The sequence below is a fragment of the Pogona vitticeps genome, chromosome 2, assembly GCF_051106095.1.
Source record: "Pogona vitticeps strain Pit_001003342236 chromosome 2, PviZW2.1, whole genome shotgun sequence".
NCBI classification, from domain to species: domain Eukaryota; kingdom Metazoa; phylum Chordata; class Lepidosauria; order Squamata; family Agamidae; genus Pogona; species Pogona vitticeps.
In genome coordinates this window covers 86,707,888-86,823,551 of record NC_135784.1, presented here as the reverse complement: position 1 = coordinate 86,823,551, position 115,664 = coordinate 86,707,888, and the positions used below count along the sequence as shown (strand labels likewise).

The 115,664-nt window shown below is 43.1% G+C and overlaps 2 protein-coding genes and 1 long non-coding RNA gene across 4 annotated transcripts; 1 reads left to right on the top strand and 2 right to left on the bottom strand.

Annotated features, from left to right (window-relative positions):
• Nucleotides 1-40,379: 40,379 nt before the first annotated feature.
• On the top strand, nucleotides 40,380-68,002 carry LOC110077649 (glutamate dehydrogenase, mitochondrial). The gene is made up of 12 exons (XM_020790958.3): nucleotides 40,380-40,953; nucleotides 43,955-44,035; nucleotides 46,915-46,970; nucleotides 51,129-51,192; nucleotides 53,611-53,705; nucleotides 54,246-54,425; nucleotides 60,690-60,827; nucleotides 60,998-61,135; nucleotides 62,415-62,495; nucleotides 65,220-65,435; nucleotides 66,957-67,019; nucleotides 67,300-68,002. Exons 1-12 carry the CDS (start codon nucleotides 40,515-40,517, stop codon nucleotides 67,414-67,416), a joined length of 1,668 nt encoding a protein of 555 aa, XP_020646617.3. The 5' UTR covers nucleotides 40,380-40,514; the 3' UTR covers nucleotides 67,417-68,002.
• Nucleotides 42,480-44,753, bottom strand: LOC140704438 (uncharacterized). The gene is made up of 3 exons (XR_012083638.2): nucleotides 44,603-44,753; nucleotides 43,085-43,180; nucleotides 42,480-42,712 (listed from the first exon to the last, which is right to left on the bottom strand). It is a non-coding gene; the product is annotated as an uncharacterized LOC140704438 (long non-coding RNA).
• A 6,355-nt stretch (nucleotides 68,003-74,357) lies between the features above and the next one.
• On the bottom strand, nucleotides 74,358-104,784 carry SNCB (synuclein beta). 2 transcript variants are annotated; one of them, XM_072989959.2, is made up of 6 exons: nucleotides 104,590-104,784; nucleotides 103,380-103,514; nucleotides 78,380-78,418; nucleotides 77,709-77,827; nucleotides 75,438-75,527; nucleotides 74,358-75,143 (listed from the first exon to the last, which is right to left on the bottom strand). In XM_072989959.2, exons 2-6 carry the CDS (start codon nucleotides 103,498-103,500, stop codon nucleotides 75,111-75,113), a joined length of 402 nt encoding a protein of 133 aa, XP_072846060.1. In that variant the 5' UTR covers nucleotides 103,501-103,514; nucleotides 104,590-104,784; the 3' UTR covers nucleotides 74,358-75,110. The 2 variants fall into 2 exon arrangements, with proteins under 2 accessions (XP_072846060.1, XP_078241710.1); XM_078385584.1 differs by lacking the exon at nucleotides 104,590-104,784 and adding an exon at nucleotides 104,040-104,548.
• Between the last annotated feature and the right edge of the window lie 10,880 nt (nucleotides 104,785-115,664).

Sequence of the window (115,664 nt, the reverse complement as noted above, 5' to 3'; positions counted from 1 at the left end):
GGAATAGCAAGATACTCAGTGCCTTATCTCAGCATCCAGCTAGGATGAGGAAGCTCTGCATGCTTAGTCCTCACAATCATCTCAGGGAGGCAACAGCAAGGGCAAACAGTTTGGAGTGCATTCCTTAGCAGCCTCCAAGTGGATCACAGAAGATGCAGCATCCAGGGTGTGTCCCAGAGAGGAATCTCCCATAGGTGGTTTTTCAGTTCTGAGCCAGCGAAGGTTACTCAATCAGGTGTGCTTTCAGCAAAAGTGACCTTAGCAGAGCAATTTCAGCTAGTAAGAGAACCCTTTATTTCAGTTGAATTTCCTCTGTTCCAAACAAGAGGGGGGGGAGTCCTTCCCACTCCTTTTCTATCTCTTTGTCCAACTATGTGACCCCTCTGCTCTAGAGGTCAACAAAGATCATTGTGAACTCAGTCCTCCTTTAACACGGTAAGCATGCCAGCACAGAGACATAAATGACCTAACCTTATCTTGCTCCTTGTACAATATACAAATCAGTCTAGGATTCTGAGCTTGAACCGTAAATTCTCCCTGTACTTTTTTTCTCCCACCACTTGGTGGGGTGTGTTCTTTTTTCTACACCTTTACACTTGCATTTGATAGAAAGAACCACCGGGTATGCAATCTACCTCCACTGCTCGTTTGCTCCCCTCCCTCATTTGCACTTGACTCTTAAGAGGCCTCGGGTATGGATTCTAGTTTAAAAACAAACAAACCTACAAGAGATCCCGGCAGCATAAAGCAACTTAAAAGAAACACAAATCACCTTACTGACTGTGCACCAGCTTGCAAGCCAATCTGACCACATCCCTGCCTCTGTTGGAGTGGATACAGGTAACACTTAGTTCATTGTGGGAATGTCATAAGACATATAGAATCATGGGGCTGGAAGAGGCCATTGAGTCCAACCTGCTGCTCAGTGCAAGAATCCAGAGCAAAGTAGATCTGACAGATGGCTGTCTAATTTTCTCTTGAATGCCTCCAGTGTTGGAGTACTCCCCATCTCCCAAAGCAATTGGCTCCACTGTTGTATCGCTCTATCAGTCAGGAAGTTTCTTTTGATATTCAACAAAAATTTAGTTTCCTATGATTTGAGCCCACTATTGCCTGTTTTGTACTCTGGGATGACTGGAAACAGATTCAGCCCCTCCTCTGTATGGTAATATTTCAGGTATTTGAAAAGTGCTATCATATCACTCCCCAGTCTTTTCCCCCTCAATGTTAAACATACCTAGACTTTACTCATAGTGCTTCATTTCCGGTCTCCTGATCATCTTTGTTGCCTTCCTCTGAACTTGTTCAAGCAAGTTAGCATTCTTCTTAAATTGCAGTGTCCAGAACTGGAGATAGTACTTTAGATGAAGCCTAACCAGTGTCAAATAGTGGTGAACTGGTACTTCATGGGATTTGGAGGCTATACTTCTGTTAACACAATCTAAAATGGCATTTACCTTTTTTTTGCAGCCACATTATACTATGTATTGATTAATATTCAGCTTGTGATCGACAATCATGTCAAGATCCTTCTCACTCATAGTATTACTGAGCCAAGTATACCCCATTTTTTACCTGTGTGTTTATTCCTCCCACCCCATATAGAACTTTGCACTCCTCCCTATTAAATTTCTTTCTCTTGTTTTCAGCCCTGTGCTTGCCTTATTAAGATCTACTGTATTTAAATTTTGTCTTCCAGTGTACCCTCATCCAAATCATTAATAAAGAGAAGGGCCCTGAATTATTTGGATCTCTAGAACTAATCAGTCTTCCCCTGGACCAGCTGGTCCACTGACCTGTCATCGCACACCGCTGGGGGTCCTCCTGCTCCGGTGGCTTGCCAATCTGAGCAGTAGCTCAGCCAGCCCATCTCGCCTCCCCCCCCCACACACACAGCCAACCATTCCGACAAGGAGACCGGATGGGGATTCTCCCCGTGCAGCTGGTGAGTGGTCAGCTGCCATGACAGCCAGGCAGGACTGACTGAGCTCCTGCTTGGACTGGCACACCACCGGAGCAGGAGGACTCCTGGTGGCATACAATGACAGGTCAGTGGACCAGTCAGTCCAGGGGAGGGCTGAGTGGATGTGCAGCAGGTGTGCTGCTGCATGGAGATATTCAGTTCTAGGAATCTGAATAATTTGGTACCCTTCTCTAATAAAAATGCTGAAGAACACCAGGCCCAGGAATGAGCCTTCCAGTACTCTGCTTGTTATCTCCTCACAGTTTGAGAAGGAGTCACTGGTAAGCATTCTTAGACTATGATTCTGTAAGCAATTAACAGTTGTTCTACCCTGCCCACACCTAGTTATCTTACTACTCAGAATATCATGGGGCCCTTTGTCAAATGCTTTACAGAAGCAAAGATATATTACATCTGCAGCATTCCCATAATCTGTCAGGGAGAGTACTTGATCGAAAAATGAGATGAGTTTAATCAGGTAGGACTTGTTCTTAACAAACCCAGGTTGGGTTCTAGTTATTACTGCATTGTTTTCAAGGCAGTTGCAGAGTGACTGTTTTTATAACCTGCTCTAGAATTTTCCCTGGGATTGATGTCAAGCTGACTGGTCTGTACTTCCCAGGTTCCTCTTTTTTGCCCTTTTTGAAGAGAGGGACATTTAAAGATATGTACAAAAATACATGTGGAGTGCAAATAAATGCACAGCACTGCTGGATACCATCACAACATCAGTCCTTCAAGAAACTCTTAATGTACTAGGAAAAAAGGTCCCAATAGGATCACTACAATTTATTTACTAAAGGCAGAGGAAGATTTCTGAGCAGAACTAATCAGACCATCTAGCAGGAAGAGCCCAACAAGTTGCACTGGGGACAGCAGGAGGTAGGGAATAACTTTCTTAAAAGGTTTTATCATTCTCCATCCAAAATCTTTGACTTCAGCTATGGGTATGCTGAATCAGTGTGGAGAGTAGTAAAACTGGTTGATTAAATTAAGGATTGCATCAAAGGTTTATAGTTGAGAAGAAGTATTCCCCCATTAGGCTATAACTGTATTAGAGACTGAAAAAAGTACTACATCAGTTTAACTCTCAAGGAAGCTGCAGTTTGATGACACTACTTCAGCTGACAATCGTAATAGACAAACACAGTTTCCAGGTTCTTCCAGGAAAAAAGGGAATAAGTACAGCATAACAGTGACATAAATACCCCCAGCTTCCATCTCATTTTTCTTGCAGCAGTGTGTGATAGCAGTCGGCTTCTAAATTAGCTAGCTGTATTTTTATTTTTATCACATAAATTTACTGTTGTTTTATATCCTGCAGGGAGTATCCTTTCTCATAGACACTGTAAGCGACACTGAAACTAAACTAAAAAAGAGACAACAGATTAAATCATTTGGTATTTCTATTAGTGTTGGAAGAAAGAGATTATTGAGTATCTGTTCTATATTGGTTGTGATCAGAGTAGAATCTCCACATGACTCCCTTATTGGATATCAGGAAGCCATTTGTATGGAGCAAGGGTTTCTGTGCAGTAGGATTTTCTGTTCTTTTGAAGGTTCTGTGGGCTAATTCTACTCATGCGTCAGGCAATGTGTCTGTATTTCATCAGGCTTCTGGATGGTAGCAAATTACTTGCTACCTTGGTCTACTGATATTCTGATAATTATGTATAAAATTGTGGTACATTAGGTTCACTTTAAATAGCTTTTACAACACTCTGTTGATATTTTACCCTTCTGTAAGGAGCTGTGAGGATCCTCTATTGTATATTTAAATTTTGTTCAACCTACTTCTACTTCACCTTTCTCTTTAAAAAGAACCCAAGGCAACTTACAAAATTGAAATACAGTGGTGTCTCGCATTACGAGCGCTCCGTTGGACGAAGTAATCGCTTGACGTCGATGTTTTTGCAATCGCAAAACGATGTTGCCTATGGGGGAATTTCGCTTTGCGATGATCGCTCCCTGTTTCGGTAACCGATCATCGCAAAGCGATGGTTTTCGCACAGCTGATCGGCAGTTTCAAAATAGTCGCTGGGTAAAAAAATGGCCACCCGCTGTTTTCTGGCAAGGATTCCTCGCTGTACAGGCAGCGAAAATGGCAGCGCTATGGAGGATCTTCGCTGGACGTTGAGTTTGAAGCCCCTAGGAATGAATTAATTGGGTTTTAATGCATTTATATGGGCATTTTAAAATCACATGATGACATTTTATTATTACAGCGATTTTCGCAGAATGAATTAACGTCATCATGCAAGGCACCACTGTACAATATTTAAAGTTATTAAAACAACATCACAAAACATCATGGCCTCTGGTCCCATCACCTCCTGGCAAATAGAAGGGGAAGATATGGAGGCAGTGATAGATTTTACTTTCTTGTGCTCATGATCACTGCAGATGGTGACAGCAGCCACAAAATTAAAAGGCGCCTGCTTCTTGGGAGGAAAGCAATGACAAACCTAGACAGCATCTTAAAAAGCAGAGACATCATCTTGTCGACAAAGGTCCGAATAGTCAAAACTATGGTTTTTCCAGTAGCAATGTATGGAAGTGAGAGTTGGACCATAAAGAAGGCTGACAGCCTAAGAATTGATGCTTTTAAATTGTAGTGCTGGAGGAGACTCTTGAGAGTCCCCTGGACTGCAAAGAGAACAAACCTATTCATTTTGAAGGAAATCAACACTGAGTGCTCACTGGAAGGAAAGATCCTGAAGCTGAGGCTCCAATACTTTGGCCATCTCATGAGAAGAGAAGACTCCCTGGAAAAGACCCTGATGTTGGGAAAGTGTGAAGGCAAGAGGAGAAGGGGATGACAGAGGATGAGATGGTTGGGCAGTGTAATCAAAGCGACCAACATGAATTTGACGAAACTCCGAGAGGCAGTGGAAGACAGGAGGGCCTGGTGTGCTCTGGTTCATGGGGTCACGAAGAGTCACAAAGAGTCAAAGGGGGCTTACATCATTAAAAGACAAAATTAAAGCTAAAAACAAAAAATATATAAAAATATTAAGGAACAAACAAATACCACTCTGAGAAATGGCAAACACAAACAATACTAAAAATGCAGTCAAAGCATAATGTTTAACAATCCATCTAGAAGATTACACTTAGGCAGCCAGTCAGTATGGAAAAGCTTGCCTGAAGATAAAGGTTTTCTGCTGCTTGCAGAAAGGACAGAAAAGACAGGGCCATTCTGGCCTCCTGTGGGAGGGAGTTCCAAAGTCTGGGAGCAGCAACAGAGAAGGCTCTCTACTGTGTCCCCACCAAGTGCCGATGTGAAGATGGTGGAACTGAGAAAAATGCCTCTCCTGATGATCTTAACACCTGAGCAAGCTCATAATGGAAGATACAATCTTTGAGATAGCTATGTGGAAAGAAAACAAAAAGGCTAAGTACCATTAACCTAGTTCACATCTAGAGTAAGCACATTGAATCAATGAGATTTGTTGTTGTTTAGTCATTGTGTCCGACTCTTCGTAACCCCATGACCACAGCATGTCCGGCCCTGCTGTCTAGTACCATGTGCAGCCTTTAGGCCTCCCACCAGAAATGGTTCACATCTTCTAAATTTAGCATTAATATTTGTCATCTTTGCTCTCACTGAAAGGATAATTTCCTTTTCTTTGTTTTGTGCATCTATGCATTTCATCTTTTTATTTCTCTATCCACTGGACAAACAATACTCAAGACACAATTATAATGTCTACCTAGCATTACAAAAAGCTTTCACATAATGTGCTCTAATTTGTTGTTGTTTAGTTGTTAAGTCTTGTCCAACTCATTGTGACCCCATAGACCAGAGCATGCCAGTCCCTCCTGTCTTCCACTGCCTCCCGGAATTTGACCAAATTCATGTTGGTGGCTTCGATGACACTGTCCAACCATCTCGTCCTCTGTCGTCCCCTTCTCCTCTTGCCTTCATGCTTTCCTGACAACAGGGTCTTTTCCAGGGAGTCTTCTCTTCTCATGAGATAGCCAAAGTTTTGGAACCTCAGCTTCAGGATCTGTCCTTCCAATGAGCACTCAGGGTTGATTTCCTTCAAAATGGATAGGTTTGATCTCCTTGCAGTCCAGGGGACTCTCAAAAGAGTCTCCTCCAGCACCACAATTCTAAAGCATAGATTCTTTGGCGGTCAGCCTTCTTTATGGTCCAGCTCTCACTTCCATACATCCTTACTAGAAAAACCATAGCTTTGACTATGCGGAGCTTTGTCGGCAAGGTCAATGAGATTTACATAAGTAGTAAAAAAAAAGAAGACGACCCTTTGAATGAATGGGATATTTTTTTTTTACTACCAATGAGATTTACATAAGTAGGAAAAAAAGAATAACTTATTCATTCAAAGGGTCTTCTCTGTTTGGGACTAATTATTAGATTTATTTCCAGATTGTGGTTATTGTCAGCCTCATGATGACCCCAGAACTTGACAAGAATAGCAGGTTGTGAGGACTGGTGTGAAGAGACATGTTTACCATGTGTTTTTTTGGGGCGGGGGGGGAGAGAATATGAAGTAGTAAATAAGAGCAGGGGATCTAAAGCACAGCTTTCACAGCCTACGGTGAGCTTGGCGGAAAACTGACAAGTGCGTCCAAGGACGTGCTTGGCTTGAGTGAATCGTGAGCCCTGAGAAGTACCACCAACATCTCCTGGCTGAGTGTTCTGTTACACTGTCTTCCACAATCAGCCAATTTCTCCACCTACGCTCCTGTTTCTGTCTAGATTGTATGGTGGCTCTATATAAGAAGAAGAAGAAGGGGAGGGGGGGGAGAGATCAAATGCTTCTCTCTGCTCACTGACTCTGCCTCAACCAATTGGCATCCATGGTGCACCTGGTTGCTAAGCAACACAGAGGATGCAAAGAGAGAGAGAGAGAGAGAGAGAGAGAGAGAGAGAGAGAGAGATTCTTCCAGTAAACAGTGGGGTATGAACTGGGGAGGGGGCACCTAAAAATAGAGAAGAAATAAAAATAGTTGATTAAAACACCAGAATAGTGAGGCATCTGTACAGCAAGAGAGTCGGGAGAAGACAAAGAATCCTGGTTTGTGAAGGACTTGTGCATGTGGGAATATCAATTCCCAAATTCTCTGAGCCGTCCACTCTCACACAATAGCAGCTTTCCCAGGATTGGATTTCCAACCTCCTCTTTCTTTAAACACATCCTGGCTTTTTAGCACTGTACCACAGACAGATGTACCCAAACACATATATCATGTTTGTTTGTTTCCATACATGATTACAATTGTGTGTGAGCATATGTACATGTGCTGCAACACACACATAATGAAATACATGTATTAGGCTAACAAAGATAAAGTTTAGTCCGGTATCTAAAATGATCTTGGCTTGCTTCCCTCTGTTTTTATTTGAGAAATGGACTCATGTGCTTCATCCAAGATGGAGCCAGTGATAAGTGTGGATTTTTATACATTAAAAAAATGGAAAATGCAGCTTTTCTAGTTTTCTTGTTATCAACATTTCTAAGAGTTATTCCACTTGAAATCTAAAAATCATGTGCTAGACTTGCAATGGTTCCCAACCTTGGGTAACACAGGTGTTATTGGACTGCGACTCCCATAAACCTTGGCCAGCACAGCTGGTGAGCAAGGCTTCTGGGAACTGCAGTCCAATAACACCTGAGTTACTCAAGGTCGGGAATCACTGCGCTAAAGCCTCGTTTGAATGTCTGCAGACCTCTCTTCCCCTACTTCAACTCACAGCTGAGATTATTCAGATGTCACAACTTCAATATCAAGTCAGGCATTTTTCCATTTCCCTCCTGCCCATCCCCAGGACCATCTTTTTTTATATGCTTGAGAACAGTTCATATTCTTGCTCCTCCTTCTTTAGGCCTGGGATTTTTTTATAGTAACCAGAGGAGACCTAGAATAAATAACATCCTGAGCAGGGAATGCCTCCAGGAAGGCACATGTGAGATTTACTAGGGCACATGCATAGAAAGCAAATATGAAAATTGTTGTATGTATGGACAACAGATGAGAAATTTTACTTGCAGCTCCATCTTGCCCTGAAATCAAGCAGAATGATAGATGTGCTTCATGTTCCTTTACATAGGGATAAGGTATGAGGTTGTGTTTTTCTGAATACCACCTCCAAATTCAGTCTAGGTGTCACAGGTCTTATGATTGTGACTTCCTGCTGGCCTTCTCTAGTGGTTAGCAAGGATTCCCCCCCTTAAAGCCTAGCCTTTCATTACGCTTATACCTTTCCTCATGATGGGTGCCAGAGAAAATTATTTTCCAGTGGCACCTTGCCTGAAAATCATAGTTAATGTTCACTGGTGTGCTGGAATTCCTTCTGTGATAAAAAGAGGCTCTGTGCTGTGACACAGAACACCTCCTTAAAGACATCCCTGTTCCTTCTCTCCTTACAACAGGTTCTGTAAATAATGCTTATTTCCTTACCAATCTTATCTGTATTGCTGACCAGGCATTAAAAGAATAGCTAATCATTACTACCTCAGATTCTTGACAGTTGGGCCGCAGACCAGGCTAACAAGCAGGCCCCTCCATTCCAGTCCCCCAAGGACAATTTTACAGCCAATTTAGCTTTGACTAACAGAGTAAAAATAATTCATTTAAACTGCTCTTTGTCAGACTAATGCAGACCAATGTTTTCAATTTAAGCCTCAAATTATATCATCTGTCTTCCACACAACTATGTAAAATATGTACTTCATGAAAGCTGAAGACAGGTCACAATTAAATGTTAAGATCCAGTATCATCTTATATCGTGATATACTGTAATATTTATTCTTTTTGTGAAAAATGTAAACAAAATGTCAAGAACTCTGGTGAGCAATATGACAGGGCCAATGGTATGCATAGGGTATGAAGCAAGGGGATCTTTGCTGTGTGGGTGCTTGAAGCAGATTGTCCCACTTGCCCCTTCTGCACAAGCTGCAGCTTTGTGCAGGACAGCAAAGTACAATAGGACTCCCTAAGTCTAATAAAATAAAATAAAATAAATAAAGAAAAATTATCTATGAGATCAGTATCCACTGATTCACTTCTCCACAGGCTGAGAATATTAAAAATAATAAAAGAACATAATCCAGAAAAAAACTATTTTCTCATGTATTACCAGAACTGGCCACTAGAGATATTCATAACATGGTTTCTGGCTCCCTCTAGTGGCCAGTTATGGTAATGCATGTGAAAATGAAATTTCTGTGTGTCCCCCTTCTTTTTTTTACCATGCTCTCTATATAGTCTTTATTCATGGTTTTCAGTATTCATTGGGGGTGGTGGTGGAACCAATCCATAGCAGATATGGAGGTCCTACTGTATAGCAGTGTGATATACTACGTCTATGCTTACTCTCTGGCAATATCTATGAAAAGGGCCCAGAGTAAGCTACTCCTTATTGCTGGTCTGCTTTCACTGTATAGTCCTACAAAGGTTCCAGGATCCCAATAAAGTCTGTGTCATGCGGTGTGAGTGGTTCCCAAAGGGTACGTCTCCTGAAGTTATAAGCCTAATGGAATTGTAACCCTGCAAATTCTCCTTCAGTACTCCTTCTTTGTGAAAAAGAAGTTGGCCCTCTGTTGGAATAATGTAGTTAATTTAAAGGCATAGTCTCACCATATACTACAGACCTGGGCAAACTGCAGCCCGTGGGTCACATACGGCCCGTGAGCTGCTTCTGTCCGGCCCACCTGTCGCTGCTGAGTGAGCCAGAGCAATGGCTCGGGTCACCCAGCACGGCAGTAAGCAAAACTTGCGAGATCCAATGCTGGGATCTCGCGGGTTTTTACTGTTACTCTTGAGCCACAGGCTGCGGAGCTTGTGCAGGATAGAAGTCAGTCGGAGAGGAAGGCCACGGGGGAGCAGAGGACCGGTTAGTTAGCTCAGTGTTGAGGGGGGTTTCTCTTCCCCCCCTGCAGTGAACGAATTACAACGCTCACATAGTTAACTCCCTTAAAAGTTTCATTTTATTTTTAAGTTAAGTTGGTTTGGCCCCCGAACACAGTTCAGATTTTTCATGTGGCCCCCTATAGGAATTAATTGCCCGCCCCTGATATACTACCATACACCACCGTTTCCCAGGTTCTAGTGAATTCTCCTGTCTTCTCCTTTTGCTACTTTTTAGACCTTTGACAATTACCAACTCTGCCCCTACCCAGACGAGGACTCCCTCAGGACATTGGTGCAGCCACTGGTAATTTCCCAGGTTGACTACTGCAATGCTGTCTACATAGGGCTTCCCTTGAGATTGACCTGGAGACTACAGCAGGTCTAGAATGTGGCAGCCAGACTGGTGGTTGGTGTGAGCAAATTTGATCATATCTACTCAGTGCTGAACTCCCAGAGGAGCTACACCTGGCACCCTCCCTGTATTCATTTAGGAAGCAGTTTAAACCTACTATTCAGGGAGGTGCTTCATGCCATCCCCAGCTGAACGACTCGCCTCCAGTCTTGCCTCACTCTGAAAATTGGTTGTGTCATTGTTTAAGTTTTTAGACTATGCTTTTGCTATTGGTGTTGTATTTATTTCTGTCTAGTTTGTTTTAACTGTCTGTAGACTGCCCAGAATAGTGCTGTGGCACTAATGGGGAGGTGAAGAACACATTGTGTAACACAATGTAGAGAACAGTGATGCATATATAACCAACACCATGACTGCAGAACTCATATGCCTACTAAGAGACAACAGAACACATTTCAAAAGTGACAGTGTACATACATTCCCCTATACTAGCTGATATCTCGTTGAATGACTTATAGCTGCAGAAGGATGATGACATCGCCAGCAGCAGCAATTTTTGGTTTATTTATATTTATTTATTTATTGGACTTATATACCGCCCCATAGCGCTACAAGCACTCTCCGGGCGGTTTACAATTTTTAATTATACAGGCTACACATTGCCCCCCCAGCAAGCTGCGTACTCATTTTACCGACCTCGGAAGGATGGAAGGCTGAGTCAACCTTGAGCCGGCTACCTGGGATTTGAACCCCAGGTCGTGAGCACAGTTTTAGCTGCAGTACAGTGGTTTAACCACTGCGCCACGAGGCTCTTGGTTGTTCTCTTTTCTGTCTCCAATGTGAGCTCTTCCATCACATGGAAGGAGGAAGTCTTTAACTACAAAAAATTGCACTCTGCCAATGACGTTATTGTCCTTCCACAGGTGTAAGTTGTGCAAAAGGATTTCAACTACTGAACTTTATCTGTTCAGGGCTTTTTGTGTGCTTGTCTGAATGGTTTTTTTTTTTACTCTATTCCTTCCACTGCTTGCTAAGCAACCAGTATTAATTATTCTCTAGCAATCAGACCAGAAAGAGGCTCTCTTCCCTCATCTGAATGGTGACAAGGGATGATGTAGCTTTCATGCAGCCAATGAGGAAAAACAAGCCGAGCTGTATGACTCAGCAGAGATGAGTGCTCAGCTCTCTTTCATTAATCGGAGGCAGCCATTCAGTGATCAGTGGGAATGACCACTCCAGTTCAGAGTACCATTCCCACCAAAACCCTCATCCCCTTCCTGCTACCTCTTGTTGCTGCCCCCCATCCTCTACCACTCTACCTCCCATCCGCTATCACACCATATACTTAAAACAAACTCATCTCAGTAAAGATCATTGAGCAACAGGTGCCTTGATCCCACAATCACCATGACAACCATGCATTACACAAGAAGGGTGTGAAATTGCAAACTGCCATACACCCTCATGGAGTTGGGAATAGCACTGAATGACAGAGTGGGCTATGGAAATTATGCCTAGTCCTTGACCTCAGTCATCCTTGCAGAGGTGTATGTGTATTTGTACAGAAGAAAGAGGGAGGGAGAGAGCGAGAGAGAGAGAGAGAGAGAGAGAGAGAGAGAGAAGAACAAAGATGTTTGGGGGTAATGTGCTCAATAACTACCATCCATCACTTCACATAGCATCATCCACACAGACAAAAAGTGAAACCATTTCAGTAATTCTTTTTTGAGTGAGTTTTTAATAGGGATGAGCAAATTTGAACAGCCTTGATTTATCTGTAAAGACACATATCCCTCAAAAAAAAAGTTGCCCCATATGTCCTGATACCTGAAGATTTCTATGTTCCCATACAAGCCGGCTCAGGCGCTGAAGATTTTAAAAGGGATCCTTCTCCCTGAACAGAGCCACTTTAGTGGTGAAATGAGAAAGGACCTTCTTAGTGGATGATGCCAGATCTATGGTATTTATAGAGATGGGCATGAAGTACTTTGTGCCCCTTTGTCATACGTTGTCTGGATTACAGCACAGCTGCTGCGTGTTCCCTTCCCTCTCTCCTCTGCCAGTTCACCCACTGATCTGCTGGTATGTGCTCCCTCCTTCCCCATCACATGATCTTCCAGTCCAGGCACAAGCCTGAACTTCCCTTCTCCACCTCCTGTAGCAGCTGGCCGCTGAAAGGCAGCACTTCAGGAATCCCTGCCCTGCCTTCTCATCTGAGCGGTCAGCTGCTGGAGGAGGCGGAGAAGTTTGGGCTCCTGCTTGGACTGGAAGATCACGTGACAGGGAAGGAAGGAGCAGCGAGCGAGTGTCAGCAGGTCAGTGGGTGAGCCGGTGGAGGGGAGGGGGAAGGGAATTCGTAGCAGCTGTGGTGCTGCACAGATAACTTATGATGAAGGGGCACAAAGTATTTCGTGCCCACCTCTAATGGCATTCTATACTGAAGGAATGTAGGTTTGCTCCCTCCCTGTTGTTCTTGTGCCAGGAGGCAAATGTCTTATCATTATTCAGGCAGACTGAAAGACAGAATTCAGAGGAAGCTCACAACTGGAAGGTGAAAATTCTTAACTAATTTGAACAGCTGAGTGTCACAGCATAAGCTTCTCTGGCTTTGGACTATATAGATTAGATGGCTTTATTTAGTGATTGATCTTCAAGACATAAGTAGGGGATTCCTTTGAAGTCTGATTTCACAAATACAGAAAGACTACCTGCATCACCTCTCTGCAACACTGATTACTTTCAGTTCTAACTTCTTATTTTTATTGTTATTAAGTGCTCTCTAGAATCTCTGTTTGAATTTTACCAATGACAGAAAAGCAAGGCCTCAGCATGTCTGGACTATCCAAGACTGCAGGTGTAAGACTGAAAATTTCCCCATATGAAAAAGTGTCTGTGTGGGGGGGGGGGGAGCTACTCCTGCCAGCAAATACCTAAGCAATGCAAGTAGGGAGCCGGCTTGAACTGAATGCCTTCAATCCTGATTTTCCTTTTTTCTTTTTCTTAGTTTATAATTTCATGGTTGAAAGTTTTCTTTTTTGTAAATTCGTTTTTAGTTATTGTTGTACCCCTGTTGTGAGCCGCCTAGAGCGGTCTATTGACTAGATAGGCGGGATATAAATAAAATAAAATAAATAAATAAATAAATAATTATACATATGTCGCCTGTACTGTGTAATCCAGTTTGCTGCTCTTTGACCAGAAGGGTCAGTGGCATGGTATGGTAACTTCTGTCACTGCTTCACTTCACTTGTGGTTTGAGGCAAACAGTGGCCAAGAACCAGTCCTCGTGTTGAGCTTTTCTCTTGTGGCTCAACAGAGAGGATTTTGGCAGCTATCACTTTACCTGGACTTGTGGGCCAGTCATGCAGGTAGCAAAGTGCAGGAGAGGAAATGCCTCAGCTGGTGTTTCACTTCTACAGCTGCTATTGTATGACTTAGCTGGAGATGTTCCCACCAACTCTGGCTGAGCGAGCATGGCCTGCAGATTATAGCTATAAGTAATCACATGGCTGAAGGCTTCCCCATGGGAAAAAAGAACTGCGGCCCTAATCAAGCTGTGCTCTAGATATGTCTCTCTTTAAGAAAGACTCCTCCTTTGCACATAGCATGGTGGAAGTTGAGTTAGAGCTTATCTCCTTGACGCTGGTGTGCAGAGGTATTTCCCCCTCACACTTTTAAATATGGGCAGATATTCAGTCCTACACCTGCAGTCTCAGACAGCCCAGAGTTGTTCCCACACTGGTGTGCTGTAGTGTTTGTTGACGCCTTGCTTTTCTCTCACTGGTGACACCTGAACGGAGGTTCTACCAGGCACTTTACAGCAATAAAAATAAGAAATCCAGCAGTGCAGTTCACAGGCCAAACCAAGCAACAGTTGCTGACAAATAAGTTCAGCTCAGCAACAGTCCTATTGAACTCAGCTGGAGGATTATAAATGAAAAGTCCCTTGAAGATCTATTAATTGCCATTAGGATGGCAATTACTGCTCCTGCCTAGGGGAGGGAGAGGGCTTTAATTACCAACTTCTTTCAGCCCCCCCCTTTCATTTCACAGAAATAGCTTCTGCTAAAGCAATCCCCTGGTAAGAATCTTGGATTTTCTCTTCTGAGGTGTTATCCTCACAACTGCAAGAGAGAGAGAGAGAGAGAGAGAGAGAGAGAGAGAGAGAGAGAAATATTCAGCTGGAGGTATTTTTTCCCTGGATTGAGCCAGCACGGGGTCTTGTACCAACAGCTGGTCCATCCTCCTTCCCCAGCTAAAAGAAGTGAGATTGGCAGGATAACAATAGGAGAAAGGGATGAGTAAGATGTTATCGATCGCCTTGGAAACGCATGCTCCCAGTCCCTGTTGCCAGAGAAGGCTTGCTGCTCAGGCAGAATCGCATCCACCCCCACCCATCTCTCTTCTCCTCTCGCTCACACTAAAAAGAAGAGGCTTGGAAACATATGGCTTCCACACAGAGAGAGATTCTCCATTTGCAGACATATGCCAGGGATCACACGTAGACCAACAGCGACACAGACTTGGTACACATGCCTTGCTCTAATTTACCCACAAATATCAAACACATGAAGGAGGACCTCAACAAAAATCAGGATACTCTTTTAAATGAGAAAAGAGACAGAAGAATTAGGTTTCCTTTTGTCTTTTAAGTAAGGTAGATGTGTATCAGAGAGAGATTGAGATTTTGTGTGTGTTTGTGTGTGTGAGAGAGAGAGAGGGGAGGTGAAGGAAAGATTAGAATTTCTTGGGAAGACCACCTGTACAGGTAACATCTTTCCTTTGGAAAGGCTGTTAGTTTTCTTTAAAAAGCAAAAATAAAACAAAGTATGTTCTCAAAATGTGAGGCTCCAAAAAGAAAAATTGGCAGCCCTGTAAATAGCATTTCTGTTTCTGAGAACACAGAGGCCACTGGATTTCAACACAGAAAGCAGAACAGGCTCGACATAAGGCATAATTTCTCACCCTCCATCATTGATAGCCACTGCCTCATACTCATATAGCAAATTATGTTGTATTTTTTAATAGATATTTTTCATAGGTCTATGATTTTATTTTCCCTGCAAGCTACTTTCTGGCTGCTTTGCAGATGGGGGATGGGGTAGGGAAGTGCTGTCTCTCTGTCTAAAGTAAATGAAACCAGTGGTGACTCACACTAAGGCTTCGTCTGTAATGGTACCCTAGTTCAGGACTGGCCATCTCAGGGAGCCTCATCTTGTACTACCTTTGTTATATTTTTTAGTATCAGGTGAATATCTTTTGTTTTTATTTGTCCTGGCCCTTTACCTGTTGTTATGTTTATGTCTTATTACTTCCAGTTCTATGTAGATTTTTTAAAACTTTCCCCCATCTATTAATGTCTGTAGTTTTAATCCATTTTCATATTGATAACTGTTTAATTGTTGGCACACTATGAGTGCTTTTCAACTCTGAGTCTGAAAGGCAGAAAATGATTTATTAAACAAGCAAACAAACAAACATCAAGCCTGGCTAACTCATAACAATAAGAATTTTCACACATATCAAAGAAAACATAGAAATGTAAAAAGTGGGATACCGGATCACGGATCACATCTTCCAAAGTTCAGCCAGACACTTCAGAACAAATAAGCCAACATAAATACTAACAGAAGAACTATGCATGTTAAATATATAAATTAAGAGTGAGTGTGTGTGTGTGTGTGTGTGTGTGTGTGTGTGTGTGTGTGTGTGTGTGTGTGTGTGTGTGTGTGTGTGTGTGTGTGTGTGTGTGTGTGTAGACATGTAGGTAACATAGTACTGTAGTTTCGCCTAGGTCTGTCTGAGCACACTGGAGAAAATAAAAATAAACATAAAAAGTACAGTATAGTATCTGTTGAGATAATGGACAGGTCAGATAATGGACACTAACCACTCACCCACACTGCCCAGATTTTTCTAGTGTGGCTGAATTCCAGTTGGGCCAGATGTACTGATGGCTGGGGGAAATCCTGCCTGGTACCCCTCCCAACACCTTGAGTCGCCCTGACTACTCAGTGCTCCAGGGAGTTACCAAAAATTAACAAGGTCAAGTGTTTTAGCCTGAGTGCCAACCCTGCCATGTAGGAATAATAAAATACCCACAAAATGTATTCAGTAGCTCACTGGTTCTTAACCTTGGGTTACTCAGGAGTTTTGGACTGCAACTCCCAGAAGCCTTCACCACCAACTGTGCTGGCTGGGGTTTCTGGGAGTTGCAGTTCAAAAACATCCGAGTAACAAAGGTTAAGAACCACAGTAGCTGACCAAGGTAAGGTGTTTCTTTAGTACCACCAATTCTCTTCTTCCCAAAACAACCAAACCGCTGTAAAGTTGTATTATTTTATTGAAAATGTTCAAAAAGAAATCAAAAGCATAATATTCCAAATAGTTTCAAAGGATAGTTTCAAAAAATCCAAAAAGCAGTCAAAAAGTTGTGGCTCAAATAAGCATTCAAAAGATCTTGAGGCAAAGACAATTCTAGAGCAGTTCCCACAAAAACTACAAAAGCTAAGTATCATAAACTGATGCTCACACTCAAGGTGAACTTCAGCATGGTTCCAGAATATTCTGAGTACAAATTGGGTATGAAAGCAGCAGGTGAGCATAGCTTTCTCCTAAGAGAATCAAGTTCCAGAAAAACATCTACTTCTGCTTCATTGCTTCATTAAGTATGCAAAAGCCTTTGACTGTGTGGACCACAGCAAACTATGGCAAGTTCTTAAAGAAATGGGCGTGCCTGACCACGTTATCTATGTCCTGAGAAATCTATATGTGGGACAGGAAGCAACAGTTAGAACTGGATATGGAACAACTGATTGGTTCAAAATTGGGAAAGGAGTACGACAAGGCTGTATATTGTCCCCCGGCTTATTTAACTTATATGCAGAATACATCATGCGAAAGGCTGGACTGGAGGAATCCCAAACCGAAATTAAGATTGTTGGAAGAAATATCAACAACCTCTGATATGCAGATGATACCACGCTGATGGCAGAAGGTGAGGAGGAATTAAAGAACCTTGTAATGAGGGTGAAAGAGGAGAGTGCAAAAAATGGCCTGAAACTCAACATCAAAAAAAAAAAAAAAAAAAAAAAAAAAAAACTAAGATCATGGCCACTGGTCCCATCACCTCCTGGGAAATAGAAGGCGAAGATATGGAGGCAGTGACAGATTTTATCCTCCTGGGCTCCATGATCACTGCAGATGGAGACAGCAGCCATGAAATTAAGACGCCTTCTTCTTGGGAGGAAAGCGATGACAAACCTTGACAGCATCTTAAAAAGCAGAGACATCACCTTGCCAACAAAAGTCTGAATAGTCAAAGCTATGGTTTTTCCTGTCGTGATGTATGGAAGTGAGAGCTGAAGAATTGATGCCTTTGAACTGTGGTGCTGGAGGAGGCTCTTGAGAGTCCCCTGGACTGCAAGGAGGACAAACCTATCAATTCTAAAGAAAATCAACCCTGAGTGCTCACTGGAAGGACAGATCCTGAAGCTGAGGCTCCAGTACTTTGGCCATCTCATGAGAAGAGAAAACTCATTGGAAAAGACCTTGATGTTAGTAAAATGTGAAGGCAGGAGAAGAAGGGGATGACAGAGGATGAGATGGCTGGACAGTGTCTGTGAAGCAATCAACATGAAATTGACACAACTACGGGAGGCAGTAGAAGACAGGAGGGCCTGGCGTGCTCTGGTCCATGGGGTCACGAAGAGTCGGACACGACTAAACAACTAAACAACGACAAAGAGAATCGAGGCTAAATTAAGCAAACTTTTAAAAAAAATTTATACCCATCATTGCACTTTCCATTCCACCATCACACACCCCTCCATTTTCTAGTTTCTTGATAGCACCTGAACAATTTTATTTCAGTGTGAGCTTTCATGGATCAAAATCCACTTCCTCAGATGTATTAATTAGTTGTTACACATGATAACATGTGTAATGGGGTGATATGAGAGGGATGAAGTGGGAATTGATGAGAAACATAAAGACTTATTTTCAGTGAGGCACAATATAAAGTGAAAGATTTCTTCATTATTTTTGATTATTGTATTTGTAAATATAATCATTCATGGCCACTGATCTGTAGGAGGACTATGGCATTAGGATGGGCATCTAGGGCCCTTTGGTGGTGGCAGTATGATAGTACCTGTACTATGGGTCTGGAAGACATCAGTCCCCTTTAATGTGGAGAAAGGGATGAAAGGATTGTTCCACCATGTCTAATGGGTACATGCCTTCAAACAACAGAGGTAAACCAGAGACCTATTAGCAATATATGAGTCCTTCTGAATTTGCATATACTACACACATCAGCTCTGCTAATCATCCCACCCCCAATTTTTTAACAGAGTAACCCTACTCCCACATGACACCATGAAGACAGGGCTACCCTATGCAGTCAGCTTTGCAGGGCAAGAATACACCACCACGAAATACAACAATAACCCTCCCCACCGAAAACCCCAGGAACCCCACTATTTACCACAGCTCTGGAGCTGTGCTGCTGACAACACCCACATGCTGCTCACAAAGGTAGAGCCCACTAACTCAAAGCAAAAGAGGCATGCCCCCCAGAGCACACACTTCTGCTTAACCACACATTTACAACATAAAAAGCAACACGAGAGACCTCCCCCCCCCAATTCCATCAATACCCAGTGGCACAGCTAGCAATGACCCTTCCTAATCACTCCAGCTATCCCTACAAGCATAGAATTAAACCATTCCCAGATGCTTTTCTCTGCCACTGTGTTTAATGACAATACATGCAAGGAGGTCTGAAAATTTGTCCAGTGGCAGGGAGGTCAGCTGCTAAAGTCAGTCTCATGACAAAGATTTCAAACTGAACAAGGGTGTGCTTGGAGGGGGCAGAGGTTCTGCACCAAAGGATCATCAGAGCACCTCTCAAAGGAGACCAGGGCTTGCTGGTATTCATTTTTACACTGCAAATCCTGTGCAGTGTGTTTGATAATGGCTTCTGTACAAAAAGTAATCCTTGTAAGTCATTCTAAATTCTCTTTCCTGCTGCAGCTTTGTGTTTAGAAAGGATTCCCCCCCCCTCCATTTTTAAATGGACGAAGCACAAATTAAAGGCTTCTGACTTGAGAGCCCCTGATTCAAAATGAACTCGCAGCACTGAACTCTACCCACCGGGAGAAATCCCAGAATCAAAATAAGCCATCCTTTCTAAGAAAACATAGAAAGGCACAGGAAGCAAGAGGAAAATATGTGGATTTTACCAGAAAAAGGAGTGATGGAAGTGGATCTGATTGAGCCTTCACTCTAATCAGTGTGAGAAGCCACCAAGACAACCAGACCAAAGCTTCATCTGGACAACCCCCTGAGTCATAAAGCGGGATGGTGGTGGCAGTGCACGTGTCAAATTACACTTAGCAGAGGTGCTCAGGATATAGAAGATATGGTGGCTCTCCATTTTTTAACGCACAAGATGGGCTGTGGCTCAGCACTCTACTTTGTGCCCTAGGTGAAATGTGTTAGTTCCCAAAGCAACATTGACCAGAAATATAGAGAAACAGCACCGTCTTCACAAGTAATACAGCACTCACACAACTCCCTTTATTTGCTTTTTTTGTTTTATTTATAGGCTCTCTTTCTCCCAATAAGGGGACCCAAGGCAGGTCACAATATTTTTGAAGTAGTACATCTGCAGAGAGCACCCACAGAGCTCCTGGGACCTGCATTTAAGACCCACTCTGGGAGGGAAAGATTGTTTTGACCGGCAGGTAAAAGTGGGGATGGTTCAGGGAATACAAGAAGGGCAACAAGAGTCTGGCATCAAATGCATGCTAGGAAGGCCATCCTTCACTTGTTGAATAAGTGTATGTCATGGAACTTGCAAAGGTAGGAAAGCAAGGAGAGTATGAAGCTCACATAAAAAAAAAGTTGGGAGTACCCTAGCTATTGTTAGGGGTGTGGGGTGGATCCTTGTCACAAAACTTGGGAAAGTTAGGATCACCAGGATCACTCAGCCAGGATCACCCAAACAACATGTCAGTGATGCCTGGGAACCTCTGAGAACTAGATTTTTTAAAATAGTGTCTCAAAGTTCTACTCTTTTAGGCACCACCTGGAAGAGCATGGAAGGGACGTGGTGGCTCTGGGGGTTAAACCACTGTTGCCTCTGTGCTGCAAGGTCAGAAGACCTGCAGTTGTAAGATCGAATCCATGCGATGGACTGAATCCCCGTTTCTTGCCCCAGCTCCTGCCAACTTAGCAGTTCAAAAGCATGTAAAATGCAAAAATGCGAGTAGGTAAATAGGTACCACCTTGGTGGGAAAGTAAACGGCATTCCGTGTCTAGTCAAGCTAGCCATGTGACCATGGAGGATTGTCTGCGGACAAACACTAGCTCTATGGGTTGTAAACGGGAATGAGCACCACCACCTAGATTCGAACACGACTGGACAAATTGTCAAGGGGAAACTTCACCTTTACCTTTTGGAAGAGCATGTGTGCGCTCATGCATGTGCACACATTCTATGGCTGGAAGGATCCTATGTGCTATGGATAGAAGGAACCTAGATTCACATTAGAAACTTACAATAAGATTAAGAGAAAAGAGCAAGTGGTATCTTCTGGATGCTTAGGTGATGCTCAGGTCTTGGTCTTCCTTCCCCATGGAGAAAGGTGAAGTTGTAATAATTGTGCATATACCTATACTTCCCTCTTGGAAATTATAACAAAACGCTGGCTGAAACCTTGTTGCTTAGAGTAGTATGAGTGCAATCAGATGGTGCTTTATCTTGTGTTTTGGACCACTTTGGGAACTGGCTGGTTCACTCCATTTTTCTGGCAATAACATGACATACAAGCAATTGCAAATCAGCCTCACACTTATCCATGCCAGCCCACACATTTTTGGATCCCTGGCAGGGCTACTGTTGGTTGCTTTTTTTTTAAGTGCAGGTGTTTTTGTTCAGTTTCTGGCATGTGTGATTGCTGGTATGATAGCAAAGCAGCACTGGTGGGTGTTTCCCCCAACAATGCTATGTCACGTAGATAGCAAGCCAATGAAGTAATTGGGTAATCACTTACAAGTGATTAAATGAAAAATCTTTTTTTCCCCCAGGGGAAATCTGGGGGGGGGGGAGAGAGAGTTTTCATTTATTTTACAAATAAATGAAAACTCTCTCTCTCCCCCCCCCCCCAGATTTCCCCTGGGGGAAAAAAGATTTTTCATTTATTGAACTCCCAAATCTTCTCTTCCCCCACCCCACAAGATTTCCCATCTTCCCTACAGGGTGGGTGACAAGAAAAGATTCAGAGGATTTTTCCTCCCTTATAATACAGCACTGTTTTATCTCTGGTGGCAAACCAATGAAGTGATGTGCCACTTAACCAATAAATGAGAAAAACAATAAAATTCTCCTGCTCCCCATTGAGGAGGAGACAGAATCCTTCACAATTCAGTGCTGCTTCAGTTTGGTGGCAAGCCAACAATGTGATATGTCACTTGCCATTTTTTTTTAAAAAAATTCCTTGCTTCCCTCAGAGGAGGGTGCAAAGGCATGGAGACTGAGAGAATGAGTTAAAAAGGATCATTCTGAGGTGCAATGTCCTGAGGTGCAGTGTTCTGTCCAGAAACCACCTGATCCTTACATGAGGATGCAACAATTGTTCCAAATAGATTACAGGACATACCTCAGACAAGATGCAGACTGATGGTAGTGATGGTGAGGAAAGACAATTATGCCCATTATTCATTATAGCATGTCTTACTGCCCCACCCTTCACGAATTTATCTTTTGTGTTGGCATGCACAAACATGTGCGAAGATATATCACTGGAATAGAGTTTGGTATTAGATTTTTGTATCTGGAATCCCAAAGCCAAGAGACTTGTTAACAGTTCAAGGTATTAGCAGTATGCTAAAACCCCTATATGTGTTGCTCAGCTGTTATCTGTTATCTGGCATTCCACTGGGATTGCTCCCCACAACCCCTGTTGTTTGTTCACAGGCTGGTTGGCTGATTTATCCCAACAGATCTCCAAAATGGTATGAGACAGAAACATAAAAATTTCCACAGATATGGCTGTTTTACTCATAAATTTGTATTAGTTAAGTCTCAAAATCTGTTAATTCAGAGCTCCTGTTGTTTAATTGACTGATTATCCCCAAAGATTTCTTAAATGGTAAGAGCAGAAAATGCAACATTTAGCATGGATAGTACTGATTTCTTGACTTAAAGAATGGTATTGGCTGTATTTCAGCATCAGTTCTCCAAAGCCCCTTTTGTTTTATTGACTGACCACCCCAAAATATCTCCCAAATGGTAAAAACTAGAAACACAAGATTTGGAATGGATATTGTATGTGTATTCTGTGCTGTCAAGTAGGCACCAACTTCTAGTCACCCTAATAGGGGTTTTGAGGTGAGATATTTAAGGAGTGGTTTTGCCAGTTCCCTAGGGGATGTGGTAGCGCTCTGGGTTAAACCGCAGAAGCCTCTGTGCTGCAAGGTCAGAAGACCAGCAGTCGTAAGATCGAATTCACGCAACGGAGTGAGCTCCCGTCGCTTGTCCCAGCTCCTGCCAACCTAGCAGTTTGAAAGCATGCAAATACAAGTAGTAAATAGGTACCACCATGGTGGGAAGGTAACACTGTTCCGTGTCTAGTTGCACTGGCCATGTACGTGAGTGACCATGGAAACTCTCTTCAGCCAAATGCTGGCTCTACAGCTTAGAAACGGGGATGAGCACTGCCCCATAGAGTCAAACATGACTGGACTAAATGTCAATGTTTACCAGTTCCACTCCCCCAGTGAACTTCCACAGCTGAGCAGGGATTTGAACCCTGTTCACAAAAGTCTTAGCCCATCACTCTATCTACTGGAAAATAAGGTGGATGTTACTGACTTGTTAATTTAAATAACTGCATTGCCTACATTTTAAAACCACTCGCTCAGTTTCTCCATTCGTTCGATTGCTCTCCTCAAGGGATTTCTGAAATTATGAGCACAGAACAAAACAGTTTTAATGGATAGTGAAGTTTCCATAATTTAAATAAATGGACTGATTACATCATGAAATCTGTTGCCCCAAAAGTGCCAAATGGGCACACAATGGTGCCTGATCTAAGTATCCGTTGGACTTTTGTTTTAATGTGGTGCAAACTGAATGAATACTGGAGAGGGGAGAAGGAGGGGGTCAGAGAGCAGTGAGAAATCAAGAATGGGGAAAGATGACAGAGTGCACTGGGGTAATCACAAACCCTTTTAACCAGGTAAACCTGAATACATTTGCTGCTTCCATGTACTGTATTCCCAAATGCTAAAGAAATCTTTGTTTTACCAAAAATTCATCCCCAAAGCTACACCCCAGAGAACAAAGAAATTCTGAGCGCAGATCCACATGCCTCACTCGTAATGTGGGACACTGATGCACCCCTCTTATACATTGATTCTGCTCCATAACACAAGCACTGAAGGGGAGCTCCATTCTTTACCTCCCTAAAAAGGGGAAGAAGAAGAAGAAAAACCCTTCGGTGGGCTACTGCTTAAAAGTGTGTTAAGTACTGTCAAATCAGAACCAGCTTACAGCAGCCCTAATAAGCCTTTCAAGATAAATGAGATATTTAAGGAATTGCTTTTCCAGTGCCACTTCCCCAACGAGTTTACATAGCTCAGTGGGGATTTGAACAGATCCTAATCTGTCAGTCTGTCTACCACACCACACTGGGTATCTGGGGTACTGCTTAGTTTATAGCTGTTAAACAGAAACAGTTATTCTAGAAAACAAATAGCTAGATAAAAATAGAAAACGTAATAGTTACTGTTTCAGGAATTCTGTTTTGGGATAATGCAGGAGGAAAGAGCCTGTTTTTGGCCACAGAAGCCCCCAATGCTGACTTTCATGCATGCAGATGTGCTGGAAGACAATATGGAGACTCTTATGTCCTACTTGTCTCTAATGAAGTACAGTGGGGTCTTGACTTGAGAACTTAATCCGTATTGGAAGGCGGTTCTCAAGTCAAAAAGTCTGTAAGTCAAGTCTCCATTGACCTACAGTGCATTGAAAACCGATTAATCCCGTAACAGGCCGTTTTTGTTCCATTTTTGTTTTTTTCTGGTCTGTAAGTCAAATCTTAGTCTGCAAGTCAAACCTAAATTTTGCGGCCAGAGAAGTCTGTAACTCAAAAAGTCTGTAAGTCAAGCCGTCTGTAAGTCAAGGGTCCACTGTACAATGCTTCTGAAGAAGTAATGTCCAAATGTGGGAGTTTATATATCATCAAGTGGTTTCCTAGAAACACCAAGAAGTACCCTGAGCCAACTGGAATATCCAGCTTTCTAAACCCCTCCCCATTGGTTCAGGTTACTTGTTACATGTGTAGGTGCATTACAAAGGGTTGTATAACTCTCTTTGAAGTGTCAAAAATATTCACTGCCAACATCCAAAGAAACAAAATGAAACAAACAAAAACATCATTTTGTGGACATTCTGTTTACATATATCTGAGGAAGTGGACTTCTCCACAAAAGCTTACATGAGAATATAAATGTCTTTAAGGTACCACATGTTTTTTGTCTTTTTGTTTTGTTTTGTTTCTTTGGATTTTGCCTGATATGCTTGCACAGACTAACACAGCTACCTCTTCTAAAACTACAATAAAAGTGAGGACACCCTCTGGAAGGGGAGGAGAGAGCAAAGGTCAGGGAAAGCTTGACCTGTGGGATGCACACTGGAGCCTGCTTGCCTTCAACGGCACAGTGTTGGCACAAAGAATTCTCCCCGGTAGAAAAGCCACAGAGATCTCTGAGGCTACGCTCCCCCCATCCCCCTCTTTTCATGGATGGATGGCTGCTTTATCTGCAAGAGTGCTCTGCCAATTCCTGCAGGCAGCCATGCAGAAAGGCCAAGCTCTCAAGCAGATGTGGTGCTGACAGATGGAAAGCAAAGTTTTGACTTCAGAATGAAGGGGTGTGTTAGACCAATTAAGAATTACACACACACACATACACACAGCAATCTCTCTCTCTCTTACATGCACAGAATCCAGTTGAAATGCATGAACACTATGCACATTTTCTGTTTGCTGGCACATAGGAGGAGACCAAGATTTTAAAAAGCACGTAAAAAAAGATCAACTCCTGCTCCCCTCAATCTCTGTATTTTGTTGTTGTTTAGTCATTAAGTCGGTCTGACTCTTTGTGACCCCAGGGACTGCCAGGCCCTCCTGTCTTCTACTGCCTCCCGGGGTTTGGTCAAATTCATGCTGGTCGCCTTGATGACACTGTCCAACCATCTCATCCTCTGTTGTCCCCTTCTCCTCCTGCCTGCACACTTTCCCAGGGAGTCTTTCCCAGGGAGTCTTCTCTTCTCATGAGATGGCCAAAGTACCAGAGCCTCAGCTTCAGGATCTGTCCTTCCAGGGAGCACTCAGGGTTGATTTCCTTCAGAATTGATAGCTTTGTTCTCCTTGCAGTACAGGGAACTCTCAAGAGTCTCCTCCAGCATCACAATTCAAAAGCCTCAATTCTTCAGCAGTCAGCCTTCTTTATGGGTCCAGCTCTCACTTCCATAAATCGCTACTGGAAAAACCATAGTTGACTATGTTTTTTAAGATTCTGTCAAGATTTGTCTTTGCTTTCCTCCCAAGAAGCAGTGTCTTTTAATTTCATGGCTGCTGTCACCATCTGCAGTGATTATGGAGCTCAAGAAAGTAAAATCTGTCACTGCCTCCATTCCCCTTCTATTTGCCAGGAGGTGATGGGGCCAGTGGCCATGATATTCTTTTTTTGATGTTGAGCTTCAGACCATTTTTGCGCTCTCCTCTTTCACCCTCATTAAGAGGTTCTTTAATTCCTTATCACTTTTTGCCATCAGCGTGGTATCATCTGCATATCTGAGGTTGTTGATATTTCTTCCCTCAATCTTAATTGTGGGTTGGGATTCATCCACTCCTGCCTTTCGCATGATATATTCTGCATATAAGTTAAATAAGCAGGGAGACAATATGTACAGCCTTTTCGTACTCCTTTCCCAATTTTGAACCAATTAGTGTTTCCATATCCAGTTCTAACTCTTGCTTCCTGTCCCACATATAGGTTTCTCAGGAGGTAGATAAGGTGGTCAGGCACTCCCATTTCTTTAAGGACTTGCCATAATTTGCTGTGGTCCACACAGTCAAAGGCTTTTACATAGTCAATGAAGCAGAAGTAGATATTTTTCTGGAACTTTCTGGCTTTCTCCATAATCCAGCCCATGTTAGCAATTTGGTCTCTAGTTCCTCTGCCCCGTTGAAATCCAGTTTGTACTTCTGGGAGTTCTCAGTCCACATACTGCTGAAGCCTACCTTGAAGGATTTTGAGCATAACCTTGCTGGTGTGTGAAATGAGTGCAATTGTACGGTAGTTGGAGCATTCTTTGGCACTGCCCTTATTTGGGATTGGGGTGTAGACTGATCTTTTCCAATCCTCTGGCCACTGCTGAGTTTTCCAAACTTGCTGGCATATTGAGTGTAGCACGTTAAAACTGTAATCTTTTAAGATTTTAAATAGTTCAACTGGAATGCCATCACCTCCATTGGCCTTGTTGTTAGCCATGCTTTCTAAGGCCCACTTGACTTCGCTCTCCAGGATGCCTTGCTCAAGGCCAGCAACCACACTATCTGTGTTCCCCAGGACATCCAGATCTTTCTGGTGTAACTCCTCGGTGTTGTCTTGCCACCTGTTCTTGACGTTTTCTGCTTCTGTGAGGCCCCTACCATTTTTATCCTTTATCATGTCCATCTTTGCACAAAATGTTCCTTTAATATCTTTTCTTGAACAGATATCTGTTTTTTTCCTTTCTATTATTTTCCTCTATATCTTTGCACTGTTCATTTAAGAAGGAACTCTTGTCTCTCCTTGCTATTCTTTGGAAGTCAGAATTCAATTTTCTGTAACTTTCCCTATGTCCCTTCAATTTGGTTTCCCTTTTCTTCTCTGCTATTTTTAAGGCCTCATTTGACAGCCACTTTGCTTTCTTGCATATCCTTTTCTTTGGGATGGTTTTTGTTGCTGCCTCCTGTACAATGTTATGAGCCTCCATCCATAGTTCTTCAGGCACTCTGTCCACCAAATTTAGTTTCTTAAATCTATTCTTCACTTCTACTGTGTATTCATAAGGGATTGGGTTTAGATTACACCTGACCAGCCTAGTGGTTTTTCCTACTTTCTTCAGTTTAAGCTTGAATTTTGCCATAAGAAGCTGATGATCAGAGCCACAATCAGCTCCAGGTCTTCTTTTTGCTGACTGTATAGAGTTTCTCCATCTTTGGATGCAGAGAATATAATCAATCTGATTGTGATATTGCCCATCTGGTGATTTCCATGTGTAGAGTCACTTCTTGTGTTGTTGGAAAAGAGTGTTTGTGATGACCATCTTGTTCTCTTGACAAAACTCTATTAGCCTTTGCCCTGCTTCGTTTTGAACTCCAAGGCCAAACTTCCCTGTTGTTCTTTTGATCTCTTGACTCCCGACTTTAGTATTCCAATCCCCTAGAATGAGAAGAAAATCTTTCTTTGGTGTCAGTTCTAGAAGGTGTTGTAAATCTTCATAGAATTGTTCAATTTCAGTCTCCTCAGCATTGGTGGTTGGTGCATAAACTTGGATTACTGTGATGTTGAAAGGTCTGCCTTGGATTCGTATTGACATCATTCTATCATTTTTGAGATTGTATCCCAGTACAGTTCATAGATCTTACATTCCAGGTTCCTATGCGGTATTTTTCTTTGCAGCATCGGACTTTCCTTTCACTTCCAGGCTCGTCCGTAGCTGAGCATCCTTTGGGCTTTGGCCCAACCACTTCATTAGCTCTGGAGCTACTTGTTCTTGTCCTCCACTCCTCCTCAGTAGTATGTTGGATGCCTTCCAACCTGAGAGGCTGATCTCCCAGTGTCATATCTTTTAGCCTTTTGTTTAAGTTCATAGGGTTTTCTTAGCAAAGATACTGGAGTGGCTTGCCAGTTCCTGCGCCAGGTGGATTGTGTTTAGTCACAACTCCTCTCTATGTCCTGTCCATCTTGGGTGTCCCTGCATGACATAGCCCATAGCTTCTCTGAATTACTCAAGCCCCTTCGCCAGGATAAGGCAGCAATCCTTGAAGTGGAATCTTTGTATTACTTATTAACAAATCCCTTCAATAATTCATCACCTATGACAGCGCCATCCAGGTTTCATGGGTGTGGAAAGAGATTTCACTGAGTGTTGTCAGATTCTCAGGAAGGTGTGAAGGCCATCTGGCCCTGGAAGGTGCTAGTTTTGAGCCAGGGCTTCCGCAACCACGCTTGGGTCCCTCAAGCTTTCAAGGCTCAGCATTTTCCTCTCTCAACAGGCTCTCTAGACTAAAGTTGCCTCCCGGGCTGCAGTTCTAGGCAAGGATGGGAAGAGTTGCTTTGTGGGGACTTCAGCTGCTGGAATATCTCTGCCACCCTGGCCATTAGTGATATTGGTTGGAGTATTTTGAAAACTATATTCCAGTGACAGTATATTTCCCCCACCCTTTATTTTCATAACCCTGAAAACCAATACATAATTTCGTATAAAAGCCTCTCAGCCTCAGTTGCTTGATGATCATGGGATGAATTAGCGATCTCTCATAGACCTTGTCATTAACAGCACTGCTCAAGACTTGCCCGCTCAGGACCGTTACTTCTTTTACTAACTCAATCTGTCTCTTTCTCTCCTGCCTTCAGTTTTTCCCAGTATTATTGTCTTTTTCACTGAATATTGTCCAAAATATGATTTAGTCGCTAGCTTTGACCAATTTGCCTTGGGTGACTTGTTGAGAATTCAGACTTGCAACAGAGTCTAGCCTTCTGATGGTGTTTCTCTCAGCGTTCCTGATGAACATCTCTCAATATTAAGATGTGCATCCAAGAGAGAATCCTCAGTTTATGCAATGTGTGTAACTCACTAGCTATTTACCCTCCCTTGCCTTGCTTGCCTCCTTCAGAATCTGGCCCCTCCCTTGGTTTTGATCGTCTTCTGTCATTTTCAGAGTCTGACCAGACACATTACTGCTTTATGGCCTTCTGGTTCGTAGCTGCTGGAACCAGAATGAAGCCCAGCATAGCATATGTAGCACAGCATAACAAGAGTCTGATGAAAGGCTGTTCTTTGACATAGTCAAAATGGATCTATTAAAATACTTTAATAAATTAACTATTAAAATACACAAAAGTAAATAAAAGTAAAAGATAGTGCTGGAAACAGAGAATCCGAAGAGCATTTGTGGCGCTTTCTTTACCTATACCATAATAATCAGAAACATAGGCTTTCCTGAAAATCAGCACATGAGGTGTGAAACACAGCAGGGGGGTGGGAGTTGCCCTTCCTTCCACTTTCCTTCTGTGATGGGGTTTTTTTTTTTTTTTACATCCCTAGAACTATTTTCTCCACTCATGAATCAGTGACTGGTTTCAAATCATTCTGACAAGGAACTCCCTGAGCCACTGAAGTGACATTTTTCAGAAAGCAGATACCAAGCAGAGAACCTGCCCAGGAGATCTGTCTCAATCTCCACAGCAGACAAAATATTCTGGCAACATGTGAGCAACAGCAGCAACTAACCAACATAATTAACCTGTATATGAGACACCTCTCCCTTCGGTTTCTTAGAGAATGGCTGCCCCAGAGGAATAAGAATTCATCTCAAGTCTGAAACAAGCAGACATTTTGAGAAGCAGCTTTCACCTACTTCTCTCCTTATGTTTTGCTCGGCAGGATGAGCAAAAACAGTTCTCTTTGGCATGCATTAGCTGCTTCTCAGCAAGTCATGATGATTTAATTGGACCAAGTGAAGAGGGCTGAGAATTCTAGGGGCTCACCTCTCTTATTCAAATAATGAAGCTCATAGTGAGTTATATGATTTGTCTTTTCTATGCTTTGTACAAGTTTAGATACCATTTGCATAGATCTCAGGTATCTCCGCATGAGAAACAATACTGAATTTGACACTTGTGCTAACCCCAAAGCAGATGTTAATGCAGGATATTCAAATATACAATCTTTGGAAGAAACATGGTGTCAAATCAGAGATAGAGGGAAATGTGTGTTTCCTGCTGTTACAACATTTTCCCTCCAGGCACACAAATCCTCCAAGCTCCATACTTGAGAAATCAGATGTGCAAATGAAGCCCTTGTCTATTTCGTAAAGACCAACTGCAAACCAAGAACAAGTTAATTTGCAAAACACAGTCTGAGGCAAGTTTGCGTGCTAACTGTACCATCTAGTTTTACTGTTTAAAAAGGAAAACATATTTACGAGGATGATGAAATTAAAGTGGGTAGACAAATATTTAAGAACTGTCCACCTGCCTGAGAGTTTAGTGTGTTTTAGTAAAATGCTTTCCTAAGATGGAAATTCATGACTAGAATAAATGATCTGTGTACTCGTTACAGGAAATTTTACTGAATAAAGCTGAGGTGACATGCAAATTAGTAGAGTAAATGTCTTAGTCATCTTCATGCTTTTCTTCTATGTGGCACCAGTGGAAGCACAGGGCTTTTATAGTGCTATCACAGATAAAACCCAAACATTCCAAATTCAAATTAATTCTAACAGGAACCACTGTAATGAAATTAGATATATTCAAGACTATGATGGCTCCACCATTTTCTTTTGCTGACTGTGTGGGTACAGAGTTGTATCAGATGGTAGGACATATCAATGGATCGATCCTCTTGCCACAAGGAATGAAGTCTAAATTACATGGAGTGAGAGAAAAAAATTAGCCATGCAAATTTAAAACAATAAGATAGTAATATTACTCACCACTGGAACAACCCTGTATAAAGGAGTGGCACATATTCATCCCTTGTGTGTGAAGAGACAAATCCTGAGTCTCATTACACCTTTCAACTAATTAGTTTTCGGTCACTCAGTTGAAACAATATACTAAGTTGTTATTACAAAACTCATGCTATTTTAGGCTGTTGAACTCTATCATTCCCAGCAAGTACGCAAGAGGAACAAATTCAAAGGCAAAAAGGAGGAACCTGGGAACTCGTACATACCAATTAGCCTGACATCAATCTCAGGGAGAATCCTAGAGTAGATTATAAAGCAGTCACTCTTGAAAACCATGCAGTTATATCTTGAAGCTAACATGGATTTGTCAAGAACAAATCCTGCCAGAGTAATCGTTTCTGATTGTTTTTTTAAGCAATGTAACCTCCCTGGTAGATAGTGTGAATGCTGTAGACATATCTTGACATCAGCAAAGCTTTTGACAAAGTGCCCCATGATACAGTATTCTGATTAGTGAATTAACTACATGTGAGCTGAATAGAACAACTGTCAGGCGGATATACAGTTACAGAATCATACTCAGAGAGTACTTACCAATGGCCGCTTCTCCAGCTGGGAGGAGGTAACAAGTAGGGTACCACAAAGCTCAGTCCTGGTGTTCTTCAACATTTTTAGTAATGACTTGGATGAAGGAATACAAGGAATGTTTATCAAACTACAGATTACACAGAATTAGGACAGCTACCGGTAATCTAATACTGTGGAAGGCAGAAAAAAAGTTCAAAAAGCTCTTGATAGGCTCAAGCACTGTGCTGAAAACAACAGAAGGAAATTTAACAGGGAGGAGTACAAAGTTCTACACCTAGGGAAATGGCACAGTTACAAAATGGGGGATACTTGACTCAGTCATACTGTAAGCAAGAAGGATGTTGGAATTGCTGCAGATCACAAGCTGAATATGAACCAACTGAGTGATGCAGCTGCAAAAAAAGACAAATGCTGTTTTAGGCTGCATTAACGAAAGTATAGTCTCCAAAGCCCATTAAGTACTAGTCCTCCTCTATTTGGTACTGGTGAAGGCTCATCTTGAGTAATGTATCCAGTTCTGGACACCACACTTTAAGAAGGATGCTGACAAACTGGAACAAGTTCAGAGGAGGCCAATGAGGATGATCAGGGGACTGAAACGACACCCTTTACGGAAAGACTGAAAGACCTGGGCATGCCTATCCTTGAAAAAAGAGGACTGAGGAGAGCCATGATACCACTTTTCAAAAACTTGAAAAATTATCATACAGAGGAGGGGCAGGATCTGTTCTCAGTCATCCCAGAGTGCAATAATGGGCTTAGGTTACAGGAAGCCAGAATTTGGTTGAATATCAGGAAAAAGCATTTTAATTGTTTGTGTAACTCTTATACAACTGTCTTTAGAGAAACTTAAGCTTCAATTTAGGAAAATGTAGCCTAATGCAATTAAAGGGCTCTCTGCTCTTTCACTTTATACAACTATTCAACACTGTGCACAACATCTAATGGTGGCCCCTCCTATAAAATGGTCTTATGATTTTGTCCAAAGTGATTATGGCTAGACACAGGACCTTGGACTATATGGGTGAATAATCTGACATAGGAACCACAGTTATAATTAGAAAATTCCGACTGTGCTGTTGGTCATGCTTGATCACCAACCAAATAATTGGGAACTGAAGGTCAGAAGATGCTATTCTCCACCTCAACCCCCAGGATTGCCGACAGGTCTTATATTTGACCTGAGAGCTTCATTGCCACCCGGCACTAATAACCTCTTGCAGCTGCATTTGTCAGGCCAGCCCATTTATTTGATATTTTTATTATTATTATTTTAATAGGCTTCCTAGAATTGTATCCATTTACAAGGATAAACTCTGTTAGAACTTAATTAAAGAAACAACAGCCATCTAAGACTAGCAATCTTCCATCCCCCACTAAGAAGGGAGAATTAAAGTAGGATGAATATATTTAACTGTCTATTTTTTTTTTAAAGTCCCGGATAAAAGCTGATTATTTCTTCAACAGATCCTGCTACAGAGATAAGAGACTGCAGCAGACAACAAAAGATGACAGCCGCACAAGAAGAATTCTCTGCCTGAGGTTTGTTAGGAAAAAGTAAAGCATTTTCTGCATGTATCTGAGAGTTACCAAGGGGATCTGAAAAATTCAGATGCCCTAAAAATAGCTTGTTCCTTCACAACAGATTCTGCGTGAATGCATTCACAAAAGTCGTTTCCATCTTTTTCTTGGGTTGCACAGTAACCAGTTGTGCCTCTGTTTCCCTAAAGCTCCCCTTATGCCACTGGTATCAGGCCACAGATGCTTGCAAAACATTAAGAGAATGACAAAGAGTGCCAACCAATAGACTATGAACGATGAAACCATTGTTAACAACAGAATGCCTTGCAGCATGGGGGCATTGTCTACATGACAAAGCTTGCATTAATACTGCTGAAAGCTGCCCATCCATCATGAAGTCTGCGGACATTATCTCACACTATAAATACTACACTTTCAAGTGAAGGGGGAAAAGGTGTTATTGTGTATTCAGAAGAATAGACTTTGCCAACAGCTGGGATAGTACATGCACATATCTGAGTAAATATAATGAGAAATTGGTTAAGTGCCTAATTCTGAAACCAGCACATATGATTTAAATGAACTACGCTAGCTCATTGTGTGAAAGTAAAAGCCACTCAAGAGAACAGCCACATTAAGCTGTAATTTCAGAAGAAGGAAGAAACTGTAGCTATATCTGTTGGAGTTTTATTTGCAACCTCACATACTGTGTGTAAGTAAACGGCCACAGTGCCAGAGGACTGGAGGATAGGACATGTAATGCCAGTCTTTAAAAAGGGAAGGAGGGGGGACCCGGGAAACTACACACTGGTTAGCCTAATGTCAGTTACAGGGAAGATCGTGGAAACCCTCATCCAAGATAAAATCTTAAAACACATAGAAGAACAAGCCTTGTTGAGGGAAAATCAGCATGGCTTATATAAGGGTAAGTCTTGCCTCACAAACCTTTCAGAATTCTTTGAAAAGGTCAACAGGCACGTGGATGCGGGAGAGCTAGTGAATATTGTCTCTCTGGATTTTCAGAAGTTATTTGACGTGGTCCCTCACCAAAGGCTGCTGAGAAAACTCCACAGTCAAGGGATAAGAGGGCAGGTCCTCTCATGGACTGAGAATTGGTTGCAGAGAAATAGAGAGTAGGTGTCAATGGGAAATTTTCACAATGGAGAGAGGTGAAAAGCGGTGTGCCCCAGGGATCTGTCTTTTTTGGGAGCACTGCTTTTCAACCTGTTCATCAATGACCTGGAGACAGGGATAAGAAGTGAGGTGGCCAAGTTTGGAGGTGACACAAAACTTTTCCAGGTGGTGAAGATCAGAAGGGATTGTGAAGAGCTCCAGAAGGATCTCTCCAAAATGGGAGAATGGGCAGCAAAATGGCAAATAAGTTTCAATATAAGAAATGTAAAGTAATGCATACTGGAGCAAAAAAATAAAAACTGTAGTTATCAGCTAATGGGTTCTGAGATGTCCGTGACAGATCAGGAAAGAGATCTTAGTGTGCTGGTGAACAGCTTGATGAAAGTGTCAACCCAGTGTGCAGCGGCAGTGAAGAAGGCCAATTCCATGCTAGGTATCATTAAAAGGGGGACTGAAAACAAAACAGCCAACATTATAATGCCATTTTAGAAAACACTGGTAAGGCTGCACCTGGTGTATTACGTACAGTTCTGGTTGCTGCACCTCAAAAAAGACATAGTGGAACTGGAAAAGGTGAGAGTGACTAAAATGATGACTGGGCTGGGTCACCTCCCTTATGAGGAAAGGCTACAGCGTCTGGGGTTCTTTTTTCTAAAGAGAAAAGGTACCTGAGGGGGGACATGATTGAGATGTATAGAATTATGCAGGGGATGGATAAAGTGGATAGAGGGAAGCTCTTTTCTCTCACACACAATAACAGAACAAGGGGACATCAACTCAAATTGAGTGTTGGGAGAGTAAGAACAGGCAAAAGAAAATGTTTCTTTTTTGTTGTCAGTCTGTGGAACTCCTTGCCACAGGATGTGGTGATGGCATCTGACCTAGATGCCTTTAAAAGGGGATTCGACATATTTCTGGAGGAAAAGTCCATTGCATGTAACAAGCCATGATGGGGATATAAAATCTCCAGGTTTAGAAGGAAGGTACCTCCAAATGCCAGATGCAGGGGAGGGGTATCAAGAGACAGGTGTATCTTGTTGTCTCATGGGGCCACTGTGAGATACAAGAAGCTGGACTAGATGGGCCCTTGGCCTGATTCAGCAGGGCTCTTCTTATGTTCTTACGTCTGTAAGTTGGATGACTGGGAGAAACAGTTCTAGACTGGGGTGTTTATTTATCCTGCACTAACCAATCATTCCTTCCAGTCCTTGAGTTCAGAGAGAGCCTTAACTTTCTGCTTAGTGTTGCTTTTCCCTCCTTTTCTTGTTGGTGGCAGCTGTTTGTTTGCTGTTGATCAGTTAAGTTCGTTGCTAATATGAGTGCAGTTAAGAAAGTAGCATACACAATTCTGTAATGTTCAAGCAACTGTAAGTAAAGAATTTTTAAAATGTTATTTCTCCTACACATATCTCAGAGTAAGTTAATGAGACTTTAAGTGGAAGTTAATGAGAAAGGAGTGGACTCTGAGGAACTTGAAGCTATTCTTCTCTGTGGATCTCTGTAATTCTACTGTGTAGCAAAAAAGGAATTTAACCAGAAATTCAAAACTCTGCAACAATATCTTAAAATGTTTCTCCATTATCAGAATAAAAGTAGAAATAAAAGGGATGTCTCACATTTTGCAAGAAAATACCTACTTTTGTTTATTATCCTAATACACAGAAAATCCAAGATGAATCGGTAACTGTTAGTATATTCACTTTTGCAAAAAGACTGACTGGTTGTTTTAGGCTCCAGTTGAATTAGAAAAACTCTGGATGGTAAGGCATGATGGGTTTGACTCTCTCTCTCTCTCTCTCTCTCTGTCTGTCTCTGTCTCTGTCTCTGTCTCTCTCTCTCTCTGTCTCTCTCTCTCTCTCTCTCTCTCTCTCTGTGTGTGTGTGTGTGTGTGTGTGTGTGTGTTTTGACTTCTGTATCACCCAACAGGCCAGAGGCCACTGTGGCGAATTTACACCAATAAAAAAAGGAAATAACAGTAACACATGAAGGCAATAAATCAAAAGTTAAATTAAAAACAAAATTAATAGTGCAATTAAATACATTAAAAACATTAAAAGGTAGTTGGCAGTTAAAACAAGTTAACATAGCAGTTTCCTCAGGTAAAATGAGTTGGAAAGCAGAGTTTTCAATGTTTTCTTGAAAACTGCCAGGAAAGGGGCCAGGAGGATTTTGATAGTAATTGGTTCCAGAGCCAAGAAGCAACCATCAAAAAGGCCCAGTTCCTTGTTCAATCTCTCCTGGGCTCCCTCTGGGTTAGCATTCTGAGCCATCCAGCCTGTGTTATGCACACATAGGATGGACAGTGCTGATTGGAATTAGGTCCCAAACCATTTAGGGCTTTTAATAGGTTAAAACCAGCGCCTTGAAGCTGATAACCACTGTAATTCAGCCACTGTTGGGGAGATATGTTGGTATTTATGAACTCCCATCACTAGCCTGGCTGTCGTAGTCTGGATCTGGGGGAAACGAAGTGTAATTTCCTTTGGAGAAGAAAATATTTTGTTGCAACTAGAAAATATTCTAGCTTAATTTTCTTTGCTGTCTATGACTTTTCATGCATATGCACATGCAAGTGCATGCACACATGCAGACACACAAGGGAGCACCACCAATCAATGTGCTGCTACCTGTTTCCTAAACCCCCATGCCCATTAGTTGTGGTTTTGTTTCACTACTGTATTATACTGGGAATAAGATTCATAGCAGAACTTAAAATTAAAGTACAGTATATAATCCAGAATCCCTCAGTCACTGAGGAGCCAGAGGTTGGGAGCCTGAATTCCCACTGTGCCTTCCAAGTGGGCATGGTCAAGCTGCACAGTCCCAGGATGGCTCCAGAAGAAGGGGATGGTAAACCATTTCTGAGTATTCTTACCAGAGAAACCCTGAAAAGGGTCACCATAATGTCAGCATTGACATCAGCATGATGATGAGCAAGCACTTCAAAGCCACAGAAAGATAAATATACTGTATGTAGAATTCGTTTTCAGATTCGTAGCTGTTACTCTGTGCAAGCATGTAAACAAGAAACACAAAACAAAATGAAAGCAAAACAAACAAACAAAAAACCTTGTGGCACCTTAAAGATTAACTGCTATTTTTAAAGTAAACTTTCATGGACCATGCCCTTCCTCAGATATAAAAGTCAGAATATTGAGTACCTTTTCATTGACTAAAATCTCATTCCAAAATGACCCCCCCTTTTGTATGTTTTTGTTTTGCCAATGATATGTTTCCTGAGGGTAATAGCTAGCTAAGCTCTTATCTGAGCTCCAAAAAGCCTAGCACTTAATGGCTGAAAGCCCGTTTGTGCAGCTAAGCTGCGGCGATTTTTCAGACATTAAAACATTCAGATGCCTCCTGAAGCTGCCAAGGGTCCTGTGGAACTCCTTTCATTGTGGGGAAGCTGTTGGAAGCTGTGGGATGCCGGGAGAACTTTAATTTTCAATAATGGCTGCTGACACTTGGATGACTTTATCAGCAGGAACAATTTTCTGAAATTAAAAATGTCCTCCTGTCCTTTGGCCCCCAATGACTTCCCACAATGCAAGGGTTTCAACAGAAACCCCAGGGACAAAGGTCTATGTAGGGATTGATTTTTTTTCTTTTTAAATTTCTGAACAATTGCAGTGACTGATGATACCATGGTAAAACATACAGAACATACAAGAGCCCGAAAAACCCACAACAACCATACAGAACAGGATTTCAGCCTAAATTTCTGGAAAGCATCAGAATCATAAGCTGAAATCCTTTTGCACTGTGTAGTAAATTGCACTACAGTAGGCCCACTGAATCAGTGGGGATTTCGCGAGTCAACTTCTCGCTACGTAAGTTCCATTGATTTAAATGGGCCTCCACTACTTGCAACTCACTTTACCATGTTAAGTCACAACTAGAACAGACACATTTGAATCAGAGGTGTTGGCTCACTAAATCCTGACAGACTCAATCGGTCAACTGTGCTGTGACTTATAAGCAACAGGATTTTGCTTATAGAAAAATCCTGAGAATTTTGAAAAATATTTTAGTAAATTCATTCATTTACAAAAATGCCTCTTGAAATAAAAAACGTTTATTACAAAGGTATTGCATATTTTCCATTCACCATAGAAAGACCAAAAATTCCCAGCAGTCTATGTGTGAAATCCTGCTCATGAAGCTATAATTTATGCACCATAGCTCATGAAGCTATAATTTATACACCATAAACTATGGAATAGGATTTCAGCCCATTTATTATACAAAAACAATTAAAAAGCAATATAACTGTTCCTTTGTTTTTGTTATGTGCCACTGAGCTACTCTTGGCTTTTGGGGACCTTAATTGGTTTTAGAGGTCTGTGAATATTGAAAGATTGGTTTGCCATGCCTGGTCTCCCAGTGAGTTTCTATCACCATTTAGGGATTTGAACCCACATCATGAGTTGTTGTCCAATATTTTTTCCATTGCAATACACTGACACTCATTCTGATTGTTCCTTTAATGGAAACACATGCAAGTAACTGTATTTTAATGCATCTTTGCATTTTATATACCTGGACATTACAGAGTTATTTGTGTGTATATGTATCATCAGAAAAAGGCTATTTTGAGTTCAGGACATTGTCCTCCTCATACAGAACTGCAGCCTTCGAGTATGATTCTATACATATTTACTCAGAAATTTGATGGAGCTTTATCACAGGAAAAATGAGTACTGTAAATGCAACCTCAATTGTTTGTATTATGGCCAACAAGTGTGTGCCACTGAAAAAGATTTCAGACTTGGTAATAAACAGTACAGTATCACCTTACCGTTTTTATTTGTTTACAGTACACAGCACCTTTATATCCCAATTCTACTGGTTATGATTGCCAAGCACCTCTGTCAACATCCTTGAGGCGCAGCCACTAAAAACCCTCTGAGGGGCAAAATCCACCTTCTACAAGACCTTCCAAAATGTCCCAAAATGAGAATCCAGTCCAAAGTACATTGAGCCTCAGAGAAGCCCCAGAGTTTAACAGCAGCTGAGCTGCCCTTATCCGAGAACTACAAGTCCAGTAACTTTGTCCTTGCAGAATGAACTTATTTATCGAGATAGTACAAAAGCAAATTACCAAAATTGTGATGAATGTGGTTATTGCCAATTCCAGCCTGAGGAACTAAATTTAGAACCGAACTTCCCAATCACCAGCCATGAAATACACCAGATGAATATTTTAAACTTTATTTAAAGAAAATGTCAAGCTAAATCCAAAAAGAAAAAATATTTTCAAATCAATAAGCCAATTCATGTAAAAGACAGCCACCTAAATAAGAAAATAAGAAACCTAAATATTAAGCTCAATAAGCTAGCTTAAATATTAGTTATGTCTTAAATATTAATGACCTAATTACCAACGTTTCTTCAGCTAGTTCAGAGTGCTAATCTTACCAGCAGCATGTCCTCCTAAATCTCCAAATAACATGTCCCCCTGAATTGAAAAATTAGATTTTGTACCCTGTTGTACATATGCTCAAATGACTCTCTTTTAGCCAAATTAAATGTTTTGCTGATACTTCCAGAAAACGTGCTTTCTTACATGTATGTATAATCAAGATGCAGCTGGGCTAATTTAGAACTCCCATTTTGAAATGAAACCCCAGGCTTGAGTTTCTTCTTATTTCTGACCAGTCCAGATGGTACACTATTACCTTTCCCAGCCTTTCAATCCAACTCTCCCACCAGCTTTCTGATGCCAGTATGGAACCTGCCTCATGATTTTTGAACTTACTCCATTCTTTTGGACTAATTACCCTTTTGGTGTTATTTAGGGCTTTTCTCTAGATTCTTTCACTATTATTGTAAACCAAATAACCAAAAAAATATTCTTTCAACTTTACCTTTCTGTAAATTTCATTACATTCTAAACATTAAAAAGCTGACATGTTAATTTACATTTAATTCAGTCTTATGACTTTTTGTCTTGAGATACAGTCTCCTGAAGTCAACTTCCAAATTTGTGTGCTAAATCTCGATGAGCTAACAGATCAGTAAGTTAACAACCCCCAATGAAGATAACTACTGTACAGTAGTACAGTACAGTGTTTTCCAGACTTCTGCTCCTAGGGCTTCCACGTGAACTCCCTTTCTTCTTTACCATTGGGCAGACTCCTAGCCAATCAGAGGCGTCACTATTCTATGCCCATCCCCGTAACGTTCGTTTCTCACATTCTTTACTACTGATCGTCCTACAGTGGTTGTTTCTCTTTAAACCGGAGTCCTTTCGGCCTGGTGGAAACGGGGTTTTCCCTTGATTTCCTGTCCCCGAGGTTCAGAGATTCGCTTTGAGAAATGCCCCTACGGGTTGGTTATCGGAGCCAGGCGCGAGCAGCGGGCCGACTCCTAGTAGGGCTTCAGAGCCAGCAGGCCTTGTCTCCATGGCAACTGCAGCAAGCCGGCGGCGCTGGCGGCGGCGGCGGCGGGAAAGCGCTCGTGCTCCGCCGGTGGCAGCACGCGGGGAAAGGGGACGGGGAGCCCAGCTTTCTGGGCATGGTCGAGATATTCTGCGAGCGGGCGGCGCGCGTGGTGGAGAAAGAGCTGGTGACGCGGCTGCGCACGCCCAAGGACGAGAACGAGCGGCAGCAGCGGGTCCGCGGGATCCTCGACACCATCCGGAGCTGCGGCCACGTCCTGGAAGTGGCCTTCCCCATTCGAAGGGATAGCGGCAGCTGGGAAGTGATCAAGGGCTGCCGGGCTCAGCACAGTCAGCACCGCTTGCCTTGCAAAGGGGGTGAGCCTGAGGGGAAGGCATGCCACCCTTCTTCCCTTTGTGGCAGGGGGCTTGAAAGCAAACGTGCAAGAAGTGAACCTGGCAGCACTTTAAAGTTAGACAGATCTAGGCTGCGATCCTAAACGCCTTTGCTACTCACACAATAAGTGCTTTTAAATATAATAGGATGCACAGGCATAGGACTGTGCAGTTTCTGAGGTACACGTTTTCATGAACTAATATCTACCTCCTGAGAAACGGAAAACGTCTTCATTTGTCTGCTTCGTGTAATGCAGGATTTATGTCCACAGAAGTCATAGCTTTCCTTTAAGGTGCTACAAAACTGTATGTGTACATTTCCCTTAACAGAATACTAGAGGTACCCCTCTGTTAAGTGCCCTCACGTTGCCTTTGGCTTATGGTGACCCTGTGAATGAGTGACCTCCAAAATGTCCTGTCTTCAACAGCACTGCTCAGCTGTTGTAAACTCAAGCCTATTGCTTTCTTTAGGGAGTCGATCTATCTTGTATTTGGTCTTCCTCTTTTTCTGCTGCCTTCAATCTTTCCCTGCATTATTATTTTTTCCAGATAATTTTATCTTCTCATGATATGTCCAAAGTAGGAAAGCCTCAGTTTCATAATTTCTGCTTCCAGAGATAGTTCAGACTCGATTTCCTTCTGGATTGCCAGAAAGATCAGTTTGTCTTTCTGGCAGTCCAGGGTATTTGCAGAACTCTCCTCCAGCCGCCTAGAGTGGTCGAAATGACTAGATAGGCGGGGTATAAATACAATAAATAAATAAAATAAAAATATTTCAAAGAATAAATCCCTACCCAGCCAACTTTCTTAACTGTCCAGTTTTCACACCTTTACACAGTGATCAGAAATATAAGAGTGTAGATGATCTTGATCTTGGTCCAGTAACACATCCTTACATGTGATTATCTTTTAAAATTTCCTTTATTGCTGCCCTTTCGAGTCTTAGTCTTTTTCTGATTTCATGGATGCTCTCCATTTGGATTGATGATTGAACCAAAGGATACGAGGGGGTGCTGATAAGTATTGAGCCTTACCCAGAAAAAAATGAGTACAAAACCTCCAACTATTTCAGTTTTTTCAGTGTTGACATGAAAGTTGTGTACTTCTCCTGTAGTCACAATTTTTGTCATCTTAATGTTTCTTCTTTCACTTTTACTAAAAGCCATATCAAGTCATTTTGGCTTTGTGCCAGTAAGATACTTTCATTTGCATATCTTAAATTATTGAAGTTTCTTCCACCATTTTTCGCTCCTCCTCCATCTGAATCTAGTCTTGCTTTCCATATGATATGTTCTGTGTACAGGCTGAACAGATAAGGAGATAAAATGCTCCTTGTCTGAAACATTTGCCTATAGGAAACCATTCTGCCTCTCCTTTTCTGTTCTAGTTGTAGCTTCTTGTGCACAATACAGGTTACACATCAGGACAATCAAGTACTGAGTCATACCCGTTTCTTTCTGAACAGCCCATTAAAATCTTTGACTATGTGGATCACAAGAAACTATAGATTGTTTGGAAAGAAATATTTGAAGTGAATTTTAATACTTGAAAGCTTACATTGAAACAAATCCGTTAGTCTTTAAAGTTCCACATTATGTTGCCCTTGGTTGTTTTTCTTCGTTGTTTCCCATTAATGTTGGCAACATGCTGAGATACAGTAACACAACTACTTGTTTGTAGCCTTTTTCATACAATATCCTTCTCCATGTTTCTCAGTCTTCTGAGTTACTGGATTTATCATCTTAAAGGACTTAAGGAAAAATTGGTTTGAAAAGTGCCCCTGCTGAACTTCCATTTGTTTTATTGTAATTTTAACCGGTGTAAGATTCCCTAATGTCCTGTTGAAAGCCCTAAAATTATAAACTCTATTCAGTAAGTTTTATTTTCTATTCTGGCATGTTAAAATTCTAGCAGCTGGAAGGAGCTTTCTCAGATTGAATCCTGTTCTAGAAAACTAATTTTTGCAGAGAATTGAGAGAGATTATAAAACCTACTTCTCTTGAATATTTGATTAAACTGGTACCTTCTTCTTCTGATACCATTTAATCTATGCTAGTTTTATTTCCACTGTTAATTTCCTACTTTAAATTTTTTATTTTATATCTAAGGATACAAACTGCTTCAGATTGCTGGCAAGGCACTAAGTATGTTCCAGGTGACTTTGGTTGGTTGCTTTCCAGCTCAGGGAATTGGCTTCCTGATTCCTTGACTGCAAAATGGAAATAAGAACAGAAGCAAAAGTACTGTAGAGCTCCCTTGGCATGTGGTACACACCCTGTTTCTTTTCTTACTTGGTTAATGCTACCATCTATCTTAGTATACAGGCATTGCTATCTATTAGACTGTCATTTCTAGCCTTCTGTTGAGGATTCCAACCCAATCAGAAAGTAGTAGGTTATTTTAGAAAGGAGTTGATAGAAGCTGAAATCTTTGAAAATTAGATGTTAGAAATGAAAGCATTGGGAAACAATGGATCTCTCGCACTCTGATATAGAATGGCAAATAGAAATTTATGCTGTACTATCTTGCTTATTGATTTTAGCTCCAGATAATTAAAATATAAGCAGTAGTACTACAGACTGTCTTTTAAATGGCTACTTTATAAATTATGTGTGGGTATATTTTTGCCAGCAAAAAAGTAAGGGGGGGGGAAGAGTAGGAAGGAATGTGCCTACCAGTACATATTGACTACCCCATCTCATCTATCTCTAGGTAACTCAGACCAAGTTATAATTATAATGGCTTGTATATCTGTATATTGATGGGAGTTTATCTTCAAAAAGTGATTATACCAACACAACAATCTCCACTTTAGAGGTCACCAGAATTTGTAAACCACATGTGTTTTTATATGAACTGTTCATAGCCCTTAGAATTGGAATGGCTAGGGAGGACTATAAATAAATATAAATAAATTGATAATGTTTGTATGGCTCATATATTGACTGCCTACTTGTTTGTTTATTTCTGTGCTTTCTCCCAGGGATTCGTTATAGCCAGTCAGTTAGTGTTGATGAAGTAAAAGCCTTAGCAGCCTTGATGACATACAAATGTGCAGTGGTGGGTAAGTTAGTAGTTAACACTGTGTGGGTGAAATACCAGGATGTGCTCTTCACAGTAAGATGAAGTATCCTAGTAAAGAGAGCTATAGAAATGCTTGGACATACTTCAGAAACACACAATGCCAATGTTTCTCAAACAGTTTGAAATGGGATTCACTTGTAAACTTAGTCCCTGACTACACAGCACTTGTTTTTCTGTTTGGTCTGCTCTGCTTTTTTTTTTTAAGGTACGGGTAAGATCATTCCATTTTGATTCAATTTCTGCATGTGTGATTGCTTAAATTCAACCAAAACGATTGGATAGCTGCCCCTTCTCTCCCCTCCTTGCCCTGCCCTCCATAGGAGAGCCGAAGTTTCCAATTAAATGGCTTCTCCAAAGGGACAGTCTTTAGAATCTTGAGAATTTTTTTCCTTTAGGGAAAAAATATAGGGTGTATATATATATAAGATGTGTCGTCAAGTGGGGCACCACTGCATGTTTAAACTTAAATTTAAATCAGGCACTTTCTACATAACAATGTGTACAAACCCAAAATAAATATACCCTCAGAATTGGGTTGCTTTATTACCTGCGTGCCTGTGGGGTTCATGGAGCGTTATTTTGAATGCCTTTCTTTTGAAGTCTCTAGCAAAAATAAAACTGAAAGCAAAAGTGCCCGGCCTCTTAAGGAGCCAGGTTGTTTGGTTGAAATTGGGAGCAGGGAATGTCCATATTCTCCAGCATGGGACTATTCTACATTCTCCTGCAGAACTATATGTGTGCTGCTTGAACTCTCTTCTCGTGAGAAGAGGGCTGTTTTTCCTTTTGCAATGGGAAGGGGGAGGGGAGGACTGCATGATCAGAGAGAGAGAGAGAGAGAGAGAGAGAGAGAGAGAGAGGCTGAGGGGAAGGACGGAGGGAGCTGTGGCTCATCAAGCAGCATTTTTCCACTCATCACAGACAAGTGGAAAAGTAGATTTTTCAAGCCCTGCTGATAGATAATGCGCACGAGAAGAAACCTGTTTCTTAAAAAAGCTGCATAATCATGTCTTGTTGCTGTTGGCTCAGTTACAGGAAAAAGCCCCTGGAAATGGCAAGACTCTTATTGTATGACCCATCGAGAAATATGTTCAATCCCACAGTTGGGAACAAAATGCACAATAGAATTATCTGTAGTGGTGTATCTTTACTATACAGAAATGGGAATGTTGAGAACAGGACAGATTGAAAATGGGTGAATGGCTGGAATATGAGAAACATCTTTTCTGAAACGTTGTCTTTTCACTTATTTTCACCAATTCTATATTACCTGTTTTATTAAAATTGGTAGCAAGAAATGAGCTATTGAATATGCTGCTGGATTGCATCCTCCATCCCTCATTATTGGGGGCACTTCTTGAGGCTAAGTGGAGTTGTGGTATGACATCCTTTGGAGGGGGTTATCTCTGCTGTAGTACATAGGAAGCAGCTTTATCTCAGGTCAGCATGCTGGGTCATCTGGCTCAGTATTGTCAGCTCCACTGACAAGGTTTCAAATAAAGGTCTCACATATCACTAAATAGTTCATTTATGTTTTAAATGAAGATGTCAAAGACTGAACCTGGGGCTGTCTGTATACAAGTGGGGCTGTACCACAAAGCTGTGCTCTTCAATAACAACTCCTTGCTTCTTTAGCTGGAGATATTGCAGAAAGATTATTAAAGACCTTATTTATTAAACATGGGTAGCATTCTTTTTAGAAGAGCAGACAAGCAGGATAGTACTTTTTCTGTACTGGCACAGAGATAGAAGTGAATTTAATGGAGCTGGTCACATACTGAATAAACAGAAAAAGAATTAATTAAATAAACATGCCCTTGAAGAAGGTTGATAGGTTGAACACATTGGGCATTTTATACTCGAATAAATAGCATTATATTTTCTACATCTTGGAACTTCAGTGTTCTCCTTTTTTGACCTAATACTGAGACTGGAAGTGCCATCCCTGAAATACATCTGCCTGTGTGTTGCACTGTTGGTTGTGTTAGGAACACGTGATCAATTGTGCAATGGCATAGTATAACTTCTTGTTGCTGGGCGTAATGCCTGGCACATTGATACCAGCATAGACATGAAAAGCATACTAGCCATGGAGTCATAAGCAACAGTTATTCTTTAATGTTGGGAGAGGCCGTGCCTGTTGTACAAAAAACTCTCCAAGCAGATTTGAAAGTGAGAGAATTTGTTTGACTTTGCATGTAGAAATTAGAAATTATGTGTATATATGAAATCCAGTGAAATAAGTAAGATTATTGACAATGTCTAAACGAGAGGCTTAAAAGTCTCTATATCTGTAGTTGTGAAAAGCTGTTGATAGACCAGTTACTTTCTTGTGTGCAGGATGTTACAGGGACCATAAATGTAAGTGTTGTTATTTTGTGACACAATTAGCAGATTTTAGGATTTATACTGGACTGCTGATCTGTGGATTAAGGATAAATTTGTGGAGAAGAAATAATTGTGTTCTCTGGCAGATTTTGCTGTGTTCTACCTCTGTGGTATTTAAAAATGCATACTGCTTCAGATGGCAGCTATTTATATCATATATAAATAGAGGACATAACTATTCCTTGTGAGGCTGCGTCAGCTTTGAAAAATCCTCAACACGAAGTTCTAACAAAATATCTGATATCTGAATATCTTACTTTTTGTTGCTAGATGCAAATGCATTTTTAATGGTAAATAATTTGTTCTAAATACATTTGAGGTGTTGGGTTTTCCCCTAAGTAGAACCTTTTGTAAGCACGTAGCTTTAAATTCTGAATCAATGAATTCACAATTCTGAATGCGGTTATTCTCACAACGCTTTTACATGGCTATATTTGGGGGGAAAACCTGTCTTGTCTGTCTGATTTCTTTCAGATGTTCCTTTTGGTGGGGCCAAGGCTGGTGTGGCTATTGATCCAAGGAAGTATTCAGTAAGTGCATGCTGTTTCCTTTTCACTTTGTGGGGAATACTTCAGAAGTTTGATAAATAGCTGTGTTTCATGTGGAGATTTCTTGAGAATGACCTGTGCCCTACAGAAGAACTCTTGTGATATACAGTACTCCAGTTGCCATTGAGAGTCACATTTGTATTGAGACCTTTGTGTGAGAGTGTGAAAAAAGGGTTCCACACATATAAACCCAACTTCCCACTCAGGATGATCACTTGCCAACCAGTACAGCCTTATATTTGCTGTAGCTCTGTTTCTCTTGCTTCTTCCCTCTCTCTGTGAAGATTTCATCTCAAATGGTACAATGTTGTTGTTTAAGTCATTAAGTCGTGTCCGACTCTTCTGACCTCAGGGACCAGAGCATGCCTTCCACTGCCTCCTGGATTTTGGTCAAATTCATGTTGGTAGCTTCGGTGACACTGTCCAGTCATCTCGTCCTCTGTGGTCTCCTTCTCCTCTTGCCTTCACACTTTCCCAACATCAGGGTCTTTTCCAGGGAGTCTTCTCTTCTCACCACAATTCAAGAACATCAATTCTTCGGCAGTCAGCCTTCTTTATGGTCCAGCTCTCACTTCCATACATCGCTACTGGAAAAGCCCTAGCTTGGATGATGCAAACCTTTGTCGGCAAGGTGATGTCTGCTTTTTAAGATGCTGTCTAGGTTTGTCATCACTTTCCTCCCAAGAAGCAGGCGTCTTTTAATTTCATGGCTGCTCTCACCATCTGCAGTGATCGTGGAGCCCAAGAAAGTAAAATCTGTCACTGACAAGGTAGCAATTCAATTGAGCAGAATGTCCCACTATTTTAAGTCATGTGGGCCTGCACAATTGTACAAATGTTGTGTCACAAGGAATGATTTCCAGGAAGAAAGGCCACACTGTACTTCCCAACACCATCAGTTGCACGAATTGTGTAATCCTATGTTACAATGCCAGCGGGACTTTCTAGTTAATCAGATATTCAGTTTGACACTGATCACTGGGTTTAGTACGTACATTTCAACAAGACATTGCCAAGTGTGAAATGCTGCACTACAAAGAAATTGTGCCCAAGAAACAAACACTCTCTCCGTGAAAGGGGTGCTCTAATTACTCAGGCATAATTTAGTATTGTACCATTCATGGATTGCTGTCTTGTTGTGGCGAAGGGGCTTGAGTAATTCAGAGAAGCTATGGGCTATGCCGTGCAAGGACACCCAAGATGGACAGGTCATAGTGGAGAGTTCTCACTAAACGCGATCTACCCGGAGCAGGAACTGGCAAGCCACTCCAGTATCTTTGCCAAGAAAAACTCCATGAACAGAAACAAAAGGCTAAAAGATATGATGCTGGAAGATTAGCCCCTCAGGTCAGAAGGCGTCCAACATGCTACTGAGGAAGAGTGGAGGAGAAGGACAAGTAGCTCCAGAGCTAATGAAGTGGTTGGGCCAAAGCGGAAAGGACGCTCAGCTGCAGACACATCTGGAAGTGAAAGGAAAGTCTGATGTTGCAAAGAAAAATACTGCATAGGAACCTAGAATGTGAGATCTATGAACCTTGGTAAGCTGGATGTGGTCAAACAGGAGATGGCAAGAATAAACATTGAAATCCTGAGCATCAGTGAACTAAAATGGACAGGAATGGGCGAATTCAATTCAGATGATAACCATATGTACTATTGTGGGCAAGAATCCCATAGAAGAAATGGAGTAACCCTCGTAGTCAACAAAAGAGTGGGAAAAGCTGTACTGGGATACAATCTGAAAAATGATAAAATGATTTCAATACGAATCCAAGGCAGACCTTTCAACATCACAGTAATCCAAGTGTATTCAACAACTACCAATGCTGAAGAGGCTGAAATTGACCAGTTCTATGAAGACACCTTCTAGAACTGACACTAAAGAAGGATGTTCTTCACATTATAGGGGACTGGAATGTTAAAATAGGGAGTCAAGAAATAAATGGAACAATAGGTAAGTTTGGCTTTGGAGTTCAAAATGAAGCAGGGCAAAGGCTAATAGAGTTTTGTCAAGAGAACAAGCTGGTCATCACAAACATTCTTTTCTAACAACACAAGAAGTGACTCTACACATGGACATCACCAGATGGACAATACCAAAATCAGATTGACTATATTCTCTGCAGCCAAAGATGGAGAAGCTCTATACAGAGCTGAATTTGGCCCTGATCATCAGCTTCTTATAGCAGAATTCAAGCTTAAACTGAAGAAAGTGGGAAAAACCACAGGGCTAGTCAGGTATAATCTAAAACAAATCCATTATGAATACACAGTGCAAGTGAGTGACAAATTTAAGGAACTAGATTTGGTGGACAGAGTGCCTGAAGAACGACTCGTAACATTGTATAGGAGGCAGCAACAAAAACCATCGGAAAGAAAAGGAAATGCAAGAAAGCAAAGTGTCTTTCCTGTGAGGCCTTACTAATAGAGAAGAGAAGGGAAAGAAAATGCAAGGGAGATAGTGAAAGTTACAGAAAATTGAATGCTGACTTCCAAAGAATAGCAAGGGGAGACAAGAGGGCCTCCTTAAATGAACAGTGTAAAGATATAGAGGAAAATAATAAAAAGGGAAAAACCAAAGATCTGTTCAAGAAAATTGGATATATTAAAGGAACATTTTGTGCAAAGATGGACATGATAAACGACAAAAATGGGAGGGATCTCACAGAAGCAGATCACGTCAAGAAGAGGTGGCAAGAATACACAGAAGAGTTATATCAGAAAGCTCTGGATGTCCTGGATAACCCAGATAGTGTGGTTGCTGAACTTGAGCCAGACATCCTGGAGAGCGAAGTCAAGTGGGCCTTAGAAAGCATGGCTAACAACAAGGCCAGTGGAGGTGATGCCATTCAAGTAGTTAAAATCTTAAAACTATTTAAAATCTTAAAAGAAGACTCTGTTAAGGTGCTGTATGCCAATATGCCAGCAAGTTTGGAAAAGTGGCCAGAGGATTGGAAAAGATCAGTCAACATCGTAATCCCAAAGATTGCTTCTTGGGAGCAAAGCGATGACAAACCTGGACAGCATCTTAAAAAGCAGAGACATCACCTTGCTGACAAAGGTCTGCATAGCAAAGCTATGTTTTTTCCAGTAGCGATGTATGGAAGTGACGAGCTGGACCATAAAGAAGGAACCACCAAAGAATTGAGGCTTTTGAATTGTGGTGCTGGAGGAGACTCTTGAGAATTCCCTGGACTGCAAAGAGAACAAACCTATCCATTCTGAAGGAAATCAACCCTGAGTGCTCACTGGAAGGACAGATCCTGAAGCTGAAGCTCCAAGACTTTGGCCATCTCATGAGAAGAGAAGACTCCCTGGAAAAGACCCTGATGTTGGGAAAGTGTGAAGGCAAGAGGAGAACGGGACGACAGAGGACGAAATGGTTGGACAGTGTCATCAAAGCTTGACCCAACTCCGGGAGGCAGTGGAAGACAGGAGGGCCTGGCGTGCTCTGGTCCCTGGGGTCACGAAGAGTCGGACACGACTTGATGACTAAACAACAACAAATTAGAGCACATTATATGAAAGCTTTTTGTAATGTTAGGTAGACGTTATAATTGTGTCTTGAGTATTGCTTGTCCAGTGGATAGAGAACTAAAAAGATGAAGTGCACACGTGCACAAAACAAGCAGACAAAAGAAAATTACCCTTTCAGCGAGACAGAAGATGACAAATATTAATGCTAAATTTAGAAGATGTGAACCATTTCTGGTGGGAAACTCTAAAGGCTGTGCATGGTACTAGACAGCAGGTAGGAGGCTAGCAGTCTATGTGCATGTAGTACCTTCTTCTGTTTCCCTGGCATCTTAATGGGAGGCATATCTGTCGGTTGTATACCTGTTTGATAAAGCAAGGGTATTCAGAATTGGTGTTGCTATATAACCTTATCAAAGAGGGAGTGGGTAGATTGTGAGTGATTGTAAAGGTGAAATCGTGAGGGGGAGACATGAATTGTTGGATACAAAAATGGAGAACCCTGCTGCAGGAAAAATGGATTCTTAAGAATTAGAGGATTTTGGCCAGCTTTTTCTACAAAACCACATTGTCTGGTGTGGGTGGTATAGATCTGTACCTGAACTCAGCTGTTGGCATCTCTTTGAGAACATACAGTAACAGCTGGATGTTGATATTCTTATACAGGAGAATGAACTGGAGAAAATAACAAGACAGTTCACGATAGAAATGGCCAAGAAGGGATTTATCGGTGAGGGAATCTCCTTTTTTCTGCCAAATTCTGTGAAAATGTTTAGTTTACAAGTTGTTATGAATGGAAAAGGAAATAGTTTGAGCCTAATACCTCGTATACCTGTAGGGCATATGGGAGTCTGGGCTTGGATAATTATGCTAAAATATTAAGAACCCCACTCATCAATTAACTGGGCTATGTGTGTTCTATGATTTTGTGCAAGGAAACAAAAGAGCAAAGAATGTGGTATCAGATGCAGAGCTCAGGTTTCTCTGCTAAAGGTAAAGGTTCCCCTTGACAATTTGTCCAGTCGTGTCCAACTCTTGGGGGTGGTGCTCATCTCCGTTTCCAACCCATAGAGCTAGTGTTTGTCCAAAGACAATCTTCCATGGTCACGTGGCCAGCGCGACTAGACACAGAATGCCGTTACCTTCCTACCGTGGTGGTACCTATTTATCTACTTGCATTTTGCATGCTTTCGAACCTCTAGGTTGGTGGGAGCTGGGACAAGCGACGGGAGCTCACTCTGTCGCATGGATTCGATCTTACGACTGCTTGGTCTTCTGACCTTGCAGCACAGAGGCTTCTGCAGTTTAACCCGCAGTGCCACCATGTCCCTCTCTGCATAGCTGTTGTTATTTGTGCATATTTGCCCCTACCCTTGTTTAAGGTCAAGAAAGCTGCTCCCAGGCTGTGGAACTTCCTTCCTTCCTTTCTTGTGGATGGGTTTTTGGGAGCTGACTAGGTGCAGTGGAAGATTTTAATGAAGTAGAAGGTTGATGTACATTTTAGAAATTATTGATATTGTATATTGATTGTAATTGAATTGTGGTTTGATGTTCTAATTTGTTTAAATTGTGTTTTGAATGTTATGACTTAATGAAAACCTATTTTTATGTTTTTACATCTTGTACAGTACTTCCCTTAACTCCTGATTTGGGAGAAAGGCAGGATAAGGGAAAGGGAGCGAGACTGCAGTTTTGAATCCACTTACGTGTAAAGGCATTTGAATTCCTTGGGCTATAAATGTTGCAAAATACATACTTGCTACATCTAGTTAAGAAGTTTACATTATCTGGCTCTCTTACATATTTTTCTCCACTCCAATTTTTCTTTTATGTTCATCATAGTTGCAAAAATAAGATCAAAACTTTGATGGGCCAAATGTTGATTCTCGGCTGGACGCTGAGGGGAGGGAGCGAAAGAAAGCCAGAAACTTGTTCAAGTTTTAGAAGAGGTAGCAGTGTCAGTCTGTGCTAGCATTACAGGCTAAAAACAAAAGAAAAATAAAAAATTGGGAAGACAAAAACATTGTAACACCTTAAAGACTAACTGCTATATTTTAATGTGAGCTTTCGTGGACAAGTTCATTTCCTCATGTATAAGAATGGAACTGCGTGGTAAATATTTATACATTAATACTTGACTCCAAAACAAAGAGTGCGCTGGTCCTGGGGTCAATTTGTTTTTGCCTTTAAAACCCTATAAAACAACCCCCCACAAGCACCTAAAGACACCAAAGTCCCAGAGAAGCTTTACCTGATTCTCTTCTACACACCCTGCAGGTTTGGTGAAGCTTGGGTTTTGGATGTCCAAGTTCATACACACGCAAATTGGGGCCTCCCAGGTAAGTCCCCTCTGGCCCTAGAGACATCAAAATTACAGAGAAGCTTCCCCGGATTCTCCTCTACAATCCCTCCAAGCTTGGTGAAGATTGGGTTTTGGACAACCAAGTTATACACCCACAAAGTGCCCCCCCGGAAAGTGCTCTTTAGCAGTTGACTTGGGAAACCCCACTCTTAAACAAACTGGGAAATATTGTAGAGGAGAGCCATGGGAAGCTTCTCTGTGATTTTGGTGTCCCTAGGTGCTGGGGGCGGGGAACTTTCCTGAGGTGGCACTCTTCCTTGGTGTATAACTTGAACATCCAAAGCCCAACCTTCACCAAACTTGAAGCGAGAGGAGGAAGCGTGTCCATAGTTTCAGTGTCTCTAGGTGCCTGGGGGGCTGTTTTATGGCCCAATGAATCAATGAATCAAACATTGCTAAAATTTTGTTGATTCATATTCATCGAGAGCATTGATTTGTATGAAAGTGAATCAATGATTTAACTTTTAAAATGAATTTTACACTTCATTTTTAAATTTGTGCCCATCTTTATTATTAATATGGGGAGGGGTTAAGTATGATGTTTTGGAAAGGTTTAGCAGTGACCTCAGCTTAAATGTGTCAGTGACAAAACTCTTTTTGTCCAGGATAAACAAGAAACTTGTATCTTTCAGCTATCTTCAAAATTCAGGTGATAGTGACTGATACTGTTTCTGGCAGTACAGTATTTGTACATATTAGGTAAAACAGAACAGTCAAAAAGTGAGTGCTCCAATTTGTTGCATGCAAACATGATGAATTATCTGATGGATCTATTATACCTGGTAGGTCCTGGGATTGATGTAGCAGCTCCTGACATGAGTACAGGAGAAAGAGAGATGTCCTGGATTGCTGATACCTACACCAACACTCTTGGATACAGGGTATTGTTGATTCTGTATACAAAAAGCTCAGTGTGTGGCTTTCTGAAAGGCATTATTTTTCAGTATTGTTGTCATCCTTCTGCAAACATCTGAGTTGACTTGAAAGGATGCTACTGACTTGGCTCTGTTTAGCATTTTAAATTGTTTTCTTTTTTAAATAATGTGACTGCATCTGTTCTTGGAGAAAACAGATTTCTAAGCTGTCTGGTGCTCCATGTAATACATCATTCCAAGGTGGTAGCCTTGTTAGTCTGCTGCAGAAAAAAACAGGAAGTAGGCTTGTGGTACCTTAAAGACTAATCCATTTATTTGGCATAAGGTTTTGTGACTTGTGGCCCACATCATAATAAATGGAGTGTTACCTGTGTTCACAGATTTTTTAATACACATGCTTGATTGGGAGAGGGATGAAGAGGAATAGAAATGTGCATATATATATTATAGTATTATACTATAGTAGTACATACTAAATATACATATATAGTAAATCTAGAAAATGAAACTGGCTTGTCATCTCCTCTTTCATGTTTGGAATTTTAGGATATCAATTCACATGCTTGTGTGACAGGAAAGCCCATCAGTCAGGGTGGAATCCATGGACGAATCTCAGCCACCGGCCGTGGCATTTTACATGGAATTGAAAACTACATCAATAGTACAAAGTATATGGATCTTATTGGCCTCAAAACAGGCTTCTCTGGCAAAACTTTTGTATTACAGGTAAACATGAATGGTTGTAGCATAGATAAAATCTCTTCTCTTTGCAGGATGGGCAAAATACCAGCTTATTAGTCTTCTGTTTCTAAAAACAGTCTGATATTCAGGAATTTTTTTTCAGTTCTGTGCTGAAAACTGGTAGTATCCAAAGTTAGAATCATGAGAAGCATGTTATACTCTCAGGTAAATGGATTTTATTCCGTTCTCTTTTTAATCTGTATGCAAAACAAATAATGGAAAGTCAAACTAGAGTCAGATGAAGGAGAAGTGAATTTTTGAAGAAGCATCAAGATATGCAGGTGACAGCATCTTAGAAAACAGAAAGCAGCAATGACTTGAAATTACTTTTAGCAAAAATGAAAGAAGAAAGTGCCAAAGCAGGACTGCAGTTGAATATTAAGAAGACAAAAATCATGACTACAGAAGAGCTATACAACTTTAGCGTTGACAACGAAGAAATTGAAATAGTTGGAGGTTTTGTATCCTTTGGTTCAATCATCAATCCAAATGGAGAGTGGACAAAGACTGGCACTAGAAAGGGCAGCAATGAAGGAATTAGAAAAGATTATCCAATGTAAGAATGTGTTACTGGAGACCAAGATCTTGGAGACCAAGATCATCCATACACTTGTATTTCTAATCACCATGTACAGGTTGAAAGCTGGATAGTTAAGAAAGCTGACAGGGGGGAAATCATTTGAAATGTGGTGCTGGAGGAGAATTTTGTGGATCCCCTGGGCTGATAGAAAGATGAACAAGTGAATCTTGGAGCAAATCGAGATTGAACTATCTCTAGAGGCAAAAATGCTAAACCTGAGACTGCCCTGCTTTGAGCACATCATGAGAATGCAGGATTCTCTGGAAAAAACAATAATGCTCTGAAAAGTGGAAGGCACAGAAAAAGAGGAAGACCAAGAATGAGGTGAACCTAAAGAAAATGACAGGCTTGAGTTTACAAGACCTAGGATGGGCAGTTGAAGACAACACATTTTGGAGATTGCTCATTCATAGGGTGGCATACATTGGAGGAGACTTGACAGCACATAACAGGTGCAAGGCTTCTTTAGTTCTGCTGAATTGGTGGTCCCTTTTTGTTATTCTCAAAGGATTATCCTGTAAGTGAGGTTTCTGCTGTTGTATTTTACATTTGAGCAACTGTAATAAATGTTTTATGTTAATGGTTCTGTATAGTCCTTTGGTGACATTACCAGGTAATTTAAGGTACTATTTCCCAGAAAATCTGAGAAAAGAAGTACTGAATCTGCCAAGAAGATGAAACATTTGAGAGCAGGTAGGCTCACATTGCGGATGAGTGATTCTGAACATTATTGCAAATGCCCATTGTTATAAAGTTACTGTAGTATTTTAAATTGAGACATGCTCCACCAGTGAAGTCTAGAGCTATTATGCTAAATCAGTGTTATTAGTTTCTGTTTGTGGTTGTGGGTTTTTCGGGGTCTTTGGCCGTGTTCTGAAGATTGTTCTTCCTAATGTTTCAGTCTCTGTGGCCGGCATCTTCAGAGGACAGCAGTCTGTGCTCTGGTGTCGTTTGCTTGAGAATGGAGTATTTATGGCTGTGAGATAGGCTTTTGTCCTTTTCAGGTGATGGGTGATTAGTGTGTTTTGTCGTGGGTGTATTGTTGTGATAAGGAGGAGAGATTATCTGTCACTGTGATTGATGGGTGTCATTAGCTGGTGGCTGGGTAGAGTTCATTGACCTTTAGCACACTGTATTTTTCAGAGCTGGGAGCCAAGTTTTGTTGAGTTTCAAACTTTCCTCTTTTTTGTTGAAGTTCTGCTGGTGCTTGTGGATTTCAATGGCTTCCCTGTGCAGTCTGACGTAATGATTGCTGGTGTTGTCCAGTATTTCAGTATTTTGAAATAGAATTTCATGTCCAGCTTGTTTTAGGGCATGTTCAGCTACTGCAGATTTTTCTGGTTGTTTTAGTCTGCAGTGTCTCTCATGTTCTTTGATTCTGGTGTAGGCGCTTCATTTTGTGGTTCCAATATATACCTGGCCACAATTGCAAGGTATCCAGTATACACCTGCAGTGGTGAGAGGGTCCCTTCTGTCCTTTGCTGACCGTAACATTTGTTGTATTTTTGTGGTGGGTTTGAATACTGTTTGTAGGTTGTGTTTTTTCAAAAGTTTCCCCATGCGGTCCGTGACCCCTTTGATGTATGGCAGAAATACTTTATTTGTGGGTGGCTGTTTTTCTTCTTCAGTTCGGTGTTGTTTTCTTGGTTTGATGGCTCTTGTGATTTCATTTTTGGAGTAGCCATTTGCCTGTAGGGCCCAATTCAGATGGTTGAGTTCAGTGTTTCGATTATGCCTCTTTTTTGCTGTGGGTGGTGGTTGGAGTTTTTGTGCAGGTACCGGTCTGTGTGGGTGGGTTTTCTGTAGACCTTGTGTCCCAGTCGGAGGTCAGTTTTACGTAGGACCATGACATCTAAGAATGGGAGTTGGCCCTCTATTTCTTTTCCATGGTGAATGGTATATTTGGGTGGATGCTGTTGAGATTGTTCTTGATTTGTCTTTTAGTGGTTTCTGTTTGTCTTTTAATATGAAACTAGGAATGTACACATTTTTGAGTAGCTTTGAAAGCAGCAGTGAAAGAGTGATTTATATGAAATCAGAAATCAGTAATAGTGGTAATGGTGGTGTGGTGATGATTGTAAGTGGCTGGGCACATTTCTGAGTCTCAAGTAAGTTAAGATAAGAGAAAATGACTGGTTAAAACATAACTCACATGTTTCAGAAGTGAGTGGGATTTCAACTTGTCTCTCCTCAGTGCTAGATTAACGCTTAAGAGGAAGATGTGGGTAATGTAGCATGCAAAATGCATACATCCCTGTCTGTTTCTGTCACCTCTTTGGCCGCCACCACTATGCTCACTGCAAAGAAAGCTCAGTAACCTTGACATTGTTTTTAAACTCGCTGCCTTCCTGAAAGCATGATTTGTCATCTAACCAGGCATTACTGTGAATTTGGCAACTTCAATGGCGTGGCTGTGATGTAACGCCTTCAGTGGGTTTGGTGGAAACGGGGAAAGTGTGGCACCTGGCCCTTAGTGCAGCACCTCTGCTTCGTAGTGTTGCTCTAGTAGGAGATGCAGGTTAATATGCTAACTGGTGCACCATGTCTTTCAGATTCTCTATCATCATTCTTGGGTTTTTTTATTGCAACAGAATGACATAGTCAGACTGTGCATAATTCGTTTTGTTGCAGCGTACAGCATGATTAATTGAGCAAGAGCAGTATTTTGCTTGGGGACAACCTCTTTTGGATACCAGCTCTCCATCAGAATGTCTATTCCTTTAACACATTTCTTTGTGGGGTTTTTTTAAGTTGGCAGTCTGCCAGTTTCCCTTCAATCCAGTAGAAATATGTTTGTTCCCTGAGCAATGTTTCCTGCAGGTCAAAAAACTTGGCTGGCAGAGCGGAGCTTGTGCGAGGAACTGTCTTTTAGTCACCTCTATTGAATTAAATTTGCTGAGCTATTCCCAGAGGAATAGTTCCCTTACTCTAATTAACTTACCAAGGAAATTAAACTGAGAGGGGAAGCCCTCTAGTCCTTAGTGAATGTTGTCTTTGTGGATTGTTTTTCCTTCTCCAATAAATCAAGTTTCAGTTTTTTGTTGAAGAAATCAAGCAGGGTTGCAGATGGGCTAGAATATAAACAGTGTGTGAATAGTTGCTTCAAGGAGAAGAACTCAGATACTGTGAGTTCTTTTCCATCCATAATCACCTTCATCTATTCTTTGCAGGCAATCCCACCTGTAATGGATTGTACACTGTATCTGATTGTCACCTCAGTTATTGCTAGCATCTGTAGAATGATCCATTACTATTGTCATGTGTAGGTTTTGGTGCTCCATTGGATTTTTCCTTTGAAAAGTCAGTTTAAACAATCACTGCTTGGGTGGAAGACATTTTTAGTTGTCAGAAGTAATTTAATTGTGGGTCCTGTAAGTGTTAATACCCTGTTTCACCAAAAATAAGACTTAACCTGAAAATGAGAGTAGTATGATTTTTCAGGATGCTCATAATATAAGCCGTACTCCAAAAATAAGTCCCAGTTAAGTGAAACCCCACCCTCCACCATTGTACAGCAACCAGAATAAGATGACATGACTGTATTTGAATAAACATAATTTGTTGTACATGAAAAAAATAAAACATCCCATGAAAATAAGCCCTAATGCCTTTTTGGAGCAAAAATTTATATAAGACCCTGTCTTGTTTGGGGTGAAACATGATAGGAGGAAAGAAGGCACTCTTTCTTTTTGTAAAAAAAGATGAAACAGTACTGAGCAATTCACAGCCTCTGTTTTTAAGTGATCAGTTTGGTGGACAGGAAATTTGTCCTGTTTTGTAGACAGTAAAACATTTTTCTGTGAGGGCCTGCTCACACGATGGAATTGTTCTCTAGTTATCCGCTAGTTAGATTGTTATTTCCCCCCTAGTGACATGACAGACAGTCAAATATAGAGACATTTTACTGGTCAGTGGTATAACTGGATAACATTTCCCCATCATCGGGAGGGTTGTGTAATTTTGTACATCTGTTGTACTGGTGCATTCTTTACCAGGTTTGCCTGTGTGCACGACCTGTCCCACTTTACAAAATGGCGGTCTGTATGGTGGCTGCCAACTCTGTGGCACACATATTAATTTTTTTTCGTAGATTTACTGGTACATTGATATGTTGGTAAAAGTATTTCGCCAGCAATACAGGACTGACTCCCATTTTTTAAAAAAAAAAATCTATATTAATGATACATTGCACCATTGGTACAAACAAGTCAACTGGAGGTAGTCATGCAGAAATTCTAAAACCGCAGCGATTCATCCCAAGTCTGCAGAATGGTATCTGCTCACCACTTCTCTCTCCTGGGGGGGGGGGGGTAACCCAAAAGAACCGCTCCAGCCTTACATCTTGCCATGCCACTGGCATCAGCATATCGAGGCCCTCCAGGACACTTGCATGCACCAACATGGAACTATGGAGAACTCTTCAGTTTTTAAGGAGGGTGCACCTCTTTTTGAAGTTGGAAAAAAGAAGATGGCCATTTGCCCTGATGTGCAGGTCCCACAATTGCAGGACCTGAGTGAGTTCATTCCTTGAGTGGAGAATGGCACAGAGCAACTTGGTCCATTGCTTCATGACTGGCATTTCAACACGCTGCTGTTCTCCAGTCATCGTGAAGACACAGTCGTCATGATGTTGCAGGATGGAATAGGAAAAAGGAAATGGAATTGGAGACAGTGGCAGAAGTAGACCAGGAAAGGAACAGGAGAACAGAAGGTTGCTGGGGGAAAGGCACTAATCCACTAGTATGAACAGAGGATAGGCAGGTGTTGCACGACTCCATCTATTGTCGTACTAGTGGCATAACCATATATGGCGGTCCATTGTCCATTGTGCGCAATGCATTTCTGCAGAAGGAACCAGTGTAATGGAGAAAATTTCTACAAATAGAAAACCTCTTACCCTTATACAGTATTGATATATCAATATATTGATAAATTGAATAATTAATTTTTTAAAAAAAGAATTGAATGTATAAATAGACCCTTGAGCATAGAGAAAAAATAAACCAGAAACATGGTGTAGCCAGCCATAATGATTCAAATAGGAGGAAATAAACAGCTGCCACTAAAAGTGCTTGGGACATTCGTACCAGTATATACAGTACGTGACCACAATCCCATACAACAGAGGTATGGAAAGTATCGGAAGAACTAGCGGACATTTTGACCAGTGTCTGAGACACTTAAATACTCCTGCCTTAGGACAAAGGGAGCTTCCATGTGCTCTCTGCTGGGCATTAGCACTTGTGAGTGCAAGTGCCCTGAGGTGTGAGTAAGCCACAGTTGGGTCTTTCAGACTTAGTTTTATTTTCTCTTGCTTTCCTTGGTAGCAAAGGCTTTCAGGTTACATAGGAAAAATTAGATTGTGTATCTCAATTCCCTGTTGTTAACCACACAGTCATACCACACAGTTAGAGTAAATATAAAAGCAGTTTGAGAACACTGTGGGAAACAGCTGGATAGGATCGCTGGAACAGATTACAAAGCAAATAAAACAAAACCCAATTTCTAGCTTTCACTGTTGCAGTTGGCCTTTCAACATGAATGTGTTACAGTACTGTAGAGGTCTTTCTAGTATCATTTAAATCTACCTTTACAGCATTATGACTTCTTGGTTTTTTTTTTTTTTGCCAGCCAAAAACTTGTCCCATGCTTCTCAATTTTGTCTTCAGGGCTTTGGAAATGTGGGTCTGCATTCTATGCGATACCTGCACCGGTATGGAGCACGCTGTATATGCGTTGGAGAGCTGGATGGTGCTATCTTTAATGCTGATGGGATTGACCCTCAAGAGCTACAAGACTATAAGCAGGTATGCGGGATCCCATGGCAACATGTAACCCAATGTAGGTGTGCCTTCCAATGCCAGCAGTGAACCCATTTCAACCACAGAAAAGGCCACTTGGTATTGTAGTGGATACCTGAGCATTTGTTCTCCTTGGATATCAGTGTGGGCAAGCTGAAGTATGTTTCGTATTCTAGGAGCATGGTACAATAGTTGGCTTTCCCAATGCTAAGAAGCTTGAAGGCAGTGCCCTTGAGGTCCCTTGTGATATTCTCATCCCAGCTGCTATGGAGAAACAAATCACCAAGGCGAATGCTCATCGTGTCCAAGCAAAGGTAAAGCTTTAAGTGTGTATCTTTTTCTGAGAAATTCACAACTTCCTTTAGAGGTGAAAAGAAAAACAGTGGAACATGCTGTATTTGAGCAGTGGCAGAATCTGGTTGCTGCAAGGCTTGTGCTCCCTCAACACCAAATGTGCCCATTTTGGGATCATTGTGGATATGATGTACCTCTATAGATTCCCTAAAAAGGTAGCAAATGGATGGCATTGTATTGGCAGGCTAGCTGGTGCATGTTCAAAGACAGGCATTTTCTTCCTGTCTTTGAACATGAAGGAAACTCCTCTCTCACACAAAGACTTGGTATCTGGAGAAAAACTGTACTGTTTTTAAAAACAACAAAGTCTTATGACACCTTAAAGACTAACACATATATTCTTACATATACTTTCATTGGCTGCTTGGGGGTGTATATAGTTTTCTCTATATAAAATACTTCTAAGCAGCTTGCAGGCTACTTGTTTTAATGGCTCCTGAAGCAATCCGTGAGAAGCTGTTAGGGCTAGAATTGGAAACATACACTTTTTCTCATTAAGAACTGGAATGAATGAGATTATGGAGCTTCTCAGATCAAGGAACGGGTGGGGGTGGGAACAAGTAAAACGGCCTTCTATTGCTGTTTGTCTTCTTCCTGCATCTCACTTGCAGTATGACAGTGATATTTGTGATCAATTCACCAATTTATATGGTGAGAAAAATTAAAATACAAGAACTGGTGATGGTGGGTGACCATATGTGGTCCCCTGGTCATAAGACATGTGAGAAATCTGCATGATTTCCCCATTTAGATACAGTGATGGAAGCATGCATCATGGAGTGGGGCACAGTTTTCCATGCTGGTTTTCTGCATGTTAAAGTTGTAGTTGGAAGTAATTCTCTATAGTATATCTTGTTTGTTTGTTTGTTTGTTTGTTTGTTTGTTTGTTTGTTTGTTTGTTTGTTTATTTATTTATTTATTTATTTATTTATTTATTTATTTATTTATTTATTTATACCCCACCTTTCTGCTCAGAAGGGATAAATGTATATCTCTAAATTTCTTCTAATCCCCAGAGACTTCCTGTTGAGCTGTCATGTTGAACAAGGTTAGATAAATCTCTGGTAGCTATAGGCACACTGGTCAGCGCCAAGTGTTAACAACTGTTTGAAACAATTTGTCAGAGCCTCATTTATGTAAGCCACACGACATTTATTTGCCAGGGTAGTTGCTCAGAGTTTGTATACATTGTAGGGGCTGTTTTTCTGGTGCCTTTTGTTATTGTTTTGTGCCTCACAGATTATTGCTGAGGGTGCCAATGGCCCTACAACCCCGGAAGCCCATGACATCTTCCTTCAGAGAAACATCCTTGTCCTCCCGGTATGTCTGCACAAATCTTGTCTCCACTTTCATTACCCGATGTTTGAGCCTCTGGCTAAGCTTCCATTGTTGAGGGTTGTGTAATATCTTCACTCTTGTAGCAGATCTGTGCAGTGCAGTTATGCAAAGAAGTATGATTGAGATTAGCAGCATTGGGATGGTATAAGTGTGGGGAAGTGTGGCACTAAATGGATATACAAAGAAGGTTTATTTGCACCAGCTTTGTTCACAGTCTTGCCTCTTCTTACATTACATACAGCAGTTAGAGTCAGGTTGGGACAGTATAAAGCAGCAGGGTGGCTTTCTTCCCTACATTTTGCTTCTGTTTTCTTGCCAGCTTTATACAAAATAACTGAAATAACAAAAAGCAGTGCTCCATAGAAAGTGACACAATTGTTCTGTATGATGTAAATGTCCATTGTCACCTATGGAGATCATTGGTCTATGGTGGACTGACATAGAATATATAGATCTCACTTTTTCCTGGTGAATGCTAAAGAAATGCACATGGCTGTTCTGGTTCTTGGAAAGCAGCCCCAAAACAAATAAGCTCTCTTCTCAGATGGTCTTTTATGACAGTACTATTCACTTCTTCCGAATCAGTTTGGATCAATGGTAATAGCATTTATCCAGGAAGTCTTCAGTCAGCATGCATCCGGTAGACAGTATGTACCGAGACATTCAAGAAGCTTTTTATTAATTCCCTCATCAAAGGCTCTTGAATAGATTAAGCAACTGTAGGGGTCCTTTTACAAATGTGTACCTGGTTATATAGTAGGCAGTAGAGTATATGAATAAATGGCCACTCTACATAGTGGAGTGAAGAAGACAGTGAAGTGTCTCCTGAGGATTTGTACTGGGTTTGGGACTGTTTATTTATAAACAAGTTTGAGGCAGCTGAGTTTGTGGATCCTACCAAGTTACGTGTATGAATTCACAGTTGACCCCTCAAAGTGCCATGGTTACAGATAAGTAAGCTGTCCCTCTGTAGGGCAGATGCCTTTGGAACAATAAGGGTAGTTCAGCTATCCCCATTTCGGGGTGATTATGTTGACAAATAATGGGATTGGGAAGGTCTGTTTTATGTTACTTTACATGACATACAAAACAATGTGAATCAGCCCAGAGCCCGCCCACACTCTGCTACAAGAGTGAAGATGCACTTTTGTCCATCACTAGGGCAGTGCAATTGCTGAAGCCAATGCAGCTTCATGGCTGATTGAGCAACCAAACATTGTCTCTCCTAGCTTCCTAATTCAAGGTGGTGAGAGAAGAAGCAAAGGGGCACTCAGGTCCCCTCAACCGAGCACTCCTTGTCTCCAGACCATTTAAAAAAAGGGGGGGGGCTTAGTGCAAGCACTGGTGCGCTAGAGCAGCTGGAGACCAAGGGGATTAAAAGGAAGGAATCAGCAGAGAATGGGGAGGAAATTGCTAATAGGCAGCTGGTTAAAGTAGCTCTTGTTAACCAACAACTTGTTAGTAGCTCTTTGCAATTTGTTAATATAGCTCTGATGTAGCTGTGCCTCCTACAGATCTGGATGGCTACAGCAGAAGCTGCCTTAACTAGCTGCCGACATGCCAGGTTGCCAGTTTCCTCTTTCTCTTGATTCCTGTGTGGTCAGCTAAAGTGAACTCAGTCAGGGCAACCCAACTTCCCAGGTGCAATTTCATCATGGATCTATTCATGTTTTCCCTGCTATTTAAGTCAAACCTTGAGAAAGCATATTGTAGAACAGAGACAGATTGACAGGACAGCAGATCAAAGAATTGGATCACTTTCCCTAAAATGAAAAACTAAAACATATTCCCCTGTGAGCTTTCTGGAGGTATCTTATTAGCCACAGTGGGAAGCAGGATGCTGGCTCATTGTGGTCAGGTCCTTCTGGTTTAACCAGTGTTTCCAACATGTATAGTTTGAAAACAGTCAAGGAATATAAAATTTTATAGCAGGCAAAACCAATAAAAATAAAAAATAAAGAAGACAAAACCACTGTGGTACCTTAAAGTCTAACTGCTACATTTTAATGTGAACTTTCATAGACAAGTCCACTTCCTCAAACTTGTCCACAAAAGCTCACACTAAAATATAGCAGTCTTCAAGGTGTCACAGCATATTTTTTTGCCTAATATACTAGCACAGCTACCTCTTCTAAATCTTTCATAGGATGAGGAATCACAAGCAGCCTCTACCCCAGCCACCCTCATTTGCTAACACTTCCCTCTTTACCCAGCAATGGCATTTTAAAGCATATGTAAGTACATACCACTATTTCTCATGCCTTCAGATTCTTTGTTTGTCTCTTTCTTTCCCATAAAATCCTGGGCATCTTCTAAGACCATGCATTGTCTTATCCCAAATTCACCTGTACCAGAGCATTAACTGTACAGTGTGTATAAGAGGAGGAAGGAGAATTTTATTGATTTTTTGGAGACCAGGTACACAATCTGTCCAGAGGAATCAAGTGTTTACATTGTACCAGGCTGGCCGGTTTCCATCCAATCCCATTAGAAAGCAATCTGTGCATGCTTGGTGGCTGCACTAACAACTCATAATTATCATCATTTGGGATGTTATCCAAAGTGCAGAGTTGCCATAACAAGCTCAGATTGTTCCTATTCATTGCACAGGTGCTTTTCTTTGAAAGAGAGAGAGAGAGAGAGAGCTAGCAGGAAGGAAATGACTTCACCAGGGAATGGTAACAGTGACCTATCTTTTTGGGCCAGGATTTGTACATAAATGCAGGTGGTGTGACAGTATCCTTCTTTGAGTGGTTGAAGAATCTGAATCATGTCAGCTATGGACGCCTCACCTTCAAATATGAACGTGACTCTAACTACCACCTGCTGATGTCAGTACAGCAGAGCCTGGAGAGGAAGTTTGGGAAGACCAGTGGGGAAATTCCTATTGTGCCCACACCAGAATTCCAGGCCAGGGTGGCGGTAAGTCATAGCATCCTGATAAATCCTCAGTTTCTGCCCTGTCTGTTCCTTGAAGACAGCCCAGTCCCTGAGTGAAGAATACTTATGCCTCTCTTTTACTCTGTTGGGAGGCTACACTGGAAGGTTTCTGTTCCTTGCTATGAAGTCTCAGGGAGGGATTTGGTTTTCTGCAATTTAGGTGGCAGAGAGAGAGAGAGAGAGAGAGAGAGAGAGAGAGAGAGAGAGAGAGAGAGAGAGAGAGAGAGGAAAACCTTGCAGTTCTATTGAAGTGCCTGTAGGTGGCACAGTTCAAAAGTAGCATACAAAACATTTTAAAACAACAATTAATTGGTATTAGCATTTATCTGTGAAAGAGTATGTCCTCAAAGTGAATACTTGCCAGATTCTAATCCAAGCAGCTATATCAGAGGGTTGGAGTAACTAGCTTGCAGCCATGGTTTGGGAATTCAATTCCCTGTTGTGCTTTCCAGGAGAAATGCCAGTCTGTGTAGCTTTAGACATACAGCAAAGCTCTAGAGCGCCACTGAAAGAAGGGAATGAGAAACTGCATATGACAACTATATATATATATAAATTGAAAATGGTCAACATTAGTTGGATTAAAGTAGACAGCACATCATTAATTATTCAACATTAATCTAGATTGTCTGCAGCCAGAAGGGCATGAAGTGAAGCCCCGAGCTCTAATGTGGGTCTATGAAGTTCTTAAAAATAGCATAGACATTTTAAAAAAGGATTGTGAAGGAACTATTAACTGAAGCTTTACAGAGGGACCATCAGCTTTTTCAGATTTTTGTTATGCCTGTCCTCTGGAAGTTAAAAGCAGCATATGTGAAAGTTGTGTCGTTTTCTTCTTACAAGAGAATCATGTCCTATGAATTTAGTGGTGCACACTCCCATGCAGAAACTACATGCTCTAGAAAAAAACAGATCAGATCTACAGCAACTCCTGTCATAGTACATCACACCAAGCCCTCCACTCAATCCATTTTTTTGCACTCCAGTTTTTACAGTAATACCACATTTTGGAGGGTATGAGATTGCTCCTTTTTTTTTTCACCAGTTGTCTGCATTACCCTACGCTGCCATCCCATTCACCACCTCCACTCCTTTGTAAATTACCATTGTGTCTTCAGTATTTTTCCTTTGCACCTCCATTCACACATGCAGATGAATGATTCCTTTTTTTTCTTTAATTAAAATCACACATCTGAAGATGTTCATAAACACTTTGTTAAAAAAATTAAAGAGGAGGGCAGGAGCAGCATCTGATGACATGCCCAGGGCAACAGAGCGCACTCTGGATTAAAACAAACAAACAAACAAAAAAAACACTGCAGTTTGGGGATGTGTGAGGATGTTATGAACAGGGTTGTGCCCATTTGCAGTTAACCCACAAAAATGTGCATCTTCTGGTTCATCACAAATGTGTAGTTCCAGCCCAAGCCTACCATTTTGTCTACTGAGTGACAGAAATCACCTAGTTATAAGTGAGTAAAAGTAGAATGCTTTTTCTTATAGGGTGCTTCTGAGAAAGATATTGTGCACTCAGGATTAGCTTTCACCATGGAACGTTCAGCCAGGGTAAGTGCCCCAAATTTCACTTCTCTGTTCACTCATTTCAAAAAGGAAGAATGATTGAGGCCAAGCCCTCTCTATCACATAGGAGGTACTGTATTCTATCTCTAGCCAGTCTTGTTATTTATGTTTCTGTAATGTCCATTATAGGATGATCAGAACAGTTCTCATTATTACTGTGGTGTCACAACCCAATTTGTTGTACACATCACTTTTGATGTTTTCAGTTAGGACAAAAAGTTTTGGGTCTTTCTTTGGTTATGTTTTGTGTTTTTATGTCTTTTAGCAAATCATGGGCACAGCCACAAGGTATAACCTAGGCTTGGATCAAAGAACTGCTGCCTACGTGTGTGCCATTGAAAAGGTCTTTAAGGTTTACAGTGAATCAAGTTTCACTTACTGAGGCTAAATGTCTGTTGGTCATCTATCATCTAAAGAGAAAAATGTGTGGATTGCAATAGAAGAAGAAGGAAAACACGGCCAAAAAGCGATCCTGAGCTTTCGCTATAGAGTTCTGGATGCTTTTCGTTTCACTCCCTCTCCTGCTTTCCAGTGCCTCTGATCCACAGTTGTAATTGTTTGAGTTTTTTTAGCAGTTCTTTTTTTAGCCTGCAGATGGTGCCAGCAGCCCAGAGATGGTGCTCCTTTGGGGATTTCCAAAGTGCTTCTGTTGAAATCAATAAGCATGTATTGGAGTTTTGTTCCTTTTCCCATGTGGCTCTGCTTTACTGTTTACTTGATAAGCTCTTGTTTCCAGGTTACATCCATGTCACAGGCATCACAATTTTTGTTCCAAATCTTTGACTAGACTTGTAGCGATAATGACTTTCTATCTGTTTGGCGACATTTTCTGCAAACGCAGACTACCACTACAAGTAAATCTGCTTTTTGTTCCAGACTTTGTTCCACATATGTTTTCAATATATATATTACAAAAAGTTAATTGCCTTTTTTGTCTTGAGACTATTAGAAAACTCAAGCAATCTCAACATGAAGTCTGCGTATTCTATTGAATAATGGCCTTTCAGTACAATGATCTTCCAATTCAAAACAGCTCTGTGTTGAGCCATGTGATTTTGGCTGCATTTTGGTTTCTGTGGTTTGGCCGTGCTGTCTTCAATCACAGGGTCTGTTCTTTACTTACAAAGCACATGAAGAAGCTTGCTTAGTAGGATTTAATTTATTGCTATTATGCATACTGGGTTGGGGTGGCAGTAGCCAGTGAAGCATTTGTCTAGAACAGTGGTTCCCAATCTTGGGTCCCCAGATGTTCTTTGACTACAACTCCCAGAATTCCTGATGGGCTTCTGGGAGTTTTAGTCCAGGAACATCTAGAGGCACAAAGTAGGGAACCACTGGTCTAAAGTAGGACCACATGCCACCAGAGATGTATAATATAGTCAACCTGGTAAAGTTGCTGTCATTTCCATGCTGTTATCTCTTCATTTTGCTGAGCAGCTTTGCCTGCTGGCTGAACTTTGATTTGCATCTTACAGTGAACTTAAAACTTGGCACAAATCTAAGGGATCCAAGGCAAACTGCATGTCTGACTCAGAGGGGAAGGATGACAAGATAGAGGAATTGTATCACCTTTTGCATAGACCTAGATGGGAAATCTAACATGTTAACTATTCCACAAGACTATTAATGATGAGTCTATTTTTAAATCTGCTTGAATACATTGCTGGCCAAATATCATCATCCTAGTTGAACTAGTGGCAGAAGTTATAAGGTATGTCTTGCATGGCAAGTAGTTAAACATTCTGCCATAGATTCAAGTTTCAATTTGTATCATACTGTGTGGCCTTCCCATTTGTAAATGGTAACAAATAAGAATGTCAGAGGTGATATGATTGAGTCATATCTTCGCCTAGGCATACTTAGATAGCCAGCTTGCCTGTCTCTCAGTGCATAATTTTTGAGCACATGCCACCTGCTGTTATTCAGTGTCAGCCATCACTTATTAGTGTTGAAAAGCTATTTGCCACCAGAAATCCCTACCAAACAGATTGGCCACTGCAGATTTGTGATACTGTATTATCAATGGAAACCAAGTAGTTTATTTTTACATTTGTTTCACACATTGACAAGTTGCATTGGTCTGCCATTGGACCCTAGGCTGAATAGTTCAGAAACTCCTGTGATGTCCCTAGAGGTTCCAGTATGGCTTGTTTACAAAGAGTCACTTCATTCTGGAAGTGGTTGTGTGTACAGTTACTCCTGGAAGAGACCTGTGCTTGGTTCCTCAAACCTTTCTGACAGTCTGAAACCTCATGAAATCAGGAAGGTAAAATCTAGTGGCTAGTGGAAGCTTTGATGTCCCAGTTGACATCATGCTGTCTATTGTATCATTTTGTATTTGAGTTGGGCTGAATTATCATAGTCCTCCTCAAGTGTTGGCTGCCTAGGGGCTCCTTAGTTGATGGGAGATGTGCCAAGTTTTGCTGCGTGCTGAAACCTTGTTTTTGTTTGTTTGTTTTTTTCTCAATAAAGCTAGAGGAAGGTTCCTTTCCAGAAGATTTAGTAAATACATCAAGGAAAATAAACAGTGCTTCTGGTGACATGTGTCCTTCTTATAACTAGAAGTGTTGGGAGAAAGTGTCATTTTCTGTCACTGTGCTTGTCACAGCCCAGTCATACTGCAGAAGTTATCTTGGAAAGACAATACATTGAGTGTGGTTAAAGCAAGAGGAAGCACTGTTTGCTCTGCCTGACTGTGGCTGGTTTGTGTGCCTTAGGAATGCTCCTCATTGGCCAATGAGTGCCTCACAAATGTGTCGGAATTGGTGTCTGAATTAAGCCATTTTCTCCACATGATTTAATAGGCTGGAGCCTTCTCATCTGCTTGGGAAGAGTGCTTCATGTTTTCCAGCCACCTGGAATCAGTTTAGGAAGGGAGGAGGATAAGGACTGTGCACATCACTGTAGGGAACCATTAGGGAGCACTACTGCTGCTTGGTAGATACTGTCTTCTTCCCATAGTAAATTAATATAAGACTGTTTTGTTCTAGCTTTCCTGACTTGTGATCTTTGTAATCCAAGCAAAGGATTGGGTTGGGCAGCTTTCCTCTAGGGCTTATTTTACTCGAAGCCAACGTGAGGGCCTGGGTGGGTGATATTTTTATTAGACCACTAAAAAAATCACAAACATAAACTAGCTTTTGATTTCATTAGGCTAGACAGCACAGAACTGTGGACATGGATGATGAAGAAAAAACATAAAAGTTCCAAAAATCATGGGCAAATGTGCATGCCAGGTTCCTTTGTTAAAAATAAGTTTTCAGAATTGGATCTGCAAACTCAAGTTGAGCGATATCATACCTTAGATTTAGATTAGATATCCTTCAGTCTTGAGAGACTATGGTAACGTGCTCTGTATGGAGGACTTGGAACAGCGTCTAGTGTGGCTGAGAAGGCCAATTTGAGAGTGACAATCCCTTCCACACTGAAGACAAATACAATCTATCCCCTGTCCAGCTCCCTGATTTTGCTGCTTTCATGACTGCCTCTTTGCCTCGGCCTGCTGGCCAAGGGTCTCTTCAAATTGGGAGAGGCCGTGATAAAACGCCTGCCTCCAGGCTGAATGCTCAGATGTCAGGGTTTCCCATCTGTTGAGGTCCATTTCCAAGGCCTTCAGATAGTGCTTGCAGATATCCTTGTATCACAGTTGTGATGATAGTCTTATTCTGGGATGTATATGGCAGCACTGAGTTTTATGGATCAGGCTGTACTTACTAATAAAAGAATAGCTAGTGGTACCGGAATCTCAATTTACTATAAGCTGAAGGGAAAGTAAGCTCTCCAAATATCAAATTTGTTAGCACTCACTGCCTATGATACATTCTCTTCTTTTCAAACAGCCAATCCTCTAAATAGACACTGTTCCAACCATGTCCCAACACAGTATCCTGGGCATTTCAGATGCCCTGCAATCTTTATAAAGATTGCCTCTGGTGCCAGTATAGGACTAGAGATGTGCTACTTAAAAGGTAATTTCTGGAAAGTGCATTATATGTGCATATATTTGAGTTTTTATGTACTATATACTATGTACTTCCTAGTGCATAAGTAGCAAAACTTGTATATTTTGTAAAAGGTAGTAATAACTGTGTACTTAGAATTAACTTTAAACATGAAGCCACCTTGTGCTATATTAAAATAATATGTGTGATGTGTGCAATCAACCCAATTCTGACTTATGTAACTCTGTTTGCTATGTTAGCAGCATATAAATAATTGCAGTAGAGTTATGGCTGTTAGTACAACTGACCACTATTGCTTTTTCTAGGCCATGAGCTAACATCACTGTTAAAGTATGTCCTTATTGCATTACATAATGACAGCATATAGGTATTCTCCTATGCTTCTCTGTCTATATCTTTGTAAAATTTTGCTTGATGCTTAAAAGAATTAGGGGAGAGGGGAGAACCCACATAAATTGGAGGAAGGAGCAGGGGGGAAAAACAAACCCAGGGAGGTTGTACATCAGAAATTATGTGGCAGTGACTTCAATCTCTTTTGTTTGCATACAAACTGGCATCCACACAATAGGTTTCTCATTTTCTCAAGTCCTTTCTTTTGTATTAGGATATTTTGCATGAGTGCTGGTAATCGCACTATGAAGTGTAAATTTCAACCTGAATGACTTTTGCAGATAGGGTCCTACTTTTCTAATTCTCACAAATTCATTTTTTGTTGCTTCCCTTATATGTTTTGGCTGTTGTTAGCAACTTGCTACTATACTAGAAAAATGCCGTTTTACTTATTCACATATTGTCAATATGAACAGTTGAATGAGTAAAGGAAACTACTACTTATTATTTCCTAGGAGGCAAATGATCCAATAGAATCTCTTGGTGATCAGGCTTAGATTTAGTCAGTATTTTAATTAGTGGCCTCAGTGAGCTGTGAAGGATTAACAAAGCAACTTTGTGAGATAGGTTGCATAAAATGCATTCTTATTAATGGTCTTTGTGATTTGCACACATGGGACCACCTGAAGAATCATACTTATAGATAAGCAACCTGCCCTTAGTACCACAAGTAAAATCATATATTTAAGGGAAGAGAATACTTGCTGATAGCAGAAGGTATTTGATGGAAATGCAGAGAATACAGAGATCATTAGAGGGATAACTGGAACGAAACAGTAATACAGCTTTATGGTAAATTTCCATATCAGAAGGATTTGTGAACACTGCACAGGATCTAGCATGAATAACTGTTTTAAAAAGGTTCAGAATTAATCCAGGCCTGTGACCCTGACGTGCATGGCAGATTAGTAAACGCTGTAGTGAAGGTCAGAATTAATAGTTATACACTGCTACACAGCACATAGAGACAACAGTCACACAGCATTTACTAGGGAAAGCCAAACCTCACTTCTCTGAAAGTTTGAAACATGTACATTGCAATATAGGCAGGAGCATGTAAAATCAAGAACAGAGGTGAATAGGGCCAATGTGGAAGAGGCAGAGATGTTTATCCGAAAGACTTTTGCTAGTGATAAGAAATGTAGCTGAAGTTGGTACCAGTTTTGTTTTAACGAATTATAGTAGACAGTACACAGATGACTGGTCATGAATACGACAATGTAAGGAAAACACATGACTGCTGCAGGTATTTTGAAATGTTTCTGGCAGCTTCTGTGCTGAAATTGCATGGATAGTTAGGGCATAAACAACCATTGAAGAAGATTTATACTTGAAAAGACAACAAATCTCTTTGGAGGAAACACCTGTAGCAGCTCAGTGATAGATTATACACTTTTGCATGCAGAGGCACCAAATTTAGTCCTCCACATCTTCATAGAATCAAAGAATAATGGAGTTGGAAGAGGCCTACAAGGCCATTGAGTCCACTCCCCCACACACTTAATATCGGAATCCAAATCAGAGCAGATCTGACAGATGGTTGTCCAATTTTTCTCTTGAATGCCTCCAATGTTGGAGTGCTCACTACCTCCCAAGGCAACTGGTTCCATTGTCGTACTTCCCTAACAGTTCAGACATTTTCCCTTCAGGTAGCGCTCCTCCCTGAAACATCAAAGACTGCTGCCAGTCAGAGTTGACAGCATTGGACCAAGCTGGACCAGGGGTTGATTCAGTATAGGGCATCTTGCTCTCTTTCCTTTTCCTATGTTATGAAATTAAACATTGCCTGGGTTTCAAAAGTAGAATACATAATGTCTTTCTGATGCAAACTCTCTGAAGAACAACATTAGAGTGGACATTACACAAACGCCAAAATCCTGTTGGGATTTTATATGTGTGCAAGGGAACACTAGTAAGCATGGCTAATTGATGTGTTGCCTGGTACATGCTTCATCAGTTAGCCATAGGAACGTACAGGATTCCTCTTGAGTGTGTCTAAAATCCCAAAAAGATTTTGGCCCAAAAGAGGCAGCAGTAAGATATGTATATGTTGTTTCCCATATGTCACATGTAGCATCCAACATCAGATAACTAGAATCAGATGTTAGGCTGACCAGTATATGGAGCAGGTGTAAATGCATCTGTTTGACATTAATCTATACTAGCTACCTAAGGAGATGCTATCCACAACTGCATCTGAAGTTGGTAGATTAAAGAAGATAGGGTCCTGTATCTTCCAAGTCCTGTGTAAGAGGGCAGATCTTGGCAGGTACAGCTTAAGAGCATAAGAACAGCTTTGTTGGATCATGTCAAAGGTGGTTTAGTTCAACATCTTATTTCCTGCAGTAGTCAGATGCCTTTGCTAAATCCACAAGTTCATGCTCCCCAACAACAGTTAATTTGAAAGTATATTGCTTGGGAGATTGAAGGCAGCATGTAGCTATCATTACTTGTTTTCCCATGCATTTGTCTAAAAACTGTCAAAATAGTAGCAATCACCAATTCTCATAATACCAAATTCTATTTCATTCTGTGCTGCACTGCACAAGTACATTATATTGCCTTGTTTTGAGTCTTCTCGCCTAATAGCTTAATTGAAGGGTTCTAGATTTATGAGGAAGAAAAACTTCAATCTATTTTTTTCACCATGTAAACTTTTAAAAGATAGACCATCCCTCACATTTTCTTCTCAAAGGCCCCAAACAGTGTACTCTTACTTTATAAGGGAGGTGCATCTGCCTTTTATCAAGTTAATATTTCTTTAGGTGGGGGAAGCTCAGCTGGTTTTACACCAGTGGCAGCAGCTTACTTTCTTTTTGCTAGGAGTTGTAGTGTCTAGAAAGTACTAGTTTTGCTGTCAGGCCCCTCAAAAGCTAGTCACTGCAAGATAGCTAGCCATCTCATTCACAGCACAAAGCCAAAAAATGGCTCTTCTCTTGAATTTTGAACAATGTGGAAGCAAAGAAGCAGCTACAGACAAAAGTTGGCTTTATTCATGGACATAGGGACAGCTGTGTCACTGGCAGCTGCCCCAGAATTGTACACACAGCGACAGTGGGAGGTATATATCCATGCCACAGTCACAACACAGAGCGCTGGGGGCAGGAAAGAAAGGGTACTCCTTTGTTTGGGATACACAGACACAACTTCTGGACCATCAAGATCAAGGAGTCTCTGATACAAGACCAGGGGAGCCAGGGAAGGGGAGAGGTCACAAAGGCATCAACAATCCGTTCAGAAATATAAAAAAAAGTTCCACCAATGGTAATGGAGCGGAGTTGGCATGATTCACGTGCAAGCAAATGTACAGCAGGCCCACAGGAGGGTCCCAGCCAAGATGATGGAATGCTCTGCTTTAAAACGGAAGAAGATACAACATGCTTCATACAGACACAGGAAAGCCTGGCCTTACTGCGCTGGGAGGGAGACAGGGCAGTAAGGCCGGGCTCACAAATGCGGGCACACACAAACCACCGCGGTCAGGGTTTGTCTTCAGTATTCTTTGTTTCTCTTAATGCTAAAGACCACGATACATAAAACACAGATCCCGATGAGGTCCCTTGGAGCAGAACTGGAGGAAGAACTCATGACGTTATGGGGTAGGGGACTCCTCTCCGATGCCAACTGCCTCAAGGCCTCCTTCTGGAGAGGTGGTGGAGGTGTGGGAGAGGGAGGGTTATTGTTATTGTGCTGCTGGTGGAAGTGCTGGGAATGGGGATGGCCATTACGCTTCCGGCTCATATTCCTGATATTCCTCCTGGAAAGGAAGAAAGAAAGAGCATTATTTCATATGAGGAAAGAAGGAGGGACAGACATGAGTGAATCAGTGTAGCACTGATCTGGATGACACCCAACCAGATGATGTGTGGAAATGGTCTCTTCCAGGACCATCCATGTCATGTCTTAGCCATCCACTTTTTCTTCTCTTAAGAATGCAGGATGCTAACCAGATATTTAACAAGCCCCCACACTGACAGAAAGCTGAGATATTTAAATTGCTGGTGCTCACCCTGGTTTCCTCATCAGATTGCTGTAATTCTGCTCCACTTACCTGAGGTGGCTCTTCATAATTCTCACCCTCAGGTTCCAACAACGGCTCTATCGCTGGCTCCTCCACAGCTTCCTGGCCAACTTCCTCAGGCTGCCGTGGAAAAAAATGAGAAGTTATTCATTACTGGCAGTGCTCTTCCCATCTAAAAGCACTATATACCGTTGTGCATAGCTAATGTGGCATGTCAAGAATCTATGTATATAAACATTGCAGAAGATGTATATACATTTTACACATGGTTTACACTCATATTTTGAAAAATAGCTAATGGCCAGTGTTTAATAGCACTGAAAATTCCTGCTACTGAGAAGAAAGATGGGGAAGATGACACACCTTCAAGCCCTACTTGGTTATGTGAAGGAGCCACACTTGCCGGGGGTGCGGGAGAGAGAAGGCTAAAGTTCCCCATAGGGAAGGCACTAAAAACTAGCCATATGGTTACCCTGTCTCTAGGCAGACAAACGGAGGGAAGGTAGTACCATGGAGACAGATTGCTTTAGTGCTATTGCTTGCTAATACCTAACCTACTTTACTCTCATTCATAACCTACTGCCTCTTCCTATGTCATAGCTGTACTCATACAATCTGTATCAATACCTCCCAGCAGTGACTCTATTCCTTCCCAGTATTTCTCCTGGGACCTCTAATACTAGACACCATCTACAGCCCACTGGGGCCTTCCTGCTTCTCTAAGATTCCTGTAAATTGCAGAAACGTATCACAAATGTTTCTGTAATAAAACAGAAGTAATTGTCGGCAAAATCCAGAACATCTTGACAGATTAGTTTTAGGGCCCAAAATGCCTTTTTCTGACAACACCTGAGTCCACAGGCTCTCCCTGAAATCCTCCTCTGATGTCTCCAGCATTAAGCTCTACTTGCTATATGAGCTTAGGGAATGGAATCTGTTCGAGAGAATATTTTCCTGCATTTCAGTTATGATTTTCTGCTCTAAAAGCAGGACGTAAACAGTACTTGCCACAAAACGAGTCTTTCTCTGACTCATAGCTACCAAGTATAATTCAGCCTTACATTAGGGTTATAATTCCTGATCCCAAGTAAGAAGGTGGCTGTATAGTTAATAGAGGAATGACAGTCAAAGTTGGGCAGTTTAAGATAGTCCTGATAATGAATTACTGCAAGGAGAAATATTTTGAATTTTGCTGTTCCCTGCCCAAGTCCATTGTAAGGAACAGGGCTGAGTGAAAATGGCAGGTCAGGTGACCTGTTATGCAGGTGTTTACTCCATATAAGTATAACTATGTAATTTCCCTGTGTCCAGTTTCATTGCAACAGTTTTATGAGAGATTGTGGCTCACAGATTTATAACCCTTTGCCTATCTGCTGCTTGAGCCTTCAAGGGCCCACATCCTTCACTTGAGGGCGGCTAAGCTGTGATTGGCACAGTACAACTGGCCCACATCAGAGTCACAGAGCGAGTGGTCCAAAGCAATGAAAGGAGGAGGATGCTGCACGACACCCTTCCCCCATTCTGAGTGGAAGAGAGCGCCTGCCCCCGCCGGGCTGCTGCGCTGGCCTCATTTCTTCTTCAACTGTTGCTATTTTAAGCTAAGCTGGAAGCGAGCGGCTGGGTGGCAGCTCGGCTACAAGATTTGAGAGCCCTTCCTCAGCTCGACCGGCAATGCGACTCTCCAGCCATTTCAGCGCCTGCTGCCTCCGACCCACCCGCTGTTGAGAAACACGCCTGCTTCTCTTGTGTGCACGTAGGCATGCCCATGATCCCTCGCCAGCCCAAACACATATATTTATTTTAAAAAAATGAAATGAAAGTGAAGCACGTGCGGTGTGATGCTGGCATAAGTGAATACAAACACATTCTGAATGAACACAATTGTTGGCATGGAGATGAACAGACACTCTGGCATTGTGCTCACGTAGGCATTTGTCACATGTTACAGTATGGTGTGTGCATGGGCATTTGTTTTTGTGCACGTGCATGCCTGTCTCTGCACATATTGTTAATACTCTCTCAATTTGAGAAATGTCAGGACGACTACCATCCTAGGCAATCTTGTGTCTCTGACACACAAGCTTGTTGCCATTCCACTTTTCACTGCTCAGCCTAGTCCACCATAGTACAACAAAGCCCAGCACTCTGGCCAATGTCCTGCCCCAATTCCAAATGTACTTGGATCTATTAAGAGGCTTGGGATCAGCTACCCTTCCTTTCTGTGGGAGATCTGTATCATTGCTGCCTGCACATTATTTCCTAAGAGCATTCAAGGTCACCTGAAAGGGGCAGAGTGCTCACCTTCAGGTCAGTGGGGAATTCATCTTTCTTGACCAAGCCTGTGGCAGCTGCGATATTACCAGCCCCTGACATGACAGCGCCACCCAGCTGAGATGCCTGTTCCTTCGTCTTCTCCGCAACTGAAACCCAGGAGAGGAAGAGACATCAGAAGTCTTAATGACAGTGTGTGATTAGCTCTTTACACTAGATTCAGACTGTGGAGCATCTCACAGCCTGTATAAAGAACAAAAGACTTTGACATCTGGAACATGATCAAGTATGTTGTAGTGGCCAATAGTTACTGTACCAGATGGGTTGATGCCCCTTGGTGTACACTTATGTGTTCCACTGAACAAAGCAATAGGATCTGCTTCAGTCTTCAGGGCCCCGCACTAGTTCACTGTCATATTCCCTGGCAATTTACAAATGCCCATGCTTTTTACCTTGCTGACTCAAAATGACCACCTCCCCTCCAGGCTGATTATTTTATCATAGCCAATCCCGTCACCCGGCTCTGCAGATGAGTGAGGAGCAGCTGGAAGGCTTTGTCCTGGGTCCAGTTACATAAGACATTTTAGTGACATCACTGGCCTATTAGCCTGTGATCTTTTTAGCACAGCCTCCCACTCAAAGACCAGGCAAAGGCGATCCGTGGGAGAATTGGAGAGGGGAAGGAAACAAAGAGACAGTACCTGAGGCCACACCGGCAACACCTTCCCGAGTTTTGCTTCCTAAAGAGAGAGGAAGGATTAATAAAGAAGCTGTTTCAGTGGAGAAAAATGCCGTGCAGCAGGCGCCCAAGAGAATGATCACAACTCAGCTCAGTCAGTGCTCTGCAGTCCCAGATTCAATTTTTTTTGCCCCAATTACAGCCCTTTCTCAAGGCAAGAGTTCTCCTTTTGGGTAAAAATATTGTGAGGTGGACCACTTTGCACACACCTCATTTTTCATCCTTCATATTCATAACAGTCTATTCAATTCAAATTGCCTTGTCAAAGAAAGCAGGTACAAATTCAGGACACTGGCTCTTATGAAAGAGAATAACATTAGGGAACCATTTCAGATGTGATGCCTCGGGAACACCAATCTTTGAACAATGTGTACCTGTGTCAAAAAGTATGGGGGGGGCCTGTGGCCTGTCGGCTGAATATTTCTAATCCCTTTCCTGGGGGGCAGAAGTGCTGTCCCAAGCACCTCTCTAAACAAATGTAGGCCTGCCTACCCCATCCCCACTTCTGTACTTATCTTACATCAGTTCCCAAGGTGTGGAGATGAAAACCCATCTATGTCTATGTCTACCACCTCATGAAGCCATAACTTCACAAATGGGGGCCAGGAGCAAAGAGAAATAGATGGGAAAAGATCGGCGGTGTAGTCATAAGACACACCGAAGGAGTCTGAGTAAATTTCACATAATGTGCAGAGCTGCTGAATACAGCTGGCACCTCAGGATTTATCACAGACATTTTTATATGACAAAACCACTATAGTAAACCTGTCTGTCACTGGGAAGGATTAACTTAAGGGCAGTACAGACTAGGATGTGAGGTGCCCAAAGGCAAAGGAAGGACAACGCTTCTGTATCTCTAACATAGGAGGCAAGGGGGTTCTTGAAGATACAAGGATACAACATGTTCCACCAATGGAAGTTCTCTTACAGCTCACAGCTTATAAGGGGAGATGATGAGAGTTGGGGTTCAATAATGCTTGGAGAGCTACATAGAGCCTACTGCTTTATTGTGATCTATCAACGCTAAAATCTCTTGTCATCCATATTCCTGTTTAAAGGTCAATATATCCTCACCTCCCAAACAATACTGGGATATGCAATTTACAGCACTGAGAATTCTCTATTCGGGTTTGTTTGGTTCCCCTCGCTGATCTATGGCTCCCTGGAAAGGCTGACTTGCCATTAGGCACAGCAAAGCCATCATCTCAGGCAGCAGATGCTGGGAGGTGGTAGCACAATTTGCTCTGCACCCCATGACCTAGGATGCTGCCTCCAGGTATGAGGCCACAAGGCTTTCTTAAGGCCAGTCTTGAAGAAAGATTCAATTACCAGACCAATCGGCTTTTTGTACAGGAACTGAGAGAAGTCACCACTTTGTTCTTTACCTCACACAGCAAAATCTAAGCTCCTGAGGACCCAGCCACTCTGCAGGACCCACCTGGAGCAGCCTGAGAGGGCAAGAGGCAGCTCATGTGAGAAGGGAAGGGTGCCTGATGCTAAACTTGTTGAGTTTTAATGTAACCCACACCTCTTCACATTACACAGGCATTACACGATAGTAACAATAAAACATGAACCTCACTGAGAAAAGGACACATGATCTGCCACTGAAATATAGGGAAATGTGGCTATACAGCACGTGAACTACAAAGCTAGTCAGCAGTGGCAGTATAATAACATCTCAAGCTAGACCAAAAACAAGATTTGGCAGTAGTCTAACAGAGTGGTAAGGCTTGTTCCAAGCAAAACAACCATTCTCTGTGTCATTGCTGTTTTTAAAAGACAACTGTACTAGTTCATGAGGGTGAGGGAAGAACAGATTGTTGGGTGATATAGACCTATATTGGACCCATCAAAATGCTACACAACTGGGCAGGGCTTTTGCATTTCCCAGGTCTCTTAATCAGATGAAGGTTTTAAGTCTACAGTGTTCCAACATCAGGGTTTGCCACTGAGTGCAGAATCAACTCAGAAATAGACTCAATCACGGCTCTAGCAAAATAAAATTTAAAAACCCCTGTCCGATACATGTGGTTGTAAATGCTTGCTAGTAACATTCACATGCTACTTTTTTACATGTTCCCATTAAAAATATGTAGGGACTCCTATGATATCTTCCTTGAAAGAGATAACAAAGTATGGGGAAATGGCAATTGTTTATTTAGTATGCATTTAGTTCACTTGACTGCTCCTCAGGAAGCTCAGAGAAGCTTGCACTGAGCTTTCAGGCCGTTTCCTATCCAGGCACATGCCAGAATGACTTAATTTTAACAACCCAACAGCACCGTGTGCCCCAAGGCACAGCCCATTATGTGGACTTCACGAAATAAAAGTTCAACTGCAAAGCAAGATATGTAAAATAAAGGTCTCTCTGTTCAATTGAAGTCAAGGACAACGTTCTTGCTGAGTGACAAAATTTGGCCATAGGAAATCTTGCAGCACGAGGTGACCCTTTGTTTGTTTGTTTGACTCTGAAACGTACCTGATGATGGGATTTAAGCTGACCCAAAGGCACTGATGTCACAGATGACCATGAGGTAACGCCAGGGGCATCCAAATAAGAATCCAACGCAAATGGTGCCAGGCATTTCAAAAGATTAGCTATGCCCACTCAGCCCTACAAGATACCAGCTACATTAGGAGGGGGCAAGAGGCATCCTCAGGATGATAAATAACGCTATGCCAATAGAGAAGGATGGAAAGAACCCTGTATACTAACTTCCTTGGCTTTCAACCCATCCAATATGATGCAAAAGGCCCCCTACTGGATATATCAGGGCTATTCTTACTGGCACTTTAGGACTAAGATTTCGGCCTTTCCAGATTTCTTCTTCTATTTCTTCTTCTTTTTGAGGACATGACCAGACAGGCTGATTGTTCAGCACTGATTCATATTCCCTGTATAGCTGCAGATCAAACTGGTTGCGAGATTCACATCTCCATGCTCCTTTTAGCACAGGATGTTGTGCTTCCACTATCCGTACAGTGGATGATATTAACAAATTAACAATTTTCTTCTAGCTCACCATACCATTCTCCTCCTCTACCAATATCACCACATTCTTCTCCTCTCTTTACACCCCCTTTTGTACCTTGTTCTCATCCACCCACTGCATGGCATGGTGGAAAACTGAATATAAACGGCAGGTTTTGGAGACACAGATTTTTTTTAAAAAAAGATGTTAATATATGCCACATTTCTGTTGAAGACAACTGCTGATTCAATATCCTTACCAGTCGATATACAGTGGTGCCTCGCTTAGCGAGTGCTTCGCTATGCGATGAATTCGCATAGCGAGGGGGTCTGGGCCATCGCTGGAGCGTTCGCTCAGCGATGGCCCCTATAGCGTTTTTTCGCTTTGCGATGATCGCTAAGCAATTCGCTTAGCGATTTTCGCAGAACGAAGCGGGGAGAACAGCTGATCAGCGGTTCCAAAATGGCCGCCGGAAGGTCCGCGCCGCATTTTCGCGCCCTGCCCTCGCTTACCGAGGGCGCGAAAATGGCGGCGCTATGGAAAAACATTGCTTAACGGTGAGTTTTAAAGCCATAGGAACGCACTGAACGAAGTTCAATGCGTTTCTATGGCTTTTTTATTCCCGTTTAGCGATGTTTTCGCATAGCGAAGGTTAATCCGGAACGGATTAACCTCGCTATGCGAGGCACCACTGTACCATGTTTCCCCGAAAATATGACAGGGTCTTATACTGTATTAATTTCTGCTCCAAAAACTGCATTAAGACTTATTTTCTGGGGATGTTTTTTTTTTCATGTACAGTGGGGTCTCTACTTAAGAACTTAATCCGTATTGGAAGGTGGTTCTCAAGTTGAAAAGTTCTTATGTTGAATCTGCATTTCCCATAGGAATGCATTGAAAACCATTTAATCCGTATCTGCTCTTTTCCGTCCATAGAAACTACAATGGAACCTCTACTTAAGAACTTAATCCATTTTGGAATGGTGTTCTTAAGTTGAAACGTTCTTAAGTTGAAGCAAAATTTCCCATAGGAATGGACTGAAAACCAATTAATCCGTTCTGGCTGTTTTTTTTTGTTTGTTTGTGTTTTTTTGTTATGTAGAGGTGCGTTCGTACATTGCTGGTTCGTACAAAGCTGGTTCGTACAAAGCTGGTTAATATGTACTCTACCACTAGGGGGAGAATTTTTTTTAACCTAAGATGACCTAAGGTTAAAAAAAGAGCAGGAAAGGTTTTTTTTCCTGTTCTTATCTTGGATTTCTGTTCTCGTGTAGAAGCAAAATTTAGCAAATGGAGCTGTTCTTAAGTTGGATTGTTCTTAAGTAGGGATGTTCTTAAGTAGAGACCCCACTGTGCAACAATCTACATTTATTCAAATACAGTCATGTCATCTTCTTCTGGTTGCTACACAATGGTGGAGGGCGGGGTTTCACTTAACTGGGTCTTATTTTGGGGGTAGGGCTTATATGACGAGCATCCTGAAAAATCCTACTAGGGCTTATTTTCAGGTTAAGTCTTATTTTCAGGAAAACAGGATAGTACTAAAATGGTTTAGCAGTATATAGGTTACAATGAGTTCAAAACATGAACTAAGAGCAATCATATCAGTTAATACCAGTTTTTAGAGACAGGGATTTACCAGATTTTTTTTTGTTTTTGTTTGTTTGTTTGTTTTTGGTGGTACATACATTTCATGCTCCCACTGCATACAGCTCTTGAGTCAGTTATGTTTGGAACAACGGGTGGGAAGTGTGTAGGGCTGAAGCGGTTCGGCCATGTTACAGTACAGCACAAAACGTAAGTTAGGAAGGAAACTCTCACTACTTGAAGTGGCAATTTGTTAAAATGTGGTTTCCCATCCCCCCTTTTTCGGTTGTACATATATTTCCTACTTCCATCCTGTATAGCTTTTGATTCAAGCCCTTTTAAAACTCACAGTCAAAATAGTGCTGTTAGGGTTTACCAGTATATCAGTATAGCAAAAAACTTGTTAAAACTGTCAACCGATGTAGCACTAGCATTACTGTAAATTCTTTTTAAATAAAAACAATGTTTGAACATGATACAAACACCAGTGTTGCAGAACGAATGAAAAATCATTAAGAAAATACAGTTCTAAACCACCACCCCCCAAGCAAGGAAATGGAGCAGCAATAACAACATAAAAGGACCATTGGGTACGAATGCAATGTGCCAGATATGTACTCATATAAAAGCTTTGAATCTATTTGGAAGTAGCAATAATGTTGTCTGATCACCTAGGAAAATATGAAAATGATCAGAGAGGAACATGGAGCAAACAACAGGATTAATGCCTATATGATTACCTGAAGTGCGCTTTTACACACTGATTTGGGGTATGAGTTCCAAATGGTTTTCCGTAAATTGGTGCTTCTGTTACAAGGTTGTTGCATTTTCTCAAAATACAAACAGCAATATTTTACCACTAGAAAATTATTATCCATTGCCATGCCAGCTGTCAGGCACATTCTGATTGTGAATTATATGTGGAATATAGTTGTGAAATTGCCACAGGAAACTACTAGATGGTGCTTGTGACATCACTAGAAAAGAGACGTAATTCCTCTTTCCCCAATATTATTTTAAAACCATGGGGCAGGTGTCAGCTCCCTCCAGCATGGCCAACAGCCAGGGATGATCATAGCTGGGAGTCCAACGGCATCAAAAGGGCCACCTTCCAGAAAGCATATAATGGACAGGTGATTTTGCTGTGCGGGAACCAAGTATATGGTGCCCAACAATGGAAGGAGAGCAAAATAGAAATATACTAAGCAGAGATCAGAAGATCTACATTTTGGAACTATAACTTCCAAAATTGTTCAGTAACTCCAGGATCTTCTGGGAAGTAACTTTTCCCATCTCTGATCCTAAACACAGCCACTTCAAATGTTTGTTTTTTAGAGGTAAGGTCTCTTATCTCTGAGGCATGGAGACCTACCTGTAAGTCATTTTTTAAAAATTCCAGCCCCAACTAAAAATATTTCTTCATATTGTTTAAAGGAAATGTTCTGCTTTGAGGATTAGATCCTTCCTCTTCTCCAGTGTTAGCCCCCTACCCACACACACACACACACACTTTTAAAAGTACTGAAAAGTTACACAGTAACCATGCCTTGAAACAAGGCTTCTATACTTTCCCTCCCATATAATGGGAGGTCCTGGCTGGCTCCATGTGAGTGTTAAGCATAGTATCCAGAGTAAGGCACAAATGCTGTTAACTTTACAAAGAAGCCTTTTGTTGCAGTTTGCATCTCAGTGCTGGGAGGCTGTAGAAAGGACAGAACAGCAGAGAGAACAGCAGTCTATGCATTATTAACTTTCTCTAGTAGATAATTTCAGGGGTGCTTTGAAGATTTTCCAGCAGGTCCTTACGGTGGAGAATTCCAAAAAGCTTATAGGACCAACTGTGCAACTTATCATTACACTCCAGGTATCAAAAAGGGTGAAAGGGAGCCTGGCTTATATATATTACATACAATATGATAAGCTGGAGGTTCCCAGCTCCCTGTTCTGGACAAAGGCTTGCATCAGGAACACACCAATTGCCTGATGTTGGAGGTCTGGTAAGTACTGGATTAGAAGACTACGGGGGAACAGCAATCTCCAGGTAGGGCTAGGAAAGAACCCTCCATGAAATCCCAGAAAGCCACTGCAGTTGGAGTCGGTATTGGTGGGCTAGAAGAACTAAGGGTCTAATTCTGTCGAAGGCACCTTCCCACACTGCTATGAAGGCTCAGGTGTCACAGGCTCTGCTGCGTTTTCTAGCCCTGAGATTTCAAGCTTCTGGGATTCAGTTTCTATGCTGTGAGATGATGAAGGTAAACTGCACAGTGTTCATTACACTATGCAATTTACCTTCATCATCCGATAAGGGTATAGGAGAGCCAGAAGGAGGATGAGCTTACATACCCCTCCTCTTTCCGGCTCTCTTATGCCCTTACCAGGATGCAAAGTGCCACAACCCACAGGGTAGTCACATGAGTAAAGCTATGCAAAGATACGTCCATTTAGGCTGAAAGGAGGCGACTTGCAGTGGCACCTGCCATAGCCTGTCATTAGCTGCTGTGCAGGATGCCCACTGTGCAATGGCACGTGTAGGAGCCGTCTTCTGTGGAGGTGATGTCTTCTCTGAGTATGATTTACACATGCGCATCTCGCTGAATCCACAGTGACTCAGACAGCAAGCCATTTTGAGTTAACTTTCAATGCCTGTCTGAGTGTACAAGAAGTGCTGGATAGCAGGCATCTGGCTGCAGAGCTAGAGGCTAGGAGTTCAATTCCCCACGGTGCCTCCTTGACAGGGCCTGGACTTGATGATCCATAATCTGCAGATTAACTGAGAAAAGCTATAGGGGTGCCAGGACTACAGCTTTCCTGGAACCCATATATGGAATCTCCACTCCTAGACACGGATGTCTGTGAAGGTATAGGATAGGAAAGGGTGTATTATTGTTAATTACACAACAGATAAGTCAGCACCATCAGTTTGTGGTCCAGGGTGCTTCCCTTTATTAAGACTAAATGCCTACCAATGCTACTTGAGCCTAGGAAGTACTTCATCTGCATCTCAGTGGGGCACCTGTCCCCCTTTTCTAATTCCACTGTTTTCCATGGGAGTAACTTCAAGTTTTAGAGGAGACAACACTTTTCCCATTGCCAACATCTTCGTTCTTGTTTTGCCACCCCTCTGTTGAAAATTATGACATTGAACAAGATGGGATCACTTTATCTTGCCAGCAGTTCCACTCTGCTAGCCCACAGATGGTCCTCACATACATCAGGGTGGGAAAACCTGTTTTAGATAGCAAGATAGCAGAGCAGGGGAAATAGATAAAGACAAAAAATTGTGTCTGAAAGATACAGCACAGCTTTTTAGTGTGTTGATCCTAGGGACCTTCAAAAGGGGGAGATTTGGATTCTGTATCAGGGAGCACAATGTCTTGGCTTGTCCACTGCATCCATTCTGCCTATTTTAGAGGAAGGATCTGTTGTTGTTGTTGTTTACTCATTAAGTCATGTCCGACTCTTTATGACCCTATGGACAAAAGCATGACAGAGCCTCCTGTCTTCCACTGCCTCCCGGAGTTTGGTCAAATTCATGTTGGTTACATTGCTGACACTGTCCAACCATCTCGTCCTCTGTCGTCCCCTTCTCCTCTTGCCTTCACACTTTCCCAACATCAGGGTCTTTTCCAGGGAGCCTTCTCTTCTCATGAGATGGCCAAAGTACTGGAGCCTCAGCTTCAGGATCTGTCCTTCCAGTGAGCACACAGGGTTGATTTCCTTCCGAATGGATGGGCTTGCTTTCCTTGCAGTCCAGGGGACTCTCAAGAGTCTCCTCCAGCACCACAATTCAAAAGCTTCAATTCTTTGGCGATCAGCCTTCTTTACGGTCCATCACTCACTTCCATAAATCACTACTGGAAAAACCATAGCTTTGACTATGCGGACCTTTGTCAGCAAGGTGATTTTTTTTTTTATGTTGAGCTTCAGACCATTTTTTGCACTCTCCTCTTTCACCCTCATTAAGAGATTCTTTAATTCCTCCTCACTTTTTGCCATCAGAGTGGTATCATCTGCATATCTGAGGTTGTTGATATTTCTTCCAGCAATCTTAATTCCAGCTTGGGATTCCTCCAGTCCAGCCTTCCGCATGATGTATTCTGCATATAAGTTAAATAAGCCGGGGGACAATATACAGCCTTGTCGTACTCCTTTCCCAATTTTGAACCAATCAGTTGTTCCATATCCAGTTCTAACTGTTGCTTCCTGTCCCACATATAGGTTTCTCAGGAGAGATAATGTGGTCAGGCACTCCCATTTCTTTAAGAACTTGCCATAGTTTGTTGCAGTCCACATAGTGAAAGGCTTCTGCGTAGTCAATGAAGCAGAAGTAAATGTTTTTCTGGAACTCTGGCTTTCTCTATAATCCAACACATTAGCAATTTGGTCTCTAGTTCCTCTGCCCCTTCGAAATCCATCTTGTACTTCTGGGACTTCTCGGTCCACATACTGCTGAAGCCTCCTCTTTAGGATTTTGAGCCTAACCTTGCTAGCGTGTGAAATGTGTGCAATTGTACATTAATTGGAGCATTCTTTGGCACTGCCCTTCTTTGGGATTGGGATGTAGACTGATTTTTTCCAATCCTTTGGCCATTGTTGAGTTTTTTAAACTTGCTGGCATATTGAATGTAGCACCTTAACAGCCTCATCTTTTAAGATTTTAAATAGTTCAACTGGAATTTCATCACCTCCACTGGCCTTGTTGTTAGCCATGCCTTCTAAGGCCTACTTGACTTCACTCTCCAGGATGTCTGGCTCAAGGTCAGCAACCATACTATCTGGGTGGTCCGGGACATCCTGATCTTTCTGGTATAATTTCTCTGTGTATTCTTGCCACCTCCTCTTGATGTGTTCTGCTTCTGTGAGGGCCCTACCATTTTTGTCCTTTATCATGTCCATCTTTGCACGAAATATTCCTTTAATAGCTCCAATTTTCTTGAACAGATCTGTGGTTATTCCCTTTCTATTATTTTCCTCTATTTCTTTGCACCGTTCATTTAAGAAGGCCCTCTTGTCTCTCCTTGCTATTCTTTGGAAGTCTGCATTCCATTTTCCGTAACTTTCCCTATCTCCCTTGCATTTTGTTTCCCTTCTTTTCTCTGCTGTTTGTAAGGCCTCATTGGAGAGCCACTTTGCTTTCTTGCATTTCCTTTTCTTTGGGGTGGTTTTTATTGCTGCCTCCTATACAATGTTACGAGCCTCCATCCATAGTTCTTCAGGCATTCTGTCCACCAAATCTAGTTGCTTAAATCTGTTCTTCACTTCCACTGTGTTTTCTTAAGGGATTTGGTTTAGATTATAGACTAGTCCAATGGTTTTTCCTACTTTCTTCAGTTAAAGCTTGAGTTTTGCTATAAGAAGGATCTATTACATGTTTTATTTCAATGGTTTCATAGGCCAATAAGCATTCCCAGACACTGAAGTCCTGTTGCACACGGTTCTTCTTTCGGACACTCCTGTACTTCCATGTAGCATGTGCTGCTAGTGAGATCCACATATGTGTCCCCAGCTTTAGGTAAGATACAGGAGGGAGAGAATTTTGGCCCTCCAGTGCTCCAAATATTGTTGAACTGACGCTCTTATCAGTCCTTGCCAGCATAGCCAAAGATGAAAGAAGAATGTAACAGCATTTGTAAAGAGCCACTACTTCTCCTCCCCATGCTAAGATTTCCTGTTCCAATCAGGGCACTGTGTTTATAACAAACGTACTTGCCTGCCTTTGCAGGGCTTTCTGCTGCTCAGATGCAGCCTTCCAGTTTCCAGAAATGCAGGATATGTGAAGACACCCAGCCTTCCCAGCGGGGAATCCCATAATCAGCTATAGGAAAGGGGCTGAGAGCAGCAAAGAATACAGTATTTATTTATTTATTTATTTATTTATTTATTTATTTATTTTATTTCTATCCCGCCTATCTGATCATATTAGACCACTCTAGGCGGCTTACAGTAAAAAACAACAATATAATTTTAAAACTTTACAGCAGAAGCGTAAATGAAAATAAAAAACAGAATAAGAGAAAGATCGTCAAGGGTTTTCTGTTGGGAAGGCCTGCCTATACATCAATGTTTTTAGTTGTTTCTTAAAAATGCCCAGCGAGGGAGCCGCGCGAATCTCAGGGGGCAAATTGTTCCAAAGGCGAGGAGCCACCGCCGAGAAGGCCCGGTTTCTGGTCTTTTCCTTTCGGGCCTCTCTCGGCATTAGGCTCCTCAGCCTTATCTCCTGGCTCGCGCGAGTGACACGGGTAGATCTTGGTGGGAGAAGGCGTTCCGCCAAGTATCGAGGTCCTAAACCGTTTAGGGCTTTATAAGTAAGCGTTAACACTTTGAAATCAATGCGGAATCGGATGGGCAGCCAATGCAATGCGGCCAGAGTGGGGGAGATATGTTGGTATCTTCTCAGCCCACTGAGTAGTCTGGCCGCCGCATTCTGCACCACCTGAAGTTTCCGCAGCAATCTCAAAGGTAGCCCCACGTAGAGCGCATTACAGTGGTCTAATCTCGAGACTACAAGCGCATGCACCAGAGTGGTGAGAGACCCCACATCAAGGTAGGGCCGCAGCTGGGCTATCCGCCTGAGATGGAAAAAAGCGGAACGGACCACGGACGCCACCTGGGTCTCCATGGTGAGCGCCGGGTCAAGATGGACACCCAAGCTACGGACCCCATCCCTGGCGGGCAGGGTCACCCCCCCGAAAATGAGGGAGTTTCCCATGTCCCCAGGTGTGGGGGCGCCCACCCTCAGTACCTCCGTCTTGTCCGGGTTCAGCCTCAGCCCGTTCTCCTGCATCCATTCCTGTACAGCCTCCAGGCAACGCCGAAGGGACAGAACGGCATCTCCTGCAGTTGGAAAAAAGGAGATGTAGAGCTGTGTGTCATCCGCATATTGATGGCACTGCGCTCCACACCTCCTGATGACCCCTCCCAGCGGCCTCATGTAGATATTAAACAGCATTGGGGAGATGATCGACCCCTGAGGGACCCCACAATTAAGGCACCACGGGGCCGAAACATTCTCCCCAAGCTGTACTCTCTGGGGACGGTCCTCCAAGAAGGAACGGAGCCAAGCAAAAGCCCGGCCACCTATCCCCAACTCGGCGAGCCTCCCCAGGAGGATACCATGGTCAATGGTATCAAAGGCCGCTGAGATATCGAGGAGGACCAACAGAGACACTTTGCCCCTGTCGGCCTCCCTCAATAAGTCATCACACAGGGCGACCAATGCCGTTTCTGTCCCATGGCGCGGCCTGAAGCCCGACTGGAATGGATCCAGGGCATCTGTTTCATCCAGGAACGCCTGGAGCTGATCGGCCACCACCCTCTCGACTACCTTGCTTAAGAAAGAAACATTGGCGACGGGCCTATAGTTGCCAATTTCGTCCGCCGCCAAACTAGGTTTCTTTCTTATGGGCCTAATGAGTGTTTCCTTGAGGGCAGAGGGAAATCTACCCTCAAGGAAAGACCCATTAATTATTACAGTAGCCCATTCCGTTGTTGAGGGCCTGGCTGCCTTGATTAGCCAGGCCGGGCAGGGGTCCAAAGAGGAGGTGGTGGCACGACAGCGATCAAGCGTCCTGGCCACAGTGTCGGGCGATACGGGCTGAAATGAGTCAAAAGACACCGGGCAAGACGGAGCGCTGGACATCTCAACTCGACTCACTGTATTCAAAAAAGGAGCGAGATCCCGGCGGATGGCCTCCACTTTGGATTTAAAAAATGCTGCAAATTGGTCCGGGGTAAGACTAGGGGGAGGCCTATCTCCCGGGCCAACTCCGGATAGGTCACGTACTATACGGAATAGTTCCGCCTGCTGGTTAGATGCCTCACTTATCCGGTTAGCGAGGTAAGTTCTACTGGCAGCCTTTACCTTGGACTGGTAAAGGTTAGTTGCGACCTTAACAGCTATACGATTGAAAACCGTCGGGTCCTTTCTCCATTTGCGCTCCAGCCGTCTCCTGACCCGCTTCGACACCCGAAGATCCTGGTTAAACCAGGGCGCCGGGCGATCTCTGCGGTGGAGAGGGCGTTTAGGTGCGATCATGTCAACGGCACTAGCCGCGGCGGTGAGCCAGCCGTCAACCAGGGCCTCGACAGGAGCGCCAGCCAGGTCAGCCGTAACCCCTCTCATGGCATTCTGGAATCCAGTCGGATCCAGTAGCCTTCGAGGGCGGACCATGACAATAGATCCCTGCTCCCTGCGAGGGGGGAGGGCCATCTTGAGGAAGCATTTTATTAGGTGGTGATCCGACCATGACAAGGGGACCGACTCAAGGTCAGTCACCATCGGTCCACTCTCACTCCCATTGGTGGAAAAAACCAAATCTAATGTATGGCCGCCCACGTGCGTAGGGCCGTTGACATGTTGGGACATATTCAAGAAGGCCATGGTCTCCAAGAACTCAAGAGCTGGTCCAGCGGGCTCTGCCCCCACATGCACGTTGAAATCCCCCAAGACCAACAATCTCGGGGAGCCCAACAGTGCCGCGGAGACAAAGTCCACCAGCTCCGGTAGGGAAATGGCTGGGTCGCGGGGAGCACGGTAACCCAGCAAGATCCCAATACCGTCCCTGGCCCCGATCCACACGTGGAGAGCCTCAAGACCTGGTTTTACCACCGAGGAGCGCCTAATTACTTCCAGGTTGGATTTATAAACGATGGCGACTCCCCCCCCCGACCCTCTAGTCTGCCCTGGTGCTGGACAGCATAACCGGGCGGGCAGATGAGAGCTAGAGGGGGACCCCCCTCTCCGCCAATCCATGTTTCGGTTATGCAGGCCAGGTCTGCATCTTCCTCCAGAATAAGATCATAAATTAGCTGGGTTTTGTTAGATACAGACCTGGCGTTCAACAACACCAGGCGTAGAGTAGAGGGTTGGCTGGTCTGACTACCTCGGCACTGGAGGTTGGTCTCCATCTCAGAACAAGGAACAGCCTTTAAACATCTGTCCCTTGTTCTTCTAACACGAGTAGGGAAGGAGCCAACGCCATATCGCCCTCTACCCGTGATGACAGAGATGTTTTGTGGCCCCCCGCTGGGAAGGCAGGCCCTCCAATCCATGACGAGAAGGAAAAGTAGAAAGAAGAATAAAAAAAAAAGAACTAATAACTTAATATAATTAAAAGGAAAAAAGAAAAGTATGTAATTGCTAGTTGCTGCTGTCAGAGTCCTCACAATAAACCATCTCTTACTCGGGCTAATCTTCTATGATCTGATTTCCTTTAACAGTCCCCACGGGGACATGCTGGGGCAGGTACACATGGCCTTTGAAGTATCACAGACCTGAGCAGTTGAGAAGTGAGGACGCTTGTCCACTACCAATGTCTCCAGACAGTGTGACTGGCACAAGGGTGGGGGTTGATTCCTCTTGGAAGCTTGCCAGATACTGCCCTAGCAAAAGCTAAAATCCTTCCTTGGCAAAGACTGTTACCATACTGACCACCCAGCAGCCAGGCGACAGCTGACGATTTCACACCTACTCCGTCTGCTGGACCGATGTGACCTGAGACTTTGTAAGCAAGCACCATGTCAACATGGGGACCTTGCCGGCATGTGTCCCTTAGACCAACTGAACACCTGCCAAGAGCACACCTGCCTTAAAGGAGATGCACAGCCCAGAACAGCCGGAGTCAGTGAACAAAACCAGTGCATTGTTTCTTCCCTTCTTGCACAGTGGCTCTTGCTCACGAAAGTAGAGTGGATCTGGAGAAATGGTGCACGGAACAAAATGCAATGCTAATAGCATCTAACAAACAAATGTTTTCTTAAGTGCACATCCGTTCCAACTGGCCCGAGGGAAGATGGGCTTAAGTCCTCACTCCTAAGTCCATGCCTGCTCTAATAGCACTGATCATCAGCCCACTGACCCCAATTCCAGCTAGTGCAACAACATCCCATTCTTGGATGTATACCTTAACATGGTGAAGTGGTCTGAGTGTGTCAGCGTCGCCGAGAACAATGCTGTCAGGAGTCTAGTCTCCCATTATGAACCTGGACCCCCTGAAGGGTCACCCAAGTCCGAATGGTCACAGCTGAGCCACCAGATGAAGAGGTATCCACCCTCTTCAGGAGTAACAACCACATCAGAAGAGAATGGAAAGTTCCAGTGGTGATGGGGGCAGAGAAACATTTGGAGGGCAGCTACTGTGCAGCAGCAGTTCCTGGTGGAGGATCTTTCACAGGCAACAGTGTTGACACTCAAGCTAGCTTTGGTTAGTACTGCAGAGAAGAATGCAAAAAGATGAAATTGAAAGATTTTGTGCATCCTGGAGGAATTTGGTCACACACCCAAAACAAGGCATGCTTCTAATCAGAGGGAACTGGAACACTAAAGCAGGAAATGAAACAGAACCAAATGACTTGGAAAATTTGGTCTACAGGTATGAAATGAAACAGAGGAGTTCTGTGAAGTCAACAATCTGTTTATTACAAATACATGCTTCAAGCAACCAAGCAGACAACTGTACACATGGACATCACCTGATGGCCAATACAGAAATCAAATAGACTGCATAACTGAAAGCAGGAGATACAGAAGCTGTATGCTCTCTACCAAAACAAGACCAGGAGCAGATTGCACCAAGAAATCAGAAGACTAAGACTCTGATGGGCAGCAAGGAAGTAATTAGAAAAGATAATCAAGTGTGAAGATGTGTCTCTGGAGACAAAGGTCAGGGTCATCCACACTACTGTATTTACTATGTACAGATGTGAAAGCTGGACAGTGAAGAAAGCTGACAGGAAGAAAATTGATTCATTTGAAATATGGTGCTGGAGGAGAACTTTATGGACCTCCAGAAAGAGAAACAAGTAACTCCTAGATCAAATCAAGCCTGAACTTTCTCTGGAGGCAAAATTGGCAAAAACTGAAGCTGTTCTGCTTTGGGCACATCATGAAAAGGAAAGATCACTGGAAAAGACAATAATTGAAATAAATAAAGAATGGGAGAAGTTGGAGGTAGCAAGAAAAGAAGAAGATAGGAGATGCATTGAATCGATCAAGGAAGACACAGGCTTCAGTTTACAAGAGCTGAGCAGGGCTCTTGAGGACAGGACATTTTGGAGACAGTCTCATTCATGGGATCATCATCAGTCAGAGGTGACTTGATGGCACATAACAACAACAAAAACAACAACAAGATGTGTTGCTGTGCTTCCCACCATCCATTAAAAGATGGAATATAGAGAATATTAGCACAATGCCTTTGGAGCACTGGCAACAGGAACCTACCATCTGGACGCATTCTGGGTTGGACACAGGCTAATGAGGTCATGTTAATTAACTAATAATAATAACAACAACAACAACAACAACAACAACAATAATAATAATAATAATAATAATAACAACAACAACAACAATAACAAGAAGAAGAAGAAGAAGAATGATGCATCAAAATAGAGATCGATGGGCCACATGAGACAAGTAGATGTGTGATGGAATAAAGAAACACATCAATGGTGACCTTGGATTGGAAGAAGGGGTAAAGAAATATCACAAACCAGATGGATTAGTCTAGTGCAAAACAGAAATTTGTGGACCCCCAAAAGCTGGCAAGATGTACTTTCAAGATATGCTTGAAAGTGAATAGCTAAGGCCTGGTAAAAGATCAGAAGTCAGTGGAACCTTCCGGGTGGGGCTTCTGAGCCCCACATGATCCCCTTGATTAGCAAACAGCAGAATGAATCACGCACAATAAAAGGGCTGCCCCTGGTGTTGCCTCATGTGCCAGGATTTAGGGAGGGGCGCATCTACTTTTACCCCACCCTCGTCCTCTGAGCAGGGCCACCACCATTTTGTCCTGCTCTTTTACTTGCTTTCCTTTGCGTGGTCTAGGGCTGCCACAGCCGCCTTCTTGCAGATGGGCAAGGGGCAGGGGCCGGTAAGGCACCACCTTCCCTTTTGAGGTGAACCAGGTGGGATGCAGGCATCTCTGCCTCTGGTGCAGCATCCTCTTTTTCCAGTCAAGATGAGGGAAATACGAGGCACTGCTATTACCTGCCCTGCTCTCTGACTCCTTCGGCATCATTCACAGTACTTTACCACTCACAAAGTTTGGAATATTGCGTACAAAGAAAAAGGAGTATGAACTGGGAGAAACCAGGGCATCCAGAGTCATACATCTTCTTTTCTCCTTTTTCTCGGGGGGGGGGGGAGCCAGGGTAGGGGAACCTATGGCATGCCTTCTCCTCTGCCTCCTCTTGGGCAGGGAGGGTGGTGGCAGGTGACAATGTGCCTTCCTCTACCCCAGGAGGGGTTGCCACTGTGGCCAGAATGGACAGTCTCTGCTTCACACCTCAAGCAATGGGGGAGCTCAGGCCACTTTTACATAAGAAGAAAATAAAACTGCTTGTTTGCTTGGCTTAGGTTTATGTGGTCTTTCTTGCAGAATTCTGTTTCTTTTTTTTTCTGACTTACTGTGGTGCATCGGTTCAGTTTCTTTTCCCTTCAAAGCTCATATAGCCTTTGGTGAGAAAGTTTATCTCTGCCTCAGCTCCTATTCTGTAAAATGGGAATAATAATAATGCCTTGCCTTGCCACAAGAATACTTAGAGGAGGTAAAGGTTCCCCTTGACAATTTTTGTCCAGTCTTGTTTGACTCTAGGGGGCAGTGCTCATCCCCATTTCCAAGCCATAGAGCCAGCATTTGTCCGAAGACAATCTTCCGTGGTCACATGGCCAGTGCGACTTAGACACGGAATGCTATTAGCTTCCCACCGAGGTGGTCCCTATTTATCTACTTGAATTTGCATGCTTTCGAACCGCTAGGTTGGCGGGAGCTGGGACAAGTGACGGGCGCTCACTCCGTTGCGTGGATTCGATCTTACGACTGCTTGGTCTACTGACCCTGCAGCACAGGCTCCTGCGGTTTAGCCCGCAGCGCCACCACATCCCTCAACTTAGAGGAGAGAGGGACTCAAATGCTGTGCAGAGTGATATGAGACTGTTGAGGAGACTCATGGTACAGTGGTTAAACTGTAGTACTGCAGCCAAAACTCTGCACATCATCCAGGTTCAATCCCAGGTAACCAGTTCAAGGTTCACTCAGCCTTCCAGCCTTCACAAGTCAGTAAACTGAGTACCCAGCTTGCTGGGGGGTGGGGTCGGCAATGTGTAGCCTGCCTAATTAAACTGCAAACCACCCAGACAGTGATTTAAGTGCTGTGGGACAGTATAGAAGCAGCAGACTTTGTTGTATCACCTTATATCAGGATGCAAATACTGATGTAAATCATTGGATCATCTGGCACAGTACTATTTTCTCTTAGAGATCTCCATGATTTCTGGCAGAATTCTTTCCCTCCCTGTTTTTTCTTACATGAAATCCATGAACCCAGGGGTGGGTAACCTCTGGTTCTATAGATGTTGTTAGATTTCAGCTCCTGCCCCAACAGAGCTAAAAATGTTCATGGATGTTGGGAACTGCAGTCTATAATAACATATAAAGGGCACATGTTCCTTGCTGCAATATAGATGGGAGCTTAAATGATGCTAAACATCAGACACACACAAAGACATAGACACACACTCATACCCCCCAATACCTCCTCACAAAGCTCATCTGTCTTTCTCTTCTCTTTCACCCACTGCATCTCCTGGCAATGGAACCAATGGGAGCAAATCTGGTGAGCTTGTAGAGAAGATCCGAGAACGTACCCTTGCTTCAGAATCTCGTTGGAGGGGAAATTGCCACCCAGTTTGGGATGAGATCCCACTGACTGTGTAGGTAAAGATCTTGAAATACTTTGCAGACTCAAGCAACAGCTGTTCCTGCAGGCCAGAGGTGCTAGTGGAGAGGTGGCCCTACAGGCATTGCTGGATTGCAACTCTTGCCTGTCCTAGCCAGCACTACCCCTAGGCAAGGATGGTGGAAATTACAGCCCAACACCATCCAGAGGACTTCACATCCCCCAGCTGTGCAGTATGCTTGAGTGTAGGACCAAAAAAAAGAATGAGCAGCTTCTCCTTTGCATTTTTGTCATGTTCTTCTTCATAGCACAAGGAGAGGGAATCTCTTTCCACCTGCTGGCCAAATTCAATTCCAGAGAGGTTGGAGGGGGCTACATGTGTGGTGTGTCTGGGGGGGGGGGGAAAGGCAAAAGACAGAATCAAAAGGGCCAGCATATATTAGCTTAAACTTGGTACTGCCAACTCTTAAGGGTCAGGAGAGGCATTTCAACCTTTCAGAAAGGGTGCAATCCCATACAAGGGCCGAGAAGCCACAGAACAGTAGTGGCAGGGGAAAGAAGCCCCGAAGGCTGGGGGGGTCCCAGATCCCAGAAGGGCTGGAATCTTCCCCCAAAGTCTATGTTTCTTTATCCCTGACATAAGGCATCCAAGCAGGATTGGAAAAATAGCTGCTTGGGAATTCTCCGCAAAGAAGCAACCTCCTTGTCATTTTAAACGCGCCTCCGTGGCCCATCTGGCCTTCAGGCTCTCCCTGCCTCCCTCCCTGCTTCCTTCTCTTCTAAACTCATGGCCAACCCTCTGCCTTGCCAGCATCTCTTGGGATCACTTTCTTTATTATTTACTAGCAGCAGTTCATGAGGGTAATAACTGAATCATTATAACAGACTGTTTTAAGGGACTTGCTTTGCTTCCTGGGGACATTGCAATTAAAAAAAAATAGCATTTTACAGCACCGATAAAGTGCACCATCTGAGTTATTAGGTATGCAGAAAAAAGAGAGGTGCCTGCATTAGGATCCCAGAGGGATCAGCTGTAGGTCTAACAGTCCTCAACATATTTCTTTAATCAGCAGTCTGGAGAAAGGTATTAATATCCTTGCCAATGAAAAAGGCCCCAGATACAAAATGATTGGAGTGGTAATTAACGAGAGGGACCAAGCACTTCGAGCAATCTGGGCACTTGCAGTGCTGGGCCTGTTCCAACGAGGCAGGTAGGTGGATCCAAACTCAAGGTCACCCTCGAAGAAAAAAGCAATAACAACAAAAATGTAGAAGATGGGAAACTCTGTCCTGAAAAGCAGAAGGCTCCCCATCGCCAGGATGAGGCCATCCAGAAGGCGGATAAGATGTCCCCCAAATCTTCCCTCAGTTTTGTTTACACATTCGTTACACTTCAGAACCCCTCCCAGAAACCAAGAACACTCTGTGTGGATTACTTACTTCTGTTCAGGCAACCTTTTCTTTGCACAATCGGCAAAATTAAAGGTTCACAAAACTGTGCTTTCTCTCTCCTTCCATAAACTGCTTGCAAAAAAAGTATAGGAGTTACAATAATCAACCACAGGGATACCACTGAGGTGAGGTGGATTTTCTACTATAAATAACTGCAGACTTCTACCACTTCTTTTTTCCACTGTAAAATGTTCTTGTACAGATTCACCTGTCAACCGTCATCTTGCAACAACTATGTCCTATTCTGGCACTCTTATTTTCCTCCTGCCAGCTAATTCTATCCATAAACCAACATATCCCCTTCTTGTGCCCAGCTGCTCTCCAGGCAGAGGAGAGAGCAGAGAAAGCGCTGGTGCAGAATCTCTCAAGCAAATCAGAAAGGGGTGCTTCCCCTACCCCTTTGTGCTGGAGGGTAAACATAACTGTAGAGGGGCTTCTCCTTATGCATGTGTAGGCTGCCTGCACAGAACAGCTCTGGGTTATAAGGAACAGAGGGAGCCAACATGAGCAGAGCAGGAGTCCCACTGTACATACTCTCCTCAAATAAAGGGCTAGGGAATCTTTGGCCCACCAGAGTGAGAGTTGCAGTCATCTGGCACTGGCCAGGCTGCAGGACCCTTAAGGCACTGCAGGCCAGAAACATCTGGAGGACCAACGTTCCCACACACCTGCTCTAAGGGTTTGCAGGCTATCAGAACAGCTCAAGAACCCATGTTAAGGGCTGGAGTCCATCCCTACTCTCCCCTCATATTTTTCGAAGAAGAACATCTGCAGGTGGCTGTAACATTTATTTAGCGCATCTGAGACAGGAATGGAAGCAACGTGAATACAGCTTGAGCTCCTGCATGTCTACTTGGAAGAAAGCATTAGCATTTTTCAAGGCGGCTTATAGCAAAATAGGCAGGCCTCAGCTTGCCACTTAAGTTCTTCTGGTGAACATCACCAAACATCATGGTCTCGACATGCAGCAGAAATGAGGAAAAGGAGTGGCAGCAGAATTCTCTCACGGTTTTCCTCACACAAACTCTCTGCATGCAGTAAACTAGTAAAATGTGGAGACAATGATATAAAATCATTTTGCCAAGTCCAGTAATTGACTACATGGTGCTAGACTGCCTTTTCATAGTAGGAGGAGCAGACAGAAACATCATCCCCCAAACCCATCCTCATGACCCTATGTGGTATAGCCACCCATTCATTCTAAATGGTCCTGAAATCAGTGCCATAAACCTCAGGAGTGCACTGTCATCAGGATGGTGACATGGTGGATATGCTGAATCAGTGCCTGGCCACTTGTCTATAGGTAAGGCAGGGAGCCGTAAATGCTAAACAGAAATTTAGCAACGAGGATAAACCCCTATATGAAATGTATGTATCTAAGCCAGCAGTGGGAAGCTGCCAAACTAAGGACATATTTCTAAACTGGCAAACCCTTACCCCTGAAGCAGAATCTTCATTTTGTTGTCATAAACTGAGTTGTTGGGGTTTTTTTGTTTTTGTTTTTAAAAAACATATTTCTAGAGATCCTACTTTTTTTGGTTAAAAGACACAGCAGAAAGATAGTGTAGAGCAAGACAAAAAGTCCTCAAAAAGTCTGGGGATGCACAAGCAGCGAGGGTGGAGGTCAGAAGGGGTGCCAGGGGCTGCAGTCCGAACTTCTCACAAGGTGGGGCTGTCAGCGGAACAGAATACAACCAGGAGCTGACCGACATTGTGGAAAAGAGGTGCTATACAACAAAAAGCTTAGTCATTAAAACACACACACACACACACACAAAACTCCAGTTACTACAAGTGACATGTCCCAACTTGCCGCTTCCACCAACAGGCACTGCTATATATCATGTGCATTAGAAGGTTTCTAAATTTGTTGGTCTGAGCATCAGTGTGGTGTAATGGAGAAAGTGTTAGACTAGGGCTCAAGAGACCAGGGTTCAAATCTGTGCTTGGGCATGGAAACTTACTGGGGAGTGGTAATGGTAAAAACATTCCCTAAATGTCTCACACACCTTGAAAACCCAATTAGGGTCACTATAAGCGGGGTGCATCTCAGCAGCACATCACTGTGTGACTAACAAGTTTATAAAACAAAAAAGAACAGAAAAACCTTTAATTGGCAAAAAGGATGAGTTTTTTAAATGCAAAATGGAGATGAAATGTGAAAGAAATTGAGATGCTGAACAAAACATACAAACAAACCAAGAAGAAACAGATGACAAAGATGAAATATAAGAGAGAGAAAACTAGATAGATAGAAAGAACAGTGACAGATAAAATGCATAGAAAGGCTTCTGTTTAAGAAATATACATAATTTTTATTTATTTATTTATTTATTTATTTATTTATTTATTTATTTATTTATTCATTCATTCATTCATTCATTCATTCATTCATTCATTCATTCATTCATTCTATTTGACCACTCTAGGCGGCTAGAGTCAGTGTCTTTACTGGGAAGTTTTCTCACTGAGAAAGAAGAGAAAGCAAAGAAGGGACAAAGTGCACATGTTCTTTAAAGCAAGTGGGCAACTTGTAAAAGCCTCGGGAGCAAGATTTGGGGGCAATGTGAAGAGCTACTGAGGGGAAACAGGGCAAGATAGAAAACCCTATTGCACCATTAGATGTACGTACATGCACTAGTGTGTCATTAGATTTAGGCCAGTATGGCATGACCTGGCATAATGAAAAGACTTCCGCAACTTCCTCAGGCAAAATTCTCCATCACAAAGGACCATCAGCATCATGAAGTACCATAGGTATGTGTGACGTGTACCGGTGTTAGTGACAGGTTTCCTTCTAACAAGCTTTTATCAAAACACCTAAGCCCTCACCCTAGCCCCTTGTGCTCAGGAGACTAGAGCCCAGCATTTCTCTTGGTCTGTGTCTGGTGCTTCCTGGAGAGGCCAGCTACACTCTGAAAAGCACTGTCGTGAATTGCAGACTAGCCAAAAGCATTGATTTGGAACAAACAGACCCGGGTTCTACATGGAGCTCAGATAAACCTTATTCTTTGTCTCAAAGGCGGTCACTAAAAGGTGCGCAAGGCAGAGTTTTATGGGAATGTGTTCAGACTGAGAGACAATATAGTCCCCAACACATCCTGATAATCTCCCACAATTTATATGATTTTCCACAGGAAAACAGGGGCCTTGTGAATGGGCAGAGGTGTCACCCCAATTCATTCCCTAACTCTTCTTCTGACTCCCCTTCCACCCCCTTTTTTCCAGTAGCAGATTTGCCCCACTGCACAGACACATTAAGATCCTTTATTATTTCCCCACCACCACCTATTTCTTCTAGCACAAGCTGTTTCGAATCCTCTCCTGCTGGCCATAGAGCCCCTTCCAGTCTCATCAAGCATTTCAGTTACACACACACCCCTCTCTCTCTTTCCCCCTCCAATCCCAAATGGCATCAGATTTATTCCAGTTTGTGGCTGCAGTTGCACACCTGCAATGTTTATTTTGTTTTTATTGACCCTGCTAGTCTAGGAGGAGGAAGTACTTATTGACAGGAGGACTGCAAAGATGAGTTCCAGGTCAGGGAGGAAAAAACATGAGATGCCGGTGGGAAGATGGTAGGTGAATTGCTGGAAGGAAGGAGAGGCCCTCTTGACATATTTCTTCTCATCCTAAAAGGGCGACGGGGGGGGGGGGGGATATGACGGAGATGTCTGGCATGTCCAATCAAATTGGGATGATGGGAAAGATATGTTCTTAGTGAAGTTAACTCCAGAATGCAGAGCCAATGTTTATGAATATTCATTTGTCAGGCTTTTGTGCTGAGCTGGATACAAATATCAGCTGTCCCCGTGCCCTTTTCCAACATGGATTCCCACAAAGCTACAGCCTTGAGACCTATTTTTGTCCCAGCAACCACCAGCCTTGAGACTGAGTTTGCATCTAAACAGAAGGAAGCAAACTTCAAGTCCAGCAACTAAATGATGTCAAATTAGTCAAGGACTGGCCCTTTACACTTCCCCCAAATTCAGTTGCACAATGGGCTCTCTAAAGCCATCCTAAAAAGAGTAGCTATGAGAGCTATGCCTTCTCTGTCTTCCTGTAACTTGAATACTGACAAGAATATAGACCATTACATCCCGAGACCTTTATCTAATTGGTAGCAACTTTGAAACTTCTTCAGGACAAACACTGAGGCCAAGGCCTGTGCGACATTATAGTAGATGTAGAAGCTCTGTGTCTGTGTGTGTTCTGTGCTGTCAAGTCAGAATTTATAGCTACCTTAATAAGGCTTTCAAGACGAGTGAGATATTTAAGGAGTGGTTTTATCAGTTCCACTCCTCCAGTGAGTTTCCATGGCCAAAAGGGAATTCAGACCCTGTTCTCCAGAGTGCTAGTCTGTCACTCTATCCACTTACACACCACACTGGGAAGCAGCATGGACATGTATTAATCCTGACGCCTTTCACTGAACCAATCCAGTGAAAGACAATCTGTCACAGTTCACAGAAGGTGATTCCACAGGCAAAAGGAAACATTGTTTTGTGTGATCAAGCATTCTGTGAAGACTGTAAGCTTACATGCCACCTTTAAATTGCTTTTTCGTTCAGTAACATACATTCTATATCCATCTGATGTCTTTTATTTCATCCATTTCATCATAAGACCTGCAATATGAGATGCAAATGAAATGGACGATGGGATGATGATACAATGCTGGGTGCCCGTCTGAGGTTTCAAGAATCCTGGCTCCCTTCCCAGAGAGCTCAGAGACTTCTAAGAGCATGCCATTTGTTCTGTATGCCTTGGCGAGAAGACCACCACAGGGGTCCCTTATATATACAACAAACAGGGTCAGATTCTTAGATAAAGAAGGGGGGGGACAGACAAACAATTTGCAAATCAAAGATAACCACGGCCCCTTCGGCAAGTGGCAGGAGGCACCGCACCACCTCTGGGCCCACAGATAAGCTGACTTTGGGACAAAGTGGGGTGTCCCAGGTGTGGCACTTGGGAGCGAGTTGCTGAATATTGCCTCCTAAAACCGAGCCCAGAAGACCCGGTCCTCGTTCTCTGGGTACAAGTGGAACTCCTCTGCTGCCGCCACCCATGACACCACAAGCTAATAACTAATAACAATAATAATGAATTGGAGAACAATCACCAATTGATTATTTTGCAACTGGCTAGTGTGGGTGGCGCCAAGGCTTCACGCTTCTTCGCTCTCTCTGCCCAACCGATCTGCTTCTCCCGCAAGAAGGGAGCTCTCGGTGGGCACACCAGCTCCAGCTGCAGCTGCCGCCTTACCGACATAGAGCACGCCTTCCTTGGTCTTCTCCGCAGCCACCGTGACCCCTTCTTTGGTCTTCTCAGCCGCAGCAACGACCCCTTCCTTGGCCTTGGACAAGCCCTTCATAAACACATCCATCCTGGCACTGAGCTCTGCGTGGAGGAGACAAGACACCGGGCAAGATGGCTGCAGCAGCAGCAGCAGCAAAGGAGGGCTCTGCTGCTTCCAACACGGAGACCATCATAGGGATGAGTTTAGGCAGGCTGCGGGGAGGGGGGGAGGGAGGACATCTGGGTTTCCCCCTTCCCCCCTCTGCCCTCACCCCCCCATCAATGGCTCTTCCCGAGAGGGCCATCATCTTAAGGCACCCACAGCTTCCCTGCCCGCTTGCTCACCCACTAGGCAGGCACAGTAGGGAGACAAGCACTGCTGAAGGGGTCGCCCCAGAAGATGGGAACTGGGGGAGTCCTCTGACAGAGGCGGGAGTCCAGCTCACTAATCCCTGGGGGAAGGGGGGGGAAAGACAGCCTTCTTCCACCCCCACCCCCCAATCAACAAGTCCGGGGAGGGCTGTTACTGCAGCAATGGCTGCTGTCCGTTCCCCGCCCGCCCCATCTTCCCTCCAGAGCACGCTTCACGCTTGCCCATCATCAGCTGCCCCGCTCCTCCTGGCCTACCTGCAGATTCTATCTTCCCAGCCCTTTCCACTCCGGGATGGGGAGGCGATCCCATCTCCCTCCCCGTTCCTGAAGAGCATCCCGTCTCTCCCGAAAGAGGAAGGGGAAGCGAAGCTCGGATGCCATCCAAAGCTGAATCAAAACGGGCATGACTCCGTGTCCTTGAAACCCGAGAAAGGGGAGGGAGGGGGAGGGCTTGGGAGAGACGGCTCTCTAAGTGGGGATGGGGGGGTACAGAATCCAAGGATCCCCCCCCCACACACGCACATCTCCTTTGGCCCTGGCCCTCCCGATTAATAGCGGAAGGGATGGAAAAGCCTCCTTCGCCCCAGACTGCGAGGAGGGGGAGATCGCCTCATCCTTTCCTTCGCCCCCCACCCCCAAAAAGAGAGACTGCAGCCTCGCACACGAAGAGGAAGGAAGCTTCGCTTTCAGGCCACCGGGCGGACCTTCTCGGCCCCCTTTGCCGCCTCATCCATCCCGGGCGTCCACCTGGGGATGGAGGTGTGGGGGGGGGAGTGGACAGAAGATGCGCATAGACGCAGCTCACCTGCGATCGGCGATAGGGATGGCCTCGGGTGCGTCTCCGCCGGAGGGGGTTCAGATCATTCCGGGCCGGGCGGGGCAAGGTGGGGGTCGAGCGGCGCGGCACAGCGGGGCAGTCAAGCCAATTCTGCCATGGAGCGCCTTGGAAGGAGGAGGCGGAGGCGGAGGCGGAGCGAGCGAACAGACGAGACGAGACGCCGGCGCCTTTGCCCTGCCGCTGCCGCTAGTGCTGCTGCTGCTGAATCTCGGACGGAGTCGCCGCCGCGTGCCCCGCACCCGCCCGGCGAGAGGATTTCACCATAGCGCGCAACCCGCCACGCGCCCCGCCCCTCGGCCCTGCCCGGATGCAGCAGGGGGACCCCCCGGCGGAGGGAGAGCCCCGCCCCGCTGACCTGGGCGGGGCGTGGGAAAGCGAGGCGCAACCTGCCCCCCTCCCGCCGCCGCCGCCGCGCGCCTCGGGTCCGCAGCGCGTTCCAGGAAAGCGCCTGGGGCGCGCGAGGCAGAGGCCGGGCGCCTCGAAGAGGGGGGGGGGAAGAGAGAGGATGGCGGGGCGCCGAGGAGCCGCCCTTGCAGGGTGAGGGAAAAGGGCGGCGGCAGGTGGGCACGAACACGCGGGCCCTTCCCGTCGCCCTCCCTTGGTTGCCCTTCCCGGCTGTAGCGTCCTCCTGCCCAAGTGGCCTGGAGTGGGGATTCCAGAGGTCCCGAGAGGTCTCTCAGGGGCTGCCGGTTAAGGCCACTGATCGGGGACCTCCCCAGCCGTGGGCAATGCGCCACGCAGGACCATATGCCGGGCTTGCTCCTGGGCTTCCTCGATAGCCCACAAGCTCCCTCCCTCTTTCCTCGGCATCGGGATGGCTTTTGTGCTGAGCTGACGAGGTGGCTCTTTGCCCAGATCCAGAACGGCTCTGCAGCGCGCAGCGCGATGCATCAGGAGCAGGCGGGTCTGCAGCCCCCAGGAGCGCTCAATGCTGGTCATGCCGGCTAGGACTGATGGGAACTGCAGAGCCGAACACCATCCGGGCAGCCACACGCCCCTTCCTTCCCCTGGCTGCGCAGGTGGCTTGAGCTGAATGTTGCAATGAAATCCAGGAGCCTTACTCCCAGCTCAGGCAAGGGTATGGAAAAGAGGGCAGCCTGAAGGCCCATTATAGTTAGGGCTCTTCCAGGCCTCATTGGTTCTCAAAATATTCTGGGTTGCTGGTCTCCTGACAATATTCCTTCCTTTGTAACCCTTTTGTGTTTTCCCACTGCATCTTATGTCTTTTTTCTCTCTGCAAACAAATACACCTGCTAAAACGGGAATACTGTACCAGTCTTGATTTTGCCTGAAGCACAGCTGAAATAAAGTTTATAGTTAAGGAATTGTGTCATTTGTATGTTTTCATGTCTGTGTTTCCTGTAATAATAATAATAATAATAATAATAATAATAATAATAATAATAATAATAATAATAATAATAATAATAATAATAATAATAATAATAATAATAATAATAATAATAATAATAATGTGGTGCAGGAAGAGACTCTTGAGAGTCCCCTGGACTGCAAAGAGAACAAACCTATCCATTTTGAAGGAAATCAACCCTGAGTGCTCACTGGAAGGACAGATCCTGAAGCTGAGGCTCCAATACTTTGGCCATTTCATGAGAAGAGAAGACTCCCTGGAAAAGACCCCGATGTTGGGAAAACGTGAGGGCAAGAGGAGAAGGGGACGACAGAGGATGAGATGGTTGGACAGTGTCATCGAAGCGACCAACATGAATTTGACGCAACCGGGAGGCAATGGAAGATAGGAGGGCCTGTCGTGCTCTGGTCCATGGGGTCACGAAGAGTCAGGCGCAACTTAACGATTAAACAACAACAAATGAAACTAAGCAATTCGTATAATCAGAGCCACACCCACTTCTGGCTTTGCCTCTGCTACCACGCTGGTATCCCCAAACATACACACACTCATTATTTGGGGGGGGGGTGCAGCCCTTGACATAAAAAGATATCTAAATACAGTATTTCTTTTTTTCCTTTATTTACTTCCGGAGGCTATGGCCACTTCCAAATAGACAGCTTTTAACACTACCATGAAAAACAATGGGGGGGGGAAACAAAATACCAAGCTTTAAGTAAATTAAATTTATGAATACAAGTAGCTTTTTGTGTACAACAGAAGGAAGCTGCAGTCCATGGAAGAATTAGGAGCTGGTAGAGAATTCTAAACAGAGCAAAACACTAGCCCTAGCAATGCACATGAGCCTGACTACACAGTGCAATGGTTCTATAGTTGATTTCTGGCCACACACCCAGAACAATTCTCAGCACGTGATGTTATGAGCTGCCTTTTCTATGCACCTTGCTGTAGATGAAGTCTGGGTCTGCATGCAACCATGTTTGAAAGAAGGCGGAAGCATTACAGGAAGTCCCTGGCCCAAAGTTCCCATTTGCCCATGAAGTCATTGGAAACAGCTGGCACCACCTTCCCCTCTCCATTTAAAAATCTTGAAGAGTTTTGATTGCATTAGTGCAAGTGATCACTGCTCTTATCCAGTTCCAATTGACCACCTGGTTACTAGTCTTCTTTCCAGTGACAGGCTCTCTGTACTAACTTATGCTAGTCCTTGGACAGCGGACAAACTGTCTTCTCCCTTGGTGGTGTTCAAAGCCTTACCAGCTTGCCAAGCCTGCAAAGAGCCTTGCGCTTCTCCAGCGGAGCAGAGCCTTCAAGAGCCCCGGTCACCTCCACACTATTGTAAGCAGGCAAAACTAAACTTTGTAGAGGCAAGTTTTTGCAGCTCTATTGGTGTTATTTCAGAGATCTGCAGCTGGCTGTAATCATAGGAACTATTTTTCGTACTGTGAGAAGAATTGATAATAAATCTTCTATCTTGTGAGCATATAATGACCACCTACTGAATTCAGCATTAAACAGATTAGACTCTTTGGAATTGAATGACTACCTGTGTTTTCTGAAGCCAGAGTTGCCACTTTCTTTTCTGGCAAGGGCCCTGTTTGTTTGTTTTTAAGAATTGCATGACAAACAGAAAACGAATGAAGACTTTTCACAGTGAAGAGAGATAATGATGAAGTAACATTACTCCCAGATGGATTCTTGTCTATCACAAAGTTTATTAATAGCTCGGAAGCCCTGCCAGGGGAATAAAAAGGTGTCAAACCAATCTGAAACACCAGTGTTTTATTTTTCAAAATTTCATTTGATTATATATTCCTATTTGGAAACTTTAATACTGTACAAGACTAGCTTGATAGTTTGAAAGTTTAAATCAGGACCACTTTGTTCAATGTTCATTGCATAATGGGAGACATACCTTTTACTAGAAAACTATAGACTGCTACACATACTGTATTGTTAAAGCAAGGTAAAATAATTCATCATGCTAAAGCACTCTTATAACACAATTATGCAAAAAAACAACTTGCCCCCACCCTTCAGTGAGCTGGGTACTCATTTTGCCAAGCTTAGAAGGATGGAAGGCTGAGTGAACCTCAATTTGGCTACCTGAGCCCATCAAGATTGAACTCATTGTTACATACAGCACTGATGTTACCTGTCTGTCATGGGTTTGGAGGGAAAGTTCCATCCTATGGGGAGTGGAAGGCGGGACATCAGGAGGAGGGGCTGTACTGTATATATATGTGAAGCCTGTGTGGTGAAGTTTAGGAGACGCTGGGATGTGACGAAGCAGCAGCTGGGAAGAAGAAGCTGGTGTGGGAGTCTGTGTGTCAGACAGGGTACTACTGTGTGTCAGAGTACCAACCTGATAGGTTCAGGTGTCTGATGGTTAGCCAGAACTGATAGGTTCAGGGTCTGTGCTTCAAGTTAAGGGTTCTGTGTGAACCAAACTGTATGCATGTATGAATGAGACTAAGCCACGTTACTATATCTTATTCACCTGATCATTTTATTTTCCCTGTGTGTTGTATTTAATAAACCTTATTCTTTTATTGGTTGAAAATCCATCCCTGGTCTGTGTGACTTCTTATAGGGAATGGTTGGTGGCAGCTTAGTTAACGTGTGGCAGATCCCAGTAGGTCTGGGTTTGTCACATTGATTGGTGTCCAGCGTGTGGGATACGACTGGTCCAGTTGTCCAGCGGTCCAGCAAAGCCTTGGCAAGTGTGCCCAGAGCAAGGGGGGTCTAGTCAGGGACAATCTGAGAGCACGTAGGTAATCTTCTAGGTGTACCTCACGGGGGGGTGCACTAGTAGAAGAACGTGTAACCTCAGATTGGGGACTAGATTAGGGTGCTCTGAGGCAGCCTGTTTTGGCGGGAAAAAGCTGAGGCAAAACTGTGGAACAGCAGTGATCTAGCCTGCCTGCTGAGAGGCCCAGCAGAGGGGGGTAGACTCTAACTCGCTACAGTTGCAAGTAGTGCTGAAGGACAGCAGCAATCTATAGGGAAAGCTGGTTCTGAGGCAAAAGAGAAAAAAAAAGTGGTCGTTTTATTTTGAGGCTTGACTTTTTAAAGCAGCCTGTTCGGGGGGGGGATTATGCCCTTGACTCGAAGCCAAATGGCAGAAATGGGTGAAGTGAAAGACCCCCAGGTTGACCAAGGTTCTGAGGATGAATTTGGCTCAGTGCAGGGTGACAGCACAGGAGAGCAGAACCCAGAACTCAGAAAATTGCTCCTAGCCCAACAGCATGAACTGAGGGTGAGGGAAATGGAGGAAAGATTAGAGAGAGAAAGAAGGGAAGAAAGGGAAAGGCAATTTGAAATGGAGCAAAGGGAAAGAGAGAAACAACGGCAATTTGAATTAGAGAGAGAGAGAGAGAGAGAATGGAGAGAGAAGAAAGATTGGAGAGAGAGAGAATGGCGTTTGAATTAAGAAAATTGGAACTGATGAACCAGAACAATAATAACAATAGGGATTCTGAGGGAGGCCAACTGTCTAAAGCTGACCTGAAGAAATTCCCTGTGTACCACAAGGGAGATTGTCCTGAGGTGTTCTTTTCCTTAGTGGAAAGAGCGTTTGTGGACTTCTCAGTGAGGGAAACTGAGAAGATGACCATCATGCGATCTTTAATCAGTGATAGCCTGGCTGAGGTTTATTCAGAGATGCCACAGGAACTGATGAGAGATTTTGCAGAGTTTAAAAAACTGGTGTTTGCAAGACATGGGATAAATGCGGAACAGCTGAGGCAAAGATTCAGGTCCCTCACAAAGAAACCAGAGCAGACTTTTACCCAAGTGGGGGCCCAATTGGTGAGGCTGCTAGAGAAATGGCTATCTCAGGAGGGGACAGAGACCTACCAGCAGCTCAAAGACCTGATAGCGCTGGAACAGTTCTATTCAGTCCTGCATGGGGAACTGAAATTCCAGGTGAGGGAAAGGAAACCAAAATCTGTGGCAGAAGCAGCCGAGATCGCAGATTTTATTTACCAGATAAGAAAGCCCTTAGGTGAGGAGAAATCTGTAGGAAAACCCAAAGAAACCTACAGCAAGTACTCTCAGGGACCAGGGAAAAGCCAGCAAGGGGGAGGGGCCCATGGTGAAGGGAAGCCCTCAGACATGAAACCAAGACCTCAGATTTTGGAGGGAAAACCAAAACAAGATGAGAGAGACTCAAAATACACCAGAAAATGCTATTTCTGTCAGGGAAAGGGCCATCTAATCTCAGAGTGTGAGAAATTAAAGCAGCTAAAAGGAATTGTGCCTCAGAATTCGAGTGGGACCAAGCCAAAAGCTGTGTTCTGTGTCCAGAAAGAGCAAGGCTCATTGTCACTGAGGGAGCCTGTTGCCATGACTACTCAATCTGGAACAGCTACATCTGCTGATCAGGCTGAGGAAAATGGTCCTCTTGTGGAGGTAAAGCGCTGCTTGCTGGTGAGAACAGATTCTCAATTGTTTGAGACAGCAGGGGTGGACGTAGGAATACTTGGACATCAGTATGGGGGGCTGCGGGACACTTGTTCCCAGGTGACCCTGTGCCATCCAGATATTATTCCTAGGGAGTATGTAATCCCAAATGAGAGCATGAAGGTGGCAGGGATTGAGGGGCAGGTAATCTCACTGCCAGTCGCGGAGGTACCTGTGAACTTTCAAGGCTGGAGGGGAGTTTGGCGGCTAGCGATTTCATTGACTCTGCCAGCAGCCGTGCTCGTGGGAAATGACCTGGCTGAACATGTGAAACGGGTGCTAGTGATTACACGTTCACAAGCCACCACGGAGACAGTTCAGGGGGGTAATGATGAGCCAGAGACGGAAGCAGGTGGGGGGAGTTCAGAAGCTGTGGTGGAAACCTTAACCACAGACAGCAGGTTTGGACAAGAGCAAAAGGCAGACGCCACTCTCCAAAAGTGTTTTGAACAGGTGACTGACGCCCAGCTAACACCTGAAACCCCAGTGAGATTTCTGGAGAAAAAGGGGAATTTATATAGAGAGACCCTGAGGAATATCTCAAAAGGGGGAGATGGGATCAGAAGTCAGCTGGTGGTACCTGAAAAGTATCGCCCCATGATCTTACAAAGGGGGCACTATGACATGTTTGCTGCACACTTAGGGGTGAACAAAACACAGCAGAGAATCACACAGAATTTTTACTGGCCTGACATAGGGAAGCAGATCAGGGAGTTCTGTAAACAATGTGATGTGTGTCAAAGGCAGGGGAATAGCCGCGACAGGACCAAAGCAAAGTTGTGCCCTTTGCCTGTGATTGACACTCCGTTCAAATGCATAGGGGTGGATATTGTGGGACCTTTGCCCAAGGCCACAAAGAGGGGGAACAGGTTCATTCTCACCATTGTGGACCATGCCACGAGGTACCCTGAAGCCATACCCTTGACTAACATTGAAACTAACACAGTGGCAGATGCCTTGGTGGGGTATATGTCCAGGATGGGATTTGCCTCAGAAATAATCACAGATTTGGGCGCATCGTTCACATCAAAGCTCATGAAACGCTTATGGCAAATCTGTGGAATTAAGCACAAGAAAACCACTGCATATCACCCTGAAAGTAAGGGGTTAACTGAGAAGTTCAATGGGACTCTAATGCGTATGATTAGGGCTTACTTGGCAGAGAATCCAAACAATTGGGACCAGAAGCTGCAATCCCTTTTGTTCGCTTATCGATCAGTGCCACAAGCCAGTACCGGGTTCAGTCCATTTGAACTTTTATTTGGGAGAAGGGTGAAAGGGCCCCTTGATTTGATCAAACAAAATTGGGAGCAGATCACCCAGGATGACCCACAAGGTGTTGTGACATACATAGACACCTTGAGGAATGACCTAAAGAGAAACCTAGAGCTAGCAGCAGAGACCCTGCAAGCTCAAAAGGTCAGAAAGAAAGCTTGGGATGACCAGGAAGGCAGGGAGAGGCACTTTAACCCAGGGGAGGAAGTGCTTTGGCCTAGGCCTTGCAGAGGGAACAAACTGCAGCTGGGTAGCCCAGAAGTAAAGTGCTTGGGTCACATAGTAGGGGGAGGAGTGATAAAACCCCTAGAGGCCAAAATAGAAGCAGTTCGTGATTGGCCCAGACCCAACACCAAGAAAAAAGTCAAATCATTTCTTGGGTTGGTGGGCTACTACAGAAAGTTCATCCCGAGGTTTAGCGAGATTGTGGCTCCGCTGACCGATCTGACGAGGAAGAAGGCTGATGACCGCATCCCGTGGGCCAGCGACTGTGAGGAGGCGTTCCAGAGGTTGAAGGAGGCGCTCGTCCAGTATCCAGTGCTGCGTGCTCCAGACTTCGACCGGGAGTTCATCATCTACACCAATGCGTCTAACAGCGGGGTAGGAGCAGTTCTGTGCCAGGAGGATGAGAATGGTGACCAGCATCCAGTGTCCTACCTGAGTAGGAAACTTCAAAAAGGTGAGAGACATTTGGCAACCGTGGAGAAGGAGTGTTTGGCCATAGTCTACGCGATCCAGAAGGCCAAGCCTTACATCTGGGGAAGACATTTTGTTCTGTGCACTGACCATTCACCACTGCAATGGTTAAAGACAATGAAAACCCACAATAGCAAACTTATGAGGTGGGCTTTAAACCTGCAGGACTATGACTTTGAAGTGAAAGTGGTCAGAGGGTCAGTGAACTGTGTTGCTGACGCCTTGTCAAGAAGACCTGAAGAATGAAGACGGCGAAAGAAACATGGACTATGTATATATATTGATGACAAAAAGTTAAATGTACCTGTTTTTTGAATTTGGTTTGTATGAATAAAGGTAACTTGATGTAATGTATATGGTAAATGTTTAAATGCCTAATTGATATGGTTAACTTAGAATGTAAGTATAAGTAAGTATGATATTGTATGTATAAATGTTTTTGTATGTTTTGGATTCAGGTTGTTTTTTGGGAAAAAGCACGTTAGCTTTCCCCCTACAAAACAACTTATAAAGAGGGGAGGTGTTACATACAGCACTGATGTTACCTGTCTGTCATGGGTTTGGAGGGAAAGTTCCATCCTATGGGGAGTGGAAGGCGGGACATCAGGAGGAGGGGCTGTACTGTATATATATGTGAAGCCTGTGTGGTGAAGTTTAGGAGACGCTGGGATGTGACGAAGCAGCAGCTGGGAAGAAGAAGCTGGTGTGGGAGTCTGTGTGTCAGACAGGGTACTACTGTGTGTCAGAGTACCAACCTGATAGGTTCAGGTGTCTGTTGGTTAGCCAGAACTGATAGGTTCAGGGTCTGTGCTTCAAGTTAAGGGTTCTGTGTGAACCAAACTGTATGCATGTATGAATGAGACTAAGCCACGTTACTATATCTTATTCACCTGATCATTTTATTTTCCCTGTGTGTTGTATTTAATAAACCTTATTCTTTTATTGGTTGAAAATCCATCCCTGGTCTGTGTGACTTCTTATAGGGAATGGTTGGTGGCAGCTTAGTTAACGTGTGGCAGATCCCAGTAGGTCTGGGTTTGTCACACTCATGTTGCAAGCAGAGCCTTGACTGCAGTACTTTAACCACTATACCATAAGACTCTTTATCCATCTGCTTGTCTTCCATTGTAATATACAACAGTCACCTTTCACATTCTACAGAAAAGCATTTGACATTAAAAGGGGCAATAATTCATAAATCAATGGGATACAATTTCATCTCCCTCAGATGGCTGTTTTGAACCTTAAAGGGGTGAGTCTCCAATGAAGGAAAATCTGAACACCAGCATTAGCTTTTGTTACTTGCAGCCTGAATGAGATAGTATAGACTTTCCCTATGTTTTAGATTTTCCCTATGTCCAGATGTTTTAGATCAACCCCCTGCCCCCAAGCAACCCAGCCAGCACGGACAATGATCAAGAATCCTCTGGGAGTCCAACACAACCAGAGGGTACCAAGTTGGAAAAGGCTGAGATGCTACTGTTAATTAGCTTACCCTGTACCAGGATGTTTGTGTTAACATTAAGAATATTTTGTGAATAATGATCAGTATGAAATTACTTCACAAACATGTAAATGTTAACATGAATGTCACAGTATATATATACTGTGCACATATATGTATATGCAAAATATGTATATATATACACACACATACATACACACAGTTGTTTTTTCATATATATATATATACACACACACATACATACACACACACATATACATATATACTGTATGTATGTATGTATGTATGTATGTATGTATGTATGTATGTATGTATGTATGTATGTATGTATGTATGTATGTATGTATGTGTATATACACACACACACATATACAGTACATATATACAGTGTATACACACACACATACACAGTATGTATATATATTGTTGTATTTTGCATGTACATATATGCACACAGTATATATATACTGTGACAGTCATGTTAATGTTTACATGTTTGTGAAGTAATTTTATACTGATCATTATTCATATATATAGGATTAGTGGCCTTCAGCTCTTTTGTACATGGTATGTGCAAATAGCATTGCACATATTGGCTGGGGCTTCTGGAACCTGAAGTCCATAACTTCTAAGCCAGAAATTTAAGCAAATTCAGTGTAAGTGAGCAATTGGTGATGCAGGTCCTCATTTTTGGCGATGTGTAAGTGCCATCCTAGCCCTACCTTAGCAGGGAGCGCAGTGCGGATCCCCAAAGGCCCCGTGGTCTTGATGTTCCTTTCTGTTGCTTCTTGCTCACTTGTGCTCTCTGAGCACTTAACCAGAAGGCGCTTAGGCAGAGTGAGATCTTAACCTTAATCAGCAGAATTTGTGGGAAGAACTGTGATGGTGAGGTGATGAAAGACACATGTACCCCTCCTGCACCAAGCTAGCCTGTGATCCTCAGGTACATTTGGGGAACACTATCCCACTTCCAGTGTAGTTGGTTACTGTACATGAATGTGGAGAGGCAGGAGATCCTGGCCCTCGTCTAGCATAGCAAAAATGTTTGGGACATGCTCTAGTAGTCACCTCCATTTCTTTTATCCTCTTTCTGTGCAGTGGTATGGAGTGAGCTGAGGCAGAGGACAAGCAAAAAAGAACAGAAGGCAGTCCATAATTCAAGGGAATGGGCACCTTATGCCAAAATGGCAGGATCAGGCAGCCTCCTCAGACAATAGCCTGCTCATAGGGAACAATGGGCCATACTGACAGCATCTTTGCTCAATATACTCCACCCACCTGCTCAAGCTTCAAGCCTCTACAAATGGATAGAACCTGGAATACTTTCCCTCGTAGATGGCCTCTCAAAATAAGTCTTTCGGCAGAATAATTCTTCATACTGTTTATTTAGGCATAGCAGACGATGGCAGTGAGGGCTCTCCACAAGCTCCCCTGTACAACTCTCATTCATCCTAAACAAGTACAGCCAACAGTGAGGCATCATGGGAGTTCCAGTCCCAAAATGTCTGGAGGGTCACCATTTGCGTGCTTTTGAGAGAGAGATTGACAGACCCAAACCCGTCTAGCAAGCCTCAGTGACAAGTGTCAGGCACTATTGGAGCTGTAGTAAATTTGTAGTAAGGGTGAGAGTGCAAAAAAAAATGGTCTGAAGCTCAACATTAAAAAAAACTAAGATCACGGCCACTGGTCCCATCACCTCATGGCAAATAGAAGGGGAAGATATGGAGGCAGTGACAGATTTTGCTTTCTTGGGCTCCCATGATCACTGCA

Coding starts and splice junctions, on each gene's coding strand:
- LOC110077649 (XM_020790958.3), top strand. CDS start 40,515: ATGCCCCTACGGGTTGGTTATCGGAGCCAGGCGCGAGCAGCGGGCCGA. Junction 60,828..60,997: donor AGCTACAAGACTATAAGCAG/GTATGCGGGATC, acceptor TTCGTATTCTAG/GAGCATGGTACAATAGTTGG. Junction 61,136..62,414: donor CTCATCGTGTCCAAGCAAAG/GTAAAGCTTTAA, acceptor TGTGCCTCACAG/ATTATTGCTGAGGGTGCCAA.
- SNCB (XM_078385584.1), bottom strand. CDS start 104,094: ATGGGATCGCCTCCCCATCCCGGAGTGGAAAGGGCTGGGAAGATAGAA. Junction 78,419..103,379: donor GGAAGGCGTGCTCTATGTCG/GTAAGGCGGCAG, acceptor CTCTCTCTTTAG/GAAGCAAAACTCGGGAAGGT. Junction 77,828..78,379: donor TGTTGCCGGTGTGGCCTCAG/GTACTGTCTCTT, acceptor CCTGGGTTTCAG/TTGCGGAGAAGACGAAGGAA.